The 144,179-nt window shown below is 33.7% G+C and overlaps 4 protein-coding genes and 1 non-coding gene across 10 annotated transcripts in view; 2 read left to right on the top strand and 3 right to left on the bottom strand.

The window, feature by feature from the left end:
* Positions 1-14,641, top strand: part of LOC140434859 (uncharacterized) — a 37,729-nt gene extending 23,088 nt beyond the window's left edge. For all 5 annotated transcript variants that reach the window (XM_072523439.1, XM_072523436.1, XM_072523435.1 and 2 more), the window contains exons 7-10: positions 1,283-1,583; positions 6,253-7,139; positions 8,467-8,763; positions 10,744-14,641. In XM_072523439.1, the coding sequence (XP_072379540.1) occupies positions 1,283-1,583; positions 6,253-7,139; positions 8,467-8,763; positions 10,744-12,736 (3,478 nt within the window). In that variant the 3' untranslated portion in view covers positions 12,737-14,641. The remainder of the gene's footprint in view (positions 1-1,282; positions 1,584-6,252; positions 7,140-8,466; positions 8,764-10,743) is intronic.
* An 11,522-nt stretch (positions 14,642-26,163) lies between these two features.
* wap (DDB1 and CUL4 associated factor wap) lies at positions 26,164-38,432 on the bottom strand. Of its 2 annotated transcripts, XM_072523433.1 has the most exons (6): positions 38,331-38,432; positions 37,987-38,275; positions 37,701-37,890; positions 36,149-36,424; positions 31,932-32,221; positions 26,164-26,366 (listed from the first exon to the last, which is right to left on the bottom strand). In XM_072523433.1, the coding sequence occupies exons 2-6, from the start codon at positions 38,271-38,273 to the stop codon at positions 26,360-26,362; spliced, it is 1,050 nt and encodes a 349-aa protein (XP_072379534.1). In that variant the 5' UTR covers positions 38,274-38,275; positions 38,331-38,432; the 3' UTR covers positions 26,164-26,359. The 2 variants fall into 2 exon arrangements, with proteins under 2 accessions (XP_072379534.1, XP_072379535.1); XM_072523434.1 differs by having other exon boundaries at positions 26,164-32,221.
* Positions 38,433-43,128: 4,696 nt separating this feature from the next.
* MetRS-m (Methionyl-tRNA synthetase, mitochondrial) lies at positions 43,129-139,590 on the top strand. Its single transcript, XM_072523430.1, has 7 exons — positions 43,129-43,453; positions 54,768-55,048; positions 61,508-61,742; positions 64,724-64,988; positions 78,214-78,425; positions 89,627-89,821; positions 139,088-139,590. Exons 1-7 carry the CDS (start codon positions 43,360-43,362, stop codon positions 139,486-139,488), a joined length of 1,683 nt encoding a protein of 560 aa, XP_072379531.1. The 5' UTR covers positions 43,129-43,359; the 3' UTR covers positions 139,489-139,590.
* On the bottom strand, positions 43,547-45,756 carry LOC140434857 (glyoxylate reductase/hydroxypyruvate reductase). The gene is made up of 2 exons (XM_072523431.1): positions 45,213-45,756; positions 43,547-44,509 (listed from the first exon to the last, which is right to left on the bottom strand). The coding sequence occupies exons 1-2, from the start codon at positions 45,380-45,382 to the stop codon at positions 43,609-43,611; spliced, it is 1,071 nt and encodes a 356-aa protein (XP_072379532.1). The 5' UTR covers positions 45,383-45,756; the 3' UTR covers positions 43,547-43,608.
* LOC140435356 (U6atac minor spliceosomal RNA) lies at positions 45,664-45,754 on the bottom strand. The gene has a single exon (XR_011950160.1). It is a non-coding gene; the product is annotated as a U6atac minor spliceosomal RNA (small nuclear RNA).
* Positions 139,591-144,179: the final 4,589 nt, after the last annotated feature.

Below are 144,179 nucleotides of genomic sequence, written 5' to 3'. Positions count from 1 at the left end.
CGGTTTGTTGTATTCTGATTTATCTTGCACTTACCTCATTATAATTTTCATGGACAGAAATGGCTCACTGGCCCAATTTTCGTAGACGGCAATCTCATAGGTGCAAAATATTTAGACTTGGTGATGCAGCAAATTGTACCAAAATTAATCCCAAATGAATCTGTGTGGTATCAACAAGACGGAGTTACCCCCAATATTATGCTACCATTGGTAATTATTTGAATTAAATATTTTCAAATAATTCATTGGGAATAGAGGTTTCATAGAATGGCCAGCCTAGGTCGCCAGACCTTACTTCGGTGGATTTTTTTTTGTGTGGAAATATTAAATCAAAAGTATATGTCACTCGATTCAATAATATAGACATAAAGCTACAGGATAAATATAAAAGTTTTATCGACATGATGCGCGCCATAACAAAATGAAGATATTATTAGTGAACTAAAAAAAAAGGACTTTAAAGATTGTTCAGTTTTAAAAGTAGGGCAAGTTCTCACATTACGAGACACAGCTGAGAAATATTCAAAATGAGTTTGAAAGATGCTTTTCTGATTAAAAAAACTGACGATTATCATAACTTTTCTTTTTCCTTGTGAAAATGTTGAAAAATGTGCTATTGAAATATAAATATCAAACGCTTTCAGTATGGAGATCATTTCTGTCCAAAATGAAGTATTACGGATAATTTCAGATAGCCAGAGCATCTGATACCAAATTTTGGTCTTTTATATTCAAAGAGAAATAAGTTTAAAACAACGCACTTGCGCGAGTCTGCATTTTCAGAAATGAAAATCGTAGTAGAGAGTAGTGGATCGTTTGTCTTTAAAAATATTTTGTGGTAGATCACAGAATTACAAGTCTGAGTACCCCTGCTTTGGATTATGATTCCCATAATCGAAAAACTACAAACTACAAAAAAAAATTTTTTTAGCTATAAGAGTCTCATGTAATTTTTTCTTCGTTTTAGTACATGCCTTCTTCCAACACTTTTTATTTGTTGGATTAATTTTGCATCTGGGCGGAGCACGAGATTTTTTTCATTAATAAATATATAAATATATATATATATATATATATATATATATATATATATATATATATATATATATATATATATATATAATAACAGTTGAACTGGATAACTCTAATACCCTTTTATTTTTAATTTAAAATTACTTCTCAAAGAAATATCCTGCAATAACCTTGTTTTTTTTAATTGCTACATTTAAATACATTAAAAAGCTTGTTAATTGGTGATATAAAACGTTTACTTTATTTCTAGAAAAAGTTCAGTTCAATACCAACCAATAACAGAAGATATTACACCGGTAACTCCATTGGCTAATACAAAAGATGAAGCTGGTTTCAAAACTCCCCAGAATACACCACATGTATTTGAAAATATCAGAAAATCTGTTTTGAAATCCAGAAGTAGACATAGACTTTCCGCTGAAAATGATTCTATCAGAAAAAATGTGTTGAATGCGGGCGAGGGTCTCAAAAGACCTAGAGAATCCACTGGTAGTGTTAGATCTAATAAACGGATGAAATTAACCACAAGTGAAGATAACAGTTATAGTGATGTAAGTATTTTATTGATAAAATGTGTAAACAAATAATACACGAGCCCTAACAACTATATAATGGGACAAATTAAAATATATAACAAATTCAGACGTTTGACTGTTAGAATGACTGTAATTATTTCGACAATTTCGAGGTTGCAGTCGACGGTAGAACGTTTTAGTTTGGTTAGTATAATTCCACTTACAATAGAATCTTTCTGCCTTTACGTGAATTTTGACTCCGCCTTCGAGCAGCTTCATGGTCAAGAGTGCTTGCAAGTACTATAATTTATTATTTTTTAAATAGTTATGATAATAATGTTAAATAAGCAATATTTTAAATGATATATAATCACAAAACATAATTATTATTGTTTTATACAACCCACATAATTGATTAATGTCATACGGATCATCCAAATATGTAAATATTAGTGACAACTAAATAATGGGACAGTATGAAGTAACTGCTAAAAACCAAACAATATAAGACAGAAGTAGGGTGCAAAAAAATGCAGCTGGACACTTTAACAAACGTCAAACTATATTCTACAATTAATTCCTTCTCAAATTGAGTGAATCACTGTATTATTTCAATAAAATGGTGCCTGGATCTGCAAATTCAAAAATTCGTCAGTTTTGTTTCATTATTTTTATTTCTTCTTTTACCTGGTCCCACTTTGTTTTCCCAGGTTTATATCTGTTTCTTGTATTCAGTGGAATCCAATTCGTAATTCTGTTTATCATTTCTACAAGTTTTTAATTATATTATTGTCATGCAAATTCTAGACTACTTGGTTTTGTATTTTACTATGGTTTCTTGATCGTTAATTATTTTTGATCCTTAGACAGATCTTATTCTATTTTAATATAGATCTTTCCCATCTTTTTTTAGTTTCGCGGCTTCAATTGCGTAAGAGATTACTAATTGGTCTGTTTAAAGTCTTGGAAAATCTGATTTTTGTTTGTCCTGAATATATTTGAATATGAGTAGTTGTTTATTTCTTCCGAAAGCTTAATTGCCTACTTCAAATTTGTAATTTACAATTTTAGTTCCTTTCATGTCTCCTTGTTCGATCTCATGTATTTAGTTTTGCTTTCATTACCATTTTGTTTTTTTTTCATCATCCCATTTTGATTGTGGGAGATATTGGGTCTTCGTTTTCTACCCCATTATTTGATTTTAAATTCCTCGGATGATATTCACTGGAATTTGATTTTGGTTTTATAAGTTCAGTATGCACATTTTCTGTATTTTTTATTAATTTCTTTGCGATTACGTACTGTTTGCAAACCGCCTTTTTCAATGTAGATTTATCTATGGTGTCTTGTGTATAAGTTCTGTGAATGTTCTTGTTATATTCTATGGGTTTCTGTATTACTTGTTCCAATGTATAAATTGCGCTTATCGTTGATCTTTCTAGACTGATAATCTCCTTCATAATTTTTTCTGATTGTATTTTTAGTTTCGGGTTGGCTACCACCTTATAAAATGTATTTAGAAGTGTTATTGCTCTGTGGTTAGAACATTTTTCCTTATATTTTTTTTGTGGATTTATATGATCATTCCATCATTCATTTGGTGTGATCATTAAAGTCAGCTTTACAATTAGGGGCTGTCTATTTTTTTTTGCATTTCTATTTCTCACTTTGTAATTTCTTTTTTCACATTTCCAACAAGCCTAACATTTCCAACTGTTTTATTTTATTTTTTGTTCCAAATTTCTAATTTTTCCTATTACCAAGATATGATCATTGTCGATTTCTACTTACTTGTAGCTCATCATCATTCTGGCTTTACAACCCTGCGTAGGTCCTAGCCTCCTCAACAATAGGGAGTTTTTGTAACTACCTAACGTAACGTATCTCCCCATACGTAAAGAACTAACGTATCGAAGAAGATGAACGTTAAATTGAGAGTTTTTGTTCTGCACGTAACGTAACGATGGTGTTGCCATCACCGAATTAGTGATTAACTAACAAATTGTCAGTGCCAGTCTTGTCCTTGCCATTTAACCCTATTTTTGATATTCAAAATAAATAACAAATATTTTTTTGAACAATTTTTAATTTTTGAGATGGACGAAGACATAGAAGATGCCCTTCTTCTCCACATCTTGCACGACTATACGGCCGCTTTAATTTTTATACCATTAAAAATATTTTTCGCTTTTGAATTAAATTCCACCTTTCTGGATGGTCGTAAGGGTGCTTGCCTACGACTTCCTTCAACAAGAACAAATCATCTTCATTGCTGAAGTGAAGTCGTTTTCTACTGCTTTCCATTATTTATAAAAATCAAAACAAATATACGTAACCACAAATGTAAAAATACACGTACCACGTGTGCTTATGAAATGTGGATGTTGAAATTTTGGTAATCGGGTAAGATTCCCTTGCGCATTCGGTTACCTTCGGCTCGATAGGGATGCGTATGAACGTAACGTACCAGCCCGTTACGTTAGGTAATACGTATCTAGATACGTTAGTTCAACCATTAATGCGCATGCTTATATGTCAAAAAGATACGTTACGTATACGTATTTGCTTGCACAAAAACTCTCTATTTTCTCTCCAGTTGTCCCTACCCATCGCCTTCCTCCGTTAAGTACATATTCCCATATTGTCTTGGGTCTTACTCTTCTTCTATGACCAATGGGCCTATCAAGGAGCCTTTTTCTAGCTGGGTCATTTTGTTCCATCTGCATTACATGTCCTATCCATCTCACATCCTATCTTAATATGTTTTACGATATCTGGTTCCTGGTATATTCCACAAAGTTCGAAGTTGTATCATCTTTTCCATACTACATAGTCATTGTCATTCACCGCTCCATAGATTCGCCTTAGTACTTTTCTTTCGAAACATCCTAACATGTTTTCATTACCTTTTGTTAGAGTCCATGTCTCTGAACCATATGTTAGGACTGGGCATATTATTGTTTTGTAGAGTTTGACTTTAGTATTTCCCGATATAATTGAGCATTTAAGAAGGAGGTTGAGCCCAAAATAGAATCTACTGGCCGTGCAAATGCTGTAATTTATCTCTGCGGTAGTATTATTTTCAGTGTTAAGGAGCGCTCCCAGGTATAAAAATTCGGTCACTACTTCAATGTCGTTGTTTTCTATATCCAGTGGTCGTAGAATTTGTGGTTTTGTGCTTATTTTCATACATTTGGCTTTGTTGGTGTTTTTTATTAAACCCATTTTTGTAACTGATTCTTTTAGTGCTACATACTCCTCTCATACAGCGTTTTCCGTTCTCCCAACAATATTGATATTATCAGCATAGGCAAAATTTGCACTGATTTATTATATATTGAACCGGTGATTCTGATTTTTGGTATACATCTTACTTTTTCCAGAGCTGGATTGAACAGGATACAGGAAAGCGGGTCTTCCCGGTGCAGCCCGTTATTTGTTTTAAAAGGTTCAGACAGTTCCTCCTGAATTCGTACTCCACATTCAATTTTTTCAAGAGTTAGTTTTGTTAAATTTACCAACTGATTTGGTATTCCTAGCTCTTTCATTGATTCGAACATTTCTCTTCTATTTACAGCGTCGTAGGCTACTTTGTAGTCTATAAATATGTGATGAGTATACATGCCATATTCCAGTGTTTTTTCTAAAATTTGTCTCAGGGTTCCAATCTGATGAATTGTCGATTTAACACCTCTGAAACCATCCTGGTATTTTCCTACTATTCGTTCTGCATATGGTGTCATAGTAGTGGTATAGTACTGTGAAAAATATTTTATATGCTGCATTTAGAAGCATAATTCCTCTCTGGTTAGATCATTTGAAGATATCTCGTTTTTTGTGTATGGTGCAAAGTATTCCAATATTCCAATCACTGTGGAGGGATTTCTGTGTCCATACTTCTTTTATGAGCTGCTGTAGTGCCATTTTGGTATCGTGGCCACCTTTATATAGTTCAGCTGGGCGATTATCCGTTCCGGGTGATTTGTTTTTGGCTAGTTATTAAGTGCATCTTTAACTTCAAGAATCGTTGGTGGTTTCTCTTTCCTCTAGTCTGTTCCGCTTACCTCAGCTCTTTCGTCTTCCAGGGTTTCTACTTCTTCCTCTATATTAAGTGCCTGGTTAAAGTATTCCTCCCATTCAATTACATATTCAATACATATTTCCTTGTTAGCTTGCTTGTAGTTTCTTCTGTTTATTTGAGAATAGAACGAGCAGATAGTGCTATTTACCACAGATAATTGTGAAGAACCAAAAAAATAGAGGAAAGGAAATTGAAAGGCTGGAATATTATATAATCTAATTGAAACGTAATACATAACGTGAAATGAAAATGCATCTATACAAGACGATGATAATACCAAAGACTGTTATTTATCTGGAAATCTGAGAGAGACTTTTTTGATATGCGTCTAGAAAGAATGAGTGAGCAAAAAATATTTTTCTCGCTCATTCTTTTTGTATGTATTATATATTTGCGTTTGTGTTGCGATTCCAGATGCTTCTAGGATAATCATTATATTTGTCCCATTTGACAAAATAGTATAACTTATTTTTAAACTACCAAACTTAAAAATTAAACTTAAAGAAGAAAATAAGATTGTCTTCTTCTGTGCCTGTACAATTATCTTTATAAATAAATGCAATCCCAGATTGTATGAAAAATTTTATGTGACTATATTTTATTAAAACATTTTTTTGTTTTCAGTCTTTATCTTCATCTTTTGACTCTGAAGTATTTGAAGCAGATACTCCAAAACTCTCAAAAAATATCTCAGTACATCAACCTAACTTCTCATCAAGATTTTCTTCGGAGCCTTCAAGAAAAAAATCTGCAATTGTCAGGAGATCTTTGCAGATCGTTACTAACGTTGAAAATAGTAAACCAGTTTCAACACCTCCAGTATCTAAGAAAATTAATCAAAAAGGACCCAAAAACGACCTTAGTGACGTCGAGGGTGTAAAAAGACTCATGAAAACACCAAAAACACATAAAGAACCTGCAATTGATTTATCCAACGTTTCAGGTGTGAAAAATCTTCTGAAAACACCTAAAGTTCACAAGGAGCCTAAGAATGATTTGACTAATGTTGCAGGTGTTAAGAAACTTTTAAACACTCCTAAAGTGCAGAAAGAACCTAAAAATGATTTGACTAATGTTGCAGGTGTTAAGAAACTTTTAAACACTCCGAAAGCACAGAAAGAACCTAAAAATGATTTGAGCAATATTGCAGGCGTGAAGAAACTCTTGAAAACACCTAAACCACAAAAAGAACCCAACAATGACCTGAGCAACGTTTCAGGCGTTAAGAAACTTTTAAAAACACCCAAAGTACAAAAAGAACCTGAAAATAATTTGACAAATATTCCTAGTTTCAAAAAGTTGTACTCGACACCTAAAGAAGCAAAATCGCCCAAAAACGATTTGACATCGGTTCCCAATTTAAGAAGAATAATGTCGCCGAAACAACAAAACACGCCGAAAAATGATTTGACAGATATAAGAGGTTTGAAGAAGTTGATGAAGACCCCTAAAGAAACTAAAGAACCCTTAAATGACTTGTCTGATGTTCGTGGATTGAAAAAATTAATGAGGTAAGCTAACTAACTCATATCTTAGTCATTAACCTAATAAGTATTGTGATATGTAATTTGCCCATAGACCATTAAGGACAAATGGTACGTTTATAGCTAAACCATATTTAGTTACATTTGTTGGCACATTCACTCACTGGAATGAATCTTTAAATACATTCAATTTTTAATAATACAAAAAGAAAATGTTTTCTCGTCAAGAAGGCAAACTAGAAAAACAGACAAACTGTTGTAGAAAATGTTTTCAGATGGGCTGCTTAGCAGAGCGATACTTAGATAATTACGGCGTAAGAAAAGGATGAAAATTACAAATAATATTTTTTAATATTTTCACGTCAACTCTTTTTATATCAAAATTATTTTGGTTTCATGAAGGTTTAAAATATATATTTTTATATAATATGATATCAATTTACTTCTTCACGGGCCATATCAGAATTATCCATTTGTGCCATTTCATATCCGAGTCCATTCACAAATGTTTTTCAACCAAGGAACCTGATTTCTTCCTACATCTCAACGGCCTTCTATTTTACCTTTAACGATTTCCCCTCACTATATGTCCCAGATAAGACTTTCCGGTGTTTAACAGTCTTAGCAATTCTCAATCTTTATTGACACTCCTTAGTACTTCTTCATTAGCTTTTCTTGCAGTCCAAAGTATCCTCAATATCCGTCTATGAATCCACATTTCCAGTGCTTCCATTCTGTTCATGCTTGATACTTGTAGTATGTGTGTGTAGTGTGTGATCCAAGTATGTTGACTTTTACTCCATATGGCTGTATCTCAATTACCTTTTTAAATAACTGGTCAGAGTAAACATTGAACCATGTCGGGGACAAAATGCAACCGTGTCTGACTCCTCTTTGTATGGAGATTTGGTTGGTGTAGTTGTCTCCAATTTTTATGATAACAGTTTGATTCAAGTACAGATTTTTAATGGCACGAATATCTTTACATGCTGTACTTTATCGAAAGCCTTTTCAAAGCCCACGAAGGATGCAAATACTTAGCACCATAAACCGTAGCATTTCTAAAACGAAATTGGGTATCAACTTTTCAATTTTGATAACATTTTTGAATATTTGAAGTTTTGATTTCCACCTCAGAAATCTTTCTCAAAATACAATTTCGAAAATGATTTCTAATATGAACAAATGGTATTGTTCAGTACCTCATGTTATTATAATAACTGCTAGAGTTTATGAGCCCTGTCTATCATCATTTTACTTAATTAAACCATTTGAAACCAAATCAACATTTTTTTGTCTCAATTACACAATTTTTTTCACATGTTTTAATTAGCATTCGCATTGTAATTTTTAGGACACCAAGAACTCAAAAAGAACCTCTAAATGATCTTAGCGATTTGGAAGGAGTTGCAAACATTTTCAGTACTTCGGTACATCATAGATTGAGTAACACCAGTGATATTGAAAATAATGAAGATCTTTTCAATAAACTCTTTGATAGAAAACCTCTGAAGACCTATAGGTCCAAAAGTACATCTCCTCATAAGAACCTAGATGCTTTTGGTGCTGTTAGGAAAACGATGGGAGATGAACCAGTAGTTAGTCCCAGAGTTGTTGATTGGATTGATGAACAAAAGGTCTTGAAGGAGATGTAAGTACATATTAATATGTTAACAGGACTGTAGTTGATATTTAAAATAGAAAAGGTGGGGAGGATTTTAATTATCTGGTGTATTTTGCAAACCCGGTTTATAAATAGTGTTGTGTTTGTTCAGAAGTCTGATGATAGTAATTTTAGAGTTCTGTAATTTTCAATTTCACGACAGAATAATCATGGATTTTAATTTCTCACGATTATCGCTGCACCCTCTGGAGTTCATTTAAAAACAAATATTCTTATCAAATCCCGTCCTTTCATTAAACTCCAACAAGAGCTCCTACTGTCGTTACTATAGTATATACGTAAGTTACTATTGCTTTCCATTTTTGTCGGTCCTGTGTCACTATCCCATTGTCTCACTCCAATTTTCTCCAGATCCTCTCTGACTGCATCTTTCCACCTTTTTCTAGTCCATCTTACAAATCTCCCTTCTGGTCTTTCTCAAAAAACATTGTGTATAAGGCGATTGTTATTACTGTGTATCACCGTATTACTCCTAACTTGTTGTATCAGCGCCTCCATTCATTTGTCACACTATCTCTACAAGGGCTATATATTACTTATATAGCCATATATGTACACTTTCTAATGGGGAGAATTTTTAATAACTGTACAGATCGGATCTACCGAAGATACAAGTTCCAATTTTAGTGCCTGAATTATCATTATTGTTCTAAAGCTATTTTCTTGTGGCATTTTCATTTACTGCTTAATGGGAATTAATGAATTTTTAATATTTAAGTTGTTTTTTTTTCTGTCTGGTATTCTCAAGTTAAAGTTAATTGTATGTAATTTAATGAACTACCTCCAATAAAGTCGGTCCAAGAACGCACCTTGAAAATACTTTCTAGTCTAGTATAAAATGTATAATATATGTCTCAATTTTCATTATTAGAATTTTTTGTATTATTAAGTAACAAAATAAAATAATTTGTTTAATTTGTATTTTGAGAAAGTGAAAGTCGAAACGTTAAGATGTATTTTCAACCATGTGGTTACTTCCTATTAATAATAGTAAATAAAATGGTATTTTCATAATTAAGAGACTTCTGGTCTTTTAAGTGGAAGTGATTTCACAGGCTTTATTTCATTAGTCTTCCCAGAATTTATAGATTTCTTTTCATCCAACTGTTCCAAATCCAATTAAATTTTATCTTGGCTCCTTGTCAACCAAGAGTTCCTCTACGGCTAGCTTGGAGTCTAGGAATTGCCACCGCTCCAGCTTGAGTCCTTTATTTTGTTTTCCGAAGTGGGGTTTTCACTCAGTTTTTTTAAGAAAATCCTTTGTGAAAGTATTTTCTCGAATCTTAAGGTACCTGTCCATCGTCAGACAGACCAGAAGCACAGGGAGTTTCTTCATTAATAAGGTTTATAGGAGCATTTTTATGTTTTGTAACTTCCACCACTACAATGTTTTGTAGTGGTGGGACTACACCTCTGAGATCCAATAAGTTTCTTCGTGCTTTCTCCAACAGCGTGCGAATCATCAGGTTGGTTCTCTTGCTCAGTCTGCTTGACATCATTTTTGGAAATAGTTTTGTTAGTTTTTGGATTCTTCCTAGAGTCTCCCGATTTTTATTTGTATTAATTTCGTCTATTCTGTTGCTGCAAGATTGAGAAAATAAGGGTCCATACCTACAGACCTCCCGATATGTATATAAGGCCTAATATGAAAAACATTTGGTAGTAGACTCCAGTAGACCATTCATAACAGTTCTTTTTAGACACGCAACTGCCATGCAGGTTTGAGCACGGTACAATACATCTTTATCTTGCATATGGCTATTCATTCGCTTGGTCTCCTTGCAGCCATCTGTCCAGCTCAAGTTTCCTCGCCTCGCCAACGTGAAACAAACATTACTATTAAGAATGCTGCATGTGTGCATTTTTTTAATCTAAATTTGTCAGAAAATATCTTTATGAACATTGTATTTTTTTGCTATATTTCAATTAGAATTTTTCTTTTTACAGGCAAACTGAAGTTTCTAAACCTCAATCAGTTCAAAAAGGAAGGAAGAAAACCAGAGTAGAGGAATTAAAAGACGAAGTGGTACCTAAGAAAATTAAAAGTAGTCCTAAAAACCAAGATTCTGAAGATGTACAAGTTCCTACAATATCTTCAACCAGGAGAAAAGTTGTCCAATCATTAGAATATGAAACTGAGAAGGACGAGGCATCTGAAGAAAAACTGGATACTTACATTCCCAAAGAAGTAAAAACCACAAGGAGAAATAGGCAACGTAATGAAGATAAAATGATTGAACCACAAAAGACTGAAATAATAGAATCTCCTCAGAGCAAAACTAGAGGAAGAAAAGGAAAGCAAAGAGTTGTGGAAGTAGATAAAAATGAGAAATCTGAAGAAGCAGATTCTTTAGAAGAAAAAAGTAAAATAGAAGTCGAGTCTCCGAAACCTAGAAGAGGAAGAAGAAATGTCACCAAAGTTGATGATGAACCAGCTATAGAATCTCCTCAAACTTCAACTAGAAATAGAAGAAAAGTAGCTGAAAAGGTTGATGTACATGACGAAAAACCAGCTAAACGAACAAGGAATGCCAAAAAAGATGAACCCAAAACAATTACCTTGGAATCACCATTAAAGAATGTTTCCACAGATAAACAAAAATCCACAGAATCGCCAAAAATTACCACTAAAGGACGACGAAATGCTACAACAAAAGATAATGAACGTGAAGAGGAAGAACATAAAACACACGTAGATTCACCTAAAGTCACTGCTAAAGGAAGAAAAAATAAAAAAGTTGAAAGTATTGCAACAGATTCCCCACAAGGAAAGTCTGGAAGAAACAAATCCAATGAAGATCAAGAAAAACCGGTTGATTCTCCTAAGGTTGTGTCCAGAGGAAGGAGAAATGCTAAAGTCGTAGAAAATGACGTCTCCTCTGATGCAGCACAAGGAAAAACTGGAAGAAACAAATCTAAAGAAGTTGTGGAAGAAACCGTCGATTCGCCCAAGGCTACAACTAGGGGAAGGAGAAAGGTTACCAAAAAAGTTGATACTGATTTAATTACTACAGATTCTCAACAAATAAAATCTGGAAATAGGTCCAAAAAAGAAGAACCTGTTGTAGAGATTGTTGATTCACCGAAAGTCACTGCGAGAGGAAGAAGAGCGCCTAAAAAGATTGACAGTGATGTTATATCTGTTGAATCTCCTAAACCCAAAACAAAACGAAATAAACGAGCTGAAAACACAGAATCGAAGGAAGAACTATCTAAAGATGTTGTAAATTCTCCAAAAATCGAAACTAAGAAGAAAACGGCCAAAACTACAATAGCCGAAGAAAAACTAGTACAAGATTCACCCAAAAAGACTACAAGAGGAAGGACACGAGCTGGAGTAGCAATTGAAAATATTCAGGAAGAATTACCAACAAGTAACAAAGACGAAAATACTGATTCCCCTCTTAAAACTGAACCAACCACAAAAGGTAAAAGAGGAAGAGGGAAAAAACAAGACGAAATTAAAAAGGTAGATACACACGAAATAGAAAAGGAAACAGAACTACCTACCCCATCAACCAAAACCAAAAAAGATGCAGATGCTGTAAAGTCCACAAGAGGTAAGCGGAAGCAAAAGGAGACAGAAGATGTAAATGAGGCTGTAGTTACAGTTGCTAAAAGGTCTAAGAAAGATAAACCTGCAGAAGTTGTTCCAGATACTGAAGAAAATGAAAGTAGCACAACGACTAAAAGAACAAGAAGAGGCAAGCATGTAGAAATCTCTACTGAAGTTCAACAGGAAAGTGAACCTGAAATTAAATCCAAAAGAACCAAAAATGCTACAGATGTAGATAAGAAACAATCTTCGAAACGGAAAGATGAAGAAGTAGGGACAAAAAAATCAAAGAGGGGCAAAGTTGAAGAAGTAGTAGTAGAAGTACCTGATACTTCTAGTAGAAGTACGAGGGCTAGAGGTAAAAAAGTACAGTTCGCTGAGTAAGTTCAAACAGTGTTATTTACTAGAACAAAGTTGAAATCAATTTTTATATATGATATGTATATTGTTTTAAATCGTATGATACTATTTATATTTATATATTTAATTATAAAATTATAAGGTAGAGAGTGCTTTTTATTGTTTTAAATATACTAAGTGATATAGAGATCTGAACGCACAGGAATATAATATAATTTTTTGTTAAAGTTATAAATAAATTTTAACACTGTAAGGAAAAGATAAAAAATATTTGTGAAAGTTTATTACCAATTTGTTTTAATAAGAATTCAGATATGTTAATTTTAAACAAATATTTTCTGTTATGAGCACAAATAGCAGGAATTATAGTAAGGTATTGAAAAAAAATTAACACAAACACAGCAGATTTTAGTTGCACACGAAATTATTACACTCCATTTGTATTGTATCATACCATTTTTCTTCCTTTCGCAGGTCTAGCCCTATTTTCGTTGAATGGTTTTTGTTTCAAGATTTCTTTAAAAAAACTATTTTTTTTTTGTGATCAGTATACTTATTAGTGTAATTGTAATAATATAAGTTCAAAAACAGCAAAACACGTGAACATGTCCTTACGAGTCAGTGAATCTAACCCTGTTTCATCCTTCCAAAAAACGATAATAACGTTATATTGTAAATTATATTTATTTTCATCTCTACTTGACACCTTATTTATTATCTCGCCATAAACTCGGATTTGTGAGTATTCAAAGGTATGGCACAATATGGAACAAATACATATCTACAAAACACTATGGAGTTTTTCCTTTACCACGTCGAATTCGAACATGTCGGCCTTCATACAACTGTAAACAAGATTTAGATTTCATTATATACTATTGAATTCCACACCTGTTCCACAATAGCTGTTCTCTACACCATTCAAGCCGATGTTCTGTTGGAAGGTGATACCCAGTGCGGTTGGTAAGAAAAATGACCACGACCACTAACTCGACGATAGACTGTTCCATTCCAACTTTCCTCCCATGTGGTCCCATGGTCCCAAGCGATCTCCGTATTGGTTCTGCAAGCTCGTCGTATGCCACTGGCTGGTTGAGATACCATGCCTGCCAACATTTTGCCGCATTATTTAGACTTCTATGCACTCTTTCAGCAATTGCTCAAATAGGAAATCCAGCTTCCTGTAACTCAACAATTCGTCTTCCTTCAATCTCATAGTGATAATTTGCTTTTCTTTGCACTCTAGGCATCTTACATATTTTTAAACAATGTTCACAAACTCTGCTAAATATGACTGCCTACTGTGTATAAATTCCATTTGTTGGTCAAATGCAAATCTACATAAAATCGTATAATAAACGGAAAATTAAAAGATAAAGTTAATGCTTCCAGATCATTTACTTACAGTGTCTAAATATTTAACCACAATTTTAACAAAAGAAACCATCTGTACTGATTTTTCGGATATCTTTGTGATTTAGTATAATTTATAAATTTTTTAAATGTAAATCAAAGTAATCTCAAAGCGATAACAAATGTGAGAATATTTATTTGAAGTGAACTGCCGAGGAAAAAGCATAAAGTTTTTGTTTTAAATCTGGATGACCCCAAAAAGGTTTGACGTCACCTAATTGACATTATTTCTGATGTACTGAACATGAGACAAAACGTATCCTATAGATGACTAGTTTTATAACCCAGAAGTACCTGGAAATATTTTAAATATTAAAAGACAATCGCAGTGTCTTCCTTTGCGAGCTATCTTTGCTGGTACTATTAGATTAATATATAATATATGCTTTATTTTAGTGTGCAAGCAATTTTAGATTTTATTTTATTAGATACAATGCGCGGAATATGCAGTGGCATACATATGTAATTCATAATTGTTTAATGATTTTTTTTCCACAAACTTGCATTGCATTTCATTGATAAATTGTTCAAAACAGTATTTTAGTTCTACCTCAGCAGATGGTAATAAAGTCCACCAAAATTTTGTCATCATCATCATCATACTAGTTTTAAACTGTGGGTCCTAGCCCTTTCAAGGATTTCTCTCCAGTCGTCCTTATCCATCGCCTATGCCAAGCATGTATTCCCATATTTCTCATGTCTTCATTGTGTTCTTCTTTCAAATCATGCCAACAGTATTCAGGAATGAACAAGCTTCTTTGTGATTTCGTCAGTTTCGGTAACATAATTTTTTTTAGTTCGTATTAGTGCAACGATTTCTCATTTTCCTTCAGTATTTGAAAGCCTTGACTATTGATTGTTATACCGTTGTCAAATTTCAACATCCGCTATCTATTATTATCAACTTTTCCCATCTATGTAAGTGTATTCCAAGCTTTCTGTATGTTGCTTTCCTCTAAAGTACTCCACGAGTCCGCAAACAAGCTGCAGCGTGCTGCCACGTTCGGACGTAGATAGGCTACTTTACTTAACTCATCAAACGAGTTCAAGAGCTTAGTCATGACAAAAAGTACTTTCCGATTTACGTTCTTTTTAGATTCTTTAGACTTTACGCATAAATGAATTAGAAAACCAGTCTAAAAAATGTCACAATCTTGTATATTTTCTTTCAAACTTTCGGCCATCTAGTACAAATTTTTTCAATGTCTATATTCAGTTTCTTTAAAATCGATTTCTTTATTTTCATTGTTTTGATCCACGGAAGATATTAATGATAATTAATCGTTTATCGAAATTTTTGGCGTTATTATATGTGCTGTTCTACTTCTGCAAGATTCAAATCATCGAATCCGCTGCCTTCAGCATTTCTTGCTGATTGAATGGCATCTTTAACATCTTCATAGGCCCTTGGTATTATCACGTGACCTTCCTCGGGCAATTAATATGTCACGTATATTAATTCTGGTGCCATTTGAGAAATTATAAGGAATTGGTAGACATCTGATGACATGCAATGAAAGTTTTTTATTTAAGTTCAAACCTGCTTTTGCCTTTTATCTAAAAAAATACTATTATATGAAAGTGTAATATATATACTAACTTTTGCATATAAAATTCGTATTTACATTCATAGAATAGACATTAGTCTTAAATATTAAATGTAAATATAATAATTGTTGAAGTAATTACTATTTTATATAAAATTTCGAAGTATCTAGACTACATTGAACCAATTCAGTTCTTCCGTGCAGTTGTTTTTCTCGGAATTTTGAAGTATGTCACGATATTAAGATTGCGCTGTATATATTGTAAATTAAGAAAATATAGTACAATACTTTTTAAAAGTGCCAAGTGTAAAGAAACTTCAGAGAAAAAAATTTGTATCTTTATATTAGTGAATAATTAAAATAGTTTTATTATTTATGATATAGAAAATTTTATTTTAATAAACTAGAAAATATTTTTTGATCGTTTTCGTTTCTTTACAGCTTAACATTTTTAAAACTTTAATCGACACAATGTGTTGGTACTAAGATTAAATATAAAATAGATCTTGATTTGTATAACAGTTTAATAAACATTTTTATACAAACCTTAACGAATTTTCATTAGTACGTGTACCTCATTTTTAAACAAATATACTAAGTTGAAAATTTTCAAGAAATTAATATAGAGCAGCTCCATTAAATAATGAATACAATAATTTTCCATTTTATGACAAAAAACCGTCAAAAGTGTTGGGACGCGTTTAAGAGTTCCACTGGAAAACTTGTATATTTAAGCAGTTCTAGTCTTTTTATTGTCCAACAAGTGACAAATCACAGGAAGAAATTGAAAAGTTGTATAACAATATAGATGAAATAATGCGACTGACAAAAAAAGGCGAGATAACGATGATCATGGCTAACTATAACCCCAAAATTAGTCGTGGTGCCGAAGGAGACAACATAGGAGCATACGGTCTCGGTACCAGAAACGATAAGGGAGGCAGACTGGTACAATTCTGCATAGAGAACAACCTGTTAGTAGCCAACACCTTCAAACAACATCCTAGAATGCTACACACTTGGAAATCACCTGCAGACAGAAAAGATAAAATTGTTAGAAATCAAATTGACTTCATTTTGCTCGATAATAACTTCAAGAAGTACATAAAATCTACTAAAAGTAGAAAAGTAAAAAATCTACTACAGTTATAATGGATTTTAGACTAAAAAGGTTTTTTAAAGTTAAAAGGGAAAGTGTCACGAAAAATAGATATACATCTCACAACTGAAGAACCCTGCAAAGAAAAATGAAATAAGTATCAAGGTTGAGAAAGAAATAGAAACGCTAGGAAACTTCGTACAGACAGACGTTGAAGTAACATGGACTGCTCTAAAAACCAAAATAACAACGATACAAGAAGACGACATCGGGTTCACGAAAAACAACAGAAAACAAGAATGGATAACGCAAAAGATCATAGACGAAAACACAACAAACCCAAATTCGAAAAAAGTTCAGAGAAGCTAAAGAAAACTGGATGCCAACCAAATGCCTAAAAATTGATCAACTTGAGAAAAAAGTGAAAGAAATCACAGAAAGAGGCAAGAAATAGTAACGAGATATATTCCAAGAAAAAAGGTCTCTTTCGTGGAGTGAATACTACTGTAAGTGAGAATGTACTGCTCAACACTAATAAATCTAGTATATCTCAAATAGGTCCATAGAATGACTAGGTTAGTTCAAAACAGCGGCATATCGGAAAGAGCATCGAGCAAAAAGACAAAAGAGGGAATGTAAAGGTAGTGGGGGCAAAAATATTGTTAGACAGGAAGTGCCATCTTGAGAGGCCAAATTAAACAAGGAAAGAGAGTCTTTCCTTGTTTAAGAAATCAAATTTAGTTGGGTTATGTTATTATTTGTCCCAACTGTCACATGAAATCTTATTTATATTGAAGTTTTTTAACAATTGTTTCACATTTTAGACTGTTATCGTTAATATTTAATTAAAATATTCTCGTCTAAGACACATTCTGAAAACTATTTTATAGCTACTGTTAATAAGTGTCGGAAAATTTAAATTTGGCGCATTCGCATTTCCGGATATGTCCGCCATCAGAGGCCACTTTTTTGGTCGCCTTTTCATAGCGATTAGATTCCCTCTTTTGTCTTTTTGCTCGATGGGAAAGAGTCCCTAGAAAAATGGTTATTATTAGCTTTGAGGGTAAATTAATTCCCCAGTATTATGTTAAATGCCCGGTTATGCAAAGTTTCAATTGTCTTCGATATGATCATTCAACAACCCAATGCAAGTCAAAAAAGATGTAAAAATGCGACAAGGAAGGAAAACTTGATTGCCTTGATAAATGTATTACATTTTGCGTCTATTGTAAAAATAATAACCACGAGTCAGTTTTTAAAGAATGCCCCGAATATTTGAAGAAGCTATTCTTCTTGATGTGCATATCCGTTACGAATGTCGACGATCATCATGGCAATCTTTATCTTATCTGCAGCAGCACGGAAAAGCTGCACAGATGTTGTATTGAACCAGATTCTGAGGTTCTTTAACTAAGATGTTCTTCTTCCTGGGCCTCGTTTTACAAATATTTTTCCTTGCAGGATGGCTTGAAGGAGAGCATATCTGGATTCGTTTCGCATAATATGTCCGAAGAATTGTAACTTTCGATGTGATTTGATGGTGGTCAGTACCTCTCGGTTCTTATTCATTCTTCTGAGGACCTCCTCATTTGTGACTCTGTCCACGGGATCTGAAGTATTCTCCGATATAGCCACATCTCAAATGCTTGCAGTTTTCTGCACATATCTTCGTTCAAGTTCCACGATTTAACACCATAAAAAAGGACAGAGAAGACGCAGCATCCTTACTTTTGTATCAAGAGAGAGGTTGTGACTCTTGAAGAAGGTCCCCATCCGATTGAAGGTGGATCTAGCTTTTCCGATGCGTGCTCTAATCTCCTGGTTGTTGGTCCATTCTTCATTTATTATAGTGCCGAGGTAGTTGTAGTGCGTCACTCTTTCTACAGGGGATTGGTTGACGTAGAGTTGAACTTCTGTTGTGCTTTTATGGCTAATTATCATAAGCTTTGTCTTATTAACGTTTATATTGAGTCCATATTGTTGACTGTAATACGTGATTTTGTTCATAAGAACTTGTAGGTCTTCTAAGTTGTCCGCAAATACTATGGTGTCATCTGCATATCTGATGTTGTTTAGCCGGTAACCATTTAGTAGAATACGTTTTTCAGTTTCGTGCAAAGCTTCGATAAATATTCTTTCAGAGTACAGATTGAAGATTAGAGGAGACAAAATACAGCCTTGCCTCACTCCACGCATGATTTTCACATAGTAAGTGTTTTCACCTTCAACTCTGAGATTTCTATCTGATTCTAGTAAAGATTTCTAATTATTTTCAGATCTTGGTTGTTGGTTGAAGAAGATCTGAAGAAGCTGTGGCTAACTTAAATACTTCATTTAAAGAGACCGAAAAAGCTGTTGAAAATTCAAGTTATTAGGGGAGAGGGGGGTTAGTGTGGACATGGGGTTAGTGTGGACATAGTTAATTATTTAAAAACTCGCATTTAAATCTGCCGCCCAGTCTGTTCAGGAAGTGACTATTAACGCCACCGAACACCACGTAAAAGTTGGTTGAAATATTTTCTATAATATGGCCGCCAGTGACAGAAAGTGATTTTGTGTGTTGTATCCATTTATTTCACACGGTAAGTAAAATTATACTAAAATTGAAGTTATTGAACTAATTGTATACCTAAGTTAGTGTATGGCTTCTGGAATATTTAATTACTAAATTTGATATGGAATGAGATAAAATTATCATTTTTCGAAACGTCATTCCATTGTTACTGTCAAACATGGCGTTCGGGGTTAGTGTGGACAAATCATCAGCTGTCCACACTAACCCCACAAATGATTATATTTCCAAAAATCATGTGATAAAAATCGCTTTTTTGTTTCAGATGAGGACTTACAGTAGAAAAACGGCGAGAGCTGATATTGATGAAAAAGTTGTAGAGCGTGCAATAAAGGATATCCTAAGAAAAAAAGGAAGCTTGAGAAATATTGCAGAGAAATATGAATTGAAAAAAAGTATGCTTCACAAAAGAGTCATTTTGGCTAAGAGGAACCTTCAAGATGCTAATATACCCTCTGGTGATGATTCAGGTAACGAAGATGAGTTAGAAATTGTTAGCTTGAATGTTTCTGGCGTCAATAAATTTCGAGGTCGCCAAATATTTTCTGATGAACAAGAACAACACATTGTCAATTATCTTAAGAAGGCGTCTCGATTACATTATGGCTTGACTTACAAGCAGGCTTGTACCCTAGCTTTTGAGTATGGTAGTGCTCTACAAATAGAAATTCCTTCGAATTGGACTAAAAATAAGATAGCAGGAAAGGACTGGATATATTCATTTATGAAACGACATGGAGATTTATCTCTTAGAAAACCTGAAAATACAAGCATAGCACGAGATGCAGCCTTTAACAAATCCAACGTGGATTTATTTTTTCATAATTACATTGGAGTTTTAGATAAATTTAAAGGAAGGCCAGAAAGGATAATAAATTTAGATGAGACAGGTATACCCACGGTCTTACCACCACCCAAACGTATAGCTGAAAAGGGAAAAAAACAAATAGGAGCTGTGGCCTCTCAAGAACGCGGTGAAAATGTTACAATGTGCGGAATTATAACAGCCACTGGACAAGCAATACCTCCAGTTTTCATATTCCCCAGGAAGAATATGAAAGACCGGTTCTTAGATGGTGCACCAATAGGGAGCATTGGTCTGGCTCATCAGTCTGGCTATATGACTGCGGAATTATTTTTAGAAGTACTAAAGCACATAAAAATGCACTTAAGTGCTTCTAAAGAAAACCCTCTACTGATATTAATGGATAATCATTCAAGTCATATAAGTTTGGAAGCTATAAACTTAGCTAGAGAATCTGGAATTACTCTTTTATCCTTTCCGCCACATTGTAGCCACAAACTACAGCCGCTAGATGTTGCAGTATATGGTTCTTATAAAGCTGCATTACGGGTTGCAATGGGAGACTGGCTTCAAAATCATCCAGGCAGACCTATACAAATATATGATGTTGCTCAACTGTGTGGTATTGCTTTTCCTGTGGCATTTACAATGAAGAATATAACATCTGGATTCAGATCTGCTGGTTTATGGCCAATAAATCGTCTTGTATTCACCTATGAGGATTATGAAGCTGCCGAAACAACAGATAGGAATCAAGAACCACCAACAGCAATGAACCCAAGAAATCCTGAAGATCCTGAGCGAATATTAGAAGTTGCTTCAATCTCCACAAGACTGCTACCTGTAGCTCCCATTACGCTTTCACCATCAGTAGCAACTACATCAACAGCTGTAATTACTCCTGAGAGCTGCCGCCCTTTTCTAAAAGCAGATCGCTCATCAAACTCCAAAGCAAGAAAAAATAAAAAGTCGACTATTTACACGAGCACACCAGTGAAAGATCAGTTGGAAGCTGAAAAAGAGGCTAAAGATTTGAAGGAAAGACGTGCGCAAGAAAGAGCTGAAATGCGAGAAAAGAATAGAGTGAAGAAATCTCTTTCCTATGAACCAAAAAGGAGTAGGAAAGAATCTTCCTCTTCCAATTCTTCTACAGAAGTAATACTTGAATCAGAGGATGAAGGCTGGATGGAAGATGATGGTCAGGACAACGATATTTTTATGGACAAACAAATGGAGAAAAATGATTTCGTACTTGTAAAATTTATGGGTAAAAAATCGGTAACACACTATGTTGGCCAAATCGTAGATATTCGAGATGTGAAGGTACAAATTAATTTTTTAAGGAAAAAAGTGAATAATTTCGTATTTCCCGAAGTTGAAGATGTCTCAGTTGTCGACAAGAACGATATTGTCGGAATTTTGGAGCACCCAGTAGACACTGGCACGAAAAGGCAAGGAAGATTATTTTTATTTAATATTAATTTCAGTTCTTATAATGTATCGTAGTTTCTTTTTGTTAACATAAAGTTTTCAGTATTCCTGTATATGTTTTACTATGCGTCCACTATAACCCCATACTCTGTCCACTTTAACCCCACCACGGGGTCATTGTGGACAAACTATTGATTCCGATTTGAATCAAAATATTTGTTCTATTAAGAAAGATACAAATAAAATATTCACATCGAAAGTTGAGTTGATGTTTACAGTAAATATGTGAGGTAAGTTCAGCAATAAGAATCTTATACATATTTTTTAATTTGCTAATAAGTAAAAATGGTCCACAGTAACCCCCTTCTCCCCTACAGTTTAGTCCAAAAAACAAATTTGCACCTGACACAGATTTCCCTCCTTTAAAAAGCTCCCCTAAACCTTCGAAGTCTAGCACTACTTATAAAGTAAGAATATTCACAAGCATATAGCCCCCTAAAGTTAGCCCCCCAAAAAGAAAAATAGTGGTACAACTCCTAATTTTCCTCCTGTTCGTAAAGAATACCAGATCAGCTTCTGTTCGGGATCTATATTTCAATTTGGAAACCCTGAATTCAGTATAACTAATTGAATAAGTTTATTGACAGCTCAGTACTTCACTCAAAAATTTGATCAAAAAAAGTATCCAGGATTATTGTAATTCTTCCTCAAATGTAGAATCTAATCTAATCTAATTCGTTCGCTAAATGTGAAGATATATTCTTTTCGTCAATTACTTTTTGAAGAAGGTTTTGACAAAGCTCTTTTATTAGAAAATTGTTCAAACCAACTGATAGCGTTTGCTTCAATAATTTCAATGTAGTTAATAAAAGTAGAGGTAAGGGATATGGAGTTTTCATAATTTTACCAAATAACATTATTTATGTACCCGTTTAATTTGTTATCAATTTCAATCTTAATTTCGAAGGTTGTGGTGTACCTAAATATTAATATTGATCAAAAAATGTATACTATCCTGATTGTGTACCGTCCACCAAAAGTTATTACGTTAGTCTTTTTTCACAAATTAACATTGATTGTATTATTACCGGAGATTTTAATGCCCATCATGGATTATGGGGATCCAATTCATGTTCCGTTAATGGTAATATACTAGTAGAAGCCTTTATTTGAAAGATTTATTTTCTAATTTAATTGTAAATGACGGGTCGTCTACTAGGGCTACTCCTTCAGGTCATATCAAATCAGTTGTAGATCTTACTATTATAAGCACTAGTTTATATTCACCCTTTGTCAGGACTGTTCTTCCTGATATCTATGGATCCGATCATTCTCCCATTAGACTTTCTGTGTAAGATATGAAAATTGCAAACACAATTTGTATATCTTCAGCTAAATGGTCGATGTCTAATGCAAACTGAAGTAAATTTAGATACTCTGTAGAGAGCACCTTCAGATACGAATCAAATACAAACCAACGAAATGGTATTCTTTTTATTAGATTCTATTACTGATGCAGCGAACTCAGTAAATTATTAAATACTCAGCCAAATCTTTTAAAACGCCACCATGGTGGGATAATGAATGTCTCACTGCTTCGAATGCGAGAAAAAATTCTTTTAAAATGTTTAAGTCCAATCTTATCCTTTTAAACTTGATTGAATATAAGAAGAATGAAGCTATACGTAAACGCACTTTTCGCTCGAAAGCCTAATCTAGTTGAGTTCTTCACCCTCAGAGCTTTGGAAAATTGTAAACAAAATTCAGGGCAACAAAAAGTACACCACTAATGATGAATATATGGTGAAATATTTTATTACAAAAATCTCTCCGGATTATGAGAGTTCTAAAAATTCAGCTGCTAGTATTGACGGCATTAACTCTAGCATGCTCTTAAACCTCTCCGTAATTGCCATACATTATATGTGCAAAATATACAACAATATTGTACTCAAAGGAGATAACTGTGATTCTCTCAACCAATGCTTTGTTAATCCTATGCCCACAGTAAACCAACGTACTGCCCTAAGACCTATCTCTCTCATGTAATGTTTGCTTAAAACATTGAACGGATAGAATGGTGGTGTGAAAACAAAAATGTATTTCCAATATCTTAGGACAGTTTCTTAATATTGTTCTGAAGCTATTTTCTTGTGGCATTTTAAAGTATAATTACTATTTAAATGGGAATAAGCCACAAATTAAAGGTTAAAGTAATTTTATTGACGTATTTTGAGAACGATTTCCAAAGTGCAAATTCAAACGTCAATAAAATTACTTTAACCTTTAATTGTGGCTTATTCCCATTTAAATAGTAATAACTTAGTATAGCTTTCGTAGAAATAAAGAAACTATGGATTGTGTTTCTCAATTAAAGACTGATATTCAGTTATCCTACTCAAATAATAACTATTTGCCACATTTTTTGATATTTCAGGGGATTATGAAAACGTCAATTTAAATCTATTGTTTGAAAAACTAAAGCACCTAGGTATTACGTAAACTTATTCCTTAATAGACAGGTATTCATTTGATGTATTGACAGATTGATTGGCCCAGGTTTAGTGCATCAAGGTTTACCACAAGGCTCTGTCCTTAGCACCTTAGCACACTATGTTGCACAAAGGCAACATATTACAATATGCAGACGACTTCTGCCTTTATACTGTGAATAATTTGTACTAACAATGTATTAATTCAATAAAAACGATTATGTGTGATGCAAGAGAGCATTTCTTTAAACAAGGGTTTGAACTTACTACAAATAAATCAGCTGTGGTGTTTTTTACGCGACATACTTTACCGGTTATGTTTAACCACCTAAGCCGTTCATAAGCACTATACCTATTTTTATATTACATTGGACACTAAGTTAACATGGGACGAACACATTAACAATAAGTGCTTAATGAAATGCGAAAAGTTTAAATATTCTTAATGTAGTTAATCGCTATCGATGGGGTGCTGATCCTAAAATTAATTCAAAGTTTTATTGTGCATATACCAGATCCATTCTCGACTATGCAAACTTTTTATACTGATCTGCCACAAACAGTCGTCTTAAAAAATGAAATGAATCTATGGAACTTCCCTTGCATTTAAGACTATTTTTAGCTAAAAAAATTATTTTCAAATACCAGTCTTACAACCAAACTGAACTACCACAAAAAATATGTGACATTTCTGTTTTTAATCTAGTCGACAAATGGTGGCATAAAAGGAATTCTCCTTTTCTCGCAGTGGAATATTCTAACATTTCTCAGCACCTAAACAGTCCAGGTGAATTAGCTTTTTTTCAATTGGTCAATGTCTCTTATGCTAAAGTCAATGGTTGGTTCTCCAATTTTGACAATGAGAATCATGTCAATCAATGTCATTCTCGTTAATCGGAAAAGTTTTTCTGGTATACCAAACTCACGAATACTGTTCTCTTGACACTGTCGTATGCGGCCTCGAAGTCGACGATCTGTCTTATTGAATGAATCTGGTCAATTATTGATTTTTCTGGAGTAAATCCGGCCTGGTATTTTCCAACTACGCCCACTGTGTAAACTTGTAGTCTTTCGTAGAGAATATTTGCTAGTATTTTGTAAGCAGTTGTTAACAGAGTTATACCTCTGTAATTGTTACACTGGATCTGATCACCTTTTTTATGTAATGGGCATGTCACACCTTGAGATCATTCACATGTCCTGATCTCATTTTGCCAGACAAGAAGTAAAAGTTTATTCAATGTTTGTAGAAGGGCGTTGCCACCATTCTTGTAGAGCTCACTGCAAATTTGATCAGTTCCTAGTTATTTATAATTTTTAAGCTTTTTATTGGATTGGGCAACCTCTTCAGTGGTAGGTGGTCTTTCGTTTGGGTTGAATAGACTTCAATCATTTCGATCTGCTAGGGTGTTGGCGTGCTTCTTCAATATGATGGCCATTCAATTTTGCGTCGATAAATTCAACTCACCTGTTCAAGATTGAGGCCTTATCACTTACGATATTTCCTTCTCCATCCTTACAGCTCCCTATTCTTAGCTTCTTAAACTCTTTACTCATTTTGTTTAGATTTCTGTAAAACTTTCGAGTTTCGGTTTGATTTCGTAGCCATTCTATCCTCAACCTCAAAACATATTGACATATTAACATATGTAATCAATTATTTGTTTGTTTATTTATTTTATTATTTGCCTGTCATAATAAATATAATATAATGTCAGACAAATCAAATACACTGCTCAAAATGATCAAATCTTATTAAGAGTTGTATCAGTTTTTTTAGGAACTAGCTGTACATTAAGTCTCTTTTATTTGTTCATTATTAAAATATACACGCGGACCAATCTCTCTAAAAGTTTTAAATGATATATAAGCTAATTTCTATGAATTTGCTTTTCCGTCACTCCTTCTGCAAAAATTCTGATACAATGTTTGGTTTTAAGTTTGAATCTAGTAGTTCTCTGTATTCAGCAAATATAAAAGTTGTTTACTCCTCAAATTTGTTATACTGATTTTAAAAAGGTTTTTAGAATAAAGGATATGGATATACACGATCTAATTTGTGATTGTAATTAGGAGAATAAATAGATTAGTGGGCTGTACAAAAACTTATATTTTCCTAATATTATTAAATGATACAAAATCCCTAAACATATTTTCTGTACAATAAAATAATTTTCGAATGTAGAATGAAATTATTCAATAAATATCATCATTTTCTAAATAAAAAATGGAGTGGATCGTTTTGAAATATACCGGGAATTCGCTTGTATAAACAAATCTACCTCATATTATAACCTAAAAAATAATTTTGTACAATTAAAACTAAATCCATTTCTAAGCTAGAAACAAAAACGGTCACAAATTATGAAGGTTGAAGCATACAGCAAGTGCATCGGAGCGATAGTGATATTTCAGCGAGGCATGTTTCAACGTGCATATTAAACTCTTATATTCCACTTTCCCTTTAAATTAATCGACATAATACAATTATCTCTACATTACGCAATGTTCTTCATTGTGATACTCAGTGAAAACTTAAGTTAAATTATCACCAGCTCAATGTTAAACATTACATATAAATATTATTCAATAAGTCTTTTTAAAATACACGAATCCACAGCCTCGATTGGTAGTTAAAATTTTTTATTTGGAATGGTAATTTTCGTTGTGTTTCTAGCAGTTGCTACTTTGATAATACACTCTACACAAAGAAACACAGTATACAAATAAACCAGATGCTCTATGTATACTTTACAAATTTCGCACACTATCCTCTACATTGGTTTTCTATGAAAAGTGATTTCAGTAAAAGTGTTTTAATGTAAAATGAAAATTAATGACACCCGTAGAAGTAGTTAAAGTTTTGCAAGAAGCAATTGAGGTATGAATGAATACATGTGTGTAGAGTGATATAACCACAATTGTTATCACAGTTTGTTGGTAGGTATACTAACAGGGAGAGCTCGTACTCGTTTTCTTTTGAAGAGGTAGCTTTAACGCTAGCAGGTATATAAGAGAGTGTTTCGAAGAGCACATGATACCTTTTGGTTCATTTGTGACAGTGAACCACCTCACCATCGACGGTATAAATGGACCGTCCTCTTTTTTAAACAGGAGTAGTGCGGTGACTATTGAACAGTGCATAAGTTAAGTGATCTGGGGGCTCAAGAGACAGACCTCGGAAGCGCTGATGAAGACTTCAGAGAGGACGGTATAGTGAAATGCGACGCGGTCCAACCCCTCAGGTGAGTATGACATTAATTTTTGTAATAGTAATCTTAGCTTTACATTTAATATGGCTCCAGCTTTCTACTCCATGGAGGAAAACACTAAAAACGTAACATCTAAGAATTCTTATGCATATATATATATATATATATATATATATATATATATATATATATATATATATATATATATATATATATATATATATATATTAGATATTATATATATTAGATGAACTGATGATGCTTTCTGATTAAGAAAGCGAAACGTCTTCAATAAATAGATGAAGTAGCCATCAACTTTGTCTTTTTTCTCCACCTTTTGACCGAAAAAAAACCCACCACTCTTCCGAGTGATCCTTAATTTATATTGGATTGACGGTCGTACTCCTTTTCTCGATATATATATATATATATATATATATATATATATATATATATATATATATATATATATATATATATATATATATATACATATTGTGTCTTTTTGAACAGTTGGTTGTTTTTAGTAAACTGTAACTATTACAACCAGATTTACTCAGTACAGTGAGGCTTCTAGCGTCTGTGTGTTCACTAATACAAATTTTTATATTATACAATATAACTACCGTCATGCTTTTATATCCGCACAGCAGATAATATCGCTTCTTGTTTAGCAATTGGTAACTATTATAGATAAAACCTGTTTGACCATATTATTTCATTTCAATATGAGTATTGCAACTAGAACATCCACGATCATACCACCCCAACGTTCCGAGTCGCTTGCTGTTCACCAGATCTTAATAAAAAATATACAGAAACTCTTGGGTAAACTATGTAGATTCCCTTGTGTTTTCGTGATTTAAACTTGATGTTTTATTGCAAAGTAAAGTTGCCCTTGTTTTATTTTCTATCTATTCTGTTCTAAATTCTTTTGATATTAAACCTCTAATTTGTAATTTGTTTTCTTTTTACTGCTGCGTATACACGAAGTGAAAATGTAGCGTGACTGTACCAGTCACGCCACTTTTTCACATGAATAGAATATTCAGATTGTACAGAATTAAAACTTCTACGTTAAAAAAAACAGCGTAATCTTAACACCACTATAGTGTAACAAAACAACTTCATATTTTACCCAAGAGTCAGTAAGAAAACAAATGTATTTTATTTTAAAGAAAGTTTGTTGCCTATGAAATATTTTTACTACTCCAAAACAAAACAATTGTACTAACACGCTAACCACCTTATAAACTGCGATGAATATCCATTCAATTATAGTTCTTTCTTTATTCCATCTGTACCATAATTGCTATTGGAATAACTTTTTTTTATTTTTTATTCTTTTGTCAGTTTTTTTTATAGCGTTATCTTACAACCCCGGCTTCGAACAGCAGAACAAATATATTCTTCCAATAACCAATTAAACCTATATCTTACATCCTCTAGTTGAACTAATTGATGATACAGTCTCTCTTTTCACGAAGACTTATTCAATTTAGATATACGGAAATACAGAAAATCATTCAAATATAAGCTTATACGATTAAACCTTTCGATGGACCCCTCTATAGAAGTTTTGGGAAACCTATATCTGTGAAATTTATTAAGTTGGCACGCCTAAGATGAATTCTGCATGTGATCGAGTAAGTCGAATACGTGAAAGTTAGAACAGATTTCGATGGAAGAGGACCAGTGAGACGACGAACCAGAGAAAAGCAGAATCTTAAATAGCTTGAACAACTTACGAGGAAGACATAAAATATATTGGAGTTAAGGGATGGTGAAGAGGTGTGTGTGAGAGAGAGAGAGAGAGAGAGAGAGAGAGAGAGAGAGAGAGAGACAGAGAGAGGGAGTGAAGTATTGTTTTAAATAAGGCTTTGGCTTGCAATGAGATTTAAGGCCACTATTGATGATGTTATATCATTTTATTTGTGTGTTTTGCGATGCTAACAACATAGTGACCATGACAATTTTAAGTTTTAAAGTTAAGTATTAGATAATTAACCAACAAGTCAATTTTTAATAGGTCCGGCCAAAAACTATTCGATAATATTATTAAAAACCCGGTTTTATGGGCTAAAAATAAAGTAATCCTCGTCTATAGCGTCATAAAATTTTACAGTAGGTTGTCGTTTGTTTATTTTATGAAGAATAAAGTGCAATGCGTTTCCGGCTTTGCGGCATTGTTCCTTCCAAGAATATGAGAAAGCCCGATTATCCCTTATGTGTACAGTTATGTGACCTTGACACTTAACAGACAAATTTTCTGTTTCAGAAGAGTCAGTTTAAGACATTTTCGCTATCGTGAAATTGTGTTCGGCTCGTTTTGTTTTTAGATTTTAATTTAGTAATTAACTTTTTATTTTTTAATATGGCAAGTTGTAGTACTAAAAGAAAGGCTTTGCCTATTAAAGATAAACTTGTTAATTCGACTGTCAGCTCAATCCTAAAAAACAAGGACAAAATTTTAAAAGTCTTTAATGAGGAGGGAGAAAATGTTAAAAAGATTAGGAAGTGCATTCGTGGTTATGTAGATTCAGCTCTACTCAAATGGTTCAAGCAGTGTCGCAGTTCTGACATTCCTGTGTCCGGACCACTTTTAAAGGAGAAAGCTACAGAGTTCGGAAAACTATTTGGTGAAGATTTCATATGCTCTAACGGCTGGCTAGATCGGTTTAAAGCCCTGCATTCAATTTCCTTTGCGAAAATTGTCGGAGAGGCAATGTGTGGACGAGAACGTGACAGGTGATTGGTTACAAAACACATGGCCACAACTAAGGCAACCATACAAGGATGAAGATATTTTCAATGGCGATGAAGCTGGTCTCTTTTACAAATTAACGTCAGACAAAACTTTCAATTTCAAAAATCAAAAATGTGTCGGTGGAAAGCTTTCAAAACAAAGAGTCATGGCTTTTGTTTTTGCAAACATGACAGGTACAGAGAAAAGAAAGCTTTTGGTTATTGGGAAAAGTTTACATCCTAGATGTTTCAAAAACATAAAAATACTGCCTGTAAACTAATAAGCCAACAAAAAGCGTGGATGACTTCTCCTATTTTTGAAGAAGAATTGAGAAAGTGGGACAAGGAACTTTCTTCAAAAAAAAAGAAAAATTCTTCTCTTAGTTGACAACTGTGCATCCCAAGCTTAATTTGGAAAATATCAACCTAGTTTTCTTACCAACCAACTGCACGAGTGTCTTGCAGCTACCAAGGAGTCATAAGAAGTTTAAAGTGGCATTATCGGAAACAGCTTTTGAAAAGGATGATTTTTTGTATGGACAATGGGGAACCCGTGAACATTACCATCCTCGATGCAGGTCAGTTTTTAGGCAATGCGTGGAATACGTCAGTGGCAATTTGTAAGTGCTTTCGTCAAGCTAAATTGACTGTAGTCAATGTTCCCAATGTTCAGGATGTTGACAAGGATGACAAAATGCTTTTGTCAGAGTGGATACAAAAATTTAATGTAAACCAGAGAGTTTGAAACTGATCTTATGACTCCTACATTTCGGTAGACAATCAGGTAGCAACATTTCAAGTTTTAAGTGATAAAGAAATTGTGGAACAAGTGCAAAGTGTGGAAATGGATGTTGATGAAGATAAAGAAGAAGAAGACGGCGTTGATTGTCCTACAATCCAAGAAGCAATGAGAGCTGCTGAGACCATATCCAGGTTTTACCAGTTTAGGGAGGCATCCACAACTACCAAAGAAGCAGCTCAGATTATTAAGAACACTACAGAAAAACTTTATTTTTCGGAAAGGGTTGTGCAGAAGAAAATAACTGACTTTTTTCAGCATTAGAGAACTTTTTCATAAAAACTGTAAGTTTCATATACATTATGTGTTTTATTTCTTAATTTTTTTTATCCTAAATGCAGCTGTAATAATAAATAACGCTGTAATAAAATCTTGCCTCTTTAAAATTTCATTTTTTTCTACCTATTTTTTTATTCTTCCTATGTTTACTCTAATTTAGTTCAAATGCTATTGCTAGATCATGTTTCCACTTTTCCTTCTGCAATGTTTTCCGCACTTCTCTGTATTTTCGTTTCCACTATTCAGTTCTCTATGTGTTACAAAACATATATGATGGCATTTGTTCTTCATTGTGGTTAATCCAGAGTTAAATACACATACATATTTGTAAGCTACATTTTCTAAATAACCATGTTATATCCAATTAACACATCCAACTTTTAGCAGCAGGCAAGGATGTATTAACCAAAGCAGGCAATATAAGATAACGCATAATAAACTAACAAAATATCAGTTTAGCTTTAACTTCAAAGCAGTTCAAATGTCTTGGTTAACTTTGATAGTTAAATACTGTTAATAAACTCTTAAAGAAAATTGCAACTAATTATAATTGGTGTAAGTAATTATATACCAACTGTTTAAATAATAGACGATATAAGAAACTTGACAATTTTTCACATTAAATCCACAAAAAAGCATAAAACCAGTTTCTCTCTGGGAAGCTCCCCTAACTTTCTATTTATTATGTACAAAATACATAAAATGATTATAGGCTTCAGAATATTAACCGCGCTGACTTATATCGTTAAATAAGACGTTAAAGTAAATTAACAGTATTTATAAAAATAAATTAAAATATCAGTCAAATAAAAACAAAAAATTTACACCCTCAATATCTCCAAACTTTTGTTATAGCATATAGCGATCCAATCAGGTTGCGTCGCTCCCCATTGGATCTGATTAACTTCACCTTCTGCCGCCGTATACGCTAAAATTGGATCCTCTATAGCTCGAGGCATTTGTTGAATATCCCAGATAAGGGCTTGGTGGTCGTCCCCTGCTGTACATATATGACAGCTAGAGTGCGGTGCCCAGGCAATGCCATTCACGCAAGCGCGATGGTTATTGAGACGAGCTACGGGTGTGCATGGTACTCTTACGTCAAGAATAATTACCTAAAATAACAAAAAATTAATATGAATCATATTGCATGCTTTTACAAAATAGAACTGTATGTCAATGTGGCGACAATAAGGGTCACATACCTACGACAGTATTGTGATAATTTTTTTTCTCAACTAATAGTAATTTAAAGGTGTTAGGCACTGTTTTCTTGTGGCATGTCTATGTTTATATGGGGTTATGTATTAACCATATAAACATAGACATGCCACACGTGTAATTTATTGTAAAAAAAACATCAGTAACAACAAATAAGTATAATAAACTAACAAGACACAATGCAAACAACACAATAGTTGTCAATCTATCTAAAAGACAGTTAAAAGCAATAGAGGACCTGATGCTCAAAAAAAGATCTAAATTACGCTGTAACACGCCCAACAGTTCCTAAACGTAACATAATCAGTGCAGTTAAAAATCTGTCAAGTACTACCAGCACACAAAGGAAGAATATAGAGTACTATGCAAAAAAGAACTGGAGAAAAGCACAGGATCAAAAGTAAAGATTAGTAAAGAGGAAGTTAAAACTATCAAAGCTCTAAAAGAAGATGAGTCCATAATAGTACCAGCCCGCAAAGGTAACGGAACTGTAATTATGGACAAAAGTGAATATCGGGAGACAATCCATGAATTGGTTACAAATGAACCTTACACCAAACTTAAAAAGGACGCAACCAAATTACTGGAAAAAAAATATATAAAACACTGCACAAATTTAAGAAATACCTGACAGACTACCAAAGGAGAACACTAATACCACACTACAGCAGAACACCACACCTATACGGAGTTCCAAAAATTCACAAATATAATGTACTCCTCAGACCAATTTGCAGCAACATGGGTTCTCCTTGCAGCAGACCGTCAAAGTTCCTCTTGACATAATACAGCCTTTAACATACAACACAACATCTTTTATCAAAAACTCACAGCAATTTTTGCAAAAATTAGCAGAAATATATTACCATGTCGAAAATATGCATCAGTTTTGATATCACCAGTCTTTTGTACCAATGAAGAAAACTGTAAAAATAATAAGAGGGATGATATTATATTAACAACAAAACCCAAACTGAATGTAACAGATATGATGGAGCTTCTAACACTTTGCACTGACAATACTTATTTTCAACTATTTCTATAAACAAAATTCGGATTAGTCATGGGTTCATCCTTATCTCCATTAATAGCAGATATATTCATAGAGGATTTTGAACAAAACATTGTTCACAAACAAGACAAACAACCTTCAATATGGTGGAGATATGTAGATGATGTGTTATCCATTTGTCCTCACGGACCAGAAGCACTGGTCATGACATTAGACATAAATGTTTAATGAAAATCAACAATAAAGAAGAATGAATCAAATTCAGCATGAAAAAAAAAACAACAATTCACTTCCTTTTCTGATTGGTGTTAATAATAGATTTATATCACTATGTCACAAAGATGTAGGTTTCCCGAACTTCATAATTACCACTGCCTTATTCATCAACAGGTCCTGATCAGTAAAAGGCTTAACACAAAAGATGTGATGGATATTGCGCCTAAAACTGTCAATTCAATTAGAGGCAAATCTCTGCAAAGACGGCGATCTTACACACCGACATAAGGTGGCTGAGTCGCAATAAGTTTTTGCAAAGGTTTCGAGATTTGCTAAATGATATTATTAAGTTTCTTGAAGAAAGAGATGATGATCATCAGCAATTACGTGACAGACTGGTAATGTGATTTGGCATTTCTAGCAGATTTCATTGGTAAACTGAGCACATTGAATCTGGAACTGTAAGGCAAGAACAAAACATCAGAAATGATGAGTTCTACTGCATCATTCAAACTTCAAACAGCATCTTTAATATTTGATATTAAAGATTTATGAACATTAAAGATCACATGGAAAAACACCCTTCATATGTTTTCAATTCACAGTATACAGCAGAAATTCAGTAGTGGTATCAGACCTTGAAATCCGTTTTAGAGATTTCAATAAAATTGAAAGGTTGGTTGTATCAATTATCCATTCAATGATACTATTCATGACACCTTTGAAACATCCAAACAATTTGCAGAAATATTCCAAATGGACCAACTTTTTGAAAATGAAATAATTGCTATGCGTTGCGATGTATTTTTGAAATCGAGGTCAGGTTCACATCTAGATTTCTGGCCATTGGTGTGCAATGACAAATATCCAAATTTAAAAAAATGTGCTGAACAACTGCATTCATGTTTTGGTTCAAACTATTTATGTGAATCAGTGTTTTTATAATTAAAACAAATGAAGAGTAAAGAGCGTTCCAGCGTGACTGATGTTCATACATTGGATTCTTTAAGGTTGGCCATTTCCAACTACAGGCCAGACTTTAGGAACCTAACAAAAACTGTTCAAACGCAAGTCTCACATTATTTTTTTTTCTTATTTAATATAGTTGGAAAAATAAATAAATAAGAATTACTACTTTTTTTATTTAGGTATTACACACTGGCGAGCAATAAAACTAATCCATCCAGAATTTTAGCGTTTAAAGCCGAATCAGTTTTACTCACATTAAAATTTTTTTCAGATCTCGAAAACTGATAAAATAGTCTTTCAGAACCAGTGATTGACTTTATGACATATAGTGAGGACTCTGAGATATTCAGCTCACTTTTAATGTTAAAATTCTGGATTAAAAGTTTTATTGCTCGCCAGTATAGTTAAAAAATTCCTAGTTGGTAGATCGCAAAGAATTAGAAAGACAGATAGTAAATCTTGAGTCCGATTAAGTTGGCCACCCCTCACCTATAGGAAAAAGAAGCAGAGGCTGACCGCGAATTACGTTGGTTAGATGAAATTGAGACTGACTTATCTTAGAGTAGGCCAGGATCCACAGAGCACTATCGAGCCAAAGATGATGATGAATTATAATTAACTTCTTAAAAAGAGTTTGCAATTAATTTGGTGAGATTCGTGCATTTGCAAATAAAACCTCCATTAAGGTTTCTCCTTATAGAAAAGATTTTTTAGTGTATAAGATCTGCTGACCATATGCTGGTCCGTTATACAAACATTCCAACTCAGTGTCACGATTATGTAATAAGCTACCATATCCAGTGAAAACGTACTTCCATTATATCCACCTTAATAATCACCCGATCTCGATGAAATTCTCATAACCCATAGAAAATAGTACAAAAAATTTGCTTGTATGAAAATAAAATATTGTAGCCGCAAATTCTTCTAGCAGCTCAGCGTTATGTTCACCTCATTCTCCAATGGTTCGAACTCAATGATCCTGAGAAATTTTACTATTAGTTTCGTCTTCCAAAGCAATAGTAAAAGCTTCATCTAATATTTTTCTTCTTGCTAATCGGAAACCTTTCTAAAAATCACTTGCCTTTTTCACTCAAACCATCAAGGAACGTTTCAAACCCCTGCCAGTTCTCTCCTGCATGCTGGATTCTGTTTTGCAGTTGTATTATCTATACTTATAGATGGTTATCCCCATCGAACTTTTCCAATAACATTTTTCTGACCCTTAGGAACCTCTTGAAAATGATCTTTTAAAGAAGTTGAAAAAACGAACCTGCTTATTCTAGAACTATATAAAAAATGAATTTGTTCTATTAATTGATTCAGTTATAAAATTTCCTCCGTCTCCTAAAGCACAACATTTCCCTGAAATACTTCTTCTAAATGAAACAATACGTCAGTCCATGATCAACCATCTTCCTGAAACCCTTGCCCAAAAAAATTAGAAAATCTTATGATACTTTTCCCAATTTCCCGCCCATCAGAGAGATAATACTAGCTTTTATTTATTATCAACTCATAACAACTTGTAATATAAACCCTTCAACATTAGAGTGATATCCCAAGATTACATACATTTATTTAGCCAAATAAAATCAATATTTTAGACAAAAAGAATACTTACTTCACAAGCATCCATTGCTATAGTAGCTAAATAGTTGGGATCTTGTTTGTTCCAAGCAAGCCTCAATAAAGGTGTATGTGTGTGATCTTCATATATTATAGTTGAGTGTTCTAAATGTCTTAGATCGAACATTCTAACAGATCCGTCTGCACCTACAGAAGCAAACATATCTCTTCCACCTCCTGCTCGTGAAAATGCAATGTCATAAACCTCTTTATCATGAGCTATAAGCTGGGTTTTTACATGGCCTGAAACTAGGTTCACTCTACCCATTACCTAAAATAAATAAAAAATTTTATTCAAAACTAAAAAAAATATTTACTATTTTTGTTGGAAATAAGCTACAAGTTTACTTTAAAATTAACTTTATTTGATGTTTGAATTTCCACTTCGGAAATCATTCTCAAAATACAAAACAATAATAAATTAAACAAGTATTGTTTTTAATTTACTAATGTTGTGTAAAATAAAACTATTAAACCATTATCTTTGCTATTGCTACATATGTATTTGAGACATGGATGTTAAGGTTTCCAAATCAAGAAAAATAGATGTTTTCAAAATGTGGCTTTTCAAGAAGAATGTCACACTACATGTCAATTATAAAGCAGTTAAAGGTCAACACAAGACTGTTAAAAAAAATAAATCAGTCGTACCTCAGATACTTTTGATACAGTGTGAAGAACAGAAGACCTGACAACTGATCATCGACAATAAAATCAATGGCAAATGCGAGGTAGTTCCCCACATGATGGATGGATCAAACTGGCAGAATTATTAGCCATTTTTTTTTTCAGGACTTGTTTGTTGTTATAACAGGGTGTACTGCACCGAATTGGCTTATTGTACACCTTCAATTTGTATAACCTTCTGGCACAGATTTTGTGTTAACAACTACTTATGTGCCCTCTGAAGCATGGCAGTGTCTGAGTTAAATCAAACCCAGCCATCTGGCTTACTAAGCCAATACCATAGCCACTGAGCTATGGTCACCAAAAGTATTGGCCATGGTCTACATCAAGCTTCCCTAGCAGCCCAAAACAGATAAGGACGAAAATCTATTATTTAAGTGATCAAGATAAGATGTCGCTATACTTTTTTGAGATTCAACAGACATTAAAAGAAGAAGAAAAAAAGACCATCGAAAAACACTATAATTTGGGAATAGTTTAGAGCTATGAAAAAAATATATTTGGATGTGAGAGGAGGCACACTGATTTGATATTGTCTAACTACAAATAGTATAGTACTGCATCATTTCCTACTACAAGTTTGTGTAATTCCTGAATGAATTATGTACTAACATTACATATAACAGTTTTTAAAACTTATTCAAGTAGAACACTTAAGTGACCTAATGAGTATCAGTCAATTCTGACTTGTGTCTAAATATAGAAACACACTAAATATATCAGGTACAGATGACTGGTAACGCTAATCTTTTGAATTCATTTTTCACCATGGCAGCGAAGGTGTTAAAAGCTAAAAATTCAAATCAAAAACAAAATTGTAAACAATTATCATATTAGTATTCACTCCTACAAAAACTTACTTGACCAGTTTCAAGTCCCCAAATAGTACAAGTTGTGTCAATAGAAGATGTACCAACTAAGTTTGGATCTACTTCATTCCAATCGAAACTAGTTAAAGGTGCACAAAAATCAGAATTTTTATTATTGTTTAAGACACACTCAAGCCTTGTGTCTGGCTCTCCCGCTCTCCAAACCCTCAAATAATCTCCACTGAAAATTAAATACATACAGCTTTAGAATTATATCATTGTTATCAAGAACAATATTTTTAAAGTTTGATTACAAGCAGTAACTTAAATCTATTACCTAGTAGCCAAGAGATCAGGAAAAATTCCTTTACTGTCGGGTATCCACATAATTTTAGTGGTTGGATATGGATGATCAAAGGTGCTTTTTGCAGAAAACTCACTACTGTCCTCATCTAATGAAACTACTTGAACTTTGTTGTTATACTCTTCTACAAAACTTCCAAGAGCCAGTCGAAACCTTTTGTCAGGTCGGACAGACCAGTTCATACTATAAAGAGGCCATGGGGCTATATATTTGTAGATTTCTTTACGTTTTCCACCAGGGACAACCCCTGAATGGGCCATTTCTAAAAAGTAAAGGAGAGGTAAATCTTTTACAAATATAATAAACAGTCCACTTACTTGAAAATACTTGGTTTCTGGAATGTATTTGAAATTCTTGTTATTTATAAAACCAATATTATTTGTTTATAATAAAGTCGGCTTGATCTTGACAAGTGGCACATGACATAAGAAAATTTTTAAAACCTATCAGTAATTCAGGTGCTTAGTTGCCAAGTCACGGCATTTGCCTCTAGGATTCAAGGTATTTGAAAATAAATAATATTAGTTTTCTCCATACATTTTTGTAACTTCCTCCAAAACTTGGGCCTACATATCATGTTTTATTACTGCTGAAATAAGTAAAAGTGAAACCATTAGATCATATTGAAACTTACAGATCATTTATATCGTTAATTAATTTCTTTACCATATATATTTTATATCAATTTGTTACTTGTTTACTCGATATTGTCTTACCTGCTCTATTATTTTCTTTTATATCATTAGTTTGCATCTGACGAGCTCATTCAAATGAGACTTGTAATCATTTTAATAATAAATTTTTCTGATAATATTCGGTTCACGATATTCACATACATAAATATTTTCATGTTTAATTTGAAAACCTATCCCTTTAAATCTTGTTTTGATTTCCCTCATTAGCATATTAAACTTTCGGAATATAAGAGCTTGTAGCTATACGGACTCTGACTATGTAGCCCTAGAATCAATGAAATTAAACTAGAATTCACTGCTTGCCTGTTGCTGTTTTAGTAGCACTCACTAGTTCGCAGTATGCCAGTATTTTAGTAGAGTAGCGAGTAATTTAGTAACTATAAAACACTCTAATGCCCAAAAGTCGTTCGCACTTGTTCGAAGAGCCTACAATGCAATAAAGTAAATAAACTGATTAAGCTAATCGTAACGGCTATTTTAGAAACGATGGATAAGGAAATTTGTGTGATTTATAAAAAGAAGCTAAGAATACGAAAATGGATCCATAGGAGAGATAAACTAAGAGCTATCAACTGGCTTCTGAAGGAATTAGCATTGGATGATCTCAAATAATACTTCGATAGTTTTAGAATGTCTGAAAGTTGTGTAAATTTTCTGGAAATGAAAATAAGATCTCACACACAGCGGAAAGATTCCCTTTATTCATGTTCTAAATATTTGGAAACGAATTTTAAAGTTGTTTCTTCGCACCAGCAAAACGACATTTTTGCGGCAACTAATAAACTATTAGTATAATAAACTAATTCGGACTTGTTTAGCCGGTGAATCAGTAAACGCGGACGCATGGGAGGAGGTGGTACTCGCCCGAAAAATATAGAATAAAATGAATCGACTCGACTAAATTACTTACTAATCTACTCTACTAAATTTTTGTTGTTCAGACATGTTTAGTTACTAAATTATTCGCTACTCGACTAAAATACTAGCATAGTACAAACCAGGCATTTTACTATTTTCCACGTAAGGTCGTCTTTGTATACACTTCCTTACCATTATTTGTATAATCGGGGTTGACTGCAATATGTTTGTTGGAACTGAAATATATTTTTGATGAGACCTGTATCTCTTATGTCTAATTAGGCAAAGACATCGGTTGGCTTCTCCTACATATTTATGGCTGTAAGTACATGAAATTTTGTAAACTCCTATGTTTTCCATTGGAATGACATCTAGTCCTCTCTTATTATATCTATTACATATTCAAGCATGCTTTCTTATTTGTCCTAACTTTTTATTTACTAATTGTTTTCTTCTTGAAGAATTTTATTTTTTAATATTTAGCAATAATATAGACTATGCTTAGATATCAATCTATTTGGTAATAGTGTTCAAACGTCTCTCAGATTTTTAACAACATTTACTTCTCATAACAGGTATCTAGTAGAGAACATTTTCGTTTTTTAGTAGAAGATAAAAGCTCCTTCCTTCTTAATTTTTGTCTTAATAATTTTTCAGCACTATTTTTATCTTTTCTTGAACATTTAACAGTATTTCTTGTATATTCGCTTTTTCTCGATCATTAGTATTCATCATATCATCATCATCATCATTCTCTTTATCTTTATTCCGATACTGAATCGATTTAACTAATTACATTTTCACAAAAGCTTCCCTTAGGTAATACCAATATCATCATAAACCAAGCTGTCTTATTTTGCAATCAATAAGTGCTACGGCCAAAATCTCCTAATAAATTCATTTTTAATTTAATCTTTCGTGGATACATCACTCATCCATCACGACAAGTATGGATCCAACATTCATTGCCGTATAACGTAGTTGGTCTTTAGCTTGCCCTTTAGTTTAACTGAAATCGTAATATCACACAACACATCCCTCGCCTCGTTTCATTCTATCCAAAACGGCTGTAACTCTACTGCATGTACCTCTTTTAGATCCGAAGTATGCACTTAAAACTATTATTTGTCTTCCTCCTAAAAAGCTTTAAACTGTTTCTTATAGACTCTTCTTCAAGAGCTTCTCTCCACTTTTCCAATCTGTGTTAAATACCTTTTAGCATTACATAGTAACATCACATCATCGGCATAAATTAAGCTACAAGAAATGTTGCGATGAAGAGTTTCCCTATTGTTCGATCCAACTCTAATGCGATTAAGGAAGGACCGATATGAATTTCCTCAAGATCAATCAGCTAGCTTGAAGTGAAAATTGCATCTGTCTTATCGATCAGCATTATATAAATACTGATTTCTAACAAACTTATTTCAGCTAAAAACTGATTTCTGGATATCTCAGGTTCTCAAAACATGGGTGTATTAACTACTATCTTCCATGTTTACAAGGTGTGGTAATTAGTATTATATTGTATGACGATAAAAATCGTTTAATTTTGATCAGAATCAAATTTTCAGCATTCTATTATAGGTATCTGCATTTAACTAATTGGACGCACTTCAAGCAAAACTTCACTTCAGGAAAAACTTCAAGCACATAGGTAGATTCTATAAAAGTCACTAGAATATAACATAGATACACACCATCTCTTCATTGACTTCAAAGCAACCTATGACAGTGTGAGAAGAACTGCATTATATAATGCAATGACATACTTTGGGATCCCACCTAAGTTAGTTAAGTTGACCCCACTAACAATGCAAAACGTAAGCTCATGCGTTAGAATTGAAGGAGAAATCTCTACGTTCTTTGACATTAATAATGGTAAAGGCAATCAGACAATTAAATATTAGAATGAATGGAACTATTTTTAATAGATCGACGCAAATTCTGCAGCATTCGCTGACGCTATAGTTATAGTAGGCAAAAGTATGAGAGACATGATGCAGTGTTTTATAAGGCTTGCGGACGCAGCAAGTGGACTTGTGGTAAACGAGGAAAAAACCAAATATATGTTGGTTTCTAAAAACCCTCGAAATATCCAACAGAGAATTCAAATTAACAACCATACCATTGAGCAAGTCAAAGAATTTACATATCTTGGATCGCTAGTAAACGCAACAAACACGACAAGCAACGAAATAAAAAGACGCATAGCAATAGCAAACAACTGTTCATGGTCTCCAGAAAGTTATAAAATAAAAATATAAAACGTGCAGTAAAGCTTAATATATACAAGACCTTAATAAGACCGGTTTTGATATATGGAGCTGAAACGTGGACCTTATCTCAAAATAATGAAAGACTTCTTGGTATTTTTGAGAGAAAAATTCTTAGAAAGATTTTTGGGGCTGTAAATGAAAATGGACTATTGCGTCGAAAATACAACTTTGAACTATATCAGTTATACACCGATCCAGATATTATGAAATTCGTTAAAGTGCAGAGACGTGCAAAGGGCTGGACACATTGCTAGGATGTCAGATCACGAATACACGAAGAGATTAACATTTTCAAAACCAGAGAGCACAAGAAGCAGAGGACGACCACGAATGAGATGGATTGATGATGTGGAAGAAGGCATATAGATTCTAAGGGTAAGAAGATGGAGGGAAGTTGCCAGGAATCGATAGGAGTATCGACTTCTTTGTGAGCAGGCCGATCCACAACGGATTGTCGAGCCACTTATGATGATTTAACAAATTATATTTCGGATTTGAACCGTGTCTATCTTAGAAGACCCGTATCTGGGATCATCTCAAAGTTTGCTAACCTTGTAAATAGCTTCTTCTGGATCAGACGGTGATGATGACTAAAGAGGTCCAGATCTATCTAGAGGTGAAATGCGAAACCCTTGTTGGCCATTTATGTATATGGGGCAAACACACCAATATTTGCAGACGTGTTGTTACACACACACATAGTGTACAAACCAACAAATCAAACACACCAGCTTAGCCAAGCATTCTGGAAAACAATCATTAGTTTGGTTTTGAAAATGTACAGATTTTGAAAAAAGAAAAAAACTACAACAAAAGATGCATATTGCAGATGATTCACATAAAAAAGATTTCAATTCTATCAATAATAAGACTGACATCGAAGATCTTTCCAATATGTATCACAATTTAATAAATTTAGTTGTTCTTTAAATGCACCATGGCAGATGTTGAAAATATGACCCTGAACCACTTGTATTTTAAAGTATCTAGATGTATCTAGGGTCAGATATCACTTTTTCATTCCATCTTAAACTTTTAAAGAGCGCAAACATAAAATATAATTGTGTAATGTAATGTTTATAAAATAAAGTGCTTATTGAAAATGACAAATTGTCGAAACGTTCAAGCAATCCAATTGTATATTGTAGTATAATTCGTAATGCCTTGCATATTAGTAAGTCAATATAACAAAAAATAAGATAAATTATTGATCAAAATCGACAATAATATAATTCAAGACTATTTTCAATATGGCAACACCGTGTACCTTCCAATCACGTCTTCAGTTATACCAACATATGAATACAATTTGAGAATTTCATATTTAAAAAAATATAAACGTTTATAAAATTAATATACATTGACAACAGATCAGAAGCCGGTATTATTTTAAAAATGATTAAAAAATAATTCTAAATTTTTATTACATCAATACCTAATATCTTGTGCTATTTACAAAAACAGTGTCCACACAATAAAATCAGTAGTTCTATTCCCCAAAAACATTACGTAAAATGTGTTCGAGGGGGATTCTATCCATTAGAAGATTTACAACAGATGCAAAGAGCATACATTTTTTTACTACACCTATTTATTATGTTAATGCAAGTAAGTTAACCAAACTTTTTATTTATATTCGTTTGACATTTGACACTAATTCAGAACACCTCGTTTCGCAGTGACGTATTAAGGAAAATAAAGTGAATAAAAATACTGAATTTATATGTCATGCTTTATAATAATTTTCATTAATATACACACGTTTACACAATCAATTCAAATGGTAATTTTTCGCCTTTAAGGGCAGCGATTATATTCTTGGCAGTTACCACCCCCATTTCATTTCTAGTTTCAATAGCAGCACTTCCAATGTGGGGCAAAATAACGCAGTTTTTCAGTTTAAATAATGGATGATCCAGAGGTAGAGGTTCAGGAGTCATTACATCTAATCCAGCTCCCCATATTACTTTATTCTGAAGAGCAGCAACTAGAGCATCTTGATCAACTAATCCTCCTCTACTAGTATTAATAAAAACTGCTGTAGGTTTCATTTTTCTGAACGCGTCTTCATTAAACATGTTTTGGGTATCTGGTGTAAGGGCAGCACTAACACTAATAAAGTCACTCTGTTTTAAAAGTTCATCAAATGATACGCGTTCAGCTCCGATTTCTGTAGCTTCTTTTCTCTCAGATCTGTTATAATAAATAATCTTTTTAGGATTAAATGCTTTAAGAATTTTAGCAATTTGTTGTCCTATTCTCCCAAATCCAACAATACCAACTGTGGAATCTTTTAAGCCTGGCCCGCACATCCAAAATGGTGACCATGCATGCCAACCTCCAGTCTTAGCTTCTTTGTTAGCCTCCAATAGTCTCCTACTAGTAGTTAGCAATAGTGCTACAGCTAGTTCGGCAGTAGCATCCGTCAGAGTATCAGGAGTATATCCCATTTTTATGTTTCGCTTCTTGATTTCTTTTGTATCTAAATGATCGAAACCTACAGACATTGTGGCTACGACTTTTAAGTTCTTTCCAGCTTTGTCTAACACAGGCGCGTCTATCTTATCAGTCAACATGCAGAACAGGGCATTTTTATTTTCTATATTCTTAAGGAGTTCTTCTCTGGGTACTGGACCTTCACCTGCCCATGATGTTACTTGACAACTAAAAGAAAAATATTCATTAATCTCAAAGTATATCTTCACATACATTAATTGATAAAAGAAAATGCGAACTGTTGTTTCTACGAGTTTAAAATTGGTATTTTTATATACTAGGAGGCAACACCTCTCAGGCTGGACCATAACAAGAATGAGAATAGGTTTTGGTTCTTCTTAGCTGGCAAGCACTATACGTACCTATTGATAATCAATAAAACTATTATATTCTCCTCAACACTAAGTAATATTCTTTATCTTTAAGATGTTATGTATTTATAATACAATTCTTTCAGCGTTTCATCTTCCGTCAAAGATATCCATAGGTTTACAAATTAAGCTCTTTTGATTTCATCTCTGTGTCACATTCTCCGGTAATTTTTTTTTCAAAGAGTTCAATTTCCGTCTCGTTTACCTCCGTCGTCGTATATTTCCATAGTAATAAAAGGGGTTTAAAAGTAATCTACCTAAACCATGCTGTTTTATTTTTCAACTTGCTGTTTTAAATAAAGATTTTAATCCTAGATACTGTCGCTAATATTTTATTCTGTCAATTCACTTTAGGTTAGTCCTGTTCTGTCACACTTACTGACATCTGCCTTATCTTCGCATAGCCGAAATTTTGTATGTCTGATTTGAAATAATTTTACTATTTTACTTGCTTTTACTAAAGATTTCATAACAAATAGATTATTTGATTTCATACTCACTGTTCTTTCAATAAATCCACTGCTTCTTTATTAACCTGTCGTGTAATATAAACTGAGGGTTTCGACATATCTGTTATAAAATACCGGTGTGGAATGTTTTTCAATACTGTAGTTGTGTTCTGGTTGGAGCGGACAAGCACCTTGTAAAAATGTCCTATATTATACGCCATTTTGAAATTACTTTTATCATCACACAGTTTTGTAGTTGACCTTCGTTATCTTTATACTTTGGTACAGTTTATATATTATATAATTTTTCGCTTATTTTAATTCAAACAATTTTTTAACAACAGATTATATCAACTGCCTTTATTCACACACTGTCCTAAATATAACATACCTATCGTGTCATATTGGAGATTTTTCCTTTAAACAGTTAAAAAGTGTTTACATGTTATTGACAAAGATTTCAAACATTTTCTTTTGTATTTATATTATTAAATTATCTTCAAAAAAATTGTGGTTAAGTGTGCCTTAACCGTATTTGTGTTATTCCATCCTTGTCAAGGGGAGTGCTAAACTTCTCTCCTTTCATACAACACAACTACTAAGTTAAAATTACGGGTATATGTACTTATTTTAGTAAAACATGTAGTGGCGAAGTATAAAGCTCGACGCTGAACATTTTAGTGTGCTGACATCTGTAGGTTACATCTCTAAGTGTATATTTAAACGAAAAAATAGTAAGCTGTAATCGCCAGCATTTTAATTTAAGAAATTATTTATTTATTTGTTGGCATTCACTCACATAAATTAATAGCATTTTAATAGTGATTCAACCCCGAACAATTTTATAATTTATTATAAGTCATTTCTAACTAATCGAGACCAGGTCTCGAGTAGGTACGTAAAATTTAAATAAATAAAAGGTAAATATAGGTACAAAAATCTTACACAATCTATTATTAAACAAGAAATACAATGCATTTTAACAGAAAACCTAGTAGTAAAATGGACTATATACTTGTTAACAAATACTGAATGATACGGAATTGTATTTTGTGCGTTATTTTTTTTTTGTATAGAAAAACGTATTTCTTTTATCTTTATAATGTTCGCGGTTTTCAGAATTTAGCAGCTCATAATTTTCTACAGATCTGCCGGAAAGCAGGCATGATGACCATATTTAAGAAAGACCATAAAGTGCAAAAGTAGAAATTAATTTTGATTTGAATCCCCTTTTTATATTTATTCATGATAACAATTTCTCTATTAAATTGAAATTATTTGGAAACTACCGCAGAAAGTAAGTACCTATACAACGTGATATAATTATGTAATTTTCCAATGAAGGGTTATGTTCAAACAATCAAAAGTAACCTGAACAGAAGAATATGCAAATACCGTAAAACGGGGCCAATAGAAACAGTGTTGAGGTTTTTCAGGCTTTGTAGTTAGGTTGCTATTTATCTAATCGGCCACGAAAAATATGCAAAATATGTGTCGCGGCTAATAGGTTTAAGGGTCTAGTGAGCAGATTTGAAAAAGTTTCCCAATTAAAAAAAGTAGTGTTTTTCTATTCATCCTCCAAACGGGGTGAAAGAACACAATGCTTTGTTTTGCATTAGTTTGGCTTATATACCATTCCGGAGGTAAATAGAGACATTTAAAAATGTATTAGTAATATGTGCAATTAATTTTTTAGTAAAAAATATAATAAACATACAAATTTGGAATTTATATCGGTTATTAAGTATGAAAATATAGAAAAATATATCTTACTTTAGGGAACACAAAAGACCCTGTTGCGTTGCATTAATTCTCACAGCATAATTTTTGCACTGTTATAACCATAGGAACAAATAAAAAAAGTTTTAACTTAAATCTAGATCTGCTGCGTTAATTCTCGCAACAGAATCTTCGTAAAAATAACAGATTGCATTAATTAAGATCATTTTGGTTAATGGGAAATTTAAGAATCTCCCTATTTGAACTGCTTGGCAGCTCGGAGTTATCAGATGGATGAATTTGACCAACAACTTGGTCAAAAGAGAAATAGCAAACGTCTGGTTTCGTAAGAAATCCATAAATAAACCCTGGGGATTGCTTGGTTTAGCGATGCCTCAAAAAAGTTCAGTAAATGTCATCGTTTTTATCAATGGTTTTCAACACTTTTCCAATATAATACTTTAATCTTTCGTTTTTCCTAAAACTGGTTGAAAACGCAACCAGCAGCCAATCTGATAGTTGAATAGATTCTTTCGAAACGGGATAAAACTGTAAAAAATTCTACCTTTGTAGGAAATACTGGAAACAGGAACACTTGTCTATCCACGTTTTTGATTTTCAGCAATCTGGCTTAAAGGAATATTCATCTCATCATCTGATTCGACCTCCTCTTCACTTCTATTAACGACCTCTTCATCTTCACTCGATTTATTCTCTTCTATATTTTTGTTGTTATGCTCATTTGAATCAAGCTGTTCGTCTTCACTTTCTTCTTCTCTAAAGTCTGCTCCAGTTATACTTTTACCAGCTATTACGGCAACCTTCTTTCTCTTTCGTCGTTGTGTAGTAGTATCAGAATATCTCATGGATTTCAGCATATTAACCAATACATTGCTAACATGCTCTTCTACTTCTTGCTAATTTCATTGCTAACACAAAGCCGTGTTCGTAGTCGTGTCTTATGTCGCTTCAAAAACCTATGTACAAAATCTTTTCTCGGTAAGTTGTTGTTAAACTTAGGTACATTTTGTAAAAAATTAAGTTATTCAAATAAATGGAAATATTGCTATTTAGGTAGATAATATATTTTATTTAATATGATTTGAAAGTATTTTCTTGTTGTAACTATTTTTATGTGTCAACTATTTTTAATAAGGACTAACCACGTCTATATTGACATCTAGGCTTCTATTTCAAAAATAGTTCTCAAAGTAAATGTATTTTCAATTCAAATTGTGGTTATTTCGTATTAAAAATAGAAGATAATATATTGAAGCGAAGCTTTTATATTGGCGTTATATTAATTTTTCACGACACGAAAAATCAGATTGTTACGACACAAAATACTTGGAAGAGTAAATTTACTCGAAAAAGAGTATTCATTTCTCATGTCATTTAATTAGCTACACGAAATACAGGGGAGTCCGTTATACATGTCAACATTTCATTTAGTAAATTACATAGGTATTTGAATGGTATTAATTCTTTGTAATTTGGAAAATGTCGAATGAACAATATTATTATCATCTGTGAAAAATAAATAAGGTAGTGATGACAGTGCTGGAAAAATACATGGTGAATCTATAGATAATTCAAATAGACACGAGTCCAAAGTGTCATCTTTGAATATTTTCAATAATTTTAATGACAAAATTATCATAACCCGTCATAATTTGTTACCTATTTTGAGTTAAACTTTCTCTATTGAATCTATAAAAAACAATTATTGAAGTTATACTTCTATACGCGCGCTCGACGTTGGAAATTTGTATGGGAGCGAATCTGTGAAATCATTACATATGTAAGATAATGAGTAAGAGAGAGACAGAAGATATATTTTCTCTCTCTTCCTCTCTCGAATATAAAAATGTTTCTTTTGTATATATATTTAATATTATATATTATACATATATATATATATATATATATATATATATATATATATATATATATATATATATATATATATATATATATATATAATATAAAATATTTATTAATATTATTATTTATTCAATGTTCATAATTATATTAGTCTTTTGTATTTCAAAATAATAATCTCAATAAATCACTGTATGACCCAGAACTGTCAATTTTGAAATCCGTTTGTGATGGAAAAGCTGATCTTTCAGTATCACCCAGATGTCAATTAGCAGTAAACAGTAACCTTAAATGAAGAAGATAAACAAATGGAAAAGCTGATCTTTCAGTATCACCCAGTTGTCAATTAGCAGTAAAGTAAACAGAAGTAGAAATTTATCCCTGGTTGTGCATTGCCTAGAGCAAGACGAGCATAACCTTACATGTACTGGGTAAATGATTATATAATCGAAACCCAAAAACAAACGAAGAAGAAGAAGAAATCCGTTTGTGTCATGTCCTCGGTAGTATAGTAGTCAGTATCCTTGCCTGTCACGCTGGAGATCGGGGTTCGATTCCCAGTCGGGGAGGACTTTTTTATTAATATTATTACATGATAAATTAAACATATGCGTAAATAGAAAAGTTATGTATATTATTGTCATTTTTAAATACTTATGAATATTGCATTTTAATTTGTATTTTATTATTATATTGAATTATGTTGCACTGTATTGTAGTGTATTTTTTTATGTATATTATTGTCATTTTTAAATACTTATGAATATTGCATTTTAATTTGTATTGTATTATTATATTGAATTATGTTGCAGTGTATTGTATTGTATTTTTATATTAATAACAAAATAAACAATGAATTTTACTGCAGAGTATGTGTAAAAAATTTTTTGCATTCAACTGCTTTCATACATATATGAAAATAAAAATATACATTTTCATCAAAATATTGATTCAATCCTTCATTTACTATACTCCTATTACAGGTCAAATTTTGTTTATTAATTGTTAGTAAGTTGTTATTAATTCTGTTTCTCTTTCTGCTAGGTGTTACCTGTAGCATTACATATGTAATGATTGTGCAGATTGACTTCCAAATAAATTTATAACGGCGAATGCGTGTATAGAAGTGTAACTTCTACCGGCAGTCCCACTGGACTGCCACACCCGTTTTTTATTGCAAATTTATTGTTTATAATCTTATATTTTTGTTATATATTTAATAGTATAAATGTATATTTATTAGTACTAATAAATAAGACACACGTGAATTCAACCATAGACATATAATACAAGATAGACCAGAGTCACAGCACAGGCGTGAATTTGAGGCAGGAAATTCAAAAGTATGCTCTGAATTTTAGGCAGCAAATTCAAAACATATATTCTGAATTTTAGGCGGGAAATTCAAAAAGTTTGTTCCCGAATTTTAGGCAGCAAATTCCAACTGTTTTGAATTTTAAATATAAATATAGTTATAAAATAACAAATAAAAACTTATTTTATGCCAAAAAATATATTCTTTGTTTGAAAATGTCCAATTTTATATACCATAAATGTACATATCAGATAGAGAGACATACTTATGTTTTGGTACAGGATAAGTTTTTATTTATTATTTTATGACTATCTCTGTTTTCCATTACATTAAAACACCAAAGTCTTGAGAACAACAAAATAAAACACATATTTTCTTAAAAATTTATTTATTTTTGGAATTTACTTTATGCAATTTGAGGAATCAAAATTTGCATTGAATTACAGAGGGATAATATGATTATCCCTCTTATGACAGTTTTTAGCAAATAATATCCAAGGAGTAAATGAAATGTTACAATTAAATGAAGTTTCCAGAGCGGTATGCTTAAAAAGGAACTATAGTAAAACAAAAATTATAGCCAGGACCATAACAATGACAAATTTAACAATACAAAACCATACTATAGAAAATGTTGAACATTATGTATACCTGGGTCGTGTCATCAAACTGGAAAACCAACTAAAGATGCTGAATTTAAAAGAACACAACTGGCATGGGCCGTTTTCGGTAAACTAGCATATATATTGAAAAACATCTCCATTCTCCATTCCTACAAACTTAAAAAACTCGAAACAATTCCAAGATAGATCTTCTGAGTCATCGCTACCATTATAGTCTTCACCTGGTCCCATCATTATACAGGGATCTGTGTTATTCTCTACGAAACTGGGTTCCATGCTGAACTTGCCATATATTCACTGTGACCTACAAAATGATAGATGCAATTACCCACGAGCAAACAACCAAAATAAGTAAATCCAACCCGAAGATATTTGCATAACCATATGGATAGTTGGGCATACAATTCAATTAAGTGAGAAGGATTGGTCCAAGGAAACTAGGGACCACTCCATCGAGCCCCAATGCTCCCCAGGCTTTCCTCCACCCTATACCATGCCTTGAGAGGCTACTTTCATCAAAATAATTGCCATATGAGGGTCGCGGGTACAAGAACCCTCATATGAAATATTTACTGAATAATGCAGGGCAGTGTGAGGCACTTTAGTCCTGCTATGTTATTCATGTTAGTGTGTTAGAGCTTTATTATTTATCTAATGTATTTTATACACAAACATATATAAATAAAAAGTAAACTATGCACAATAAAAGTAAAATATGTAACTACGTATAATAAAAGTAAAATATGTAACTATGTACTACAATGAGGAGTGAGACAAGGACATACTATTTCTCCCAAGCTATACACCCTTATACTAGAACACATTTTAAAGAAATTAAAATAGGACAAGAATATAAACATTGACAGATCATACTTAACCATTTGAGATTTGCAGATCACATAGTTTTTAGTAAATAATATCCAAGAAGTAAATGAAATGTTACAACAATTAAATGAAGTTTCCAGAGCCGTATGCTTAAAAAGGAACTAAATACAAGAGTATAAATAAAGTAAAACAAAAATTATAGCCAGGACCAGACAAATGTAACAATACAAACCATACTATAGAAAATGTTGAACATTATGTATACCTGGGTCGTGTCATCAAACTGGAAAACCAACTAAAGATGCTGAATTTAAAATAACACAACTGGCATGGGCCGTTTTCGGTAAACTAGCATATATATTGAAAAACATCTCCATTCTCCATTCCTACAAACTTAATGGAACAAAACATGCTTGGAATATTACTGAGAAACAAGAGTAGAACCACTGAGATAAGATGTAGAACAAAGATCAGGGATATCGTGGAAGAAATTACAAAAATGAAATGGCGCTGGGCCAGTTATATAGCCAGATATGATCATAACAGGTGGACACTGAGAACTCTAGAATATAAGCCGAAAATGGGATATTCATAGGATCTATCCTAGTATTTTCTGAATTACTTTTTATGAAGTTAATAAATTTCTGGCCCCTGCTCTTTACAATTGCATTTACACTTTTACACCACATATACAGAGGAAGTCTAATAATAATATATTTAAACGAGTATTTAAATACATTTTATAATCGAATGATGAAAAATTTGAAAATTTACACAATATGTAAAACAATTTTGCAAGGGCCTCAGATACAGTATACTTTTAAAACTTTACAGGCACTGTTAAATTCGACTTATTAAATATTAAGATATCTTGCTGAGACGTAGAAGGCCTAGCATAATCTAAAAAGTATAATATTACAATTAAAAATGTAAGACATATTTTTATAATATATCAATATAACTAATAAATAAATCTATTAAACTAATAAATAAATAAGTCCATCCATCCAATGGCACTACAGCCCAAATCTGGCCTTGGCCTCCTTCAACAGGCTTTTCCAATCATTTCGATTTACCGCTGTTCTTTTCCATGAACGCGTTCCCAGGCAGTTCCTGGCATCCTCATCGATTTCGTCTTCCCATCTCTTTTTAGGTCTTCTAACAGGTCTTTTTCCCTGCATTCTTGCATTTAGTAATTTTCTGGGGATTCTATTCTCATGCATGCGAACCACGTGTCCTGCCAACCGTAATCTCTGCAGTTTAGTGTATTGTGCTAGAGTTGGTTCGCTATATTGCTCGTATATTTATCTATTATACCTAATTCGCCAGTTGTTGTTTTCACTTATTGGGCCCAGTATCCTACGTAATATTTTTCTTTCAAATACATCTAATGCATTGGCAGATTTCTGTGTCACCACCCATGTTTCACAACCATAACTTACTATGGGCCTGATTATTGTTTTATAGACCCGGAGTTTTGTTTTCCGGTGTACGTCTCGCGATTTGTAATAAATAAATAAGTACTTACTAAATATCTTGACCTTTATCATCATCAGAAATCAACACAAATAATGTGTTGCGCAGAAGACCCATCAAAATCTATAACAATGGAATATTATTACAATTATTACTACTCACTGCATATTCCATACTCCATAAACAAAGGATCCAACGAAGCCTTTGGAAAACAGAATATCTAGAACTTTATTCAAGTCTAAAGATTATTTAAAAAATTATCAAAGAAGATTAATTACACCCTATTATAGCAAGACACCTCATTTTATTGCGTGCCGAAAGTTCATAAAGCGAATAAACCACTTACACCTATTTGTGGTACCATGAATTCTTTCCTTATATACGTGTAAGTATATCACACTTTTATTAAAAAATCCTTTATAAAAGGTATATTTATTTAAATAAATGTATATCACACATTTATATTAAAAAATCTTTTATAAAAGATATATTTATTTATGGGGAAGGCAGCGTAAAAGGATGTGGTACAGTCATGTAAGACGAATGGATGAGAATAGACTCCCAAAAATTGCCATAGAAAACAACCCGCCCAGTTCAAGACCTCCCGGAAGACCACCTAAAAGATGGAGGGATAGTTGGCAATCTACCTCTCAGAAAATTAACCAGAGGCAGCTTCAGAATTAAACAGATCGAAAGATCTCCAAGAAGTAAAAGAAGATATTTATTTAAATAAACCCTTTTGGCTAAGTCACACAACGTTTTTGATATAAATATTCTATATACAGCCCTGCTACTAGGTATACATGTTTAGAGCCATTATAGTTAAGTATTTATGTACCCAGGGTATTAAACAGATGTTTATGCCAAGAGGGCGACGATGTTAAAAACCTGAGGACCTCTGGTCCGGGGGTTTGTAAGTCTACCGAGGGCGTATACATCTATTAATACCCGCGGTGCATACAAATTTTTATGTCATACTAGTTCGTTATTGCATCTACAAATAAATATGTTCGAAATAAGTCCAAAAACTCGATTTCATTTGGACAATATATTTACTAGTAGACATTCTATCGTCTGTCTTATATTGCTACGTTACGGAAATGCTGTCAAACGTGTCAAACTAAAACCGTGAAAATGCAAGATATTTTTGAGATCCCTAACCAAATTTAAAAAAAAAGCGGAAAAAGCAACGCAAAAGTTACTACCACATAAGTCGAGAGATGCCTACGACAAGGAATATGAAATATTACAGCACTGGATGACAGAAAACCATGTAGAACACATGCGTGCGAGCCATAAATTACACTATTACGTCATTGGTAACTAAGCGTTAAAAACACAATAATAAACTAGTATGACATAAAATATATTATAGTAAAAATTATCAGCAACCATGACTATAACCTAATACCAATTAAATAACGTTTAAATGATTTTCACCCATGTATTTAGTGGCTCTAAACATCTATACCTAGTAGCAGCACTGAAGATGGAATATTTATTCCGAAAACATTCTATGATTTAGCCTGAAAGGGTCCATTTAAATAAATATACCTTTTGTAAAGGATTTTTTATTAAACATTTTAAAATGAAGTGTTGTGGAAATATAATAATAATATAATAAAACTTAAATCACTTGAAATACGACAGAACAAGCATTTTTTAGACCTGTTCGGCTTTATATATGAAAACTATGTACCTCGAAAAATATTCGTCAGATATTGTAGACGCAGCGATCGTATTAAATAGAGCTTCGTTTTGTTTTAGGTCCCCACATAGGCCACCTCTACAGTTCCTTAATAGCGGATGCTGCTCAAAGATGGCAGCAAATATATCGAAAGGGACGTTTAATAAAATTTTCAACAGGTACAGACGAACACGGTTCGAAAATTCAACAAGCTGCTAATAAAAACGGCACTTCTGCTAAGGTTTACTGCGATAAAATTTCATCCCAATTTGAAAAATTGGTTTCGGAGTTCGATATCGGCTGCACCAATTATATAAGAACAAGCGGGGATAACCATAAAAATACAGTGAGGAAATTTTGGGTGAGTATATTTCGTGTTATGAACACTCAAAATGCAGCTGTTTAATCTCCGTTTGAAAGTTAATTTGTAGGACCCACATGGAAAATGAAATTTCTATAGTTGGCTGTATACCATGAATCACAAAAAAGTTTTTATTAAAAAGTTTTATAGGTATAAACAACAGTTATAAGGAAAATTATATACAGGTTACGAAAAAAAGGAAACATAAAAAAAAATTTAAAACACAAGATACGAGTTACTGGGTTAACTACTGCTCTGAAATTAAAAAAAAAATAGTTTAAGTTTAAGTCTAAGGAAATATGGCAACAGGCAAAAAAATGCCCAGAATTCCCTCACCTAACCCTAAATGTAAAGTAAAAGTAACTATGACTGGATATATTTTTTTTGCAAAATATCACCCACTGTTCAGCCGATCAGGACGTAAAGAATTCAATAGATACCAGTAACACAGCTCCGGGTATGGATCAATATGGAATTTACCAATTGTCGGTAAATTATTTCTTTTAGAAATTTTTAACGATATTTGGTTATATAATGCTGTCATTGAGGTGTGTAAAAATGTTTTAGTTGTACCAATCCCCAAACCACAGAAAAATCTTATCTACCTATTTCCTTATTATCATGTGTCATGAAAACTTTTAAAATGATTATTAAGTACCGGTTGGAATTTCATTTGATTAGCACTGCCTTTTTTCCGTTGGAACAATTTGGTTTTTAAAAAAGGGTGTAGTACTATTTAAAAGTTATAAAAGTCGACTTTATTGGTTGATAGTAGTTGATTGGTATTAATCTTTGTGAGCAATAGCATCATTAACATCGTCACCGTCAAAGTCTGTGTCAGCTTTTGAATCAGTTTTGTCTGCCTCTGTTGCCATTTCAACGATTTCATCATCTGTCAGCAATCGATAGCCGTTTGCGTCCACGTCACAAATTAAGCATTCGTTAATGCCATCTTTAGGCAACGAAAACTTCATCTTGAGTTGATTTAGGCCATAATTTAATCCACGCTCTTTTCAGCGTTGTCGACTGCGTGTTTTAAATTATATGCTTTCCAGTATTCTGGCAAAGAATATTCCTCTTCCATAACTAGGTTTTGAATACATTTTTTTCTGTATCTTCTTTTGAATGTTTCAATGACCGATTGATCCATTGGCTGTATCAATGATGTTGTATTCGCGTGAAAAGGCAGAAAAGAGCTCGTGATATTTCTATAGTCACTTCGCAGCATACCGGCTTCAGGATCGACAGGTGCATTGTCCAAAATGAGAATCGCTTTTGTTGGCAGATTTTTTGCTTGCAAGTATTGTCGAACGTCCGGTATAAAAACCTAAAAAGAAGACGTTAGAAAAATAGATAAACAAATTTTGGTTTGCAGTACATATCTTTTCGAACCAGTCAGCGAATATTTCTTGGGACATCCATGCATTATGTTGTGCGTAGTAGTTAACGGAAAGCGCGTTCATATTTATGCCCTTGAAACAACGTGTTTTTTTGCTGTACCAATCAATAATAAAGTAAGGCGATGGTCACCACTTGCATTTGAACACATCATTGCTGTGATTCGTTGCTTTTGCGTTTTAAATCCGGGTGCATATTTTTCAGACAGTGCAGCGAGTGTTTTCGTTGGCAATGCTTTGTAATTTAAACCAGTTTCATCCGCATTGGACACTTGATCGCGTGTCAAACCATATTCATCGATTAAAACTTTCTTTTATATTCGTCAACGACTTCAATACTTGCGGCGCTCAATTTGTCGCCTTCGATTTTCAGTTCCCATATACCGTGGTGATTTTTGAACTTTTCCAACCAACCGCTGCTTCGTTTGAATGAAGGATCGCCATTCAAGAAAAACAACGCTTTTTCGGCAACAATTGGTCCAGACAAAGGAGCATCTTCGCTTCTTTTTTGAAAGAACCACAAATACAGAGCCGTGTCGAGCAATTCATTTATGCCTTTTTTCATTGTCTTACGATGTTTCACCCGGCCATCCAACGATTCCATTTGCGAAGCATACTTTTCAATTCCTTCAGCATTTTTCTTTAAATCATTGGTTTTTGTTCTCGGAACATCATACTTTTTGCTCAATGCGACAGCAGAAACACTTTTCTTTAGTTCTGCAATAATTTGTATTTTTTTCAATTGACAAAACAACACGTTTCCTTTTTGATGCTCCAGATGTGGAAGGCTTCATTTTTCAAAACTTAATTGATCAAACGACTGCGACACAATCAATGTTCGAATTGGAACCGAAGATAGATTATTAGATACAGATATTCACTGTAATAATTATTGTGCTGTGCGCATTTATTTTCGGCTTGCGATTCTAAAAGTAGAACTCTAAAAGCCCGGTATCATTTATCATTACCTATTTAAATTGAAATTTAATCCAAAGCCCTGAATAAAAACAAAAATTATTTATATGAAAAAATGCGGTGGTGGCATAACTGCACGGGTACATTTCAACGAATTTCGTTTGGCTATCGCAATGCTCAAACAAAATGAATTGATGACTAAATTTTTACTTATGTAGTCAATATAACTTATGTATGGATAGACGGATAATCGAGGTTCCACTGTATTATTACATTTTTTTGTAGTACCCAGAAAAAAACAAAATAATTTGTATTTCAGAACAAAAAAATTTATCTGATAAGTAATAATGTTTCTAGTAAGCTTCAGTGCTGTATCTAATAAATGTGTATTCAAATATTTAAAGGTTCTTACGTACAACCCCTTTTAAAATTTTTACCAATGTTACTATTACTTAAACTTTTCCAGCGATTCGTTATTTTATAATTCATTAAGATTTGTCGGATTAGAACTTTTATTTAATTTCAGTACAAGACTCATTCTACCCACTCAAACATATATACACACATTCACAATGTAATAAACCGGCTTCAAAAAGGACATTTATCAATTATAATCTGTCACCATAATTTGTAACGAAGAGGACAACAGGCCTGCTAATGCCAGACGCTGTCTGCATATTTTAGTAGCTCGTTTTGTAGTCTTCTTATTCAGAATATTTTCTATTTTCGGTGATTTTGGGCTTTGTTGACATTATTCAACTTTAGCCTCTTATTTAATATACATGAATTCCGACAATGTTGGTATTTCGTTAAAAATTTGATACCGTTGTGTTACACAATCTTTACATTTACTTTTTGAAATTTGCTTTATTTCGTAAACTTTTCGTTATTACCTTATTATGATTAAATATTAATGATAAATATTTCGAGGTACATTTCGGAATATATTTTGGGACCGGTAATTAAATTAAATACTATGTTTATATGGGAATAAGCCACAATTGATTGTAATGATAATTATATTTTACCTAAAAAATTTGACGTTTCAAATTCCACTCCGGAAATTGTTCTAAAAAAAAAAAAGATTATTAAATAATTTTAGACCTTAGCATAAAGTCTTACAGCGTTTTGAGCTTCGATATCTCTTTTTTGTCTAGAACATTTACAGCGTGATGAGTTGAGTATTCTCCTGTTCCTGTACGGAACGTATATCCCGATCTCTTGTGATCTTTCAATATCCCTAGATTCCTTAAGTTCCGTCTCTACCGCCGGTTTGTATATATTGTAAATAGAATATTTATTTGTATATTCTTCTTCTTACGGTGCTTATCCATTCCGGATGTTGGCGATAGTCCGGTTGTAGACGTATTGCACCACTTCTTTAGGTTTTGAAGCCAATATATTCTTCTTCTCCTTGGCCCTCTTTTTCCAAATACCTTGCCCAGAAAAATAAGTTGCAATAAGCCAAATCTATGTTCATTTCTCATAACATGGCCAAGATATTCTAATTTGCGCTCTTTGATTCTGTTACGTAGGACCTCAATATTAGTCACACGATCCTTCCATGAAATTTGTAACATGCGCCTGTAATACCACATTTCGAAGGCCTCCAGCTTTCCTAAAGAAGCTTACGAGAGCGTCCATGCCTCTACTCGTATAATAATGTAGAAAATACATAGCATCTGATGATAGAGATTTTGGTACTAAGTGGTAAATCGTGACTTCTGAAAAGAGACTTCATCTTTACGAACGCTAATCTTGCTTCCCCTATGCGTTGTTTTATATGAGTAGAGTGGTCCCATTGACTGTTTATGTTAGTACCAAGATATGTGTAGCTGTTTACCATATCAATTGGCTGTTGGTTTACTAAAAGATGTGTCTTTAATATTTCGCGCTTACTAACTACCATGCACTTTGTTTTATTCGTATTGAGATCCAGCCCATATTCTCGACTTATATCTGATATGCGCGACATTATTGTTTGTAAACCATCTAGGCTATCTGCAAAAACTACTGCGTCGTCAGCATATCTTATGTTGTTTAGACGCACTCCGTTAACTAAGACGCCTTCCTCTACTTGTCCCAGTGCTTGCTCGAAGATACGCTCCGAGTACATGTTAAATACCGCTGGAGACAGAATGTATCCTTGTCTAACTCCTCTGTCTATGGCGATTGTCTCTGTCAACTGGTCATCCACTTTAATGTGGGCAGTTTGGTGGTAATATAAATTAAATATAATTCGCAAGTCTCTATCATCCAAGCCCGCTTCTTTCAAGAGGATATGAGCCTGTCATGTTTTACTCTATAAAATTCCTTTTTGTAGTCGATAAAACAAATATGTATATCACAGTTGACATCTCTGCACCTCTGGATAAACACTTGTATAGCGAATAGAGCTTCTTGGGTGCTTAAGGTATCGCGGAATCCAAATTGTGTCCATGACACTCGTTCTTCATATTTTTTTATATATTCTGTTATGTATCACTTTTAAAAACGTTTTAAGTAAGTGGCTCATTAGGCTAATTATTCTGTAGTCTTCGCATGTTCTTTCATTTAATTTTTTTGGTATAGTTACGAAGGTCGACTTTATCCAGCTTTGGGGAATATTTTCAGTTATATATATTTTGTTAAATATAGTCGTTATCCATTGTATTCCTTGTTCGTCCATAAGTTTCAGGAATTCTGTATAAAATTTGTCAGGCCCTACAGCTTTACTATCTTTAGTTTTTCTAATAGCTGCCGTGACTTCTTCAATGGTAATCGGGGGTCCTGTTTGGCATTCTATGTCTTCAATGGCAATCTGCCTTTCACCTGCAAATGTTACTTCCACATATTTCTTCCAAGTGTCTAGTCTCTCTTCCACACTTAGTAGTGGATTACCTTGGTTGTCTGTCAAACATCCAACTCTTCTAGGCTTGTATAAGCCTGCAGCTTCTTTAACTTTTTTGTGCATATTGAATGAATCGTGTTTCTGTTGTAGTAGCTCTATTTCCGCACATTGTTTTCTTAGCTGTGTGTCCTTAGCCATTCTGATTGCTTTTTTGATCTCTTTGTTTAATGTCTTGTCCTGATCTTTGAACTTTCGCCTGTCTTCCATCATATCTAGAATCTCATTTGTCACCTACGATTTTTTCTTCATTTTTTGTGGTTTCAGGAATTTTTCTTGTATGTCTTGTGAAACTCTATGCAATTTTTCAATGAAGTGGTCACAGGAATGTGAAGCTCCTGGTCTAATAAATCAATTTGAATAACGGTATTCAAATTGCTATGTATACTCTGTTTTACATTCTGGTCTGTGCGTTGGTCTTTGAGTAGCCTGATATCTTATATTGGGTTGACACTACGTCGAATCTTCTTTAGCCTGAGCCTCATTTAGCAAATCAGTGGGTTAGTCTGACTTGATATTGGCTCCTGAGTATGTCTTGACTGATGTAATGCTGTTACCGAATCTTTTATTAATTATAATGTAATCTATTTGATTTCTGACTATGTGGCCTAAAGTATCTTGAGGTGATTTCCACGTGCATAATCTTCTGTATGGGAGTTATTCTTCTTCTTCTATTGCTGATTATACTAGGGGTACTCTCCGAGTCTTTAATGCAGTGGTTCCCCGTTGCCTTCTTTCTGCATCTTTATGTCGTTGACCATTGTTAATAAGTTCCTCCGCCTTCAAGACCAATTTACCAATCTTAGGACAAAAAGGTGCCCTTCCACTTATTAGCTCATCCGCCCGGAGCCGTTGGCCAGTTAGTGGGGGGATTGCTTATACCGGTAATCACTCGGTCAATTTTTCACCATATCTGGCTACCCTCACTTAGTCTAGACTTAGTCTAGACCAATGCAGTTGCACAGGGTGTGGCACTTGGAGCCATAAGTGAGAGTTAGGTGTCTTATGAGGACCAGTTATCAAAAACCATCTCTATGACGCTCGATGTGGTCGTTCCGATAAAAGGTGCTACCTCTATAACATAACCCATACACTGCTGAGTTTCTTATTGAGACCTTCTTGGATAGAAAATAAAGTCCGATAAATACAGACCAAATGAAAGAGCCTAAAGATAGGATGTCCTCCTAACACAACACGAAACACATTTAACTACTTCTTGTTTTAAATAGTATATCATACTATTTACATAATTTCTTTCAGAAAATCCTTGACGAAAATCAATATATTTATAAATCAAAATATGAGGGATGGTACTGCGTCTCAGACGAAACATTTTTAACCGAATCCCAACTAAATGAAATTACAAAAAACGATGGTACCAAAGTTTTGGTGTCATCTGAGAGCAACCATCCAGTGGAATGGAGTAGTGAAGAAAACTATATGTTCAAGTTGAGTCAATTCCAGGACGATCTTAATTATTGGCTTAAAACGAATGGTAAGTACATTTTTGAAAAAGTTTAGTTTACTCGCTTAGCGAGTACACTCAGCTATCCTCTCAGTATCAGCCCCTATTTGACTAAATATCCTACAGAGGACCCTGCTTGTTGAAATTGCCTTCGACTCACTTAAATACTGGCGAGGATCGAATCACCATGGATGTTTATCCACCTCCCTACTTTTATCAGCCATGTTCGGCTTCCACAGGCCTCTCACTCCCTTTTTGTTTCTCTGAGGGTTGAAATTTCTAAAAAGAAATCCGTACCAGGCCGTTGTATTTAGGGTAGAGGAGTACATCCGAGCCCATTTCCCCTTAGAAGAAGAAAGTCCTGCAAACAGATGCCTTCCTGTTATCCTACCTACCAACTAAAACCGCCCTCTTCTAGTTTACTGTCGCACTTACCGTACTTCGAAAATGGGATGGCCGCTGTAAGGATGACGGCACTTTCGGAGTACTACCTTCTCTTATCTATATCTTATCTTTGTCGTTGGTCCGGCTGGTATTTCTCTTCATTTCGCAGCCGCACTCTTCGCTGCCTTCTGGACTACCACCCGTATATGCCCCCCACATCCACCATATTGGTATAGTGTCAGTCCCAGATATTTGACGCTTTTCTTTGAAGTTAGTTTTACCCCTGCACATTGGAGTTCCGTCCCTTGTCTTTTCCGTTTACCCTTTAGAATAATGGCTTCGGTCTTCTCTGCTGCGAGTTCTAGTCCGTGATCTGCCATCTAGTCTTTCACGACGTTGTCCGTATGTCTTACCCGAAATCGAAGATCCGGCTCGTCCCCCGCTACTACCAACACAGCGAGATCATCTGCAAAAGCGAAGCGTTCATGATCCCGTCATATGCCAGGTTCCATAGCGTCGGACCCAGGACCGATCTCTGTGGGACTCCAGCCGTTACGTCAACGAGCGTGCCCTTTTCAACCATGATCTTTCTCTCAGAAAGATAATCCGCCATCACCTTCATCAGATAGTTAGGACACTTCCTCTCTTCCAATGCCCGCATCATCTCTTTCCACTGCAGAGTATTGAATGCATTTCTAACATCGAAGAGCAGCAGAGCTGCCCAGCGCTGTTCGTCCCCAATGTTGTGCAATGCCTCTATTACACTCAAAATTGCGTCAACTGTGCTCTTACCTTTGCAGAATCCGAAATATCTCGGATATAGACCTCCTGATCTCTCAATAGTGTCGTCGATCCGTCCTCACAGCATCCTCTCGTACAAGTTTCCGATGCATGGAAGGAGGCATATGGGGCGATATTTGTCGCCAGTTTTGGGAAGCAATACCAACCTTGATGTCCTCCAAGCTTCAGGAAATGTCTATGCTTCAAGCAATGGATTCATGTGCTTGATAAGCCACCTAGGTACCGCGCGTCCTAGACCCTTTACCGGGTAATTTCTCTATGGTAAAGGGTACGGCCCGCTTAGCTCCCTCGTTCCTCCATATTCCATGCAATCTGCCGGACGAAAAAAGCTCTCGTGTTACCTTAAGCTTTTTGTCTAGTGGTATTTTGTATGAGGGGTACGCATGGAACTTTTTCATTGCGATCCTATATCCCTGACCAAAGATGTCCTCATCCAGCTTGTCACACAGTTCTCTCCAATGCCTTCTTTTTTCTATACTATTCTATATCTATTTTTCTGTAGAGTTCTCTCTTTCGTGCGCGGTATTCATCACGACATCGACGACAACAGAGTTCATCCCTGCTCTGCCCCTTGCCCTCGTTATCATTCTCCTCATGGCTATGCAATCATCTCTGAGCTCTTCGATGTCCGCACTCCACCAGTATGGCATCCTGCTAACCTGTCGACGACCTATTCTACTGCCTTCTACAGCTTCTGTCATGGCTCATCCCAGGTTTTCCACTGTTGACGTTTGACCCTGTATCAAACCTACTCTCAATTTAATGAGTTCCTCATATGGTTTCTAGTCGTAACCGTCGCCGCATCCGACTCTGGACATCCCGGATGTGCGAACCTTGTTTGTAGTTCCTGCTCCAGTTATCAAGAATCCGATGTATCGATGTTCCGTTCCGGTATAATCTGGCAAGACTGACCAATCTTTTGTTTTTGCTGCTACTTCCTGTGTAGCCATGGTAATATCGAAATTAACCCGTTAACTTCTCACGCCCTAGGTTAACGGGTTACCAGATAAAAAGAAGAAAGACCAAACAAAAATTTCTTTTTTTGTCATTATTCTAGGCGAATCGCTTGTTTAAACTTCATCCACGTCCATCAACGTTCGTCTTTCTTCCATTTTGTTAATATGTTCATTTCACTATTTTTTCTCTTTAGCACCCAACCATTAATATTGTCTATATTTCTATTTCTTATATTTTCACTTTTTTCTTTGTCTAGAAGCTATGCCCGAAGCCTTCATTTTTGTTGTTTCAAGCAATCTTTTGATTTTTATTATTTCTCGTCTAATCTGTTCAGTGTATGTCATAACAGGCCTTATATTAGCTTTCCATAGTATTCAGTATGTTTCCAAGCCTAAGTATTTAAACTTCATCTCTTGCTGGATAATTGATTCATTGATCTCAAGTTTTACATCTTAAAGGTGTCTTTGATATTGTCATAAATTTCATTTTAGCAGCTGATATCACCATGCTCAACGATTTGGGTGTGAAATTAAATTGCGTAACACACGATTTGACCACCTTTATCTAACATCCCATATCCTCTCATTTTACACTTTTTCTTTTTCTTTATTATCTCATCTGTAATAATGTTAAAGAGACACAAGCTCACTGAGTCATCCTGACGAAAAAAAAAATTTAATGGGTAAAATAAAGGTTAAATAAAAGAGAGACACAACCTAAAAAAATTTGAATAAAAATATTCAATATTTTAAACACTATATTTCAATGTAGTATAATGTAGAAGACATAAAAGAAGCTTTCAAAAAACAAAAATATCATAAATTTAAACATAAATTTATGAATAATTAACTGTGCTATATATTTTGCAGAGCATGCAGTAAGACCAAAGAAGTTCCATAAAATTCTTTTAGACCTATTAAATAAAGAAGATGGTCTCCAAGATCTTTCTATTTCAAGACCAACGTCGAGGGTCGAATGGGGTATACCAGTACCTGGTGATACTTCTCAGACAGTGTATGTTTGGTTGGATGCTCTGACCAACTATTTGACGGTAGCTGGATACGGAGAGGATGATGTCACGTTTAGGAAGTGTTGGCCCCCTGATGTTCAAGTTATTGGCAAAGATATTTTAAAGTAAGTATATAACAGAAATTAAACGTGGTAAAAATAATTTAAACACATTTTACCACAACGAAGTAATATTCAAACTTGCGTAATTATTAGTAGAAGATAAAATAATGCTAATCTGAAATAATGATACACAAATAAGTGTAGTTACCACATCGAAATAGCATATTTTTGAGGAAACATCTATGAAATATGATGTAGTTTTTATCGTGGACAACAAATATAATACAATTGTTGCTATAGACAAACTTGCTAATGCCAAACGTGCTTACATGTCGATACTTGTCGATACTTCTTCTATTGGTTGGTTTTTTATCTCTTGCTATTTTGACTCCTATAAATATGCGCAAAAATAATGGTTTGCAAAAGATTATTTTAGATCTGAATCCATGAGCCTATTATAGCGTCGAGCTACGAACATAAAGATGAACTGATTTTGTAAAATGTCATATAAAGTTAATTTCTTTTATTGTGTTCTCGACCAAGCATTAATTTCAGTAAATGAAAGATTTTCCATATTGGAAAATCATGTTGATGTATATAATTTGCACGACAGTACAGAAAACTTTTGTGTAGAAATTTGGAAAAAAACAGATTTAATGATCATTATAGATATAGATAGAGGGAGACGATTTGTTTGAAGAAATTATGCAGCTTCAGTCTTTTTTAAAAGAATTAAATAATGATGTTTGTAAAATTTTAATATTTATATTTTTAAACGAATTAATTTCAGTTTACCGAAATTTAACAACAACTATTCGCATTCTGCTCAATCTGCTCATATATGTTGCCACTGCTGAACGATGTTTTTTGTAAACTGAAACTTAAAAAAATATTTAAGATCGACAATCAGTCAAGAGCAGTTGACAAATGTATCTATTATCTCTATAGAGTCGTCAGTATTAGATAAAATGGAACTCACCATATTATAAGAAGATTTTTCGAACTGAAGTCGCGAAACGTTAATTTTTTATAAAATAGCTATTTCATGTTTACCTATATCTTTAGTTTTTTATGTTGATACACCAAATTGATACATTACACTGAAAACATTTGTATATTGTTTTAACATACAACTGAGTGTTTATTGTTTTAAAACAAGCTTGCATTTGCAAGTTTAGTCAATCTCCAAAAAGTTTAACTTTACCTGTAAATTCCCAGTGATAAATTTGAAGAATTATTTTACAAATCTTTTGTTATTACCTTTTATCACCGGAAACAGAAATGTCTCTATGGTATTTTTTTGTTAACCTTTGTCTCTTTGGAATTTGCAATATCTCAAAATTACCTTCAATAATTTACTGCGAGCTTAAGGTAAAGCGGTCGATCCATTTATCACATTCGAAATACGTTAAGGGAGTTATTAAATGCGACCCTCTAGCTTCACGTGAGTTAACTCGTTAATACACACAAGGTAATATAATATATAGGACGTCTGTATTGCTTTAGGTATATAAAATATGTTTATATGTTATTTTAACTTTTTAAGTGAATAATCAAAACAGTGTAAATGTTCATTTAGATCACAAATGTAAACCAATAATGAGTAACAATAGATATTTAAAATATTAGTTTTCTCGCGTAAGAATTAGCGTGAAATATCTTAATATATAAAAAAAGAAAGTTGTCTTTAAGCCCTAAATACGTGTGACAATGCAACTAACCAACATAATAAATCCAACACTTTAACCCTTTCGTGCCTAGTGGGTCATATACGTCCCATTAGATGTTCAAAAAATACTAAACTGTTAAATACGCATAAGAAAACTTTACGGATATATCCCACTAGTACAACACGGTTTTTACTTTCCCTACCACACAAAAATTGAACGATGTAGTTAATGCAAGTCCGTCCAAATCAGTTACAATTTAGTGTTTGCAATGTGTCTAGTTGAAGTTCGTGAAATAATCGCAAAAATTATTATTATTATTATTATTATCCAGATTTAGCCATACGGCTCACACTCCCTCTAAGGGGAAAATTCACTCATCCCAGATACCTACGGTATCAAAAGGATTGAGCTCTGGTGGGACTCTTTCCATGTTATCGAGTCCTAGGTGACTTGGTATGTCGGTGTATCTCCCAAAAATTTTCGTACGCATCTGGACGTCGAAAGTAACACAGCTTTCTGCATAATCTTATATAGATGTTCGTTTAGACCCAGCTTTTTTATGTTTTCTAGGAGGCTCTTCGGGATGACTCCAGTGGTAGAAAGAATAATGGGTATCGTCTGGGTACTTTCCATTCTCCATTGTCTCCTGATTTGTATTTCTAGATTTCTGTACTTGGCGATCTTTTCGTTGTATTTAACTCGTATATTATTGGTGTTGGGTATCGCCACATCAATAAGTGTTGTTTGCCTAGTAATTTTATTAACTAGTATGAGATCGGGTCTATTATGGGCCACTAGTTGGTCTGTAAGCACAGTGCGGTCCCAGTATAGCTTGTAGTTGTCATTTTCAAGCATTCTATCAGGGACGTATTGATAATAAGGAAGATGGTCGGTTTGGAGAAGTCCCAGTTTTTCAGCTAGTTCTTGGTGGATAATCTTTCCTACTGAGTCATGGCGTTCTTTATAATCAGTACCGACAAATGCCTGGCAGCCACCGGTAAGATGTTGGATGGTTTCTTGGGCTTGGCATCCATATCGGCATTTGTCATTTTGGACTTGAGGATCTTTAACAATATATTTCAGGTAATTCTTAGTTGGAATAACCTGATCCTGAATGGCAAGTAGGAAACCCTCAGTCTCGGGAAACATCTTTCCAGATGTCAACCAATAGTTCGACGCTGTATTGTCGACATATTCTTGGCTGATCTCATTGAGATGTCGCCCATGCAGAGGTTTACTCATCCAGGTGCGCATTTTGTCTTGTTTAGTCAGGTGGTTTATGCGCATTTCTTGTTCCCTCAGTTTAAGCGGCGTCGTATCATCTACTGCGCAAATTGCTCGATGTAAAGTAGATGTCTCAGCCTGTACCTGAAAATAAGTTCTTAAATTAGCAATTTGTTTATCCAATTGCTCACCTATATCCATAAGTCCTCTTCCCCCTTGATACCGCGGTAATGTTGTTCTCTCTACTGCACTGCGTGGGTGATGTTTTTGCGCCTTTGTGAGAAGTGTTCTTACTTTCCGCTGAAGATCCTCTATATCTGTTTTTGACCACTTTATAATACCAAATGAGTAGCTCAGCGCGGAACAAGCGTACGTATTTAATGCCTTAAACAAATTTTTACTATTAAGATATGACCGATTTAGTTGTCTTACTCTTCGTACGAACTCCGAAGTTAGTTCAGTTTTCATTTGTTTATGGTCAATTTTCCGCGCTTGTTTTACTCCGAGATATTTGTATATATCATTTTCACCCATTGCCTCGATGTTTTGGCCATCTTGCATATCGAAACCTCCGGGCTGAATCTTTCCTCTGACTATATTTAGTATACGGCACTTGTCTAGTCCAAAATTCATACTGATATCATTTGAGAAATTTTCTACAGTTTTTAGCATCTCATCTAGGTGGTTTCGAGTGGAAGCCATTAGTTTTAAATCATCCATATACAACAGATGATTAAGCTTCGCTACAACAGTGTTGTTATTTTTGATGCTAAAACCTGAGTCAGTAGAGTTCAGCAGCTGAGATAGTGGGTTCATTGCTAGGCAGAACCAAAGTGGACTCAACGAGTCCCCCTGGAAAAGCCCCCGGTTAATAGGGATATTTTCAGTTTCGATATTAATTTCACCCGGTATTTGAAGGTGAATTTTAGTCTTCCACTCTGCCATTATATTCTTCAAAAAGGTCACGAGATTATCATCGACTTTATATATTTTCAATATATCTATAAGCCATTCATGCGGCACTGAATCAAAAGCCTTCTTGTAGTCAATGAAGGCAGTAAAAAGGTTTCTTTTTTTGGTGTATGCCTGGTTAGAAATGACTGAGTCGATAATAAGTTGTTCTTTGCAGCCCATGGAGCCCTTAGCGCATCCTTTCTGTTGAGGCTCTATGATATTGTTCAGAGCACAATGTTGGTAGATACGCCGGGCCACACAGGATGTGACCAATTTGTACAAAGTTGGAAGACAAGTAATTGGGCGGTACTTTGCTGGATCTTGGGTATTACTTTGATCCTTCGGTATTAGATAAGTGGTTCCCTGAGTAAGAAATGATGGTATTTCCTGTGAATTAGAAATAATATTATTAATAAATACTGTTAAAAGCTCATGAACACTCCAAAACTTCTTTAGCCAGAAGTTTTGAACTCCGTCTGGTCCAGGAGATTTCCAGTTATGAAGCTCTTTGATAATGTTCGAGACTTCTTCAGTGGTGAAAGGTTCATAAGGAATATTACTGTAGTGTTGACAGTTGTTCGTCGTTTGTTCAATCCATCCAGCATTGTTATTATGAGTAGCTGGCGTCGAAAGTTGGTTTCCCCAAAACTCATGAATTTCTTCTTGGCCTGGGGTAGGATTTATTATTTGCATTTTCTACAGTGGAATTAAGTTTCCTATAGAAAGCCTTCTCTGCGTGCTCAAAAAGTATGTTGTCGCATTTCCGGTGGTTACTAACCTTGTACCTCCTCAGGCGGCCTGAGTAAACAGATAGTTTTTGTTTTAATGTGTCCAGGCATTGTTGAGGTGTGTTGTTTTCTGGATCATGTCGTGAGTGTCTTAGAGTGTTAAACAATATTTCTTCAGCTCTTTTGATGATTTTTCTACTTCTTACTCCTCTTATGTATTCTGTTATTTGTCCAATGTCCCTACGCAGTAATTCAATCTTCCCCAGCAGTCGTTTTTCCCAGGGTGCTATTCTGTTACCAGTCCTTCCGATGTTGGTACCCCGTCGTGTTCTGATCTTAATGCCCATAACATTAGCAATTGCTGTTGCTGCACAGTAAATCAGCATATGCAAATATTCTAATGTGTGGGCTTCTGTGATATAATTGGGTAGGACTTCAGTATTCACAATTTGTAACAGCGCTCCTAGTTTCTTAGAAGAGTTTATTTTTGGTAGCGGTGGTCTGCTAAGTGGGTTTGTTCCACTAAACTCTTGTACAGCGCGTGCCATCTCGTTTACCAGACTATCGTGCAACTCGTTATTGTCCTGCTGTGTATTATTAGGTTGAGTTTCTTGTACGAGAAGCTCAGAAATCCGCTCGTTGGGGACTTCATTAGGGACTTGGTCTGCAACTTGCTCTTGGTTATGGATCTCCCGTTCAATTTCGCTTCTGATAATGTCGCGTCTAGTCTCTGGGATAAGATTGTTTCTTAAAATTACCCGGTATTGGTCTGCTACTCTTTGTTCAGATACTTGAATTTCTGGGTATTCCCTGCAAAATTCGGCATACAGTTGTTGTCGATAGCCGATCGTTTCTTGACCGAGGTTTGTCACCTTATAATAAAAGCGCAAAATATTTTCGTTTATGGACACAGTCCATTTCATGCGCTGCCTCGGTCGTCCCGCTTGAGTGAGCGCCGGCTGATGTTCCAGCGCAGCACCTTCAGCGGGTGGAGCTCTTGTTGTTGTTTGGCTCATTTGTGGTTCTTCTTGTTGTTGGGCTGTAGCTGATTGTATGACAGGGGCCCGCCTCCTCAACACCCTGCCACCGACGTCCCGCATGCTGTCACGTCCTGCGCCGGCTCCAGACGTGCCCTGGCGATCCCCAGGCAGCGACCCTAAACATAAATCATTAATCTCCATTTTCATGGGTGTGCATTTTATACCTACTGCCAGGTGTCAGTTTTTGTTCCACGGCAGGTATCCCTGCTACCCTCTGGGTATCGGTTCTAAGAATACCCAGAGAGCATCCCCCATTCGCAGGGGGCCGCGCCTGATAGAAGAACTGACAAAAACTCCCACAGGTTATTATTATTAGTTAGTTATTATTATTATTATTATTATTATTATTATTATTATTATTATTATTATTATTATTATTATTATATTACAAATAAGGGCAGAGGAGCGAGCTCCTATTATGCCCAAAAATCAAAAATAAAAAACATCCTTATAAAACTAATACCAATTATAAAGTTAAGTAAACATAAACAATTAAGTATATCATACAAAAGTTGAATGGAGAGACAATAAATAAATAAATAAATAATGCTGTCCAAGAAAAAAAAATCCTATAAATAAAATAAACCACTATTAAGTTTATTTTTAAAGATGTTAACACTAGTTGCCGATATGGTGTCTTGATCCAAATTGTTCCAGATATTAAAGATTCTATTTGGCAAGAAGTTCACCCTGGACCTTGCAGTAGTTTGTTCCCTTTTTAATTTGTATCGATGGCCTCTTAATCTTTCGTCTTGATTCAAAGTGAATATGGTGCTTAGGTTCCCAAAATTATGTTTTAAAATACGGAAGGACATAATTAGATCACCTCGAAGACGTCGCTGCTCGAATGTCGTAAGATGAGCCATGGATAATATAATATATTAATATTACGTCGGTCAATTTTTACCGGGCCTAACCATGACATTGACGACTCTAATGAATTTTCCATTTTACATTTCGGTAATAATAACCTTCAAAAGCATATTGTCAAAATTTCATGACATTCGGATAATTTTTTACCGAGTTAAAGTGTTTGAAGTGACGCTACTTTTGTGATTTCCATAAAAATGGATTCAAATCAATTTTGTATGTTGATTTATCACTGTTATTTGATGGAAAATGATGAAAAATACCTCACAAACTCAGCAATAGCTCAAAAAGTGTTACCGATACTATTCTTCATCGATTACAACCATTAAACTTGATTCAGTTATTCCCGAAAACATCGAAACAATGCTAAAAATGATTATGGAAAACCGCAAAGCAAACTTGTAAGGAATAGCCGACAATCTAAAGTTAACATAGGTCATTTTGGTCAAATGGGATAGTGATATTGTTCTGAAGCTATTTTCTTGTGGCATTTTAAATTAATTACTATTTAAATGGGAATAAGCCACAATTAAAGGTTAAAATATGTTTATTGACGTTTCAATTTCCACTTCGGAAATCGTTCTCAAAATACAAACATTAGTAAAATTAATAAAATGGGATAGTGATGCGCAAAATATGATGCTCTCTACTAGCGTCACTAGACTCCCCTACTTAATTCCGACTCTCACCTCCACGTTGTGAACTCCAGTCACCTGAACAACCCTGTGGAAGATTGTTGTTATCAACAGATTCTTATTCAATTTTGAATTTTGTAAACAAATAATAGGCATTTGAAATATGCCTAAGAAACTCTGAATTTAAACTTTTACAATACAAACGATCTAAAATGTTTAAAACTGCTTCTTTTCATTCCACCTAATGCCATTTTCGTGAAAGCATTTTCCGTGACGTAAGATTGTTTGTAATGTTAAAGTTTAAATTCTGCGCTTTTTAGACATATCAAATTGATACAAATTTTAATTAAAAAATTTATTTCGCGCATGTAGCTGACATTCAAAATCGCCGGTCGCTTCAAGCATTGTTTCTGAGAGAACGGTTTATTCTAGAGAAAAAGTGCTAATAAACATTTTTGTTTAAAATTATCTCGGGCTACATTTCTTGTTTGAATCATTTTTTACGGCGTACACATTCTTGGTAAATCAATGTTTTCCGGTTTCCCCCTAACGAAGGGAGGTTTTAGAGGGACGGCCATGGATAGGAGTGGCAAACTTTTTTGAATCTTTTTTGTGGTCCCAAAATTGATATTCACAGCAAAAGTCAGCTTGTTCGTATTGTTTTTAGAGGTCAAATCTCTGACGACTGGATTATATTTTAAATTCGTATTAAAATATGTTTCCTTATTTAATTGTGTGTTTATACTTTCCCAGGCGTAAATATTTCGCCAATTAACAACTCAGTTTCTGGTTAAAACTGCTTTTATATGTAAAAAGTGTTTTATGTAGAAATGTTAGGTAATTATGTTTTTTTGGTTAATTAGTAACTGCAAAAACTCAAGTCTAGCAGAATAGTCTCTATGAAGTAAATTTTGCACAGGTATACAGAAGACTTAAGTTAATAATTTTGGGACTCTCTATATGATATTTCTGCTGAAATGAACCTATCTTCCCAATTGCTTATACTTACAAAATATCTTACGTCTGCTGCCTTCGCTTTGATCAATTAATTAATTCGGTTACAATTAACCGAATTGATATTCGATCTTATTTAATTACATAGTTTACTGGTGTATCTTCTTTCGACATGAATAGTTTCAGACTTATAATTATTTCATATGAGTGGGAACTTCTTTTGCTTAAATTATATATATATATATATATATATATATATATATATATATATATATATATATATATATATTATATATGTATATATATATATATTATATATGTATATATATATTATATATGTATATATATATTATATATGTATATATATATGTATATATATATATATATATATATATATATATATATATATATATATATATATATATATATAACTTACCGTAATTTTCATGCAAATCACTTTTACTAATGTCATTTTAAAGGGTTTTATAAGATCTTTAAAATCGCTTTTATATATGTTCTCCATGAAAGACTTACCGTTTTTCCGCAGCCATAACTTTGTTAGTATGGTTTATGGTAATAACGAGTACGTGATCTGACGTACACTTAACGTGACATAACACACGCCTCCACCAAAAAATGGGATCAATGGTCAAAATGATGAGGCCCTTTGTGGGCCTCATCACTGTGGCTCATCATCATTTGTGGGATTAACAAATATTTTTTTTAATGTGGTTTCCTTGAATTGATGATGATTCTTAAATTAGCGTCTTTTGTAAATTACATTCAAAATCTCCTCTTCCTTCATTGTTGTTTTTTTCGATTATTATTTTTTAAGTTTGGAGTTAAACTGTCGGCTTGTTCGTTATTCTCAAAATTGCCTTCTAGACTGTTTGCACTGACCTGACTGTTGTTTCTAATGAAATCTATATTCAGTTTGTTAGAAGATCGCTGTTGTTTTATTCGTAAGCTTTAATTTTAATTCGGCCAACAACAACAGACTGTGGTCAGGTGGAACATTGTCACTAGGAAAAGTTTTTACAGATTTTACTGCATTTCTGTCAATTTGGTTTCTTACGATATTACGAGGGATTTTTGCTGGAGATTTCAACGTATATAATCTCCGTTAGGTAGTCTGCAAAAGGTATTAATTATACATAGATTAAATTTTTTGCAATAATCTGCGAAATAATCTTTCCGTTCATTTCTATCGCCCAGTCCAAATCTTAAATAATGTTACTTTATCTGCCTTTTCCTATCTTAGTATTAAGGTCACTCATCAGAATGGTGAGATCTTTAGTCTTGAGAACAGTTTTTACACCTACATAGTTAAAAAGTTGAAGAACTTTTAAAGTTCTTCCGCTGTCCGTGCATACACTTTTATAGACGCAGAATAGACGCACTATACAAATCTAAACGATCAAACATTCTTTAGATTCTTAATTTGATCCAATGTAGTGGGAATAAAAAAATGCGAAAGTTACAGCAATTTTTATCATCTACCTGAAATGATTATGATATGTTATATTTTACTTCCGATAGTTTTCGCGAACTAATTATTTTGATCTATAAATTTTGGTTGATATTTTTGCTTCTACTATTTTAAGTTCTAAATCACGATATCTAAACACCGATCACTTTTCCTATGATTTTGATAATAATTATAACAGCAACAAGCTCCTTCTCATTCCATAATTTGACATGTAGGAAGTACAAAAATGTAAGGGTAAATGCGTACATAATAGTCATTCACTGGATTTTGTGTGCCTTTGGTCCAGATTGTTTTCAAGCTATTTGTATTTAAAACAATAGCGCATGGTTTGTACTCAATTAAACTTGAGTATGAACCAATCAACAAGTGGATGTATTCAAAACATGCCCTTTATTTCCTGTTACACATTGAAATGTCGACCTTTAGATATTTATTTTAGGCTCGACACAACTACCGTTCGTCTATTACACGCTTGCCGGACCTCACTTTATCTTGCGAAATAAAAGCCTTTACCTCTCTATAATCGAAATCCACTGTTTATTTTCGTTAATATTATTGTGAACGGTATGTGGACAATTTGGACTTTTGGTTTTTCTTTTGCTCTTTCCGTTTTTATCTACAGTGGGATCCAACACAGTGTTTTTTTAACAATAACAATAAATTTAAGTTATAAATATAATCTGTAAGTTGTGAAGGGCGTTACAGAATTGTCAAAATGAAGCATAATTAAATTGTGTACATTAAAAAAATCAAGTAAATAGTTGAGAAGTCTCTCGATAAACCTCGTGACAAGTAGCTCTATTAGACCGGTAAAACACAAGTTTAATCTAAATAAAAATATATTCAAATATATGTCAAAAATAAAATTAACTTGTATAAATATAATATCTACAATAAAAATAAAAAGACGAACCCTAATAAATAAAATCCGCTGTTGATACTTTCGAAAAATAAATACTAGCCCTATTCAGATGGGTGAGCCAAAGGACTATATTTTGGTCAATACTCAAAAACCGGGGAATAATTAATCACTACGGCTGACTTGATCACTACTCGACAAAGGAAGTGATCGATCAATACTCGATCGAAGATGGAAAACAGAAAGGACGGTGGGTGGCCTTAGATCAATATTCAAAATACTGGGGTAGCTGCTCTTACCAGCGCGCATCGATGGTAGTAGAGAAGGTGATTTCATCGTTATAACCCCTTCTATTTATGAAAAAAAATATAGCATAAATTTTTTTAAGGCGTGAAGATTAGTTATTACCCAACCGATCTATGATCTTTATCGGTTGGGTGATAACTCATTTTGTAAACCGGTCCTAGAAGACTCTCAAGTAAATTTTCACCTTTGTAGATCTTGGGAATAGTCTTATTAAATTAATTTAGATCTTGGGAATAGTCTTATTAAATTAATTTAGACAGTACGCCAATGCTTTTCTACAGAAATGGTTGAATGGTTACATTTTTTCTACTGGTTGCACCTGTGGTGGTTTATACTGAATGCATTTTCCACAGTTTTGAACATTGTGTACTATTTGTTTAAACATCTTAGGACAGTAGTATTTTTGAGCTATTCGGCAAACGGTTTTCGCAATTCCTAAATGACCTAAATAAGAACCGAATAGTTCCTATTTTAAATTTTTTCAATTTTTCAGTTAAAATTCAAGTTCTTGTTCTAAAGTAAAATTCACGGGCTTCCGATTAGCTGGCCCATCTTCTACTTCCATTATGTCCTCTTGCACTGGGTCCACAATCACTTGTTTATTTATACGACTCAACAAATTTTTCATCTTTTGTCGCATTGCATTCTTTTTCGGCATGGGGAAATAACCCAGATTGTTTAGCCATTCGTCATACTTTTTTTTCTGTTTTGTACCTACACTAATTTACCTGTAATTTCAGAGAGGCGCTGATTCTGCTCGGCAATAAGGCTAGAGTCCTGACTATTTAGTTTGTATAAGACAAATTTTATGGTTGTGTCGGCCGTTATCAACGTGATGAGCTTGCCAACTTTCACCATAACGGCTGCGGTTGTGATACCAGTAGGGTCGGATTCAATCATTAAACCAAAAATTTTCAATCGTTCTGCCAGTAATTCAATGCAGTGTTCGGCAGTGCACGAGATGTGAATCCACTCGTCGAAGCTCAACGAAAATCTTTGTCCTTTTTGATTTAAATTAGCAAATTCTTTTATAAGATTTGGTTGGACTTTCTCTACATACCTGTAAATTATCGCTCTTATCGTGTTCGGAGAAGTTGGGAATCGGAATCTACTTTTTGGGAATAACCGTATCAAGTAGGGTGAGGTACAAAATGAACTCAAGCTAAAACCATCTTCGCAAACTATCCTAGTAACCATACTTTCCATAGAATTTTCTCTTTCAAAGTAGGAATCAATAGTCTTCTTCGACTTTTGCTCGGAACTACTTCCTGATTTTCTCCATTGACGAGGTTGCTTTGGTGGCATTGACCATAACGCATGCCATTGGCAAGAACTAACGTTGACATTGATACAGGGTATCTTGTTAGATGGCCTCTTGAAGTCTGTTGTTACACTTCGTACCTCATCCAGTTTTGTGAAAAATTACCACAATTTTTTTTGTCATCTGTGAAAAGAAAAAAAAAAACAGCTGTGAAATAAGATGTAGGTATAACTCGTTTAGATAAAGAAACAATCTGTAAATGGTGACGGCTATCTGAGCGTGAGCATAAGTGAGAAAACAAGAACGCCTGGTATATGTGTGAGTCTTAGTCTTAAGGTGAGCGAAAAGCATGACCACCGGCAGCCATTTATAGACTATTTCTTTATCTAGATGAATTATATTTGTTGAACGTTTTGATTGAAAAAAAAACAAACAAAAATCAACAAACATTACCTTCGTCCTGTGGTAAAAGGTCGCACTCATACTGTGATAAGATCGGTGCTGATAGTTAGATCGGCGTTCCTTATTAAATTAACTTTCACAAATCAAATACCATAATGTTGTAATCATAAATTATGCTAAATTATTAGATATTTAGTCAACTTACTTACCATTCAGTTTCCAAACAACATACACGGCAGTACGGCAGATTGATAAAGACACTTATTAGGCGCGAAAAAACACTTTTACCGATGAGAGCAGAAAGTAAATTAAAAAATAGACAAATAGAAGAGGTTTAAGAGTCAAAGGGTAGGCGTAGGCGGTGCAGTCGACGCGACGTTGCAGTTCAATCGCACTTGTGGCACGTGCTACCTGCTAGCGCGATATAATGTCAAGTTGTAAATTCACGGCTTTGAATAAAGAGGCTAATACAGTAACTTATTTCGAATTTGACACGTTTGCGGATCCATGCTTCTGGATTCAGCATAATTTACTAGATCCAGCATGTAAAAAAAGCGCTGGATCCAGCTGGATTGCTGGATGCTGGGTCCAGCAATTGCAATCTCTATTCTGGAGAGAATTACTAAATAGTCCGCGAATGCCAAACATTGATGTTTTTTTGTTATATATGTTACCTGATCTGTTAATATTTACCTCTTTTATTACTATTTTCTACTACATTAAATAACAAAGATGACAACGGATTTTTTGTTGTACTCCTTCTCCCACTTCACATTTTTCTGTTAGTTTATTATTTACCTTCACTTTATTTACAGAACATGATTCATACAAAAGTAAGATTTCTAATTTTTAATTAAATAGTGTATAAATATTGTCTTAAAGTTAGTTTTTTTTAGATTCCATGGTATTTACTGGCCCGCGTTTCTTCTAGCAGCAAAATTAGACCTACCTAAAACAATACTTTGTCATTCTCATTGGACTGTGGATGGAGAAAAGATGTCAAAATCTAAAGGAAATGTAGTATGTCCGTTCCAAAGTGCGAAAACTTATTCAAGTGACGGTATGCGGTACTTTTTACTTCGAGAAGGTGTAGCTCATAGTGACGGAAGTAAGTTTGTTCACAATCTCTTTTTAATTTATTCACATATATAAATTTTTTTGATTATACATGATTTTATTATAAGATTCCATTTTAAGGAAAAGTATGTCGTAAGAGTTGGATACATAGCGTGGCTGCTATATTGTGCTATATTTTATTTTTTACTTTTCTTTCTCTCTCCTTTTTTAGAACATTTATCTCCTTCTTAGTAATAGCTAGCTGCTTACAATAGAACCAAAATACGAAGCACTAGCAGATTTCAAATTACAGCACAGCTGTATTTTGAAATCTGCTAGTGAAATCAAAACCGCCACGCGCCGTGCTGTTTATATGAATAGTTTCATTGTAGAAGCGATTCGCGACGTTGACAAGTTTGTGTAAAATCTCAATTTTTAATAATTGGCTCAACGAAAAGCAGCTGCTCAGAATGACAGATAATTTGATAAATAATCCAATAAAAGAATAATAAATAATCTGCGATTTTTTATGTTTTATTTGCAGAAGTTTCTATCTGTAGCATCAAAAATATTATATAAGAGAGTCGCGAAATTAAAGCAGGAAATATATACGGTTTTGTCCTAATAAGAGACGGACACAATCTTCAAAAATAAAATATCAAACATTGGAACAAGGTCTGTTATGTCGGAAGATTATTAATTTTCATATAAGTAAAAAACAAGTATTTACTGTAACATGGCGAATGGACATTGCTATCGAAGCCAATAATCCTCAAACACACACAGAAGCAGCCACTGTAAATAAGTGTGTGTGTGTGTTTGTGTTTTATTGGCACTGGTTTTAACAACCAACTGGTCAGTCAATTTGTTTTGAGTTCTCTCTTTACACAAGATAGGGTTAGTATTTACATTTAAAACTATTGTATTGTATTGACAGTTAAGACATGGAATGTTAGAAACCTACTTACTAGTTTACTCTGTTTTTGCTGTTTTGTTTTTGTATCTTTTTTTTTTTTTTTTTATTTATTTTTTTTATTACTACGCTAAGAAATAAACCCGATTCGACACCGCGGAGGTTTAGATCTTCTCAGTAACTTTTTTTAATTTTATTTTTTTTATTTTGTTCTCCATTTTTTTTTATTCTTTATCATTTTTTTATTGTTTTTGTTTGTCAGACCTCTAATTTTAAGCAATTAATATGACTATATAAAATTTTGTATACATCTAGATTTTTTGACTCTAAAAGATGTGTTAGATTAGAAGGTAATTGAACATTAACTTGAACTAGCTTGGTAAAAAAAATTGATATTTCAATAAAATGTAAAGGACATTCTAACAACATATGTTGTAGATCAGCTAGCTCCGCACATACACATTCATGATTATTTTTCAGTCCTAATTTTCTTTTGTAGACTGGAGTCATACAATGATTGCTTCTTATTCTACAAATAGTTTTGATGAAGCCTCTGTTGGAAATTTGTCTAAACCATGTCTTGACGGAAAGTGTGGGTTGGATTCTTTTATAACATTTGCCTTTGTTTAAATTGTTGTAGTGTCCCTGCCATTTTGTCCGTTTGAGAGACCTGATTACAGATATTAAATCTCCCAAAGGAAGTTGATAGGTTTGCAGAGTGGATTCTTTCATTGTTGCTTTTTTAGCCAGATCATCTACTATTTCATTGTTTTTTTTATAACAATATGTGCTTTTATCCAGCACAATATGATATTTTTGCCTGATTTCAAAGCTTCACTGTTCAGTGCTATGATGTCACTGATGATATAATTTTCTACAAGATTATGTAAATTATATTTCAGTTTATGTACAATGCTTTTGCAGTCTGTAAATATAACATAGTTAAGTTCTTTTTGATTCATACATATTGTGTAGGCTTCTTTGACTGCTATGAGTTCAGTTGTGAAAGTTGTCATTTTGTTGGGTAATCTGTTGTTTATCTTCATACTTTTTTGGGGGTAGAATATAGCATATCCAACTTTGCCGTCCATTTTTGAACCATCTGTATATAATTTTTGATTACTCCCCCAATGATGTTGTACATACTGAAGGTGGTCTATTTTAGTAAGAAAATCTGTGGCAAGAATATTACTTAAATGGCAGTTAAATGGAGATAAATAATATTCATTATTTTAATTTTCGAGATTAAGTTTGTTCCATTTGATATATGTCGTCAATGTAACTAGAAACGTTGAGAAAACTTTCCACAACTAAAAGCTGTTTCTTTTTTTCCCAGTAATGATGAGTTAGGTATGTAGTGGTTAGTTCTACAATTTTATTCAACAACAGTTTATCGTTCACTGCCACTTTAACTATAAATTTCTCACTTAAGAATTCTCTGCGTAATGAAAGTGGAGGTTCATTAAGCTAACATACCATGACCAATATGGGAGTACTACGAAGATAACCAGTGGTTAACCTAAGTGCTTTATTTTTTATACTTTCGATTTTTTGGAGTACAGCGTTTGATGCTGAGCCATAAAATATAGATCCGTGATCTAGGATCGATCTCATTAAATTTCTGTATAGTAATATTAGGATGTTTGGCTCAGCTCCCCAGTTACTGACACTTACAGTCTTGATGGTATTTATTGCGTTTTCCGTTCTTCGTAATATATAATTTGTGTGTTCTTTCCAATTTAATTTTGAGTCTAAGAATACGCCAAGAAATTTTATTGAAGTTTTATAATGAATTTTATAATTATCAAATTGTAGGTGGTTTGGAGGAGAATATGGTTTTCTGGTGAAAGTAAGAATGGTCGATTTACTCTCCGAGATTGTTAAATTCTTATCCGTCGCATCCGTCGCCCATTTTTTTTATAATATTCAATCCTGATTTAAGGCACTTATTACATTTATCTATTGACTTATTTTAACCACTGATCGATTAATATCCAAATTAATGATATTCCATGTTACAGTTTCAAGTATTCCTATTTCCAACATTTTTGCATATAGAATATGGAGATTAACATTGTCATAAGCCCCTTTTATATCTGAAACAAAGCATTAACTGCTTTCTTATAAGTAAAGGAACTATAAATGTCTATCAATAAGTGACTGAGGCTTTCTTGTGTGGATTTACCTTTTCTAAAACCAAACTGAATTTTTGGTAATAGGTCGTTCTTTTCTAACCAAAATTCCAGACGAGCCACTGTAAATAAAATTCATAAAAGAATTTTTGAAGAATTCGATTATACTGGAGGCTAAGAAAGTATGCGTTTGGAAATTCGGAATCTTGGATTCCTTTGAAGAAAAAAAAAACAGCAAATAATAAAAACTTTTAATGAACATGTTATAGGATACCTACGATTACAGTATTTATGACATATTAAACAATTTATAAACCAAAAACGATTTATTGTGTTTACTGATGTAACGTATTTACTTTTAAGCCATAGTCGCAGTAACAGTTTGACTGATGGAACGAACACGGGGCTTAAAAAATCCATCTCTAAGTCAACATTGTGGGTGTAGAAAACGAAGCAGGTTTTGTTGATGGATCTTATGTGAGATGGAAATCCCCAAACAAAATCGGGTGATTACTATGTTCATATGAACTTTGTGAACTACAAAAAGTGATTAGAAGAAAAATTGTTAAGTAATCTACTTCCCAACAGTGTCATCGTAATGTACAATGCATCCTGTCATAATACCCAAGAGGATAAAGCACCACCATCTATTATTGTGCAGTTTTATGAGATCTTACTTTTTTTTGCATTCGTTTTATATTGTAACGTTTGTAATAATAAAACGGGCGGTTCTAATTTATATAAACTATTTATTGAAAGTTTATAGTACGATGTTCTCTTATCAACTAACTAAAACTAACAACAGCGCTCCTTAAATACGGAAATCGTTATTTACTAGAATAATCTGGAATAGTCCACCTCTATTCTCGCTTGCATGAATGCCTTGATCTGTAAGCCGGTCAATACATCTTGAAGATTCTCGAACACGCATCATCGTTCTGAGAGATGCAACCGTTATATGGGGTACGTCGAAATTAGTTTGTTCGTTACACTACTCTCCTCTTAGATCTGGGCGTCCCGATCAGCAACTCTATATGTAGGCCCAGGATGGCGGAATCTACAAGACTCTTAAGCTCTGCATAAACCCCTGATAAAGAAATAACAGTCTACTGTCTTTAAAGAACACGATCTCTTCGGGTTAATGCAACAGACAGTAATTCGTACGCTGGTTTCTCGGAAGATCACTTCAAGCATGCTTCTGACAATCTTCATATCCAGATTTTATAGTGCATGGCCTATCTTTGGTAAGGCCAAATTCTTGATGTCATAATTGCACACGGTTTTCTTCAAATTACGAGTAGTTACAACACGCCATATATCCTCGTAGCTTGCCCTGTCTGTATAAGACTTCCTTGTCACCATGTACAGCAAAGATCGAGGGCCATCTTCTAATCGCAGTACTCTTCCAACTTAAGGACGAGACTCCTTTAGTCATCTTCAGGTTTTGGGCAACACAGTGGGCTAGAGAGACGTTTTCCGGAACACTAAATAAATCCTGATGAACTTCTGTGGTCACACCGAATCTAGCACTCTTTCTTTCTGAGTAATTTGACATAAAGTCCTTAAAGCTTGGTCGTCGGTCATCTTTAATCTTATGTAAAAGGGTTCGTGCTTCTTCTGTTTTATTTGAATTAGCATAAGGTGCAAGAGGATTTTTTGCGAACAACTTTTGCTTTACCTTTTGGCAACTTCTTAATTCAGCATATTACGTCATTTATTATCTTTTTAATTTCATACGGACCTTTCCATTGTTTTTGCAGTTTAGGAGACAAGCCTTCACGACGTGGATTATAAAGCCAGACAAGATCACCTACTTCAAAGCTTTCATTCTTGCATCAAGAATCATATTGATCTCTCATTCTGTCACTGGTTAACTGGATGTGTTGTCGAGCAAGTTCATGAATGTTGTTCATTCTTAACTTTAGGCTGCCGACATATTCTTCACTTGCAACATATTCTTCTGAAGGTCTGCAGCTAAACTCTAGGTCGCAGGGCAAACGAAATCTACGACCCAACATCAGGCAGGTTGGAGTCTGGCCTGTAGTTTCATTCACGGCCGAGCGGTAGGCCATTAGGAATAAATGAATGTGCTGGTCCCAATCTCTTTAATGTTCAGTTACAACTTTTGACAGGTGTCGACCATTCTATCTGATTGAGGAGGTCTTATTGACACCAATCAATATACAAACGTTTTGGAAGAAAGGTTGACTGGAAGTTTCGCCTTTGGTCGAAGTGGATCTCTAGGAGAACATCAAATCGACTGAAGAATTCTTTAACAAGTACCTCTGCAACGGTAGCAGCTTATTGATTTGATATCGCATAGGCCTCAGTCCATTTCGTAAAATAATCCATAGCTACCAGGATATATTTATTTCCATCATCCGTTTTTGGAAATGGACCTGCAATGTCGATTGCTTCTCTTTCCATAGGAGTATCAACATTATACTGTTTCATGGGTGCCCTATTTTTACCAACTGGACCATTATTGGTTGCACACAGTTCACATTTCCGACACCATCTTCTTACACCATCTTTACAGTTCACCCAATAGAACCGTTCTCGAACCTTTTGCAGAGTCTTTGTAATACCAAAGTGTCCACCCGATAAACCGTCATGCAACTGACGCAATACTTCTGACACTTTACTTTTAGGTATAATCAACTGAATCTTAGATTCTGTATCATCATCGTTTTTAAAAGTTCTATACATAAGATTATCTTTTAGTGCCAAGCAATTCCATTGGCTCTATTAGGACTTGACTTCTGGACTACATGCACTAAGGTCTTGCCAAGAAGATCTCTCACCTCCACGCATTCAATCCAATACTCTTTTTATTCACGGATCAACTGCTGGGGCGTCTTGTAGCTGTTGAGGCTGCCATTGATCATTAATGACGGTGGTATATCTCACAGGGCAAAGTCGTTCCTCTAATTTACGACAGTGATTACAATTAGCACTGCTCTTGACAGAGTATCAGCATTTGAATGAATTTTTCCAGCCCAGTGTTCGATCTGTTTTGGCTTTCTGACTGTTGTATTATTTTCTTACGTCGCCACCATTCCAACATCTGTGCTCGCGTCTCTTCGGCATCATATTACCAACTATTTTCCGTACGATTTCCTCCAGACGTTTATCGTTTTCTTCGTCACTTTCTTCAGAGCTTGACTTGCTGTTTAGTGTTCCAAGGCAATGACGAGAGCTTCATCTAAAACTTTTAGTCTTGCTGGTCGTAACCCGCGCAACCCATTGACGAAGGAATGTCTCGTCGTTTTATCTAGCTTTTTTAATAATTTGATACGTTTCATCGAATCTTTTGGAAACATTTTTCGAAGTTATCGTCGAATCATCTAGAAACATGTTCGAATTTTCCATTAATTATTTACGATAAATTTATTTATTATATAAATATATTTATTTCTGTTGACTGAAACTGGAATGTCTCTGAGTCATCTCCATTCTTGTTCAGAATATCCAATTGTTCTTGAAGGATCTTCTTGGACCCGCTACAGTCTTCATGGCGTTCTTCTAGTTACTCACGCAACTATTTCACTGAAAGTTCTACTAGCAGTATCTTTGGTCAGGCGAACACATACCTTTCAAATATTATTTTTAACAAAAATCACTTGCGCGGATGTTCGCAAGACGCTGACGAACAATACTTTTCAAAAGTTCAAAAGTCACTGTTTAATTTATTTTTAAATTAATAAATTACCTCACACCGTTACACCACTGTAACGTTTTTAACAATAAAACAAGCGTTTCTAATTTATATAAACCATTTATTTAAAGTTTACAGTACGATATTGTCTTTTCAACTAACTAAAACTAAAAGCAGCGCTCCTTAAAGACGGAAATTCTTATTTACTAGAATAATCTGGAATAGTTCACCTCTATTCTCGCTTGAATGAACGCCTGGATCTGTAAGCCGGTCAATAGATCTTGAAGATTCTCGAACACACATCATCGTTCAGAGAGATGCAACTGCTATATGAGGTACATCGAAATCAGATTGTTTACAATATTATTTTCTTCTGTTTCAAGTGTATTGTCACCTTATAAACGACACATTTTTCGCAATTTTCACTATATATTGGATATTCCAAGTTATCGTTTACATGCAATATAGGATTTACTTGAAAAGGTTAATTAATCAAAAACTGTTTTGATTGACATTTGAATACCCTTCTAAAGACGTTATAAAAATTTCATTTAATTTTACTGCCTTTTCGAAACTAATCCAAAGTTTTTTTATCAAACTATTTCCGTGTTGCTTAATTAATTTTTATTTTAAATGTATTTACCCCACTAAAAAGTTTTTATGTGTTAATACCAAAAATATCAAAAAATAAAACATTATTTCTAATATTCTTTAAAACTCCCGGATTGCTACCGCCGCTGTGACGAAAAGCATTAAAACTTTTTTACGAGTATTTCAGAAACCGCAATAACATTTGTTACAAAACATTATTGACAGTTTTTGGTATAATAAAAATTGAAACTTTTTGTTTTTGTTGTTTATAATCAATAAGTTTTAGTTAAATATTTTTTTTATAATTATATTTATTTACAATCTACATCATTACAGAGTATTAATTAAATGTGTTACAGGGTTTGGGCGGGAAGGAGAGACATCCAATGATGTCTCACCTCGTTCTATTTTGGTTTAGTTTTGAAGTTGGTCTTTGGGCCAGGTTCTATCTAGTCTTCTTGTGGCTGAACCATTGTTGAGTAATTCCCTTACTAGCTCATTTTGATGGTGAATGGTACGTTCATTTTGTGACTCCGTGGCTCGATGGATTTCTTCTCTAATGAAGGGAATCTTTAAGTCTTAGTGAAGTGTTTGATTACTGACGTACCATGGTGCATCCACTATCGATCTTAGCACTTTAGACTGGAATCTTTGGATAATATTCAGCGACGTTGGCTATGGATTTGTATAGAAGAATTTTGTTTTGGATGTTAAGTTTTGATTTACGTCCAAGGAGCCAATACATTTGCCGGAATTTTAAGTCAAGCTGCCTTCTTTTGGTCTGGATATGTTTCTTCCAAGTGAGACGTTAATCAAGATGGAGGCCAAGGTATCTAGCGTCTGTTTCTGTTGGTATTCTTACATTTTCCATTCTTACAGGTGGGCATATGTTGAGACGGTTGGTAAATAATATTTGAGTTGATTTTGTTTTATTTACTTTTGTTCTCCATTTCGTATACCAATCACTGAGTATGTTCAGATGATGTTGCAGGTTTTGTGAGGCTTGTATGGGATCTCATTTACAGCTAGTATTGCTACGTCGTCAGCAAAGTAAGCGATTGTAGTATTATTAGTCTCTGGTATATCGGCTGTGTAGAGTGAGAAAAGCAGCGGCCCTAAAACACTACCCTGCGGGACTCCAGAGTTGATAGGACAGAGGTTGGATTGTTGGTATTTGAATTTTACAATCCCATTTTATAAATCACAATGGACTCATCTTTCTTGTTATATAGAAATTCTATTTACGTTTAAGTTTATATGATATTGATTTATGGAAAATATAAAAAAATACTCGAAAAGTATCTTTTTTATATAATGAACTATTCTCCAAACGTCTTTAAGTCTTTAAATGAAAATGCAAAATCCGTGCTGGTTTATTTTCAAACAAAAGGATATCCAGTTAGAACTACAGACATGTAATATCTACACTGAAGCGCTGCAATATAGACCCATTCCCCCAGTGCGATAGAGAAAAATTATGCGAAGCAGTTCCTACGTCTCTTTCTACTCGTAATGGCATGGTTTTTGCTTTTGGACCTAAATAATCGGGTTTTAAATCTTTGAATGATTTTTCATTTTTTTTATAAATTTAATAATAATCAATAATTGTAAGTAAATCTTGCAAATAATAAATGTGTGTGTATATATCTTTAAAAATGGATTATTATAATTAGACATTATTAATAAAAAACTGTTTATGCGAGAACAAATATGTTTACAATAGAATTTTACTTTTATTTCTTTTAATACACAAACTAGTTACAGAATAGTTACAAAATATAAAAAGCTATAAACAAAAAAAATATTTCAATTATCGATTTTTAAATAACAGCAAATTATTATTTCTCATTCTCATTCTTTCTTATTTTTTTTTTAAATGTACTGCTCTATAATGCAAACTTATTTATTTTATTTATCTAATACACGTAATATTAGTTAATATTTTATATTTATAAGAAAAGAAAAATCAGTGGAAGATTCGAATCCCGCTTATCCAGTTTCAACAGCAGAAACATTACCGCGTCAGCCATGTAACAACTTGTTACATCAAATATGTAAGTTATATTATAAGTTGCTACCTTACTTGTGTTTGGTAATGGAAAGGTCACGTGGGAAATATTCTCCGCCCATTAAAAAGAGATGCAGGGACTGCTTTGCATCATTTTTCTCTGTTACACTGGGGGAACGGGTCTATATTGCTGCGCCAAGTATAAATATTATATATCTATGGTTAGAACTGAAGATAACTTAGGTTAGGTTAGGTTCAATATGTGTGAGTGCTTAACCATCCTTACACTCGACGTGAGAGTGGAAAATATTGTGGTTCGCCGCTAGGTTTAAGTTGTCCTTTCAGCCCAGCCTTTTAAACCAGTCTATTATGGCCTTAGGTGACACTTCTGTAAAGTCGTAGGGCTCGAGTTGAGAATGCTCAAATGTATTGAGCCGTATCCTGTCCAACCCTGGGCAGTTGCACAGAACGTATTCCGCCGTCTCGTCATCAGCCTGTCAGAATCTGCAATTGGCACTTGCTGCCAGTCTGATTTTATATGTCCCTTGAGGCGACAGTGTCCTGTTAGGAGTCCTACGATAATTCGCAGATCATTTCTATTCACATCTATTAGATCTTTGGATCTCTTCTTTGAAGGTTCATGTATAAAAGCCTTTGAATATTTGAGACCCACTTGATCGTACCAGTGGTTACGTTTTATCCGTTTTACCCAGTCCGATCTTGTTCTTTTGGCTGTGCTTGTTGTTATGCCAACGATAGGTACTAGGCCTATGAATGTTTATTTTGTCCTTCCCCTGGCAAATAGGTCCACTTTTTAGTTCCCTCCAATACCAGTATGTCTAGGCATCCAGAGTAACTTTTTCCGATCCGAATCAGATTGAAGATAACTTAATTAATGTACATTATGTTTGTATATATCCCCATACTTCTACTAAAAATTAATTAATCGAAGAGATGAGAATAATTAAAAGCACTGTACAGATAATTTCCAGTTATATAAGTATCCTCCTTTTAAATTGCATTTAGATTAAAATTTGTGGCCTAATGATTTGGAACAAAGACAAGAGTTGATATCTCTGATGGAATGATGAAAGTTGCTTTCATATCAAGGGTATAGTAAATAAATAAAACGTACAGCGTTGTTTATTTAGTGTTAAAGTTAATTACTGTAATGTGGGTTATTTAATTGGATCGTACTTCGACAGTATAATCGAAAAATTTGTAATTAGTCTTGCATAAAAAATTCTTTGGTTGGGATTTTAGTCGATTCCACTCAACCAAGTACATGATGTAGACATACGTGCTATAACTTGTTTATAATTCTTTGAAATCTTTGAAATAGGAATTTAAATAAAATCCAATCCTTTCATCTAAACCAGATTTGGGATTTGGATACAGGGTACCCCCGTTAAAATAGGCAAAATGCCCCCACTCGCAAAATTCAATTTTTGTCCACTAGGAAACTAAGTTCCTGTAGCTGGCTGTATACCAGTAAAAGGTATAAATAAAATACCCAAACGGACTATATCACAAAAACAACGTTTTCGGAATGTAAATTCCATCATCAGTGTAACAAAGTACACATGCTATGACCCACTAAAATATATGGGTGAAAACCCTTTAAATGATATAAATTTACAAATATGTTACAGTACATACTATTAAAAATTAAGATGTCTAAGTTACCGTTGGAAATGGTAACATGGCAACGTATGGCTCTACATCGATTATTTGGTCCTGAGACAAAGTGTCTTCGAGGACCTGTTGATAACAACAGGTCCGAATAATGTTGATGTCTTTTTTCGACAAAACGTTAGAAGCGATTAAAAATAAGACGCAATTTTGATCCAAAGGTTAAAGCAAGCAAAAAGTTCCAGTATAAAAATTCTATTTCAAAATAAGTATGTTCTAATTGTGAAGAATTGTTTCAAATTATTATTTTCTCTTCTAGATTATAGCGATACAAAGGTTTTAAGGATCCTTAATTCAGAATTAGCTGACACTCTTGGAAATTTGTTAAGTAGGTGTACAGGAACAGCATTGAATCCTCATCAGAGGTTTCCAAAAATGGAACAAGCTGCCTTAGAAAAAGTAAAACAGTTAGATGTCACTAAAAAGTTGATTGATAGTGTAAACAATCTTCCAGGTAAGAAGTTATATTTAAAAATTAGTAGTTGTTTTAAAAATTATGTTTTAAATAGTAGTTTTTTCGAAAGATTGAATATAAAGTAATATAGAATTGAATTCATAGTTTTTTTTTACAATGGAAGGTAAATAAACTTAGGGTAGAAGCACCATTTATGGTCTCTTTAAGACCTTTTTTTATTATTTTGCTATTGAAAAACATGTAGGATTCTAATAAAATCTTTTCGCTCAATGCCATGTTTACTTTTGACTCAGCTCTACAGGGAGATCAACTGATCATAAAGATTCAATTCATAATGAAAATATTAAAAAGTTATATTTTGGATCACAAAAATCGCTGCTTTTGACCATGTTTTTACATTTGGTCATACAGTTTCCCCACTTTTGGCCACCCAAAAACTAGTTAAAAATAAACTTCCCACTCTTCATTGTTCTTAATGCGTGTAATATTTCTTCTTTTGTAATATATGGACCTATTTCTTCTGCAGTAAGTTCTTTGTGCAAATACAGAGATATCTAAAGGCTGGAAGATGTGAGTAGCATTAGAGGGCAATGCAAATTTACTTAAATATAGGGTCAGATGGGATTTATGTCCATATAAAAGACAAGAACAGACAACTCTATTCGAGACTCCTTAACTAGCCTCTTTGACTTTTCCCTAGCACCCAACCTTTCTTGCTCCAATATTATACAAAGTCTACAATAGTGATATCCCCGCCCACAGCATAGATCAGAGACCCTTCTACTGTATGTTGATGACACTGCTCTCCTCACGTCGGGATCACACAGAGAGCGTGGACAATTGTCTGTATTCGAAAGAGAGCAAAACTATCTAGACAGAGTCATTAGGTGGTGCAATAAAATGAGGGTGACCATAAATCCCTCCAAAACACAACTAATTTGATTTACATCTTCAAATTGTCGCGATGTCCGGGGCCAAATAGCCCTGTTATTCCCAGAAACTAGGTTTCCTATTTGGGAGTCCATTTTACAAGGACTTTCAACTGGAAAACGGACATTCAAGATACCCTTGACAGGATGAGAAGGAGGTTTAACCTTCCGGCAGTGCTGGCCGGCAAACTGGGCAAGGCGGCATCTAAAACTTTATTGCACACCTATAAAACCTAAAATTCATTAGACCTATCATCGAATACAAGGCATGCATCTACGCCTCTCTCAGGCTATACCTATCAGCACACATACATACACTGGCAAACATAACACCTATTAAGAACAGAATCCTATCCCTCAGCAGGAGGTATGTCCTTTGACCCATTACAGGCTCGAACAACCGAGCAAAGCGAATATTAAAGACACCTTGCAATCGCCGAGGGCAAATACTCACCAGGCTTCTTCAAAGAAAAGTTCCGTTTCCTCCAGCTAAACTTCTCCACAACACTGGACATGATCTCCCTGATGAGTATTTTGAAATTTTATAATCAACCCCCATCAAATATCGCAGCTAACTACTGCACGCCAAAAATGCTGATTAAGAGCCGTTCCTATTGTATGGCTGGTAACCCCTGAAGTACCTCCTTCACATGTTTGGCACAAATCACCCAAATTCCTCTTGTGCGCTTCTATCACATCGCCCACACAAGCACGCCACCTTTTGAACCCCAGCTCCTTAGTAGTCCACTACTTCTCCACACAAAACATCATTCATCACGTTTTGTCACACCACCACTAGCACTTTTTGGGGCTAAACAGAAACATGTTTCATCCATATTATAAATTCTTTTTGGATTATCTAATATAGGGGAGACCGGGGAGAGTTCGGACCATTTTTAAAAATTAATTTTTATTAGAAAAGTGTATTGATATATTTACCTTTTAAAGTAGTTAACTTAAGCTTCCAAGGTTCAGGCATAACCAATCAAGAGCAGAATATATCAAATCAATAAATTAACAACAAAAATAAAAAAATATTGCAGGGGGTCAATTGTCCGAAGTCTCCCCAGAAACGGGGAGACTTCGGACTAGGAACTGGGAGACTTCGGACAGTACTGGGAGACTTCGGACAGTACAACATATGTTACTTATAAAAATGTATTTAAAAAAAATAGACATGTTTAGATATTAAAAAATTAATGCAATGAATAATCTTCTAAATCTGTATTAAAATAGATCATATTTTCATATCTTTGACGTGTATCTTTCAAGGGCTTCGGTAAAATACATTTTATGTCTTCAAATATAACAAAAGCATCTTCTTCAGTGGAGATAAACCGATTAGAAGTGGCATGTTTTTTATAAAATTTTACGTCGTATCCTTTTATCTGTTTTTCCTGAATTTCTGCAACATAGTGCCGAAATGTAGCTGGTGTTTTCCCATAAACTCTGGCAATTATAAACTGACCATTTGCAATATTTGTTTCTTCTGTATCCACTTCGTCATCTTGCTCTATGAAGTCAGAGGATTTTTCATTGCTCATTATGTCTTCAGAGGAAGAAGAAGAAGATGTTTCAACAATTTTTTTAGTGACTTTCTGTCTTTTTTTAGGATTTACTTTCCTTGTAACAGATCGTTTTAGTTTCCTGTTGGCAATTTCGTCTTTTTCTGGAGTATCCGTGGCAATGATACATTTGCCCTTAGGCCTCCCTCTATTTGATGTTTTACGTTCTGGCGCCTTGGGAAACGGTCTAACCATTTCTGGAGAAATGATGTTTGGAGAAGTTGAGTGACTCGGAGAAACTAAAACTTTGCTTGGCCCCGGTTTGGACAAGCTATCAAAATCTCTTTTTCCGAGTTCCGGTTCTGTAGTAGGCATTGGTCTATCTGTCACGTAAGAAGATAAGAACTCTTCTTCTCCGAATATATTCCTGTCAAAAGGCCAAATACCTGTACACTTGAAACCACTTTTAATATTAACTGGATTGGCAGCTCTGTCCCAAGCAGAAGAACAAATAGCAGGCAAGTCATATATAGAAAGTGTCTGACCAGGATTAGACAACATCCAGGAATTAGCACCATCATTAAAAAACTTTTTGAAAGGACCAAACACTGTTCGGTCCAAAGGTTGTAACTTATTAGAAGTATGAGGTGGTAGTGTCAAAACAGTAATTCCATTTTCTTTGCAGTAATCAAGTCCCTCCACTGAGAGATGGGACTCGTGGTTATCCATGATTAGTAAAATTTTATTAGTATCAGAGCAGAGTGTATTTTTGACAACATGTTTAAGTACTTTCAAAAAATTATCACTTGTCATCCATCCTGAAGGAGATACTAATCCTAAAGCAACTTGAGGAACCCCTTTCATCATGCGGTTTTCATCAAAACGTTGCCGTGGGAATACCCATATAGGAGGCAATGCTTTTCCATCAGCAGAAATTATGCCCACTTGTGTAACTAATTCTCCACGTTCACGTGAGGTCACCTGCCCTATTTGATGTTGACCTTTTCTTCCAATTATTTTAGGTACACGCTGAACTGTAGTAACCCCAGTCTAAAAAATAAGTGATATTAATTATCAAAATAACTAAACAAAATTGTTAATTGACTCACTTCATCTAAATTGAAAATCGCTGAAGATCCAAAAGAATGACGACGTAAAACTTCTTCTAATTTATTTTGAAACGTCTCAACAGTAACTTTGTTAAAACTCGTCATTCTAGCGAGACTAGTGGCTTCAGGTGTTCTAATAGATAGTACAGGATGACGTTTCATGAAACCTGAAAACCAGTCTGTTCCAGCTTCTTCATTTTCGCTCCATGTAGTAGGCATTTTAACATGGTTTTTCTTGGCAAATTCAAAAGCTAAACGTCTTGCAGCTTTAGGCGTTAGTCCATGAAACATGGAAGAACAATCTAATAAATATTTTTCAAGCATTTTTTCCATTATATCGGTAAACACTTGAGATTGCTTGAAATTTGGAGAGAATGTTACGTTGTCTATACCCACAGCTCTAGCTTTCTTTATGTAATCTAGAAGACTAGATTTAGGAACGCCGTAGGTTTTGGCGCTATTCCGAATGCTCAATTTGCCGTCAAGCACCTCTGATGTGGCATTTTTCATAGTGTCTGCAGAAAATTGTCGTTCTGTTACCCTTGTATATGTACGGGGCATTATGAGCTGTAAGAGAAAAATAGAATAACTACAGATCAGGGGAGACTTCGGACACACAGGGGAGAGTTCGGACACTGTGTCCGAACTCTCCCCTAATGCAAACATTGGTAATACAATGGGTTTATAAAAAAACTTACCTAAATATTGCAACAACATAAACGCAAATTAATGAAATAAGTATAGTAGATTACAGCACCAAAGTTTTATACGTGGTAAGTCTATGTATTTTAAAATATATCTTCTGGATTGCACCGATATTTTTAGAACAAAACTCGACAAAACACTTCACAATAGATAACTCTGTGACTACGACCGAAATCACAGCTGTCAATACATAACCTATAATTATGTACAAATAAGGTTGTGTTTACCAAATGACAACAGTGCATCTTCAAAAATGTGCGAAATTCAAATGTGTCCGATGTCTCCCTGTGTCCGAACTCTCCCCGGTCTCCCCTACTGGTAGCACTAATATGGTTTAAATTCAGACGAACCTCGTCGAACCAGTTACGTATTTTCTTTTCAGTTACTGCGTCTTTACCACTGTGAATGTATTTTACTTTCTTCTGGGAAAGTTCCTTGTGCCTGTAAGGAAGCAATAATACTATTTTATGCCAGGGTCATCATTGACAAAAGGAGTTTTAATATTTGCCTCTCGTACAAGTTTTTATACTGAACTCAATAATCCGTCTTTATCAATTTATCTTCGCACTAGTTAACATCCATTCAACTAAGAGGTCTTCAGTTTCCTTTTCCAAGTGAGAATCGAATCCACATTGCACTGAATCTCTTGGAGACTTTCTGGATATTTTATTACGCAAAGGAGTTCTCTAAACTTTAAATTCACGAGTGACATTCGGGTTCGGATATGGGATTTAAAGCTAAATTTACTTTTGAAATTGAGTACTGGAATTTCGGCATTTTTCCTTTTTCTACTCTGCTAGTACTATTATCATTCACATACATATACTATTATTCGTCAGTGTGTTTGGTATTTTCTCTAAAAGAAATAAAGTAGGTATATTTATTTAAACATGCTATATTAGTAGAAAAAGTAAACTGGCTAAAAGTGGATTTTGTTTAACTACTTGTGGCCAGCAGATTGGCTTTAAGTGGGTAAATAGTGATTTTTTGGTTTCCGCTTATGGCCTCTTTCATTGTTCCAAATGTCACACATACTATTAATTACTAATTATAATGAAAAATAAAAAATATAAAATAAAAAATGTCTGTTTACCTTATCTAGCACTTCCAGTGCAGAAAAATTATTATATAGTATTGGATTGAAAACGATGATTTCAGATATCTTTCTTAAGAAAATTTGTCAGTTAGCTTGGCACGTGCAACACGCTACCACTCAAACATTAACAATGAAATGAACGGATCAGTTAGATAAGTTTCAAGCTTATTGGTTGATGGACGCCATGATTATTATCCTACTAATTATAGTGAAATCTATGTTTATTTCATTAAGTGGCGGGGTAGTGGCCATAAGCGGGGTAGTCCTATACCCTATATTTTGTTTTATCCCGCATATTAATCAGCTGTTTCGAAAACTCAAATCTCCGTTATCTTGGAATGGCTTCAAGTGTTAAATTAAATTATAAATACTTTTTTCCTTTTTAAGTTGAGATGCTCACAGGCCTTCTAATCTCTGTTGGTGATCAGCTATCTAAATAGGCAAGTCAGATAGCGCTTATTGTAAATTGATTTTATATAACCACTTCACACGATGTTGATGTTAATGTCGAATTTAATTACCGTGGTATCTGTTGCCTGTTGCCTTTGAGATGTATATATACAGACGAATGTTGAGGATTCCATGGGTACAAAGAGTTACTAATGTTGAGGTACTTCGTCGCATGTGTAAACAAAAAGAATTACTAAGAATAATCAAAGAGAGGAAAATGCAATACTTGGGTCATGTGCTGAGAGGCGAAAGATATGAATTACTTCAAGTTATACTGGAAGGAAAAGTACAGGGCAAAAGATCAGTAGGAAGACGCCAGAACTCGTGGCTGAAAGACCTGAGGAGATGGTTCGACCGCTCATCCGCAGAGATCTTTCGCGCAGCAGTTTCTAAAACTACAATTGCCATTTGGATCGCCAACCTTCGAAAGGAGACGGCGCAATGAGAAAAAGAAGGTATCTGTTGGTTGGTTTAGGGCTTGCCATTGAACTTTTTCCAGAATCCAGAATCCGGGATTTCACGAAATATTGCAAAAGGGGAAGACTCGACATTGCCTCTAGAGCTGTAGTTTGGCACATTTGCTCTGCTTTTGTAATTCCCAGACTCTCTCAACTAGCTGTTATACTTTCTATAATTTAGTACCTATATGAAGTTGTCTTATAAACCATACATGTGGTACATAAGTTACTATACGTTTTTAGTAACTAGGTTTTATAATTGTTTGACGTAATAAGAGCAGTTTTGATTTCAAACACTAAGTCGAAGAGGCGTACCAAAATAAATTCTGTCCACCATAATGGGTCACTGATGCGATATATGCTAACACATTTGTTCGTCTTTATTTTATCGCTCAAGTATCCTAATATGCTGACTGCCTTATTTATTTTTTTCTTTAATAATTTTACAATATCTCTATTATCACGCGCTGTAGGTATTTACTGATAAATAAGTAAAGTTCGTGACCTATTTTTATATATTCACTAGTCAAGTTTCTTGCTGATGAAACTTGGATATTACCACTAATTGAGTTATTTATACAGATATTAGAATATTTAAATTTTCTGCTGTTAAATCTGGTTGCTTTAATTTTTGAAACAAAAACCACACCATCAGCATAGCACAAGATCTCCATAAATCGATTCCTATTAAATTATTTGATCATCAAAAGATTAAAAAATAATCAAAAATGGGCTGGTTTTATGCCTTTCCTTATTTTTTTAAATAATATTTATTGCTGCTGCTTCTTTAGTAAGACATACAATTTTCACTGTTGTACATATAATTTTTTGATTAATTTTTTGAGTTTTATAATTATTTCGTTGTTTCTGATGTTTAGCTTTTCTATATTTTGTGTCGCCTTAACCTTTTTTAGATTTTAGTTAGCATTTTGATTAGAAGCTATAAAGAAATAAGAAAATTTAAATGTACTAAATGTGCTTTATTTAAAAATGTAAATATTGAATAATTAAACTGTTTTCGGTTTTTATACATTTCATTTGAAATTGCATTCAATCGCGTGATGCATATTGAACACATTTTCCAAGAGTTTAGTTTCTTATATTTATTTCCTGTTCACCTTAAAATACAAAAGGCCATTGACTCGACACTGCCACCGAATAATAAATAAACGTTTCATTTTGCGCAAGGGATTTACCTTTAAAAAGTTTGTTTTGTATGTTACAGGTTCGGTCTGTATATTTTTTGGCTGAATACTCGCGAATAGGAACTTCTTTTGTTTATAAAAAGAGAATTTCTTATTCAAATCACGTTCGAGGTTCTTTTGAGAGAGAAAACAAATGACAATAGTACAAGTAATAGTCATTATTTTGTTAGCGAGTTTTTAGCATTTATTCGCTTAAAACGTCGAATCTTTTAGACCGTAGGTAAGTTACGATAAGTAAAACTTCTATTCAAAATATCAATGTTTAAAACGCAAAATGAGTGCGGTGAAAAAAAAGTAAAATGTTTCATTTTAATAGTGAGTTGGGAGAAAGAGTTTTTGTTTGTTAAGTTTAGGGATAAGTGAGTTTGCCTCACTTCTCGATCTTCAGAGTGCCCCAACACTTAGAATTTAGAAGAGTGAGTTAAAAAGACAAAAATTGCAAGATTTAAAAAGTAGTTTAATGGGATTTAAAGAGAGAGTAATCCATCTTCTCTAGACCAGTTAAACAATCAGTAGCTACAACGTCTTTTAAAATTTTGAATATACCGGCAGAACATATAAGAAACCTTTCGAAGAGGGAACAGTGATACCTCTGAAAGAAAAAAAACTCGCGGAGAAGATATTTACACAGGCTTTTCTAAATTTTGTAAATCAATGAGCTTAATTTTTTTAATCCATGACTGGCAACAAAAATGAATTTGTTGTATTGTGTCGAGACAACGATGAGTTTTCATCGTTTTTTTTTTCATACCTTTGCATCATTCATCAGCAAGTTCTATGTTAAAAAATATAACTATGAATGATGTATGTAATAAACTTTGTCACAAAGATCGTGAATTCAATCTGTGCCCCAAGCTTGCAATGACGCCTCTTTAAAATGCAGTTGAAAGCTAGTGAGTCTGCTGACCACACTGCTTTAACTCTTCATATTATAGACATAATGTAGACAGATATTTTACATCTTCGGAATAGTCTAATGTGATGCCATTCATAATTGGAGCCTATAAATTGTATTTACGTCTCCTTCTGAAAGGTATCACAGTAGTTTTGCTGGCGTTGACATCTAAGCGCTCCTTCGAGCACCAACTTTTAATTTCAGTAAGAGCAGTTTGCACGAGACTACATATAGTCTGATCATGATTGACCCTAATTGTAACAACTAGGTAATGGGTAAAACCAGAATCATGCAACTTAGTGATGAGATCATCCATGACCAGAGACCACAGCAGGGACAATAATACTCCTCGTTGACGGCACCCTTTTAATGCTATAACAGCCTGTCTGGTAGGCAAATTGATGTTTGTGAAGCGGTTTCCTCGGTAAAATTTCGCTTCTTATGAAGCAGTTTATTAGTTGCTCCAATGTTTTTAGGAGAAATGAGATGGGACGACAAAACTACGGTTCTTGCGTAGGACGTTTCCCGATCTTTCGTATAAATACCACCTTTACGTGCCTCCAAGTTTTTGGAATGTGTCTTAAAATAAGGATTGTTATAAAAAGCCGCTGTAGTTGCGGCTGTATTTGCATGAAGCAATTTTGGAGCAAAGCAGAAAAAATTTCGTCCTTACTCCGGGATCTAAAAGGTTTGGAGCTTTTAAAGGTCTATTCGATTTTGATTTTTTCCGTTAGTTGCCTGCTGGATTTGTTAGGGCCTCTTGGAGCCTCTGCCAGCTGGATATTTTGCGGTTTATCTTCTAGTATTTCCACAAGAAAACTAAATTCCTGTAGTTGGCTGTATACCATGTACCACAAAAAATTTATTTAAAAATTACTACATCACATAACGTTTTCGGAATAACTATTCCATCATCAGTGCTGTCTGGATGTACATGTTTAGAGCCACTAAATACATGAGGAAAAATCCTTTAAATGTTATATGATTAACTTTGACTTACATTTTTAAAAACTATAATTTATGATGTTTAAGTTACAATAGGAATTGACTACATGGCAACGTAAGACTACATTCAGGCTGCTAGTCCTTAGATGAAGTGTCTCTGAGGACTTGATTCTAGTATTTGTTTAGAGCTAGGAAAATGCGCCTTTAACAACTCTCTAATATTTTCCGTTAGGCTTTTGGTATAGTCATTATTCAACTTTTTATCAGACCGATTTCATTTGTGTGATCTTTTGGAGTTATTGTGAAAAGGCTAATTCTGTTATTCCTTCGCAGAGTTTCCTCCAAGAGTTCCTCTTTGATTTTCTGACTTCTTTGTTGTACTCAGTAAGGGCATTTCTGCATGAGTCCCAGCTACCTGTACATTTTGTCCTATTGAAGAGTTGTTTGACATTTTTTCTAAGTTTAGCCAACTCTTTATTTCAACAGGGAACATCCCTAGTGGTTGTTTTATATTTCAATAGACAACTTGGTTCTTATGCCTTTATTATGGCTTTTTAAAGTAGCCATGAGGCTCTATCTAGATTTTTCTCGATGTCGAGAGATATATCCAGTTTCTCCATTTCATTTTCGAGACACTATGTCCCTATATTTATAAGTGTCCCAATCGGTCTGCTTTGGGACTCGATATTCCTCAAGGCCCTTCATGCGCCGATGCCAAGTCGAACCATATGTGTTGATGGTCCGACATTGAGGCTTTATTCGAGACATGCCAATTGTCTATTTTATTTGCAATAAACGAACTAGTTAGGGTTATATTAAGAAACTCTTTCCTAATTGCGTTTATAAAGGTGGGTTTGTTACATCGGTGTGCAATGCAATAGAAAATTAGAGATTTAAGAAAATTATAAGTTTACAAAAATAAGTCTTAGATGCTCGATTAGATGCCTTAATTATATTTTGTATTTATAAATATTTACAATAAAAATATTTTCATAAATCTGCGTATTTTAGTATCTAGCCTCCAGCTTAATTCTTGTAGTCGGTAATAGATCGCTTGTATTTTAAATATTTTCTGTTAGATCGCAGACACTACAAGTCTGAGCAATCCTGCCGTAGGTGATCCGTCGAAGAAACTTGGGAAAAGTAGAGCCGTTCCAGATTGGTGCTTGGTAGAACACCACACTACTGTCCACAGAATAAACAGGATGTACTACTCAGCTCAGCACTACGAGGTACAAAACCATACTCCAGAATACAAATTTCTGGAATATCTAATAATGATACAAATTAACCGATGAGCCTAAAGCGCATAAGAAGCCTACAAATAGCGATTATTCCGCCAACTTTCAGTTAGCTGAAGACAGCTTAGAGTCTTGACAAATTATCTAAAAATATATTTTTAATAAATGGTGTTTTTTTAATTAACATCTAAGATTTTTTACAATCTGTTTCACAATAAAATCAATAAGTAAAATTGTTTGTCTTTACAATATCAGAGAGATGTAAAGTCCAGTGACAAAAGCATCATAACACGGATATTAGCTTGTTTACCGGTGGTATTTACCTGTTGAAGGCGTAGCTTCCACTACTGTAGGCACTGTCAGCAACGGTTTGGTAGATCCAAGGGGTCATACCGTTTCAATCTCTTCGCTTGTTGGTTGTGGAGAAGATTGTATACCAGGGTGTTAGGATGCACACACAACCTGTTTTGATATTGTTCAGAAATTCTTTTTCACTCTTCAGCGACTGTTAGTATATGCAGATATCTATGTAAGGCGTCATTCTGGATATACCAAGGGGCATTAGCGATTGTTCTTAGAGTATTACATTGAAATCTTTGTATTTTCATAACACTATTTTTCTATATGATCTCCAGAGCTGCGAACCATATGACCAAACGGGTTTTATTATAACTTTGTATATCAGCAGCTTGTTGTTGATCAATAGGAGAGAGTTTTTTTCCCAGCATCCAGTTAAGTTTTCTGTATACAATTCCGAGTTGTAGTCTTTTTGTCCATATATGTTTGGTCCATGTTAATCGTTTGTCCAGATGCATGCCTAGATATTTTACGTCATTCTCTTGGAGTAAAGGATGTACATCGAGGTTAAATTGTGGACATTCGAGTGTATCTCTTCTTAGAGCAAATGTAATATGTGTAGACTTTGAGGGACTTACTTTAATTCTCCAGCGTTTATTATAATAAACGTAATATAATAATTGGTGTTATATATAATAATATATAACAATAAATACAGACATTTTCTTAAAAATTGAACAGTTCGTTAAAAGTTGGAAACTTACATAATTTTAAGTATTTTTTAATTAATTACATAATTAATAATTTATAATAAAACACATTTAATAATAACATAATTAATTATTTATTGTCTCGTATTCAACAGGTTAGTTGTATTTTATTATTTCACAGAAAATTTTATTATCTGCTGTTCACTTACTGTTCCTAAGTTCACTTCACTAATAAAAACTTACCTGATAATAAATTCATTAATTCTAGGAACCTATCCTGTTTCAGACTACGGACTATAGTATATCAATTCCTTTACTTCGAAATAAAGATCTATAAAATACGTACTGGGAAATGAGGAAGGGATAAAGTAAGAAAAAACTTTCGGAAAGTTATAGGTAGGACTTATCACATGTAATATTAAAAAAGACAACATACAGAGAACTTTTACTACTTATAATATATCTGCGTTTTATTTTTCTGATAGAATCGAACAGTAATGTCACCTATTAAATACGGACAGTGTTGACGGTAGTATTCAGTCATTTTTCACGATAACAAGAAAGTAGTTTCATGAAATTCTATTGAAATAATATAATTTTTGCTGCTGCACATATTTAAAAATTATAATATCATCGGTGATTCCGCAAAACGTTTTATGAGGCTTTAAGTAAACTTTACAGGAAAGGTAAAAAATAGTTTAACACAGCATTATTTTGTAATTGACTTATGTATTGATACTGATTAGTAAAAGCGTTTGATAGAGCGAGCTTCTCTACAAATCCAAATATAATCGGAAGGAAGATAAATATCTTTGTTCTCTAAATGATGCTCTATGAGGCTATGTGCGCTATCCACTTCCATCTGTGTATATCCCTTCTCAAAAAAAATTGAATTATAGTGATCTTCTCTTCAATTGCTAATTTTTGCAAGGCATTTGACAAAACAACATTACGATTTTGGTAGCCGCAACTATCACTATATATAACTATTTCTTTTAAAGAGGGACACTTCGTAATCGAGTTTTCCAAACACTGTAAATAATCGAAGTTATGTTTGTAGCTTCTAATGAACCTAGGGTCTCATCTCATAATAAGCAGTGTAGTTCTGTTGTAGCCAAATTAAATACAGTATAATTATGCATACATAACTTTGTCTTGTAATACATAGCAGAACATGGCAAATAAGGAGCAAGTTTTACTACTTTCATATCAACAGTGTGCAATAAAGTCTTATCTGGATTATATAAGGTTGTTTCTTTATCTTCTTTCTTTTTTTGTCTTACTTCTGTTTCTCTGTTCTGCTGTGCTTCATATTCTTAATTTGTTTCATGACCATGTTCGTAGACCATACATAAATCGAACTGATCTTTCTTTGGTCGAAATACACCCAAGTTTTGCTTGTTAAATTCTGCAATAAACGAACTTCGGCTCAAAGCTTTTATATTTTTCTCTTTTGCAAATTTTAGATATTGCCTAAACACCTTGTTTTTTAATTGAAAAACTGGTTCAATGTATAATTTGTCGTAGATGCTCTACAGTAAGTAGAGTAGTACATAGGCTTGGTAGTTTTGGAATTGTTTCTAGGTATTCTTTTAATACATTTTTACCATGTTGTACATTACCAGAAACCCTTTTTCGTGATTCATTAAGTTGTTTATTTATCTTGGAATGCATCCCTGATTTATGTTCTGCTGATAAAGACCAGCTTCTAACCGACCATTCCTAATTCCGAAATTCATTCGACAATTCCGAAAGTATTAAGGAACATTGTCTTACAAACTAATTGCTTTTTAGGTAATAATAAAAAGACATTGATCTTCTAGATCCTTTCTTTTTTTCTTACTATACACTACATCCACTAAAGTAGCAATATATGCTTTTCGTGCTGTACAAGATGTCATTGATTTTCAAAAAATATTAAAAGTTTGATCTCTAGTAATTTTTGAAATTTTTGAGCAATTCCTTCCTGTTTTCTTACATTTGTTTGACTTACACCTTGGGCCAAGCTTTCGTTAATTTTCACACTTTGTGTAGGAACTTTTTTAAGTCCTTATATCTGTCACCGTGTAGACGTAATTTTCTTTCGCGTTCTCTCTTTTCTCTACTCCGTTTTTTCAACATAAGATGCTTCATCTGATATTTCACTTCTATTATTTTCTGTTGTTACAATTTCATTTACCATAGTATCTGACTTACTTTCGGAACTAGCTTTTCATTGGATAATTTCTGTTGGAACAAATTCTGCGGAGTCCAGAACTTCACATTTTCTTCTTTTTTAGGTGCAGTGTCCGTATTCAGACGTTGGCCATCATCATGTTTACAATTTCCTGAAACCGTTTTCTATCGGATGCTGCGCGAAATAATTCTTCTACTGTGGTACCACATCATTGTCTAATACTACGCATACATGAAAGTTTCTTTCGATCAATCCATCCCTTTCCTTTAACTTTTCCTTGTATTATAAGGCGAAGTAAATGGTATTTGGGTCCTATAATTATATGGCCTATAATTCATATATCCTATAGTTATATAAGTATTCTGTTTTTCTTCTCTTTATGATGTTTGCAATGTCCACCTGCACTAGTCTTAAATAATACAGAACGATGTTAGCAGAGGATGGTGCAGTTGAGACAGACAATCAAAGTCCATTCTGACGTCACTGTCGGTAACCGTTGAATCTGCATTACCAGCCGAGCATTAACCTTAGCCAAGATCGGAACCATTTGTCAACTGTCAATTCTTCTTCGTCTGTCAACTATCAATTCTTCTTTTTTTCCGTAGCTAATGTCAAAATGAAGCTACCGACTAATGGGAACAAAGTCCTGTCCACCAACGCCACAAATGATCTATTTGCTCCTCCTTATAAGTAGCCGTTAGCTATCATTTCAATTGTCAAATATTCCTCCTTGCGCCGACTGTCAATTTTCCTTCTTATCAGCAACCGTTAGCTGTCATTTCAATTAACAAACACCGGTAGCTGTCATGTCAATTGTCAAATCTTATTTTGGTCGAGCTATCTGTCAATTCTTCTGCTTTTCGTCTGTCATGGTTATTGTCAAATCTTCTTCTTCTTTGCGTTGACTGTCCAGTCTTTCAACTATGAAAAGAGATAAGACATTATGGATGATAATAATATTAATATGTGTACTTATACATACACCTACCTTGGTACGAACGTCAACGAAAATTGGGACCCCTCCCTAAAAATAAAATGTAGGATAGAGAAAGCAAGATCTGCATTTTAAAAAATGGCTAAGCTATTCAAATGCCATGAGTTATCAGTACCCATAACAATCAGGTTACTACGATGTTATATTTTTCCTTTACTGTTGTACGGAGTTGAGTCGTGGACTCTCACATACGCTACCTGTGAGAAAATTGAGGCTTTCGAAATGTGGCTTTATCTTCGAATCCTGAAGATATCATATACCGACCACATTACTAACCAGGAAGTTTTATTACAAATGGAAAAAGGAAAAGAATTTTTAACCACAATGAAAAGTAGAAGGAAAACTGGGTCCAGGAAGGCGAAGGATTTCCTAGCTTAAACATCTTCGTACGTGGTTCACCACAAATCTTTTCAGAGCAGCAGTTTGCAAAATTCAGATTGCCATGATGGTCGCCAACATCCGAAACGAATAGGCACTACAAGAAGAAGAAGAAGAAGAAGAAGAAGAAGAAGAAGTACTTATCTTAAAAATAGTTTATTTCCATTTTTTGGGAATTTAATGGAATGAGATCGGTAGCACACGGTGTGAGGGGTACTTTAAATTAGCAAAAGTTTAGCAATAAGATATGGACTTAATCTCTCGCTGCCATATTGAATCTTAAGAGAAATAATATGTGGTCTATGCAAAGAATATAGCAAAAAGCTTTCCAAGCTAAAAGCCAGGGACAAATGATATAATATTTTTTATAAACTGTATCGTTCTGTATTATTTAAGACTAGTGCGGGCTCTATATCGAATATGACAAACACTGTGAATTATTCTGTTGTGCTCTTCTCTTATTGACGATCGTTTTCTTCTAACCATTGGGAGACCTTGTCCGAAAAAGTTACAGTTTCTTCAATTTCTATTTGTACACTGCTGTCATTTGTAAAAGATTTTGGAATAACTTGCTGAACTTCATCAATGTCGACGTCGGCGGCATATTTGTCTGTTTTGTGGAGTTTACATCCTTTAAAGTCATTTGTCTTTCATTGTTAGATTCCTCGAAGAACACATCAGTTCCAGTTGTTATAATGCTTGTAGACATTTGCATACTTTTTTTATGTCTGGCGAGATTTGAGCCATTGTCAAACTGAAAGAAAAATATTCTTTGTAAAATGTATGTAAATTGGAACATTTGAAAATGCGTCACGCTATTTTTTTGTGACAGTAGCATATCGAAATTTGGGCGGGGAATCACATAACACAACGGATAGTAACTGTCCGTTAAGTTTCTTAACGTGAAAAAACCTCGCATTAGACGTAAACATTTTAAATTAGTTTTTTAAAGTTATGCCTCATTAAAACATAAATATACATTTACACTCAGTACAATATAATCCTATGTTATACTAACTTACCTTTTTCAAGACACTTATGTAACTATTTCCAGAAATATTTATAAACAAACGAAGAGAGACGCTGTCAACCTCTCTAATGGCGAACTAGCTCATACAAGTTTTTTCCCTTCGAAGGCTGATACGAAGTTATGAGTTGTTGCCAGTTGTAATATGGTATTGGGTTTCTTGATATTTTCATTACGTTAACGTGTGTATTTTTTAACAGAGAAAAAAATCTGTTGAATGAACATAATATGTAAGCAAGAGTTTTAGTCCACTAACTATTAACTCCTAGTAAGTTTATTACTAATAACTAAACTAAATCTAGACACCTATTTTCTAAATGGTAAATCAAGAGGAGTTCTAATACTCAATCTAGTTAGTTGTGTGGAGTTGTTCAATCAATTTACTGCTAACTCGTTGGGGTGTTTTTCCAGTCGTTTAAAATATTTATCACTTCTTCTATCTCGTATATCCAGATGGGTCGGATGATCGCTTTACAGTTTACACATTAATATTTTGTTAAATAATGAAGGTGGATCTACGGCTAAGTAACCGGTAGTGTTTTTTTGAATTTTATTCTTAATTGTTTTCTCTTCATCCAGATGTGTGTCCTCCATGTTAGCCTCTTGTCAAGGTGTACCAAGATAATTTACATTATCATTTTTGGGAATGTTTTTGTTATGCATTGGGATATTAGAAAATTTTATTAGTAGTAGTTTCTGTTTTAGTGTTTTGGTTCTGGTTTAGTGTTATTTTGTATTAGATAGTTCTTGAGAATGTATGAAAGCCATGAAAAATACGTGTTAAGATTTTTTATTTTTTTTTGCATAAAAACGGAGCCACATATAAAAAAAAAGGAAAAAATTTTTTTTGTCACAAATTAAACGAAGAATTCAAAAATGATTTCTAACTTAAAAAATCTCAGTGGTGTAGGAGAAAGGCATCTACCTCGGGACAAAATTTACTATTATTTTTTTATTATTTTTATTTCATTTGAAACTGAACTATACTTGATCCCTGTAAAAGAAGGTAGATTTAGGCACTAAACAGATAATTAAAATATCTATTATAACTACCGAGTAAATAAGTATATACCATATAAGTGTACAGTGTATACCATATAAGTATATACCATATTTAAATAAATAAAACGAATATTTAAATACCTTTTTTAACGACGAAAGGAAGAAATATTTTGTGAAAAGACAATATTGAATGCTTCACGACGGCAATATCTTAACATCTGATAAGACAGAATAAATATTCCGTTTTCGGAGAAACTTCACAGTAACTTCTTGTTTTGTGCTTTCTTGAACCATACCAGCATAGTAACCATCAATGGATGTAGTTTTTCCAGCGACTTCAAATTTTATCACAGCCCAGCGGTCGATAGTAAAATTGAGTGCAACTTTGTCTGGTGGAGAGAAACCAGGAACGTCTTTGAAACTTGAATAAAATCTGTTTCCATCGTAGATATCTTTAAGCTCGAGCTTTAGGGGTTAAACTGTGATCAAATCTTAAATTATGTCGTTTAATGTTAATTGACATTCATTCACTTTATTAAAAGATGATTTGAATCAATTACCCTCTTTAATTTACAATTATATGATTTTTTTCTAATAGGGGTAGTTTTCACCCCTAAAAAATAAAAAAAGCATTCAACGGCACAAATCCAAAAGTGAAGTGGAGGGTAAGTCGAACCCAAATCCAAATTTGGTGCAATTTGGTGGTGACACGGAAAATTACACGGTATCGTCGTATTTCACGTTTATTTACTGGCCTAGTCATCATTATTTGAATTTAATTAGTTCAAAAGGACCAAAAGATTAACGTAACTATGACAATTTTATTAGTATCTTGATAATAATAAATAGCTCAAAATTTTACATAATGATTCAACAATTTTTTTTGTTTTTTTTTGTATTTTCTGAGAAAATTCGCCATAGTTATGTACATTTTTTACGTTATCAGAAAGTAGAGATTTCAACGAACAAAAAGCGCACCGATTTTTTGAAGGAAGCAGATTATTTAATGTGAGAATCATTTTCGATAGAAAATTAGGGCGCTTTTTAGAAATTAAATCAAAATACGGACAAGAAATAAATATGTTAAACCAAAAAAAATACAGTTTATTTAGGACATAAAAAGGTAACAAGTAAAATATATTAAAATTGCTTATTGGTCATTTATGACTAGATTGTAATCGTAATTAAACGAAAAGAAAAACCTTAACAATTAAAAATTAACAAGCATTGGATGGTATGAACAAGGTACTTTATTTATTACAACCAATTAACGGCTTGACTCATTCACATTCCAATAAACAACAAAGAAATAATATAAAGAGTATAATAAAGTCACCGGACTGTAAAAACAATCTAAACAAATCCGCTTTAATCAGTGCCTGGCCCATTTAACCCTCAGTAATAATTAAAGCCCCTGTAACCCTGTCCCTTGACGACTGTGCGTGTTTAGACAAGTATAAAAATACACTGTACCTTTATACTTGCTTACGTTTTGCAAACTCTTTCGCAATGAGCACCATTAAGCTAAAATTTTCCAATTAAAAGTTTTGGTTGGTTGAAAGATAAAAAAAACTTTGAAAACACACAGCGGTTAGACTGCTATCACGTATCTAATTCTGCGTTCATCACTAATTAGAAAAGAAAACTTCTGCGTTGCCGGAACCTTATCAATTTAATAACGATCTCTGGTTTTCTTATTTTCTTAGTTTTATTCGATAATACCAAGATATTTAAATATGATAATTTGATGTAAACAATTGGTAAACATGTAAGACACATGCTTCGAAAAAATGCTACATTCTAATAAAACCTTTATTATATACTAAACTCCTGGATAAAATTACCGCACCACTCATGTTTTTCTCAATAATCTTTATTTATTGATAATTTACTGTACGACAAGTTTATTATGGACCTTCTTTGACAGTAACAGTTGTTATGTAGGCTAATAATAGTCTTGTTTTAACAATAATTTGTATTAAACTTCGTTTTAGACTAAAAGTGAGTTAAACTTTTCATAAAAAGTGCCGATTAAAGCAAAGTGCTTGTCAGAAACAAGCTTTTTATTGAGATATTTTCATCACATGCATGTTTGGAAGTTCATTTGCATAAAAATCAAATAAAAAAATGAACCACCAAAGAAATTTGTCAATAGAGGAGGCAGTGCGAGCATCGACCCTCCTAGATGAAAGATATTCAATGCGATACGTTGCAGGTTTGTTAGGAAGACATCATTCCAGCATCAGTCGGAAGGTGAGGCTATATAATGAAACAGGATCGTACCATCGAATACCAGGGCAAGGGAAAAATGTTGCACTAATCAAATTGATGATCGTTTTTGAGACAACGTGCTCTCAGAGATAGGAGGGTCACCAGCAATTTGCTAAAAAATGAACTAGCAGATGTTCAAAATGTCGTGATATCGTCTCGAATAGTCAGAAGACGTTTACATAAAGCAGAATTGAGCAACAGGAAACCGGCCAAAAAAACCTTGCTGACCAGAGAACACAGGGTTCAGAGATTTAATTTTGTAAGATTGCATCAAAATTGGACCATCGATGATTGGAAACGAGTTCTTTTCTCCAATGAGACTAGAGTAAGCTTAAAAGCTCCAGATGGTCGTGAGCGTGTCTGGCGAAGGCGAGGAGAAAGGTTTGCCAGCTGCAATATCTCTCCTAAAGTACTTTTTGTTGGTGGCTCTAGAATGTTTTGGGGGGGAATTTGTTTTGAAGCTCGTATGGAGTTGTTTCCCATACGTACGAGGTCTATGAATGCCCATTATTACTTAGACAACATTATTGTCGAACATGTAATGTCTTTTGCTCCGTTCCTTGGACCTAATTTTTTATTCATGCAAGACAACGCTCGTCCCCACGTGGCTCGACAGGTTATTGGTTACCTAAATGATGTTGATATTTTATTATTAGAGTGGCCACCTAAGAGTCCGGAAATGAATCCTATAGAGCATCTATGGGACTATCTCAAAAAAAGATTCAAAGTCCTAGACCCCCTATTGCCAATCACAACCAACTCATTGACGACGTTATTGAAGAATGGGAGAATATTTCGCAAGCTTTTGTTGAACATTTGATATCAAGCATGCCTCGACGCATAAACGCAGTCATAAGAAGTAGAGGAGGGCCTACACGGTATTAGTGTTGATCCAGATGCATTTTATTGTGTTACTTTACTGATTTTTTTCTTTTTGCAATTTGGAGTTATGCTAGCTTATTTACGCATTTCCGGCAAAAACAAATTTTTAAAGAAACAATAAGGCAAATTAAGGTCATGATAAAGTCATGCTGGACTTATTTGTAGGTGTTTATTATTATTTCAATGTAACTTAGTTTTATTTTGTGTTCATATTGTAAATATTTAGATTAATTAAAGTGGTACGTTAATTTTGCCCAGGAGTTTATTTGTTAATTTTACACTTTTTAACGAGACAAACCATGTTTCTCAGCAACATAGTTTTTTAAGATTTTTAACATCTTTACTAGATAACATTTATGTCCACATGTAAAGACCAAACATTTTTGGACCGGCCGAGTACGAGTGCTATTTTTGGAGCTATAATATAGTATATTTCTGACAAAATAACGTTAAGCGATGTCAGATCATTATTGCATATGTTACGGTAAGGGTAGATAATTAGTAATTACGTACAATCACCGGTAATTGTTTGCAATGACCAGAGTCGACGGTAAATGTAGGAAATTATTTTCAATTTTCTACTTTTACTGGTAATTGTATACAATTACCAAGGATCGGCGATAAAAGTATAAAATGATCAAATAAAAACAATAAATTTCAACAACTATTTAAGCAGTGTGATTTTTATTGAACTTCATTAAAAACAAGAGACATTTTGTTTAATCCAAATTGAGTTTTTTTTGAATTAATACTACTACTTCACTTACTTACTATTTAAAGGATCCGGTCGTAAAACATGCTAAGTAACATTACCTAAGATTTAAATGTTTTTACATGAAAAAGTTGTTAAGTGACCATATTACAGATTTCAATTTTCAAAATTGGGTATTTGGCTCATAGATGTCACCACCTCACATCGTCAAAATCTATTAACTGTCAAATATTATGTTTTTTGCATGTAAAACCTGTGACTGTGAACTGCAGTGAGCACACTATAAGTGTACTTAACAAGTTGCTTGTTTTATTTTGTTTTATGCCTAAAAATGTCGAAAAATAGTGATGTTTCTTCAGCAGAAGAGCCCTTTGAGGGCTCAGATTCGAATCCAAACTATAGTGACGAAGAAGGTTCAATCGAAAGTTCTAATTTAGAACAAGTAAGTTTTTAGGTTAAGATTCTAACACTGCATTAAAATCTCTTAAGTGATGACAGATACCACATTTTACTTGCTATTAGTGATATTTATTTATTATATTAGTCAAATCTTACTATATGGTATGGAGGCCTGGACGCTGACAGAGACGCTCACGAGAAAACTAGAAGCATTCGAAATGTGGGTGTATCGACGCATTCTTCGTATATCTTGGACCGAACATGTCACCAACATAGAGGTACTCCAAAGAATCGGAAAGGAGAAAGAAATCGTGAGCACAATCAAACAAAGAAAGCTTGAATATCTAGGCCACATATTGGGACACGATAAGTACCGTCTACTGCAATTGATTGTCCAGGGGAAAGTAGACAGTAAGCGAGGTCCAGGCAGGAGAAGACACTCGTGGCTCCAAAATCTGCTGAAGTGGTTCGGGCTCACATCGGTCGAACTATTCAGAAGCGCCGCAAACAAGATCAGAATTGCCATGTTGATAGCCAACGATCGCAACGGACAGGGCACTTGAAGAAGAAGAAGAAGAATAAGTCAAATCTGTTAAGTGATATGATACATATAACATGTTTTACTTGCAGAAATAGCTAGTCATATTACTTAGTACTTGACATTATTTAACACACTAAATTTACATTTTTTTAGAATATTAATGTAACGAAGGGAAGAAAAAGAAAGAGACAGATAAACAGACAAAAGAAAACAAAAATATTAAAAGATTCTTAATTATAAGATTAAAAGAGAGAAGAAGGGTGTTATTGTTCCTGAAAAAGACCGCATAGGTAGACATGGAAACCAAAAAAGAAAGTATTTGCAAGTTCATCAAAAGAATATGACGCAGTTCATCGTTTCATAGACTCTTTACCTCGATATGAAAGCCATTACAGCCGACCTGATAACACAGATAAAGAGTATATGAGCCTTGATTACAATATTGAAATATTATACGAAAAGTACATAGAAAGTCGTCAAGCACAAAAACTTGAATTTATTTCTTCAGACAAGTTCAGAAGAATTTTTACAGAGGACCATAAGATTTCTTTTAAAACTCCTAAATCTGACACTTGTGCAAAGTGCTATGAGTTCTAAATTAATATAAACTATTCTAAAGAAATTGGTGATAATGAAAAACTTAAGGAACTAGAAACTTCTAAAGAGTTATACTTAAGAAAAGCAAAAGCTGCAAGAGACGTTCTTGAAAAAGCAGTGGAGGAGTCTAAGGAAAATGACGTACACGTGATAACGTTTGATCTGCAACAAGCTCTTCCTACACCTAAATTAAGCACTGGTCCATGTTTTTATAAAAAAAACTTTGGTGTTATAATTTTTGTGTCTATTGCTGCAAAAAACCAGAAGATGGCTACTTTTTCCTTTGGGACGAATCCATTGCTAAACGAGGATCCGATGAAATTGCTAGTTGCTTAAAGAAATATTTTGATAAGTTTGATGTTCGTGGTGACACACTTTATGCTGTATCTGATAACTGCTGTGGTCAAAAACAAAAATTGGATTATCGTAGGATTTTGGCTACAACTCCTGGCATCTAAAAGGTTTAAAAAAATAATTCACGTTTTTCCACAAGTAGGGCACACTATGCTGCCTAGTGATAGAGATTTTGCATTAGTGGAAAAATTCGCAAAAACTAAGAATGCAGTGTACTCTTCTAGTGGATGGGAAGAAGTTCTGAAAGGAGCCAAAAAGAAAAGACTTAAGAATAAGAATTAAGAGAAAATTTCAGCAAATCGAATTTTGGAATAAGCAACTCCGTGAAGCTGGTGTCTAATATTAATAATCCTTATGGCATGCCTTCTTATGACACATACAATGGACTTCCACAATCCATTAGTCTTAAAAGAAAAAGGAGTAGACCTAGTCTCCTACTGGAAGAAGATTTTAATAGAAACTTGACTCAAAAGTATCCAGAAGCGTTGCCTATAGAAGAGTCAAAACTAGGCCATGTGATGTCATGCCTCCAGTGGATTCCACCAGTACATAATTCTTTCTACTATTCAATGAAATTCCAAGATTTAACTGTTTAAAATTATTTTTTATGTTTATTTGTTGTTTAAATTCTGTTCATCTCTTGTTTTCTTATAAACTTTGCTCAAATTAAGTTATCTTAAACTAAACAATTTTATTCTAACTTGACCCAGTGATTAATAACCTGTTAATTGTCTTTATAGTTTCTTAACAGATTTTTATTTCCTTAAATAAGACGCATAAAAAACCATTTTTTTCTAAATTTCTTCTTGTTAAAATTTGAAAAAAAATTTAATTTGATAAACAAAATGTCTTTTTATTATAATATGAAAGACAATATTATTATATCGGATAAAAAATTATAAAAGGAAACCAAAACGGTAATAGAATACAGTGTGTGATATTTCGTGACAATTTTATTTATAATATGGAATTAAACATTTAAAAATAATAATTTACTTTAAACCAACAATAAGGAGTTAAGTATTTAGTTTACTTAAAAGTTAGGTAGGTATTTTACTGATTTTATTTTTGCTAAACAAAAATGTCAAGGAATTAGTATTCTCATAATAAAATGTTAAAATGTGTTACAAGTTGGTATTATATTTCCTTAGTAAGACCCCTTAAAAAATTTCTTGTGTGCCGCTGAACTATTCCATAATATATCTATCAAAAATTCCAATAAAGTTTTTAAATTTTTTTTTTATAAAGAAGATATTCAACCCTGTTGTTTAATACATTTTTCAATAATCGTCCTGTATCTCGCTAATGTGGTGAGATATTGATGATTTGATTGGGCAATCGTTACTTTAACGAAAAAAGAAGTCAACTAAGATGACATCTTAACTAGTTTTTTTCTATCCTCTCTAGTTTTCGGTATACCCTGCAAAATATACCAATTTGGGACACCCGTACACTTATCTGTTGTACATTTACTTTTGCAAGCACATCGCTGATAGCTTTGCACACCAGATAAAAACGTTTTTCTGACACCCACGCAATGAAATGTTTAGTTTTGGAACCATGTCTAGATAAATGAATGATTCTTTGCAGATGGTAAATTGATTTCTGCTATACAACACTGTGGCAGTCGCCCATCTTTAGTATTCCAAAACATTTCTAGAATTACTTCGTGCTCTGTCAATATCTGGTACTCTTAATTATACCGTATCACCAACTTTACCAAGGGGAAAGTTCAAGTTTACTGTATTAAGCATTTTCTTCGCTTGCTTTTTAAGACCTTCCTTTGCACGTGTCCGTTTAATTGCAACAGAATTTTGCTTCTAAAATTTAAATAGAAGATAGTTCTTCTAGAATTACATTAGATTCATTCACTGATGGTTGCACAGGATGTTCTGGTTCTTGTTCTATTAGAAACTCGATTGGTTCATCCACTTCTGCTTCTTCACGTTATTCAGAATAAGGATTTGACTGAGTTTCTTCTACTTGTTCCACCAACGTTTCCAAATCTGCTTCATTCGAAATATTTTTTATAGCATCTTCTGGCAGTTTTCAAACCAATTTTGGCAGGAACCTCAAACATGGCCAGACATAAACATAGTTTAGGGCCCGATGCTTATAGACCGATAGCCTCTACATAATGATGTGTGTTTTTTGGTTTACTCCATTCTATCATTTCTCCTCTACTACTACTACATACGTTTTTTACTAATCATGTTCTATTATTTTTTAAGTTTAAATTTTTTAGTTCAAACTAATTTAATATTGCGACCTCTTTGACGTATCTTTTATGTGTTGTTATGAAGAAATCTATTTAATTTTTTTCTTTCCACTTAAGCTAACCCATGGTTTCAGCTTCACCGTCCTGACATAATTCACGCAATAGCCGCATGTTTAGTGCATGTCCCTTCAATATTCCCAAGTAACTTCAATATTTGGGTTATTTTTTTATGAAAGCCGAAAAACCATTAATATGACTCAGCATAGCTGGAGCTCCTTCCAAAGATACAGAAATACAGTTTTCCCATTTTAAACTTTGCGCATTGAAGTATTCATTTACTTTATTGTAGACATCAATTCCACGAGATTTCAACCCGAGAGGAGAACAAAACAGCAATTTCTCTTTAAAAGTATCTACACCTTTGTAGCCAACATATACCATTAGCTGTGAATTGCTACTAAAATCAGTTATCTCATGAAGCTTAGTAGCAAAATATTTAGTCTGTTTTAATGCGAAAATAACCTGTTCCTTCACATTTTCTGCTAATATAGAAATTCGTTCTTTCACAATTCTCGCAGATAAGGGCACTGAATTTAGTTTATTCGTTTCTTTTTGACCACATATAATCTCTGCCATTTTTACAGCAGCTGGTTTAACCAAATCTTCACCAAGAGTGTATGGTTTCTTATTTAGAGCAATCAGCCAGGCTACTTCAAAGCCAGCCCTTGATGCTGAACGCTGATCAAATGAACCAAACAAGTTGCTATTCAATCTTTGTCTTTTAACAGATATTTCTAAATTTGCAAAGTATTCTCGCGGTTTGGAAGACATGTGTGAATGCAAATTATCTAAATGTTTCTTCAATTGACTTTTTTTGAAAGATTCTGAAAGTCAGTACCGTCATACATACAACACACTGTGGTTTCATTGTACCATTGTCTTCTATTTGTGTAAAACCGTAATTAAGGAATTCGTCTTGGTATGTTCTTTTTCTATTTGCTGCCATCTTAAGGGAGACAGAAAATAATAGTTGTAACATATTTGATCTTACTTACCTTGATAGATATATCGATGAATAATGATAAAATGGTGGACTTGTCAGCAACTACTTAACTAGTAAAAACTCGCTCTCTGACTCGGAAACCGTGACCGTCTAACCGGCTGTTGTTCATTGCGCAAACATATAACTCGAGAACACTCTAGTGGTGGGGAGTGAGATGGCGTGGCCTGCATACGTCGCTGAATTGTTTAAGTTGAAAAAAATACTAACAGGTTTATATAGCAAATTAAAAATAAATAATCTTTACTCACAAAAGTTTCATTTTTACCCCCAAAAAATTCATTTTTACTCCATTCGGGGTAATTTCCCCCGGTTCCCCGACCGCTGATCTAGACCTTCCGGTCTAAAACTGTAATATTTAGCATTCACAGGAATAACTCGTGTAGGACATCGTTCTTCACCACGCACTACGGATTTGACTAGAGAAGCTGAGCATCCACCTTGAAGAGCTATATTCCCTTCATCTATCCCTGTGAGCTTGTGAGGATCAGTGTTCAGTCAGCCTGACACAAAGGAATTACCTCTCCAAACCCACTAATCCCCCAATGATCACTATCACTATCTGTAGTAAAATTATTTAACTCGGTGTGTTAAGAACACACTGAGTATTTATTTGGCGACTGGATATTATAAACTCTATTTCGTTGTTCGTAATTCATGCTGAACTTAATTATAATTTGTTGCTGGTTATTAATAATGAAAACATTGCAAGAATTGGTTCCATTTTTATTTCTATTTAAATCATATTATTTCATTTTACCACATAAATTTATTTTTATTTTACCACATAACTTTATAAGCTTCTTCCACAAAAATCAATTGTATATTAATTCAGTTGTCAACTTCCAAATTCTAGAATTTTTATATCGTGTTCGATATTGAAAAATCCAATTTGGGAAGTTCTTAAGGAGTTCGTTCATGATATTAGTGAAAAAAGAATGCTCTTATTCAATTACACGGACCAATTAAATTTGACACTCAAAATGACCCAGAGGAAATTCTAAGGAAAAATAAGGAGGGCGCAACAGAAAAAAAGGCCGTAGACATACCTGAGGGACGGAACTAAACTTTTTTAATTAGTAAAGTCCTTCTAAAATTATCAGGGTTAATTTTCCAGAAACAGAATTATCAAATGGGGTTCTGTTTGATTATTGAGTTAAGACGATTGGGTTGTTCATTAAGCTTACCAATAGATTTTTAGCCGTATTTTTAGATTTATTTTCTTAAAAGAAGTGGTATATTGTTGGAAGGGACCATTTTAAATGATCCGATTAAATTTGTATAAATATTTTCTTACAAATATTGATATAAAGATTAACAAAAAGGGGTTGAAAAATATAAAAAAACTAACAAGATATAATAAGCAGAGTCTGTTTAATACGTCGACGATATAACACGACGATTACGACGATATAACATGAAAGATAGTCAGAAAATTATTTAATGCATTAAAAATCAGTTATACGTTAATATAAACTTAAAGAAAAAAAATTTAAAATATTCCCAATTATTCAACACTTGTAATAGAGAATAAAGGTTTGTAGAACCTCCACAGTTTATAAACCTCCACAAGAAACTTAAATATACCTCCGGAATTAGGAACTGAAAAATTCTCACATACTTAAAAACGCAGACGGAAAAATTTGTGATTACGAATCACAGTGCAAATAATGGAGAGATACATCAGTGCTTTTATGACGATGCTTCTCGAGAAAATGATACACATACACATACTACATTGTGAGAACCAGTTAGACAGAGGTCCCAGTATACTGAAATTAGAAGTCAAAAAAGCAATACAGCAAGCCAAAAATAATAAGGCACCTTTATAAGATCAAATCCCTGCTGAGCTACTTAAACTTTTTTAATGACTTTCTTTAACAAAATTTACAACGAAGAAATAATACAGATGGTTGGTTGAAGGTACTATTTATAACATTACCAAAGAAAATCAGGCCCACCAAATGCTATTGATTCTAGACTTATTATTTTGATAAGCCACACACTAAGATAACTTTACGAATTATACAGAACCCAGTATTCCTTCTGTGAGAAAGTAGAATGGGTAATAAGCATGGATGTATAAATAAATATATCTAGAGGAATATCTTTATTTATACGTCCATGTAAGAATATCTTTATTAGAAGATATCTATATATTACAAGATATCTATAATAATATCTTTATTTATACGTCCATGGTAATAAGCAATTTGTATTTAAAAATGGTCTAGAAACTAGAGAGGCACTATTTTGTATGTGTGTTTCATAGACTTCGAGAAGGCATTCGACCGAGTAGAATACGATACACTTTTCGATTGCCTGCGAACAGCAGGATTTGACCACTTCGATATAAGACTGCTAAAATACTTCTATTATAATCAAGTAGCCTTTATCCAAATTGGAGATAGTCGTACTGAAAAACTACCCATGAAAACATGGAGGAAGACAGGCTTGTATTTTGTCACCTAGTCTTTTTAATCTATACTCTGAGGAAATCTTTACGGAGGCTTTGGATGACAGACAAGAGGTAGTAAGACTAGGCGGAGAAGTAATCAACAACATCAGATAGGTACGCTAACGATACAGCCATTCTCCAGACATTAGTAAATCTAGTCAGTGAAGCAAGTTATCGGAGAGGTCTTAAAATTAACATTTCAAAGAAAAAGTGAATAGCGGTTGGAAAGATTAATATAGATCAAGGCCTTCTTTCGCTTAATGGAGATAGAACGCAGTAAACCTTGGCAGCTGGTTAAATGTAAATTGTGACTCTGATGAAAAGATAATAACCAGGATCGAAATATCAAGAAGACTTTTATGACCTGGAAACCAGTTTTATGTAACAGAAACCTGCCGATTCAGGATCTTCTGAAATCTTTTCAGAAGGTCCTGAAATGTTATGTGGGGTCTATCCTATTATATGGTTGTGAGACATGGATATTAAAAACCACAATGCTTAACAAATTAGAAGCATTTAAACTGCGGTGTTATCGACGAACCCTGAAAATATCATGGGTTTTGCACGCTTCCTATGAAGATGTTCTTAAAATGATGAATTTAGAACGCCAGCTCTTCTTCTTCTTCACGTGCCATCTCCTCTAAGAAGGTTGGCAACCATCATGGCAATTCGCACTTTCGACGCCGCTGCTCTAAAGAGGTCAGCAGTTAAACCAAGCTCTCAAATTATTCAACCAGGAGATGCGTCTTCTTCCGCGACTACTTCTACCCTGTATTCTTCCTTGCATTATTAATTGCAATAAGTTATAACGCTCGCCCCTCATGACATGTCCCAGATATTGCAGTTTTCTGACTTTAATTGTATTTAAAACCTCTTTATCTTTTCCCATTCTTCTCAACACATCGACATTCGTAACTCTATCCACCCAACTTATTCTTAATATCCTTCTGTAGGTCCACAACTCGAAGGCTTTCAATCTGTCCGAAACATCTTTCTTTAAAGTCCAAGCCTCCAACCCATAAAATAATACGGAGAACACGTAGCATCTCAGAAGTCTTATCTTTAAAGAAATTGAAATGTCCCTGTTGCAGAGTACTTTTTTCAGTTGGTTGAAAGAATTTCTTGCCTGTCCTATTCTTGCCTTAATCTCTTCTGTGTACTCATTATTTTCGTTAATTATTGTAGCAAGATATTTATATTTTTCAACTTTTTTAATTTGTTCTCCATGTATTGTTATGTTTTCTTGGCGCTGTTGAGCTTTTGCAATTACCATAAATTGTGTCTTTTTTGTGTTTAGGGACAGTCCGTTTTCTTCACTGACTTCTACCACTCCGTCAACCATTTGTTGTAAATCCTCAAGACATTCCGCTAATAAAATAGTGTCGTCGGCAAACCGTATATTATTGATTGGTCGGCCATTTACTTTTATTTCCATAATTAGTTCTTCTAGTGCTTTCTGGATTATTTCCTCTGAATACAAATTAAACAAAGTAGGAGACAGGACACAGCCCTGCCTGACGCCTCTCTCAATCTGTATTTCATTTGAAAAGAACGTTGTTCTCTTTTACCACAGCGATCTGATTATAATAGATAGCGCTAATGATCCTGATGTCTCTCATATCTAATTTTTTCTTTTCAAGTAATTAGATAAGACGGTTATGTCTGACCTTATCGAAGGCTTTGTTGTAATCCAAGAAACACATATATACTGGCTGATTAACATCCATGCACCTGTGCACAAGTACATTCACAGCGAACAGGGCTTCCCTCGTTCCCAGTGCATTTCTAAATCCAAATTGTGTGTCACTTATGTCCTGCTCAAGTTTGTTGTGTATTCTCCGGTGTATAATTTTTAAAAATATTTTGAGCGTATGACTCATTAAACTTATTATCCGGTGGTCTTGGTTTTTTTTGGTAGTGTTATGAATGTTGACATCAGCCAATCTCTGGGAATGATTCCTGTACTGTATATTGTATTGAATAAGTCGACCAATATTCCAATTTGCTGTTCTTCTATTAACCGTATTATGTCTACAGGTATTTCGTCAGGACCTGTTGCCTTGTTGTTCTTTGTTCGCTTTATCGCCTCTAGTACCTCATCTTCTGTTATGTCTGGGCCGTTGTCGAACTTTTCCTGCTCTAGTACTATCTCAGTCCGTTCGTCTTTAAATAGCTCTTGAATATATTCCTGCCATCTTTTAAGCCTTTCACCGACGTCTATAATTATTTTGCCGTTTTTATCCAGCAGTATGTTTGATTTTTTCTTAATATTAGTGCCTGTTATTTCCCTAATTTTTTTATGAAGGTTTAAGTTATCATGTTTCTCTACCAACTGTTCAATCTCTTCGCATCAGTCACTATACCATCTTTCCTTTGCATCTCTGATCTTTCTCCTTATTTCTGTGTGTATAATATTATACATGTTTTTGTCTTTGGTTTTATAGGATCTTCTTGCTTCCATGAGATCCAGAATCTCATCGGTCATCCATTCATTTTTGTTCTTGATCAGCTTAGGTGTTAGTGTTGTCTCACATGTGCGTATAAGAGCATCTTTTAATATATGAAATTTCCTGTTCGCATCTTCAGTAGGAATAATTTCTATTTTGGTGAGCTCTTCTTTAATTTTTAGTCTGACTTGCTCTTTTGTTGATGGATCTTTCAAACGGGATACTTGTATCCTCTCTACTTTAGTTTTAGCCACAAGCTTTTTTAGATTAATTCTAAACCTTCCTTCAACTGGGCTGTGATCTGATTTTACATCAGCTCCGGGGTATGATTTTACTGATTTTATGGAATTTCGGTATCGTTTGCAGATGAGAAGGTAGTCAATTTGGTTTCTGACGTTATGTTGGCTTTTGAAAGAGAAGAAAAACAGAATACTTCGGCTATATAATTAGAAGATCCAAATACCGCATACTTCACCTTATAATACGAGAAAAAGTGAAGGGAAGGAGATGGATTGGTCGAAAGAAACTTTTATGGCTGCCCAATATTAGACAGTTTTGTGGTCCCACGTTTAAATACGAACTCAGCACCTAAAGAAGAAGAATAGAGAATATACGGATTGACAAAGCCATTAGGATTGCAGCACATTTTTCAGAAATTTCTCTATTGCTGAAAATAAACAACATAAAACTTCTAGTGCTACGCGTAAATTTTATGTTTACAAGACTCAATAGGATCTGGCCTTAGCCTCTTGAAGAATGAAATTTTCTACAATTTTGTTGCGAAATTGTAGTCAACCTTCTGTCAAGAAGATGACACCAGAAGAAGAAGAAAAAGTCAATAAACAGTTTTAGATTTGTATGTATTTTTAAGATTATTTAACTGTTGGATATTCTTATAAAAACTTAATTAGGGGGTAATATTAAAACTAACAATACGTGGCATTTGGATTCTAATTTATAGTGGTAATACCAATACTCATAACCCTAATACTGACGACATTTTAGTACAAAAAACCATTATCGACTGCGAAGCAAAAAATTATCAAAGCATTGTTGATAGCGCATCAAGTACTGAGCGTGTATTATTGATGCTGAGCGCAAATTCTTCTTATCATCAATAAGCAGCCATGGAGCACGAAGAAATTACTTTGCTAAAGCTTTTTTTAAATAATTACAATATAATACATTGATATCGAATAAGCACACATGCTTTTTGATCGATCCTGACAAATTAGTAAATTTAACTTATAAAAACGAATTATAGAATTCTTACACTACGTTAACATCAAGTATAATAGTGTTAGTTCAGTGTGTATAGAAAAACATTTTCTGTGAGTACATATTTTTCTATTAATAAGTAATTCATAACCAAAGAATTTTATAAAACCATCAATAAATAACACCAGTCATTAATCGACACCAGTTTTTTGTCGTTAAAGACAATTCCCAAAACCCGAAGCGGAACAGGTCCGTACTTAGGAAAATCAAATGGTATTGAGAAATGGAATTTGACGTCACTAATCATAGCGATGAATTATTATCGCAATCTACCTCACAAAAACCTCTATCTTACTCAGCTGCAGCCAGCAAATAACAAGAACCGATCTATCCATCCAAGCTACAAGCAATAGTTTTTAATTCTCTCAATGATGTTAAATTAGAAGAAGGATTACTACCTACTTGTTAGCGGTAGAATCTCTAGTTAGTCCAAAACACATTCTTTTTTCATCAAGAATCACCAACAATCGTATCTGTATTTATTTCTCAACCAAACAAGTCGTAGATGATATTTTTTTTCAAACAGCAGAGGTTTTATCACTGTACACAATACACAAATTCAAGTCCGTAGACTAATTACTACAAGTGAAAGACTCCTAATATCCAATGTTTCTCCCAGTATCCCACATAAGGTAATAGAAAACGAGCTACTGATCTTAGGGCTAAAACCAACTTCATCAATGTCATTTTTGTGAATAGGAACCAACAGTCCTGAATACAAACATAAGTATACTCAGTTTCCGTCGACATATTTACGTATCTCCACCCACAGACCCAATTCCCGACTCCATTTTAATAACTCATGAAGATACTAACAATCGAATTTTTTTGACACTCGACAACTTATGTTTCCTTTGCAAATAGCATGGCCATATTTCTAGTAGTTGCTCAGTAAATGTAAATCACTCAGACAGAGCTGTCCCAACTGCTACACTTTCAAACAGAAACGAATTTACACCTTCAACAACATGCACCTCTACAAACATATCAAATAATTCAACGTCACTAACAAAAATATTATCTACAACCAACCTAACATCTCTTGATACATCAACTACAGATAAAACAATGCCAGTAATATCCAAACCAAATATACCCACCTCATCAGCCCTATCATCTCACATAATCATAACTAACCAGCCTTCATCTTCCAGCCTAAACAATAATTCTTTCTCGGTTAATGAAAAGAAAGAGAATGCGAAACCGCGAGTGAAGTGAGAGATGTAGTTCTTAACGATTTAAAATCATTTATTAAAGTGAAAGTCGAAAATCTGTAGCAAAACAATATTATTTTGAAAAAAAAAAAAAATGTTTTTTTTTCAAAATTTCAAAAATTTTTCTTTAACTTTAAAACCAATTTTTTTTAAATAAACATTTTGAACCGATCAAACTTACAAGTCATATAAACAACACATAAATAAAGTAAATTAAAAGCGGTAATGATTAATTTTATTTTGGGGTGCTAATTAGCGGGTAATTTTCAGAATGTTTTTATCAAAAAACGAGACCAACTTATTTTGAGCGCAACTCCCTTAGTTTTAATGCTAGAAACTAAAAAAAAAAGCGAAAATAAGTCTTTTTTAACACTTTCAAAAAGTATTGATGAGATTTCCACGAAAAGCAGTTTTCAATTTTTGGTTGATTCACGTGGAAGTTTTCTATTTGGAATTTGACAAATAAGAACCTACTTTGCACGAGCCGTAACTCTGCTTCTACTGGGTCTACAGATTTTATAACTACACCACTTTTTTTTTGTTTTTTTATAAGCTATATTTTTGCTATGATTTTAGTTCGATAAATACTTACTTTTTGAGTTATTTATGAAAAACCGTCTGAAAACGTGGTTTTTATTTTGAAAAATGAACATTTTCATTCGCAAATAACTCAAAAAATATTGACCTAGTGAAAAAACTCTATAGAATAAAAATTACTCAAAATTAGTCAATTTATCGATTTCCGGACTTATTTTGAACGTATGTTTTGTTAACCATGAGAACAGGTGGCTTTCACCCCCCAAGTGAAAGCAACCCTGGACTCAAATCCAAAAGAGAAGTAGAGGGTAAGATGAACTTAAATCCAAATTTTCAAGCAAATCCGCTGTGACAATGAAAATTACATTCCAAAACGGTCATTTACTGGAGTAAAATGGCGCTTTGTGTCAGCCAATTTGATCTCGATCGAGCCTACAAAATCGAGACCAAGTAAATCAACTGTCAAATATACAAATGTCAGACTTGTTATCTGTCAGCTTAAAACCATTTTTTTTTAGATTTTAGATTCATAATAAATACAAAAATTATCAGGAAATTTTTTCGTTTGTGTAAAGATTAGATAGAAGTGAACTTAAAACTGAGCCCTGTAGGAGTTCTGAGCTATTAAAACGTGATCCAATGAGCTGTGGTTCCTCTTTAAAAAGAATATTTTGGACTAGCATTGAAGGCATTTGGAATGGATGAATAATTTTTTTTAACATATTAATTAACACTGGCATCTTCAATATCCAAACTTAACATTAGTACGTACTTATTGCGAGAGTGATATGATATGATATGATATTTTGAATGTGTTACTATGGTAGCAAGTGCATCTACAGTTTCACCACATTTTTGTCTATAATCAAACTGAGAATTTGGAAGTAGTTTTTTCTCATTTAAGTTCTATTTAGGTCTTACTTTATACTTTCTAAAACTGTAAGAACACAAGGCATAAGTGAAATTGGCCTCTATGATTTTGACAGATTCGGAGTCTCTAATGGCTTTAAAATTAGGATGACAATAACTTCTTTAAATATATCCGTACCTGCAGAGAGGACTTCATGAAATATTTTCAATAAAAGATCTTTGGAGGATGGCGGAAGCCGATTAATGTGGTCATAACCTAGACTTGTGCTGTACAGCGTTCCACGTTAAGAAAATAACATTAGGCTTATGGAGATCAGTGTTGCCAAAACTCTCAAGCTTGCGGTTTACTAGATTCTCGATATATTTTTCGAATTTCCATTTTCAATTAACATTTAACTGTAAGAATAACAACTGAAGAACCACAAAGCACAAAATCTTATTATCATTATGTAATCTCAGAGAACGACATAAAATCGCTGACATACGCACACCGTATTATTTTAAGTTGCAATTAGTAATTATACTCTGGCCGCTGAAAACATGGAATCCAAGGTCGCATGATCACTTAATGCAGGCATCGACAGGCGCTCGAAACTAGACCTTATGGGAAACTGTTTACACCGTCATTATTTGTGTTATGATACTATAACTTAAATGTTTTATGTATCATGATTTGTGTTTCAGTTTCGCCGGCTGGTGAATTTTGTGAAAATGTTTAAAATTAATGTACATCAATAACCTCTAAAAAACGGTATAAATATATTATAGCAACATTGTTAGTTCGTTTTTGTTGAGCGGTGTAAACGTGGGAAAAGTGATAACATATGAAGAGGAATATTTAAGAGTGCGTGCCATTCACATGATCATTCCATCTTTTCAGCGGCTCAACTATAGATATACGCATTCCAAGCGGTCCGTTTATTTGCTTTTAAATCTTTAATAGCCGGCAAAGTGCATGATTTAACTAAGCAATATTTTCTACTGATTTCTATGATTCATGGTATATGATATTCTTACCGAAAAACAAATAAACTGTCGTTACTATAATTAAAATAAGATAAAATAAAATTATCTTTTGTAAATAGGTACTATTTATTTAATTAAAATTATTTTCTCTACTTTTCATTTCTTGTTTCGAATGGGCACTTTTGGTCAATTACGTTAAAAAACATTAATTTAATTCATGCCTGTGAAAACGAAAATACAAATTATACAACCCTGAATCGCGCTTGCGTTCATCGTGGCATCGCTGCGCTTCTATCGTCCATAAGAAATATATGGCTCTATCTCCGCAATGTTATTTTCTTAACGTGAAACGCTCTATAGGACGATTATTTAAAGCATAACTGAGTTATGTCTGTCTAATCGGTTAAACTAAAAAATGATTTTTGTCGGCCACTATTTTCTCAGGTTTACTAGGCATGGATGTCACTATTCGAGGAGCAATTTTGTCAGAAAAATCTTCTATCCAAGTATCTTTAAAATATTTTTCTTTTATTGGTGATTTTCTCTATAACTTTCAAGTTTGAGTGCTTGTATTGATACAAGATGGTATGGATTTATTGAGAGAAGAAACCCAATTAATCCAGTTTTGTTTGGTAATACTTTTTAACTGTTTTTTCGTACTTGCCATGATTAATTGACATTTTATATTATACAGTTCTGAAGATTACGTTCTTTTTTATAACCCAAAGGTAAAAACTGACGATTTTTAATGGTCGTGTCTCATTCAGAATTCATATTGTGGTATTGCAATTTCAGCAGCATAATTTATACTATTTATATTAAATATTCGTATGATGCATTGTTTGGGATATCACCATTTTTATTAAAACGTTTTGTACTGAAGAAATATATAAAGGCCAATTATATTATTTGATGTATCTATTTTTCGGTAATATGTTTACTGTTTCGGCTTTAATGCAAATATTCACCTATAAAATAAAATAATTTGATCTAAGTGTGTAGAAAAATAGACCACTTAGTCTTAATAACAAGATCAGCACTGCAGAAGGTAACATAAATCATTGATTAATAATTCTAATTAGGCTGAGTTAGTATCGTTGCTTATCCATTATTTAAAACTGTAAATTCAAAATCATCTGTCATTTTTATTGGCTGTATTCCAATTCCATCATTTGTATGCGCACTCCAAATAGAATGTTGGGCATTAAAATCACCCCTATGATAACTAGTTTTTGTACCTAAAAATATGTTTATCGAATGTTTTATTGTACATCTAATTTTCGGGGCTCTATACAATGACATACAACAAATTTGACTCTTTCCATATTTAATATTTATAGCACATAACAAATTTATTTATTTAAAAGTATTGCAACTCCACCATAACACTTCAACTTATCCCTACTAACAAGATTATACCCATTAGAGTCATATAATACATTTTTTTAAACCATGTTTCACTATAGCTTTGTCTGTTTTTTAGTTACTAAATAATGAGTTATGCTATTTTTATTTGAGACAGGAGAACGAGCATTTCACTGTATTATTTTTAACGTAGGTTGACAAGACATTATTTATTTAGAATTAATCAAAGTATCCTCCAATACCTGTTCAATGTTACTAACCATTAATTTTTTATCGATCAATCGTATAGCATCAAAAGTTTGTATCCTTTGTAAAATCTGCAAATAAAAGTAGACAGATTTTTAGTTAATAATTAACATATTACTCAATAATTTTTCTGATTTATTATAAAATAACTGAGTTATTTAGATTTACGTATGTGTTTATATTATGGAGAATTCTACACTGATCTCCAAAATTAATCCACCACCTTAAATGTACCATAAGTTTGAAGCTATTTTTCTTTTGAACGGATGATTGGATTTTGATGATTTTTTTTCACATTATAGCTATATTTCTAATAAATTACTGTGCTAATGTTTTCTGAGAAATATTAACGTTTTACCCCTATACAGGATGTAAAAATAAAGTTGTGTTTTTTCAAGACCCCGTGGAATTTATTAGAAATAATGTTATTAATATTTCGAGATAGCTTCATCCTTTCTCAAGATTTTCGTAAAAAAAAATATCTCGATATCACTATTATCAAAGATTATACAGAACTTTAAAAGTTATAAGTTTTTATTGACATTTAAAGCAAAGAAAACACTACTTACTTACATTTTATTGATTTTTAAGGCAACTAAAGTCTAAGAAAACGTAACGGAAATAATCTTTAACAATTCCCGTTGTCACAAATACTTAAACGAGTATTTTTGCCTCTACTTCTACTTATTACTCCTTCATAGCGACGAGAAATACTTAAAATCAAGCGTCGTATTTGTGCTTAATCAATTGCACCCCAAACTTCCCTCACCATAATTTCTATGTCATCAAGACAGACAGGTGGTGGTTGTCGGCTCTTGAGGTAGTGATCAATAATATCTCACAAAACGTCTGTAATATACCTTTCACTTGTTAAGGAACCTTTTCGTAAAGCAACAAGATCCGTTGGCGCTATAAGAGATATTCCTTTCCAAACGATTACAGATCCTCTATTGAATAAAGTAATAGGTCTTATGTTGCACTGTGCATAGCGTTCTCTTGGCCGTCGAATAACTCTTACATGTCTATCTGAGCTATATAAGCAATACCTCGATTCATATGTGAACAACACGTGCTCCAAGTCATCAACATTCCAGTCAAGGTGCTATCTGACAAATTGTAATCTACTTCTACGATAAAGTTGGTGCTCTGACTGGTATCCTTACATGCAAATCTTGTCCAGAGAGATGCCTTTGTATAGTGTTTATACTAATTTAAATATTATGAACATCTTCCACTTTTATTTGGAAATGTCTCATTATGCCAAAACGTTGTCTTATAGCACGAAGCCTGATAAACTGATCTTGGCGTGGTGTTTTGAGTCTTCCTCTTTCTTGTTCACGTAATCTCGTATGGCCGTTTGTTTCTCGAAAACGTTGAATGAATCGTGTTACTGTAGTATGATAATTCTTAACGCCAATCCCATGTCCCGATAGTCCCCATAGATACCTCGTCTAAGGGCTAGCAATCCTAGTGGAATCCTACGTTGCCATAAAGTTGATTTCGTTTATAACTTAATCATTTTAACATTTTATCATCAAAAATGCAATTTAAAATTAATTTAAGTATATTTAAAGAGTTTTTACCCATGTATTTAGTGGCTTTAAACAAGTAAACCTAGAAAGCAATGATGATGTAATAGTCATTCCGAAAACGTTCTGTTAGGAATTTTATTCCGATAGGATTTTTATATTATTATACTGTCAGTCTCAAACTGTTCTGTCAAATTGTTTAATTTTTCATTGCCAACTAATGAATAATGTTTTGAACGTACTTTTTTTTTGATAATACAAGATATCGAGATGATTTTTTTTACGATGTTGAAGATGAAGCTGATTCGCAATATTAATAAGATATAGCGGTTATTTCTAATAAATTCCACAGGGTGTTGCAAAATAAGATAAAAAAACACAAGTTCATTTTTACACTCCGTATAACGGCAAAACGTTGACATTTCTCAGAAAGCATTAATATAGTAATTACTTAGAAATAGACCTGCAAGTACTATCACTATATATTTTTTAGAGAATCTACCAACAACCAGGTCGAAAATCTACTAAAAACTACCAAATGATACTAGGCATGCTCCATTGCAAAAAATGATTTATGCTCCAATATAATCTGACGTGAGATCTAATAGTATCGCTCTCTATGACAAATACACGATGTAAATGTTAAATTATTATTAGATACATATAGATCATACATGTCATGAATGTTTGTTACTCATTTTCCATTTTTTTTCATACCTACTATTTTTACTAAGAAACCATGAATCTTGACAATTTCCTCTGGAATCTTTTTCAAAATAATTTACTATTTTCTTAAATATTAGGCGTAACTACTCAGGCTCTTTTTTCCTTATAATTTTGGTTAATATTTTACACAATATTACACAGAAACATTTTGATTTTCATATCTTTTCCGGTCCTTGGTTTTAATTCTGTTAATATCTAAAAAGATTCGTTCACACTTAACATTAGATACTGGAAAATACACTTGGACACAAGAAACAAGAAAATTGAGGTCTATTATTGATTATGTTATAGTAAACCACGAAAGCTCGATAAAAATAAAAGACGTGAGAGTAAAGCGAGGCGCAGAATGCGGCACAGATCACAAACCAGTAATCGCTTGGATGGAATTCCCCTTCATATGGACCCAACAGAAATCGACCCAGGGAGAGTCTGACCAAGTTACGGCTCCGGCTACACCTGTCAATACGTGCTCAACACAAGAAAAGAAATTTAAAATCAATTTATTAGAAAAAGACTCAATAAAAGACCTATATAAGCGAAGATTGGACCAAAAGCTAGAAGAGTTTCGGTATGAATCATTCGAACAAACATACGAACACATAAAAACCTGCATGAAGATAGCAGCCCTAGAAGCTCTTGGAGAAGTGGACCAAAAATACACCCACCAAACTACGAAATTAACCGAAGACACACTAACATGCACAAAAAAGAAAAAAGAACTCCATATAAAATACCTGAACACAAAAAACTATGAGGACTTGGAACTATACAGGAAAAAAAATAAAGAAATGAAAAGAAAAGTGGCAAATGAAAAAAATGAAAGATGGGAAACAACATGCACAGAGATAGAACAGCACATAGGAGGAACGAGAAATTCAGAGTGATGGCGCATCTTAAAGTCGCTCCAAAGAAATAAGACAGAGAAAATCAAGATCGGTCAAATCAAAGAAAACGAATGGCAAGAATACTATAAAAAATTGCTAACCGAAGACCGCCCCGAATTCAAAGAATCAGAAATAAACGGAATATAAATCTACACACATGACGAAATCGAATTAAGCCTAGCTGAGGTAAAAAGAACGATCAAAACTCTAAAGAACAAAAAAGAAGAAGGTCCCTTCGGAATACCAAATGAATTGATAAAAAACGGACCGGAAAAGTTATTCCGTATGATACATAAAATGTTTGAGAGAACACTGAATGGAGAAGACTTACCGGCAGAATGGACCCAACCATATATGATATCAATATACAAGAAAGGAAATAGAAAAAACTGCGAAAACTATCGGGGAATCAGCATTATATCGTCTATAGGCAGACTGTATGGAAAGACCATAAAGGAAAAATTAGAAATATATATACAAGATAAAATCGGAGAAGACCAGGCAGGTTTCACAGCGGGGAAAGCATGCTTAGATCACATTTACACGGTCGAACAACTAATAGAAAAAAGAATGGCCAAAAATAGATCCGTCCATCTGGCTTTTGTTGATCTTAAGAAGGCATATGACTCAATACCTAGAACCAAGCTATGGGAACCAATGGAAGACATCGAAGTTCCACGAAGATTAATAAACGCGGTAAAAGCACTCAAAATACAGTGAAAACTGTGTAAATCCTTGTATATATATATATATATATATATATATATATATATATATATATATATATATATATATATATATATATATATATATATATATATGTAGGTCTTAATTAAAGTTCTTTTATTATTTGAAGAGGTTAACGTTATATTAAAAGTCCGCGATCTATGCGAGAAGTCTTTATTATATAGAAAATACACTGTAATGATGATATTTACATTTACAATACACAAGATTACGGATAATTGTCTGCGACCTGCGAATTAAAATATCGAACACCCCCGTCGTTAATTGGTTTCGTCTTTTCGTCTTTTTCGGCGTGCACGATAATTTAAGTATACTCAGTTCGAGCGACAAAAATCGAATCCCCGCTCAGGAGGAATGTCTGTTCTCGTCTACATATCTCCTGTCCCCCTTCGCCTCTCAATCCCGTCTCCCTTATAGCGACTTAAGCATATTGTTTAAGTGGTTCCTTGCAGTGGCGTAACTAATGAATAAAACTATGCTAAATACTTATAGTAAGAAATATTCCTACATTCGGCCATCCTGCTAGGAATCCGACTCGGATTCTGATTGGTTCTCTACCCATGCCTTCATATATTCAGCGCACGTTGATGTGCTCAGGGGGCCTTCATGATATCCTGACTTTTTCACATCATATCTATCATTGGGCTTAACATCTACTACCACATATGGTCCAAGATATTTCTTCCTCAGTTTGAGTCCACCACCAAACTGCGTTCTCTTAATTGCCACTAGGTCCCCTTTTCTATACATTCTCGGCTTCTTCCTTCGTAAGTCATACCTGCGCTTATTGTCCTCCTGGACCTTGATTAACTGACGTCTACTCTCGTTTCTTAACATGTCTCTACCTTCATCATATTGTTTGATCATTTCCTGCTCTATTATTTCTTTCATCCTTAGATCCTCTTTATTCTTCATCTTTGTCCCAAAGAGTACTTCGAATGGCGTAGCATCAATGCTTCTTTGATAAGTGCAATTAAAAAATTGTTGCAACTTATAAATATGCTTATACCACTTCGTCGGTTCCTCTATACTCAACTTGGTTAATACTGGGATTAACGTTCTATTGACACGTTCTACTTGCCCATTGCCTCTTGGTACACCTGTCGTAATCTTAATGTGCTTAATTTCTTCACTTTGGCAATACTCTTCGAACTCGTTCGCTGTAAATGTGGTACCTCTATCGGATATTATTCGGAGGGGATTTCCGAAATCCTTCTGTTGCCTCTTCATACATTCTATGACTTCTTTTGCCGCCGTTGATTTTGTAGGATAAAACCATGCAAATTTAGAAAAATCGTCGATGATCACCAAAATGTGATTATAGTTCTTGTTGGTTGTAGCTAACGGTCCTAAATGATCAACATGAAATGTTTGTAAAGGTCCATCGATTTTTAGTATCGGATGTAACCAACCCTCTTTTTTGCCTTCTTTTCTACTTCCAAGTATACACTTAATACAATTTCTTACACAATGCTCGACTTTTTCTCTAAGGTTAGGAATATAACATTCTCTTTGAATTAACTCCTGTGTTTTTGTTACAGCAAAATGTCCTACGTCGTGTAACAGTTTAATTACTTCTGTTTGCATTCGTTTCGGAATAACTAACAATTCCTTACCTTCGTCATATTTAAATAGAATATTGTTTCTAATCAGAAAGTCCTCGTAAGCTTCCGTAGCAAGTATTTTCTTTATTGCTTGAATGTGGTTATCAGCTTCTTGAGCATGCATTATTCTTTCTATAAAACCTGGTTCTTGTACTACTGATGTCTCATTTATTATCATGACTATAGGGTATCGACTGAGAGCGTCTACATGAGCCATCCTTGTTCCCTTTCTGTGTTCCAGTTCGTATTGATAATCTTCCAGTAACAGAGCCCACCTCTCAACTCTGGTAGTTAAATCTTTTTTATTCATGGTCTTAGTAAATGCGGAACAATCCGTTACTATTTTAAATTTGATTCCGAGTAGATAGATACGAAATTTTTTCACTGCTTCTATTATAGCTAAAACTTCTAATTCGTAACTTGTATACTTTTCCTCGGCTGGACTTGTTTTCTTGCTCATATAATAAACTGGGTGAAACTTATTATCTTCTCTCGATCTCTGTAGAAGACAAGCTCCATATCCATGACTGCTAGCGTCTGTGTGTAACTCGGTTTCTCTATCTGGGTGATAAATTTCTAACACCGGCTGACTAGTTAACAGCTCTTTAAGTTTTGAAAATGCACTCCTTTCTTTTGATCCAAACTTAAAGGTTTGATTTTTTCTGAGTAGATCACTTAATGCTTTAGCTATCGTAGCATATGACGGTACAAATTTACGAAAGTATCCAGTCAGGCCTAAAAATGACTGAATCTGCTTAAAGTTCGTTGGTTCCTTGAATTTCTTTATGGCCATTGATTTTTCATCCGATGGCTGAATTCTGCCGTCCTCAATAATATATCCTAAAAACGTTACTCTTTTCTGTAAAAATTGGCACTTTTTCTTCTTTATCTCTAAGCCGTAGTCCCTAGCTACTTCGAGTACTTGCTTTAAACGTACAACTCCTTCTTCTTCGGATTTACTTAAAACTATTATGTCATCCATATAGTAAATTGCTATGTTCTTGGATGTCAGCTCTCTAAATATGTGGCTGATAAATCTTTGAAACACTGCAGGACTATTACACAATCCGAACGGACATCTTAAAAATTCGTATTGTCCGTCTGGGGTGACGAATCCCGTGTATTTAATGCTATCTTCCTCTATTGGTACATGGAAGAATCCATTCTTGAGGTCTATTGTGCTAAAATATTCTGCACCTTGTAACCGATCCAATACGTCTTCTATTAAAGGTAATGGAAACCTATCTTTTATTATATTCCGGTTAAGTTTTCGGTAATCACCGCAAACTCTGATCTGTCCGTCTTTCTTTTTGACGAGTACAATTGGACTTGCAAAATCGGATGTACTAGGTCGAATTATTTTTTTCTCTATCCATTCCTCAATTTGCTTACCTACTTCTTGCTTTTCTGGTATTGATAGCCTTCTTGGGTTTTGGTGTATCGGTTCTTCGCTACTTAGAATTATTTTCATTTTTATATCTGTAGTCTTGGTCTGTCGCGGTTCATAATTTTCCACTAATTCTTTTATCTCCATCTTAATATTTGGGTCTTTAATATGTTCCAGTTGTAGATTATCATCGTGTGTTGCCTCGTCAACTGCAATCCTCATTATCATATTGTCTACTTCTTTTTTGCATACAATAATTCCATCATCGGTTATGGTAACCTCTGCTTGTTTTAGTATATTGTTTCCAAGAATAACTTCAACGTCTAATGCTCCTTTTGGGATTACATGAAATAAAATATGGAAATCTTCGCCTTGAATTTCCACTATTATATTAAAAGAACCTAAAGTCTTAACCTTAATACCTCCTAATCCATTTAACTCTACTATATTCTTCATAAAAATGACGTCATCAAAGTGCTTTTCAAAAATATCTTGTCTCATTGCACTTATGTCACTTCCTGTATCAAACAATGCACGTAACGATATTTTTCCAAATTTTAAGGTCACTGAGTTTTTATATACTACGTCAATGACATTTACCTGACCAGAAGTCGAAGGTCTATCTTCTTTAGCATTGCATCGAGAAGAAACGTGTCCAAATTGGTTGCATTTGAAGCATTTCGTTCCCTTGGCTTTATCAGGACAATCTCTCGATCTGTGCCCTCGATTTCCACAATTATAACATTGTTCTTCTTTCTTAATTCTGTTTTCCGACATTCTTCTGTCATGTCCTCTAGCTTCGTTGTTTCTATAATCTCGTCGTATTTCATTGTTTCTGCCATCTCGTCGTACTTCATTGTTTGTCCACTTCTTTCTATGCGTTTCAGTTGTAGAGGATTTGTGTGCCGTCTGTTTTTTAATGAGTTCATACAATTTAATTTTTTCCTTGAAGTCTCTGAAGTTGTTTGCGCCATAAAGTACAACTTTGTTAACAGGGTCGTCTTGAATGCCTTCTATTGTATATTGTATTATGACCTCGTCTTCTATGTTACCTCTGCTACCAATTTCCCTCATCGTCAGTACATACTCCTGTACACTTTCATCATGTTTCTTCTTTTTACGCATCAGCATTTTATGTATTTCAGCACTACTTATTTTATTTTCGAATTCCGAAGTAAGTCTTTTCTTCAATAGTTTCCAGCTATTAATTCCTTTTTCTGACTGAATATACAGTTTCGCAATTCCTTTTAGGGATCGTTTTGCAAAAATTAGCATTTGCAAATCATTCCATCCCATTAATTCAGAAATTTCTTCGAAGTCAGTAATCCATTTTCTCACCGGATAATCGTCTTTTCCGTCGAAGGGTCTTATGCTGTCTTCTACGTCTTTAAAAGTCAAAGCAAAAGAATCATTTACTTTACCGGCCGTCATTTTACCTGATTTTGTTTTTTTCTTCGTCTTTAAAGCCATCGTCCGCCTACTTTCAGTTTCGTCCTCGTATTCATTATCGTCTTCATCGTCGAAATCGTCTTTATCGTCATAAACGTCTTTATCTTCGTCATAAGCTTCTTTATCGTCGTCCGCGTCGTTGTCGTCATCGTCATCTTCGTCATTCTTGTCATCTACATTTAATTCATTCAAAAACGAACAAATACGTTCAATTACGTCGTCATTTGCACCCGAATAATCCAGATCCAATACGTTACAGACTGCAACTAAGTCTGGCATATCTAATTTCTGTTTTACGTCGTTTATCTTATCAGCATATTCGCTGGCATTTTTATCCCACGCAAAGCCTGAAAAATTTCGCAAGTTTCTTCTTGTTTGTCGCGGCACCCCTTCATCACCATATGCTATAATATGCAACGCCTTAACAGCTTTATATGCCGAATTTTTAATATTATAACTAATTTTTTGAAAATCGGTAAGAGTCGTTTGTTTAGACTGCATTTTAAAAATTGATATCAAAGTTATTTAAAAAAAAAAAATAAAAAATTTAAAAATTTATAAAAAGAATTAAAAATTTAAAAACTTATAGATTATTTTTCTGAGTGTAGTCTAAATTAGTATTACTGTGAACGAGGTTGTGGTCGCTTTTAATTCGCAAATCTTATCTCTTTATATTACAACAATATAATAAGTACAATAATATCTCAGAATAAAGCAAAATATCCTACTAAAAGATTTTGATTTTTAACATTCAATTTAAAATATTATAGTCAATTATCAACTATCATTATCAAAATCAAAAGTCCTCACATCAACAGAGTAAAGTTAAATCAACAAATAATTACAAATACTTTTGTTTGTTTAAAAGTTCTTTTCTTAATGTTCACAGCTCATGATAAAAAAAATAATCTTCGCACGAACAAAGTCACCTGATCATTTGTCATCATCCAGTGGGTCCAAACATCCATAAACCATAAATTAATCTTATCGTCGTCGTCTGCAACGTCGTCAAGTCTCGCCACTTCAGCCTCTTGGCATATTATGTTACAACAGTCACTTCGTCGTTGATTCGATTTTCACAAACTGCGTATTTTATAATCTTGCTTCCATAATTAGCGGCACAAATAAACGTTACTGTCTCTTTCGAAATAATCTCGGTTGAGCCCCCAAAATGTAGGTCTTAATTAAAGTTCTTTTATTATTTGAAGAGGTTAACGTTATATTAAAAGTCCGCGATCTATGCGAGAAGTCTTTATTATATAGAAAATACACTGTAATGATGATATTTACATTTACAATACACAAGATTACGGATAATTGTCTGCGACCTGCGAATTAAAATATCGAACACCCCCGTCGTTAATTGGTTTCGTCTTTTCGTCTTTTTCGGCGTGCACGATAATTTAAGTATACTCAGTTCGAGCGACAAAAATCGAATCCCCGCTCAGGAGGAATGTCTGTTCTCGTCTACATATCTCCTGTCCCCCTTCGCCTCTCAATCCCGTCTCCCTTATAGCGACTTAAGCATATTGTTTAAGTGGTTCCTTGCAGTGGCGTAACTAATGAATAAAACTATGCTAAATACTTATAGTAAGAAATATTCCTACATATATATATATATATATATATATATATATATATATATATATATATATATATATATATATATATATATATATATATATATATATATACTGGAAAAGCAACATATGATTGGCAAATGTGCCTAATTTTCTATATTTGGGACTTCCATCGGTAATAATCAGTCTATAAACTTTAACACAAACTATTATAAATCAGGTGATAAATAACTCCTACTCTCAGATACAAGTAAATTAGACACTTCCGTATCAACCTTAAATTCTCTGTATTCATTGTCTGTGTCTTGTATTGAAGTTTCATTAAATAAGTTAGGAAATTTCGAAAGAAGGAAATAAAGACTAGAAAAGTCTTCAAATACAGCTTTCTGTGGATCAAGATAAGATAATTCTTCAAATAAATTATCTTGTATGGGTAGTCTATTTTTTAATTGTTCTGATAATTCAATTAAAAAAGTTGTTGAGCTCTATTAACAAGTCGGTGGTCTTGTCTTTGTAATAATGGTGTTTTTTTTTCTAAATGTTAAGCTACATCTACCGCTACGCATGAAGTATCATTTTTAGGCAAGAAGTACATTTCAGCTTTTGGAATTAATTGGTAAAGTGCTGTAGTTTTTAAACAATTGTTTTTCATGTAGCAACTCCAAATTTGAGCAATGCATATTACTAATATCTCTATATAATCTGTGGTTTAATGGATAATCTTCTTTCTCCTCGAAGAATGATACTGTAGGCTACAATGTCAAAAAAAGAAAAATAGATCAAAAATCATGGTACAGTTGAGGTGGTGCATCAATTTTGGAGAGTAGAAAACGTTATCCTTTGAACATACTTTTCTTTTTTGATAATATAGATATTGAGATAATTTTGTTACGAAAATGTTGAGAAAAGATGGAGCTATCTGAAAATATTAATAAAATTTAGCGTTTGTATTTTATAAATTCCAAAGGGTTTTGTAAAATAAAATGAAAAAACCCAACTTTTTTTACACCACGTGTTTTGTATAAAACTTAATGAGGTTGCTGGTTAAATGATATTCGATAAATAATAAAAACGAAAAAATGAAATAATTTGTTTGTAAATCAATTAGCGAAAAATAGCAAATATAACTGTCAATAAATTAGGAAATTAACTGGTCTTACTCATTATTGATGTTTGTACAAAGAAAGACTTACCTTTTGAAATATTTGAATCGTAGCCAAAGAAATCTCGTTGGTAGCGCGTCGGGGCGCCGGCCGGCGCTCGATGGCGAAGAACCTATCACGTACTAGGTCTGTCTCGTTCGATGTCTTGAGATGAAGTGTTGTGAGATTGCAGGTCAGAAAAGAACCTCTGGCCGTTGGGTGGAAGAGGGTACATCAATAAATCACCCTATTGTATTGTGATTTAGAATGCGATAATTTAAGTTAATTGAGACAGTAATACGAAACCGTACACTTGTGTGCATATTTGTGACACAGAATACAAAGGAAGTCAAATTCTCCGCACTTAACATAATACATGAGACAACCAGTTTAGCAATTTAACAGGAAACAATATATTTTACCAAAGTCGTTAGGATACAGTATTGAATTTAGATCACATTACAGTACCGTAACAGAAATATTAATAGTAAAAATATGAAAAGAAATAGTACATACTTTCCCAAACACCACGTATATTAGTAAAACGTTAACATTTTCCAGAAACATTAATACAGTAATTATTTCGGAATAGACCGACAATGCAAAAAAAATCATCGAAATCCAATCAAGGATTCAAAAAATAGCTTAAAAATTATGGTACAGTTGAGGTGGTGCGTTAATTTTGGAGAGTAGAATATTAATCTACCTTTTTTGTTTCAGATGTTTGTCAAGTTCATTACGAAAACTTCAATTACTATAAAGCTATAGATTCTATCATTGCGACACTTCATACAGCAAATCTTTTCTTTGAAACGCTTAAACCATGGGAGCTCAAGAAAAACCAGGAAACTCAAGATACACTAAATGTGGTTATTCACCTAGCTTTGGAAACTCTAAGGGTTTCTGGTATTCTTCTACAACCTATAGTTCCTAATTTATCTAAAGTCTTGTTAGACAAGATCTGTGCGAAGGAGAATGAAAGATATTTTGAAAATCTTAAATGCTTCTCTTGGGACAACAAAGAATTTGAAGATAAAGTGCTAGATTCAGAAAAAGTAGTTTTGTTCAAAAGAATAATCACTGAGGAGGACAAAAAAGTTAAAGGGAGGAGGAAAAATTAAAAAAATTTTGATATGTTTTTAAAGCGAATTTGTAGATGTTTATAATAAGCTTTTCTATTTTTTATGTTCGTGTATAAAATGAAATATATGTTGTAATAGCGAGATCGGTATTTTTATTTATATTTTTTATTTGTTATCTTTTTATTGGAATTTACTCAATTTATGATATTAACTAAGTGTATTGCAAAATAATCTGAAATACTTATACCTTTTCTGACGGAGTAAGGTAGACCATGGGAATCCCGACACCAAGACAATTTGAATTTTCAGATTTATTCTATATTAGTTAGGTTTTTTATGAAAATACCTACTATAATTGGAATTTTCCGCATTCATTGGGTATGAAATATTGGCAAAACAATGTCATTTACGTATTTAAAAACAATATTTTCTTGACTTTAGCAAAGTGTCGGTATTTCCCCAATCACCTGGGTAATTCAGACATACGTTTGGGGTAATGCCGACAGTAGTATTAATAAGAAAATAATGAGACAACTGATGGTATCGCTGTATACGAAAACAAGATAAGTAGACACATAAGTAGATAATATTAAAAATCAAAAGTTGTTTTTACAACAAAGAACTTAGTTCATAGAACAAAAGTCACACTGATAGTTTTCAGAGCAATCATACCCACTGCACTCAACGTGAGCCCATTGTCCACAAAACATACATCTGTACCATAGTTCAGTTTTTACACCAAACTCACCACAAACCAATCACATTTCAGTGTTTTCGGAAAATAATTCAAAACTGTCATCAAATTCGTTTTCATCATACATTTTTGATTCATCTATACCTTTTTCGGAAGACGATTCTTCAAAATTAATTTGTCTTCGATACCTTCTTCCTTTTTGGAGCCTTGCGTTTTAATGCGCCCAATTTTCTTTGGGATTTATTTTCAACTTTTAATTGTTTACTTTTTTCACTCTTCAATTTCATTCATTTTTAGCTTCAGATTCGGGTTGACCTTTGGATCCTGTATAACTTTTTCTAGTCTATGCTTGACTTTTAAGTCCCTAATTTCTTTTTTTTTTCTTTGTGTCTTCCAAAACCATTTTCATAGGGGTGCCAGTCATAATTACTGAGTGTTGTTTTCTGAAATTTTTTGGATTTCGTTTTTCATCATTAAATGATTGTGGAAGAGGTGATACTGATTTCAAAACGTCTTTGAAATGAGATGAAGATGATGATGAGAAGAGTCTCAGAGGATTTTGGACAAGAATTTGGTACAACATTTGTTTTTGAACTACCAGGTATTGGATTTTCATAAATCCTACTTAAATCTAAGCTGATTGTTGTCTTGGTTCCAAATTTCTGTACCGTAGTGTCAAAATTGTGTTCATGAAGAGTTGCACTAAGTGCTAGTTTATAAACATTTTTGAGTGTCTTGCTCGGTGACAAAGTCTATATTAGTAAATTTTTCAGGACTGTACGGTAAGATCCCTGAATTACTAAACTCTGAAACTCTTTTGTCCATCGTTGCGACTTTCAAGCTTCACTAAATATAGATGCTATGTCAAACATAGAAATCTTCTGAAATTGATTTTCTCTCAAGAACCTGTCACACTGTAGTTTGAATGCTTTCTTCAGGGGCAATAAAACGACAAATCCAAAGGCTGTGGTTTATGTGATGTGTGAGATAGCATTGAAACAACATGTGCATGATTAGATCTACAATAATCATAACTAACAAGAGAGATGTGACTCCCGTGATTGTCCATGATCAACAAGACGGGATCTTTCTTTGTTGGTTTTACGTTGTCTTTGAAATGTGTGAGCCAGTGTATGAAGAGGTCTTCATTTGACCAGCCATTATGGGAGCATTTGTAAATGGCTCCAGCTGGTCCACCTTTCTCTAACTAAGATGGCATTATCTGCCTAAAATGTACAAACATGGGCGGTATGTATGCATCTGAAGCACTCAAAGTGCAGACTCTTTCCCAACTTGTGACAGAGCCCACCTGATGTTGGTCCTTAGTAGCTAAAATCTTTCCATGTTTTTGGACCGTAGATATACCAGTTTCGTCCATATTAAATATTCTAGTGGACTTAAAAGGATATTTCTTGTAAACTGCTTCCAAATTGGAAAAAAATAAATCCCCTTCAGATTTGTTAAAGGCAATAACTCGGTTCAGACTTGTTGCTGAGTGTTGACTTAAACTTAAGGTAGCATTCTTCTTACGAAATCCGAAAACCCAGTCCTCCCCAGATATTTTTGTTAAACCTTTATTAAATTTATGTTTTATTTTTAATTTTTCAGCAAGATCATACGCCAGTCTCCGTAAGTCTGTCAAAGTAATGCTATAAAACTAGTTTGATAGTTGTTTGATGTGATCAGCTAATATAGCTTCTTGTTATGCTGAAAAGTAAGACTTCCTTCCCAAGGCTCGTTTTTCGGTAGAATTAGATTTGAAACGGTCATGAAGCGTAATTCTTGGAATATTCAATTCAGCGGCAACACTGTTTACGGATCACTGAATCACTGATCATTGAATTGGTTCACTTTGAACCAATTCAAATGCGCTTTTTAGTGACTCCTCGTTCCATTTGCCCCTTTTCGTTGTTCTTTTTCTCGATCTCACCATCTAAAACACATCAAAAGCAACGTCTTTGGTATCAAATAACTGCATATTTAATTTTAAAATAATTGGGGTAATACCGAAACTGTCGATATTTCCCTTCACTGGTGTGTCGGCATTACCCCCGTCGGACAAGATGGCGGTTAAAAAAATCTACAGACTTAACTGAATGTTAAATTATAATATGAACTATACTAAAATTATCTTTATAATTTGCACTTTCTATTTATCTAAGTGTTTTTATAATAATATAATGTGTTATAGAGTTACCTTCATTTGTAGAGAAGTCAGTAATTAGATCAAAAACTAATAAAACACATAACAATTCAGAATAAAATAACTTGTTTGCTTGGATGACAGCAACTAACTGAGCGCTAACTGTGGTGGCACTCATGTCACTCGCTAAGCAGCAGCACTATACAGTAACGTATTCAACTAAAAATAAAACCAAAAGCCACTGTGTCGGTATTGCCCCATATGTCGGGATTCCTCCGGTCTACCCTATATTCCAGGCGTAATAATTATGTTTAGATAAAAAACTATGATTTTCACCGGTTAAAAGTGCATACAATTAAATTAAAATAAATTATTATTATTAAATAGAATATAAAGAATTATGGAAAAAAAAAATTTACCTTTAATATTATATAGTAAATTTAAAATTTATAAATACTAAAAAAAAAACAATAAAAGCAATGCAGTAAAACATTAATAAATTGATAACTTGTTCACACCGACGATGCGGTGGAAGTTTTCCTGTCGGCTTGCGAGGTTTCCTATGGGATCTCGAGCAAAGGAACCAGAGGAAAAAAAGGAACTTCAACTTAACTTCAATCGTTGGAATCGGAAGAAAAAAACAAAAAACCTACCCCAACTTATCTGTTTCCCTAATCCGGGTGACTTCTGAGAGGAAGGTTTTCCAAAGTGTTAAGTTATGTATTCGAGGACCAAAAAATAATATATCTACCATTACTTTTCCATTCTAGTTATGCAGGGAAAAAGAGGCGAGAGAAACGAACAATACAAACCAACTTTTTTAAACTTGTAGAGGTATAAAGGTTATAAAAAGATGACATAAAAAGCGTGATCCATTAAGATTTTGTCGAAAATGATGTTGATCTTGGAGACTTTAGGCTTATTAAATATATTTAAGGAATCAATTATATAAAGAAAAAAATAAATTCTCAATAGGTATATTTAAAATATGTAAGATATTTTTCGGTGACAAGAGAAGATCGGTCCGAACAAGGACAAGGTCCGAAATATGATACATACTAAGAATTATCTTGTAATGTAATAAGAAATATTACTCAAATGGAGGCGTATTAGTATCTTACGAGTATCTTACCGGTCTAGCTGTTGAGCTATTGAACAAATCCTAATAAAATAACAAACAAATCTACATTAAATCAACAAAATAAAACCGGTATTTCTTCAAACTGAACTGATTTTCTTATCGGACACCTCCCAGAAAGTGAAATCAGGAACCGTCTCCTCATCACCTCGTGACGGCGCATGTTAGATAAATCAGTCTTACCCTCTGTAGGACCTTAATGAAACTATTACAGTAAATAATAGGAATTGCTTATCTTTTAGTAAAAAATGGCTATATAAAGTATAATCACAATTAAAAGATCTTAGATAAATTACATGACGAAACCGTTACATTTTTCCGAATAATTACAACTACTTTGTTACTCTTATTTACTTTTACGTTCCAATTCTTGATTGACATCCAACCTTAATTCACGATTTGACGATGTCATTCATAACTTGACTACAAAATGCTACACATGCCGTAATAGTCTTCGATTAAAAGCAAAGCTTCCTTGTTTACTTCTATTCATTCAACAGCAACAACTGTAAGTAGCATTTCGGTACCTCGGAGGTAAAGGACACTATGTCCATTTTCTTACGTTTTCAGGAGAGCAGTTTTAAAATTTTTTAAATTTGTAATCAGTAAATACTCCAATGTTTCTTATATTTAACCAAGATTAATATATTATTATTGTGGTGTGTATAATCGTTTTTCATTCCATGAAGTGTTATATACTTGAGGTTTACCGTTCATTATTTAAAATTCTTTTAAAAATGTGTAGTTGGACATAG

The sequence above is a fragment of the Diabrotica undecimpunctata genome, chromosome 2 (assembly GCF_040954645.1).
Source record: "Diabrotica undecimpunctata isolate CICGRU chromosome 2, icDiaUnde3, whole genome shotgun sequence".
Lineage (NCBI taxonomy): Eukaryota > Metazoa > Arthropoda > Insecta > Coleoptera > Chrysomelidae > Diabrotica > Diabrotica undecimpunctata.
This window is presented reverse-complemented; position numbering and strand designations above follow the sequence as displayed.

Coding starts and splice junctions, on each gene's coding strand:
- wap (XM_072523433.1), bottom strand. CDS start 38,273: ATGGCCCATTCAGGGGTTGTCCCTGGTGGAAAACGTAAAGAAATCTAC. Junction 37,891..37,986: donor CCTGATCTCTTGGCTACTAG/GTAATAGATTTA, acceptor TTTAATTTTCAG/TGGAGATTATTTGAGGGTTT. Junction 36,425..37,700: donor GGGGACTTGAAACTGGTCAA/GTAAGTTTTTGT, acceptor TATTTATTTTAG/GTAATGGGTAGAGTGAACCT.
- MetRS-m (XM_072523430.1), top strand. CDS start 43,360: ATGTGTTCGAGGGGGATTCTATCCATTAGAAGATTTACAACAGATGCA. Junction 55,049..61,507: donor ATACAGTGAGGAAATTTTGG/GTGAGTATATTT, acceptor AATTTCTTTCAG/AAAATCCTTGACGAAAATCA. Junction 64,989..78,213: donor ATTGGCAAAGATATTTTAAA/GTAAGTATATAA, acceptor AGTTTTTTTTAG/ATTCCATGGTATTTACTGGC.
- LOC140434857 (XM_072523431.1), bottom strand. CDS start 45,382: ATGGCGTATAATATAGGACATTTTTACAAGGTGCTTGTCCGCTCCAAC. Junction 44,510..45,212: donor GTGGATTTATTGAAAGAACA/GTGAGTATGAAA, acceptor TTTTTCTTTTAG/TTGTCAAGTAACATCATGGG.